At 34.2% G+C, this 136,103-nt stretch overlaps 13 protein-coding genes, 3 non-coding genes and 2 pseudogenes across 18 annotated transcripts; 12 read left to right on the forward strand and 6 right to left on the reverse strand.

Annotated features, from left to right (window-relative positions):
- The first annotated feature begins 4,053 nt into the window (after positions 1-4,053).
- On the forward strand, positions 4,054-6,451 carry LOC142553255 (myb-related protein 306-like). Its single transcript, XM_075663377.1, has 3 exons — positions 4,054-4,492; positions 4,777-4,906; positions 5,311-6,451. The coding sequence occupies exons 1-3, from the start codon at positions 4,360-4,362 to the stop codon at positions 6,008-6,010; spliced, it is 963 nt and encodes a 320-aa protein (XP_075519492.1). The 5' UTR covers positions 4,054-4,359; the 3' UTR covers positions 6,011-6,451.
- A 6,513-nt stretch (positions 6,452-12,964) lies between these two features.
- Positions 12,965-14,561, forward strand: LOC142554325 (protein RKD1). The gene is made up of 4 exons (XM_075665005.1): positions 12,965-13,068; positions 13,219-13,367; positions 13,724-14,091; positions 14,235-14,561. The coding sequence occupies exons 1-4, from the start codon at positions 12,965-12,967 to the stop codon at positions 14,559-14,561; spliced, it is 948 nt and encodes a 315-aa protein (XP_075521120.1).
- A 216-nt stretch (positions 14,562-14,777) lies between these two features.
- LOC142554326 (pentatricopeptide repeat-containing protein At3g47530-like) lies at positions 14,778-16,138 on the forward strand (annotated as a pseudogene).
- Positions 16,139-16,248: 110 nt separating this feature from the next.
- LOC142553256 (malate dehydrogenase, chloroplastic-like) lies at positions 16,249-18,583 on the reverse strand. Its single transcript, XM_075663378.1, has 2 exons — positions 18,212-18,583; positions 16,249-17,672 (listed from the first exon to the last, which is right to left on the reverse strand). The coding sequence occupies exon 2, from the start codon at positions 17,662-17,664 to the stop codon at positions 16,429-16,431; it is 1,236 nt and encodes a 411-aa protein (XP_075519493.1). The 5' UTR covers positions 17,665-17,672; positions 18,212-18,583; the 3' UTR covers positions 16,249-16,428.
- A 4,553-nt stretch (positions 18,584-23,136) lies between these two features.
- On the reverse strand, positions 23,137-33,772 carry LOC142553266 (uncharacterized). Its single transcript, XM_075663398.1, has 11 exons — positions 33,693-33,772; positions 33,213-33,350; positions 32,963-33,121; positions 32,163-32,254; positions 31,592-31,659; positions 31,103-31,146; positions 30,761-30,889; positions 30,531-30,674; positions 29,671-29,822; positions 24,752-24,842; positions 23,137-24,529 (listed from the first exon to the last, which is right to left on the reverse strand). The coding sequence occupies exons 3-9, from the start codon at positions 33,059-33,061 to the stop codon at positions 29,745-29,747; spliced, it is 654 nt and encodes a 217-aa protein (XP_075519513.1). The 5' UTR covers positions 33,062-33,121; positions 33,213-33,350; positions 33,693-33,772; the 3' UTR covers positions 23,137-24,529; positions 24,752-24,842; positions 29,671-29,744.
- Positions 33,773-35,366: 1,594 nt separating this feature from the next.
- LOC142554454 (uncharacterized) lies at positions 35,367-36,204 on the reverse strand. Its single transcript, XM_075665118.1, has 3 exons — positions 36,006-36,204; positions 35,852-35,913; positions 35,367-35,774 (listed from the first exon to the last, which is right to left on the reverse strand). The coding sequence occupies exons 1-3, from the start codon at positions 36,094-36,096 to the stop codon at positions 35,637-35,639; spliced, it is 291 nt and encodes a 96-aa protein (XP_075521233.1). The 5' UTR covers positions 36,097-36,204; the 3' UTR covers positions 35,367-35,636.
- A 2,380-nt stretch (positions 36,205-38,584) lies between these two features.
- Positions 38,585-38,658, forward strand: LOC142554906 (small nucleolar RNA Z267). Its single transcript, XR_012822270.1, has one exon. It is a non-coding gene; the product is annotated as a small nucleolar RNA Z267 (small nucleolar RNA).
- An 86-nt stretch (positions 38,659-38,744) lies between these two features.
- LOC142554908 (small nucleolar RNA R44/J54/Z268 family) lies at positions 38,745-38,832 on the forward strand. The gene has a single exon (XR_012822271.1). It is a non-coding gene; the product is annotated as a small nucleolar RNA R44/J54/Z268 family (small nucleolar RNA).
- Positions 38,833-39,239: 407 nt separating this feature from the next.
- Positions 39,240-39,322, forward strand: LOC142554912 (small nucleolar RNA snoR122). The gene has a single exon (XR_012822275.1). It is a non-coding gene; the product is annotated as a small nucleolar RNA snoR122 (small nucleolar RNA).
- Positions 39,323-41,340: 2,018 nt separating this feature from the next.
- On the reverse strand, positions 41,341-43,156 carry LOC142553257 (thioredoxin-like 1-2, chloroplastic). The gene is made up of 4 exons (XM_075663379.1): positions 42,642-43,156; positions 42,365-42,547; positions 42,062-42,226; positions 41,341-41,949 (listed from the first exon to the last, which is right to left on the reverse strand). Exons 1-4 carry the CDS (start codon positions 43,143-43,145, stop codon positions 41,704-41,706), a joined length of 1,098 nt encoding a protein of 365 aa, XP_075519494.1. The 5' UTR covers positions 43,146-43,156; the 3' UTR covers positions 41,341-41,703.
- A 5,014-nt stretch (positions 43,157-48,170) lies between these two features.
- Positions 48,171-50,626, forward strand: LOC142554455 (NAC domain-containing protein 100-like). The gene is made up of 3 exons (XM_075665119.1): positions 48,171-48,578; positions 48,686-48,939; positions 49,864-50,626. The coding sequence occupies exons 1-3, from the start codon at positions 48,431-48,433 to the stop codon at positions 50,338-50,340; spliced, it is 879 nt and encodes a 292-aa protein (XP_075521234.1). The 5' UTR covers positions 48,171-48,430; the 3' UTR covers positions 50,341-50,626.
- A 967-nt stretch (positions 50,627-51,593) lies between these two features.
- On the forward strand, positions 51,594-67,927 carry LOC142553258 (uncharacterized). 2 transcript variants are annotated; one of them, XM_075663380.1, is made up of 20 exons: positions 51,594-51,808; positions 51,926-51,995; positions 53,338-53,380; positions 54,446-54,523; positions 54,670-54,754; positions 54,906-54,988; positions 57,133-57,190; positions 57,281-57,391; positions 59,337-59,394; positions 59,558-59,657; positions 59,868-59,903; positions 60,346-60,482; positions 61,034-61,103; positions 61,200-61,254; positions 62,429-62,571; positions 64,058-64,198; positions 65,745-65,978; positions 66,237-66,296; positions 66,672-66,926; positions 67,398-67,927. In XM_075663380.1, the coding sequence occupies exons 1-20, from the start codon at positions 51,646-51,648 to the stop codon at positions 67,524-67,526; spliced, it is 2,109 nt and encodes a 702-aa protein (XP_075519495.1). In that variant the 5' UTR covers positions 51,594-51,645; the 3' UTR covers positions 67,527-67,927. The 2 variants fall into 2 exon arrangements, with proteins under 2 accessions (XP_075519495.1, XP_075519497.1); XM_075663382.1 differs by having other exon boundaries at positions 54,915-54,988.
- A 563-nt stretch (positions 67,928-68,490) lies between these two features.
- LOC142553259 (uncharacterized) lies at positions 68,491-70,938 on the forward strand. The gene is made up of 5 exons (XM_075663383.1): positions 68,491-68,609; positions 69,616-69,759; positions 69,882-69,991; positions 70,261-70,403; positions 70,540-70,938. The coding sequence occupies exons 2-5, from the start codon at positions 69,618-69,620 to the stop codon at positions 70,580-70,582; spliced, it is 438 nt and encodes a 145-aa protein (XP_075519498.1). The 5' UTR covers positions 68,491-68,609; positions 69,616-69,617; the 3' UTR covers positions 70,583-70,938.
- A 492-nt stretch (positions 70,939-71,430) lies between these two features.
- LOC142554456 (galactoside 2-alpha-L-fucosyltransferase-like) lies at positions 71,431-75,276 on the reverse strand. The gene is given in 3 exon segments (XM_075665121.1): positions 71,431-72,450; positions 72,453-73,039; positions 74,945-75,276. Coding segments are annotated over 3 exon segments (1,776 nt in total). The 5' UTR covers positions 75,252-75,276; the 3' UTR covers positions 71,431-71,568.
- Positions 75,277-76,224: 948 nt separating this feature from the next.
- Positions 76,225-80,290, forward strand: LOC142553261 (ribulose-phosphate 3-epimerase, chloroplastic-like). Of its 2 annotated transcripts, XR_012821922.1 has the most exons (10): positions 76,226-76,527; positions 77,397-77,511; positions 77,690-77,830; positions 77,923-78,036; positions 78,386-78,464; positions 79,051-79,160; positions 79,232-79,288; positions 79,473-79,542; positions 79,641-79,750; positions 80,019-80,290. XR_012821922.1 is itself a non-coding variant. In XM_075663385.1 (9 exons), exons 1-9 carry the CDS (start codon positions 76,424-76,426, stop codon positions 79,688-79,690), a joined length of 840 nt encoding a protein of 279 aa, XP_075519500.1. In that variant the 5' UTR covers positions 76,225-76,423; the 3' UTR covers positions 79,691-79,750. The 2 variants fall into 2 exon arrangements, 1 of the variants encoding a protein (XP_075519500.1); XM_075663385.1 differs by lacking the exon at positions 80,019-80,290 and having other exon boundaries at positions 76,225-76,527.
- Positions 80,291-80,896: 606 nt separating this feature from the next.
- On the forward strand, positions 80,897-85,275 carry LOC142553260 (protein NEN1-like). Its single transcript, XM_075663384.1, has 6 exons — positions 80,897-81,352; positions 81,581-81,738; positions 82,538-82,584; positions 83,261-83,324; positions 83,888-84,639; positions 84,878-85,275. The coding sequence occupies exons 1-6, from the start codon at positions 81,070-81,072 to the stop codon at positions 85,107-85,109; spliced, it is 1,536 nt and encodes a 511-aa protein (XP_075519499.1). The 5' UTR covers positions 80,897-81,069; the 3' UTR covers positions 85,110-85,275.
- Positions 85,276-112,656: 27,381 nt separating this feature from the next.
- On the forward strand, positions 112,657-115,213 carry LOC142554327 (putative receptor-like protein kinase At5g61350; annotated as a pseudogene).
- Positions 115,214-115,765: 552 nt separating this feature from the next.
- On the reverse strand, positions 115,766-121,921 carry LOC142553267 (SNF1-related protein kinase catalytic subunit alpha KIN10-like). The gene is made up of 11 exons (XM_075663399.1): positions 121,757-121,921; positions 120,828-121,026; positions 120,417-120,601; positions 120,148-120,330; positions 119,903-120,034; positions 119,620-119,805; positions 119,125-119,213; positions 118,966-119,074; positions 116,890-117,000; positions 116,468-116,677; positions 115,766-115,983 (listed from the first exon to the last, which is right to left on the reverse strand). The coding sequence occupies exons 2-11, from the start codon at positions 121,003-121,005 to the stop codon at positions 115,870-115,872; spliced, it is 1,497 nt and encodes a 498-aa protein (XP_075519514.1). The 5' UTR covers positions 121,006-121,026; positions 121,757-121,921; the 3' UTR covers positions 115,766-115,869.
- Positions 121,922-136,103: the final 14,182 nt, after the last annotated feature.

Raw genomic sequence — 136,103 nt, forward strand, 5'->3', positions numbered from 1 at the left:
CTATTATTCTTGTTTTGTCTAACATTTTCTTCGTCCCGACGATAAATAAAATTCATAATTTCTCGTAGAGGTTTTAAGGTGATACATGATATATTCTCCTTGATCTATGTCATATCAAATGAAATATTATTTACTCATGTATTTTATGCATATATCTCCTGCAAAAATCCATTACTTTGTGAACCAATCGATCTAAACACCTTTTCGCAATCTAACTTCGAACACATCCTTTAGAAAACAACATTTTTGTCATCGATTCACTAGCTAGTGTCGGGACTTTAGAGGTGGTTTATGTAGATTTAAGATATGGTTGTCGTGCTTAAAGTATATCCGTTCTCGTTCTATAAAATGATTAACCAAGATAATACATGAATATCTAGTAATGATACTTTATGCAATAATTCCACATATCTCACAAATCGATATGAAATATGTGCATTGCGGTTTTTTAGTATATTAATTGTTATGGAGTGCAACTACTCACGTTTTAATATAGATTTTTTTATGGATGAGTGGCGGAACCAGGAGAATATGGTTCTACCCGGGCTAGAATTTTAAACTATATAATTTTTTAATATTTTAAATTGATCTACCCGGGCTAATATCAAATTAATCCAAAATTTACATATAAATTTTTTTTAAAAAAATTAGGTCACCCGGGCTAAAGCCCGGATGTGACGTAATGCGAAACAATATGCACTTCACTGTACGTAATTAAGTCGATTGAGATTAATATTATTTAATTTCTACCATTGATGGCAAGTAACCAACATAAAATGGATCTAAAGTCCTTGAGTTTGGTGAGACATTTGACCTTAAGAAATGACCCATGAGAGTAATACAGTTGACCTATTTCAATAAATTAAACACCCAAACCTAAAAGGAGGCCAAGAATTTGTATTGTTGAAGTGTTTATTTTTAGCCGACTCACCGTCATTCTTTTAATTGCTACAAACTTTAATTAAAACTAATGCATAAATTAAAATCTATTCATGTGAAATAGAACAATGTATATAATAATCTTTACCCAATTTCGAGTTCGTGACGATATTATATGATACTTGTTATTTCTCTAAACAATATTATATACGAAAATTCGATATAAGGCAATTATTAAAAATTATTTATAAAGATCCTAAGAGAACATGAGATCAAACTATTGTAAATTAAAATTAGAAAACAAATTCATGAATCTTTAATTTATCTTTCTTTTATGAGTCATCAATTTAAACATTAAGAGAAACAGCCAAAACGATTGGCCGATATTTTCGACATGAAAACTTTGATTGGCCGGCTTTTGGTTTGTTTTGCCCCGTCACACCCGAGCCTCTGGGATTTAATAATAATAAAAGTAATAATTTTATAGCTAAAAATTAATTAATAGCCACAGACATGATTTCCATTGTCAATGATTATTTTAATTAGGCTTGATTCGTGTTGAAATTTTCGTTTCCTTAACTCGTCGCTTTACATGTACTATATATATATTTATTTGTATTAGGTATCATATTTTCAATTTTTTTAATAATATTTTAAAATGAACATCCATTGAAAGTGAATAATGTTAATCACAAACTATGATAAATCGACAATTTTCGAGAGCAATAAATAATTATTTGAGGATATTTTGGAATGGAGAAAATAATAGAATTAATCAGATTTTAATTATGTACTCAAGAAGACGAATTTGGATCTCCTTCCATTCGCAACACGATGTTGTGCATAATAGAGTCGTTGAAACATATGGATTAATCTAACGATATTTATTTTTTAAAATAAATAGTTTTTTTTTTCATTTAGGTTTAACTATCTAAGATAGTACACATGCAACTGTGATCAAAAAAAAAAAAAAAAAAATCACAAAGCGAAGTCTCTTTAATATTTGATGTTTAATTTTAGAAAAAATATATTGGGAGGATTTTGAAATTTAAAAATGATTTGAAAAATCAAGAATAAATATTAATTTTTCGCTTGTACTCGAAATAAAATAATAAAAAAATCGAATATAAATATTATATTCAAACATAATTAAAACTGCTTCTGTACAAAAATAAAATAAAAAAAAGGGAAAAAAAAACTCTTACTCAAGAATGTAACTCGATTTGAAGTTTTGTATCCTGAAAGTTCGACACCTCTAATAATTAGAGATAAATCATCTACTGCCCCTGCGTACATGTCTTCCGCCTCACCCGAAAGAGATCCTTAATTGCACAATTAATTTACATAAAGTGATGTTGAAGTGACCAGTTAATGGAACTAGCTAGTTAACTAATTTCCCACGAGATTTGTATATTAAATTTTAATTTTTGAAAGTTATAAGTATTAACATATATCTTATCGAAACGTTCGCAGTTTTATCAAAAAATATAACAGATGATAATCATGCACAATTTTTCAAATCTTGTTTTTTACGTCGTGCAACAACTCAAATTACATTATACAATTATTTTAATTAGACTTAAAGCCTAGTTCGCAATCATAATCTTATTTCGTGGAAAATATGAGTTGCCTATAGTAAATGATTGATGGATGAGTCATCTAAATTTAATTTTCATATACGTTAATTTCAAATTATGTATAGATACATACCGAATTGTTATTTCTAAAAGCTGACTTAATTAGGTCGACAGTAGTCACTGGACCCCCTCCTATTTTAGCACCGTCTCACGTTCTAGAATATCCTCTTACATCGTGTGACAACTGACAAGTAATAAACCAATAAGCGATCTTCTATTAATTTCTTCCTCTTTTATGACCAAGTCAATATTAGTTAGTACGTGTATTATTGTTATCAGCAACATCCTAATCTTTTATTAAAGAGGATTTTCATGAGTTTTAATATTATTATTATGATTGGAACTTGGATTTAACTCAATCTCAAAAGCTAGCTCAAAAGAGTAAGAAGATATTTTATCCAACCGATTTGGGACAACTAACACACCCTCTTCACATCCAAGAATGAACATATATATGAAGCGTGAAGTTTACAAATGACCTAACTATTGGTAGAACGGGAGACCCACTATGGGAAGTCCAATTCACGCTCATGAATGAACATGTGGAGCGTGCAATTTACAAATGATCCAATTATGGGCAGAACGAGTGACCCAGGCAATCCAACACATAACTGTGGAACTTGGGCTCTGATATCGTATTAAGATTAAAACTTGGACCTAACTCAACCCCAAAAGCTAGCTCAAGGGGGAAGATTGTCCAAGTCCATATATACAACTCTCAAATATTTTATCCAATCGACGTGGGACTACTAACAATTATCTTTCAAATAATTGAAGCTTTGTTATTTTCCTAAAATATAATATATGTATTTATCTATGATACTTACATAAAAGAATGCATGTATATATATAACATAGACAAATTTCAAGGTGATGATAAAATTAATTTAGCTTTAAATAAAAATAATACGGTTGAATATAGGAGTGTATTTTTATTTCCAAATCTAAATAAATAGTAGATAGTATTGTCAGAAACTTTAATAAAAGTTTCTTCTCTTTTTAATTTTTATACATCAAAATGAAATCGAATCGAAGTTAGCGAACCATTTTTAGTTGTGGTAGCTTAATAGATGTGTGTGTGGATTTACTTAAAGTGACATAAATATTTAAGATTAAGAGACATGCATGCGAATTTATGGATCCCTAACTATTTGAGAAATCGGGTACTGGTATATACATATATAAGGGAAAATTATATAACAGTTTCATTAAATTGTTAAGAATGGTTGAGTGTGTGAAGCATTGCATGACCCAAGTTCGAATCCCGCAAAAATCTTTTATGTTTGAGTATGTATAGAGTCGAAGGATAGTGTCAATAAGAAAAAGTGTATAACACAAATCTAGTATTGTATATCGAGTTCATATATCTCATCTTATCTAGCTAGGATATGATAAACCCGAAACAGATAAAAGAAAAAAAAAATATGGTGCATTGAATGCCACGCGTTTTTTGAGGCAGCCAGAAGGAGAAGAAAATAAGGAAAAGGACTTCATTTCACTAAGCAAGCAGCTGACTTTTTGCAAGCATATGAGTAAATGCTCACTTCTGTCAGCATTTGACTCTTTAATAACTTGGAAATCTTAGCCCCTTTTACTCATTCTTCTATTGGAGTCAGCCTATATACATACGTTTCGTCTCTTCGGTCTTCTATATATATTTCCCTTGGACATATCCCAGCACCTCAGTAAGACTTTTGTCTCTTACATAGCTTCGGTCTTAAGCACCGAAAAATAAAAAAAGAAAAGAAAAAAACCCTAGAGCATAAGGAAAAAAATCTCATCTTTAGTTTCTCGGAAAAATTATATATACAGTTCTTACCTGTTTTATAGATATCAGATTTTAATGGGAAGACCGCCTTGCTGCGATACGATTGGTGTGAAGAAAGGGCCATGGACTCCAGAGGAGGATATAATCTTGGTTTCTTATATTCAAGAACAAGGCGCTGGAAATTGGAGAGCTGTTCCTTCCAATACAGGTAAAAGAAACAAGTAATATAGGGTGGCATGTGTATTTTTAAATTTTTATCTGATCTTTTTTACTGTTTTGGAGTTGTGTAAGGTGTAATTATTTCTCCCATGGTCAGATTTTGTTGAGTAGTTGGTTAGGATCATTTAAAGCTGTGTAATAAATATCGTAGAGCTGCACCGCTATCTTGTTGAATGCCTGTGTTCAAACATAGTTATGTTTTGATTTGTTGTCTATAAGTAAATATTTAATATGAACTTTTTACTGATATTTTTGGTTTTATTCAAAATTCAGGCTTGCTTAGATGCAGCAAGAGTTGCAGACTCCGGTGGACTAATTATCTTCGGCCGGGCATCAAGCGTGGTAACTTTACGGAACATGAGGAAAAGATGATCATCCACCTACAAGAACTTCTTGGTAACCGGTAGGTGTAAATCTTTACATGATGATCATTTAATTAACAGGATAAACTAGGCAAGATTTCGACATGTTTCTTGAAAATTAGGGCTCGCTAGATTGGATCCAATTCCAGAAAGAGAGATTATTTTACAAGTAAATGATTTCAGGCCACTGAAGTGCAAAGTTCAATGATTGCGTTAGGAAAAGGTGTAAATTTTAAAAATTTAAAGTCATCCATCATGTCACTTTTATCCTTTAATATTTGAAAAGGAGTGCAAAAAGGAGTGCAAATTTTCAACTTACACAAATTGTTATCAAAACCTTCACGTTCAATTAAATATAGATTCATCATTCCCGTGTTGCAATGCCATTTTTTCATTGAATTTTTGGTTTCTAATAAAAAGTTTACGAACTTTAATTTATTTGCAGATGGGCTGCCATAGCTTCGTACCTTCCTCACCGGACGGATAACGATATCAAGAACTATTGGAACACTCACCTAAAAAAGAAGCTTAATAAACTGAAAGGGCAGGGAGGTATTAGCACACATGATCCTTCAGCAACAATCTCGAAAGGCCAATGGGAGAAGAGGCTCCAAACAGATATTCACATGGCCAAGCAAGCCTTGTGTGAAGCTCTATGCATAGACAAATCAGGCCCGAAAACACCCCCTGATTCGGAAATCTATCCGGTTACTTTACAAACTACGACAGTTCCTTCTTCCACATACGCATCCAGCGCGGAAAATATAGCTCGTCTACTCGAAAACTGGACTAAAAAGTCTCCAAATTCATGGCAAAGGGGTGTAAATGAGAGCAACCAGAGTGCTTCTTTTACCAACAACCTTTCGATTGGATCAAGCTCGAGCCCGGGCGAAGGAACAATCTGCGAAAGAATGTTGAGTTTCAACTCATCAAATTATTCAGATATCTCTCAGTCTGTTTCATTGGATCCGGAGGATGCAAAATTTGATGCTGCGAGTTTCACACCTCAAGCGCGTGATCAGCAGGAGACGCAAATGCCCTTTAGTATGCTGGAGAAATGGCTGTTCGATGATGCACCCCCGCAAGTGCAGGAAGGTGATTTCATGGACTTGGCTTTTGTGGAAACTACTGTTGATTTGTTCTGAGGCGGTAACAAAATGCTTTCTTTAGAACAATTCAGCAGTTTGGACAGACCGTAGTATTATGACAAGAGTGTCATTTCAAATTTTCTGCTATATTTTGGTGTCACGTTGGGTGAAGTTAGCTACAATATTTTATTGTAATACCATTGATGTTCGTCATATATTATGACGAGTATCCACTAGATGTAGCAGAATATTTGCAATGAGTCTAGAAATTATGAGGTGAAATGTTCCTAATTTTAGGTTCTATTTGTGGTTTTTAGGAGGACTTTTAGAGAAAGTGTAATTACCTGTATTTGTCGGAACCAAGTGTGTGTACTTTAATTGTGGTGCCTTTTCTTGTTACTTCTGGGAAATAAGTAGAGGGTTAGACTCAATTGAATGCTTTGTAACTTATTCACACAGCAACACTTTGCTATGTTTGGTAGCAGAGATATATATAATTGGGTTTTGGAAAAAAGTATGTCAACGATCTATATATATCTAGCTAACTCGGATTGACTCAATTCACAACTGTAGTAAAAATTATTACTTTTGACGCAAAATGTAATATTTTACACTCAAATAGTCATATCTTGCATAATATACTATGATCGTAAAAAATAATACTTTTCACTAAAATCATCATATATCACACAATATTTCGTTATAATATAATTGACAAAAAATTATATTTTGCAGTGAAAAATAATATTTTAGGCATAAAAAAAATACTATATTTCATCGATCGAATTGAATCGGGTCGAAAATCTGTATCACAAAATAGATATATGAGACAAGTTAGCAGGAGTTTTTTGTCTGGAAAATATTTACTTGGTGGTTTATCAACATATCTTTTATATGGGGAATGGAACATATAAGGGCATCCGCATCCGTCAGAATTAATCCATGTTAATAACTCTCCATCTCATCAAAAATGATGGGGTCCACGAGCCACATATTCATTATATTAACACTTTCCCATTATTAACACACACCAACATTCATTTAATTTCAACTTTCATTATTTATGGGTCCCACTGTCCACTTACTCATTTTTTTTATTTTTAATATTTCAATATCTTTCTAATATTTTTAAAATTTTACAACAAATATTACTAAAAATAAATAGTATTATTATTTTAAAAATAACCTAATTCCAATATTCATTAAAATATTATTAAGAAATGAAAAAAAAGTAGGACTCTTTTATTTAAAATATTATTCAACACAATCTCTTTAAAAAAACACAAAATACAAAGAAAACGAATTATGATAATTGAAAAAAGAATTACATCAATCGAAAATTACATATTCCATTTAGAACCAGCGGGACGATTGTATTGTGACAATGAGATCGAATCACGTTTAAAGCTCATTGTGATGAACCAGCGGGACGATTGTCATTGTAGTAGTCCGCAACACGTCTCCAGAAATCATTCTCCTTCTGATCATTGCCGATGACTGGGTCATCACTCATTGTGACATACGATCTCGCTAGTAGCTCGTCTTCCTCCTTTTCCATATTATTCGCTTCTTCGTACCCTCAACATCTACATCAGCATTTTGCACATTTTCGAGATCAACTCGTGTTTCACGGTCGGACAACTGAGTCTCTGGGACAAACGTAGGAGTTGGCGGCTCGTTTTCGATTGGCAAATTGGTGGATTGTGGATTATATAATCCATAAAAATAAGGCGGCATGAAATCTGGGTTGCCTATACTTTGCCAATATTCAGGTGTAGGCGGTGGATACGGAGCTCGGGAGGTGTAATTTGGATGATTCGAAGGATTTTCATAACCTTGGAAATTTGAAACAAACGGCCAATTTGGAAATTGTGTTGGATATTGTGTAGAAGAAACAAATCGAGGTCGATTTTGTGAGTTCTGACTATTGCCACCCATTTGGCTTTAAAATATGAAAAGATAAATGTTGTGGGATGAATTTGTAGAAATTGATTAGTATATATAGTGAGTAATTTCGAATATAGCCGTTGGTGCATAATTTTGCCGTTTGAAAATAGCCGTTGGTGATAATTAGCGACGGTTTTTCAAAAACCGTCGCAAATAGCGACCTTTTTTTTAAAAAAACAGACGCTTTTCACTTTGCGACGGTTTACGAAAAACCGTCGCAAAGTTGCGATGGTTTACGAAAAACCGCCGCAAATTTCGAAATAACGCCGTTCATTCTGATGAATTTCTTGGCTGCCATGTCAGCCAAGATTATTAATTCTTGCGCCCACATTGGTGGGCGAAAATTAATGGGTGTTATTAACACCCATTAACCAACCAATGTGGGTGCCCTAACAAGCGAATCCCAAATTTGCGCCGCTTATAATTAAAAATTAGTATTTTTTAAAGTAATCAACATTTTTACATTCCGGATCATGGCTGAGCAAAATGAATAATTTCATCAATTGTTTGGCCTTTAATTAAAAAATATCAAGTGTATATATATGTTTTAATTAGTTCTTCTCTTTCAGCTCATAAACTTGTACAAAACGCATGATCATGTGACAAGCCAATTTGATAGTGTACACAAACTTTGTATTTAGTATCAATATTATGTTGCTTTAATTTAAGTAACAATACTCAAATAGTGCAGTATAACTTTTCGCGTGAGTTTCATCTCATGTTAAATCAAAACTCTATTTATATATATATACAAAAAATTTGTGAGATGGTCTCACGGATCAATTTTTTGGGTCGAATCTCTTATTTGGATCATCCATGAAAAAATATTATTTTTTATACTAAGAGCAAGGGTGGAGCCACACAAAGCCCGGGTGGTCCAAAAAATTTTAAAAAAATTTATATGTAAAATTTTGGATAAATTTGATATTAGCACGGGTAGATCAATTTAAATATTAAAGGATTTTATAGTTTAAAATTCTAGTTTGGGTAGAATGATATTCCTGCTACGCCACTGACTAAGAGTATTACTTTTATTGTGAATATCGGTAGGATTGACCTGTCTTACAAATAAATATCCGTGAGACTGTCTCACAAGAGACCTACTCATATATATATATATATATATTAGTTAGTATCAAAGAACATAACTTTAAAACCGTTTTTAACCTTTAAGAGCGGCTTTAATCGCTTCTAATTTTTTTTTGCCGTAGTTAAGCAACCGCTTCTATTGTTAGGGGATCTAAATTCAGTTGCATCAACTGTCAATAGATGTATTGAAACTAAAATATATATAAAAAAAATTGTATTGTTCGCTCAATATATTTGTTACTTTGAGATTTTTTGATCATTTTTATTATCAAATTTCAATTTTAATCATATATTTTCAAGTTTTAGTCATTTTGCATCGAGAGTGTTCATTTGACACTATACACCACTACAAAAAAAAGACGTTAGCGACGGTCAAAACTAAAATTGAAAAAAAAAAAAAACAAATATAGCAAATTATAAAGACTGCAATTTGACAGAATAGATGACAAAATCGAAATAATACAAAATATAGGATTTAAAAAAACTACTTTTTCCTGAAATATATTATGTCCGAAAATAGAAGTTGAATCTAAAAAATCAATGCATCGAGTGAGATTATAACCTTTAGTCCATGCTTACATATATTTCATTGGAGACTAAATCAAAGTGGCACGACATTTTCTAATCTAATATAATGGAAGAACATAAATACATGAGTTTTGGATTGTAGTTTTGACTTTTAAAAGGTGACTGGTGGAGCATTCATTTCAGCTGCAAGTAGCTTGATACATTCAACACAAAATTAATGAGATGCTCTGCTTGTAATCGACGCATCTTAATTTCAGGTCATTTATTAGTTTAAGTGTGGATAAAAATAAATCAGGGAATTTTTTAAAAAAAACATCTTATTCAATAGGGTTTTTTTTTTTTTTTTTTTCAAGCGATGTGATTATAAGTCCATCAAATAAACTTTTATAATATATTCATATAAAAATATTAATTTACCAAAACGAAACAAAGTATATTTTTTATTTTCCCATTCCATGTATATATTTCTAAACTTGACCATTGTTTTTTTTTTTTCTCAATTATTATAATTATAATTATAAATAATGGGACTCGATCGGGACTTTTGTTGGCGAATCACATGGGGCTCCATCTTAATTCTGCTTAGGTTTTATCAACCCATTAATTAATTCATCACAGGTCAACTACGGCTTTGAAATATGCAATTCGTAATTTAATGCACATCACCGTTGCTTTACTTGTTTGACTTGGCCCATATTTCACATGAATCCAAATACGGGTTTTTATGTATATATGCGAACATTTAGAATTATAAATTGTTGATTGTAATAATTGTTTTTATTTAGAAGAGTGATTCAATTGTGATGTTTGAATTGTTATACAGTTTAAAATATTTGAGTTGTACTATTACTATTAGTTATAGATTTTGATAAGTCAAAAACTTGTGTGAGACGGTCTCACGGGTCGTATTTTATGAGACAGATCTCTTATTTGGGTCATTCATGAAAAAATATTATTTTTTATGCTAATAGTATTACTTTTTATTGTAAATATTAGTAGGGTTGACCCGTTCACAATAGTAAAGATTCGTGAGACCGTCTCACAAAAGACCTACTCGTGTCAATTTTAGGGTTTTTTTATCATCAACTTCCTAAAAATTCAATAATCACATCCTTATTTTTTTTAAAATAACAATAATAATCACATCTTTCAAATCAAGGTAATATTCGCTTCGTCTCTTAATCTCTCTCCCTTTTTTTTCGAGTTAGTCTATGTTTCAGCGTGAGTGTTTTTTTTTCTATATTTCAATATATTAGATTATGTGAGTTTATCATATTTTTATAGAATTTTAAATATATGTTGATGATGCAAACTAACATTTGACAATATCACAAAAGAAAAAATATTCAAATATAACATAGAATAATCCTACTATCCCAAGATGGTAAGAAAATGATGAATTGTGTTGGGCTTATGGGCCTGGACTATGTATTTGGCCACACTTTGGGCCCGGGACTCACCGTCTTAAATTATTCCAGTGCACCTTTAAGTTTTTTCTCTTTAAACTTAAATGTCAACCGTTTTTTAAAAAAACACAACCATTTTCCTTTACAAAATAAATAAATAAAAGCAAAAATTTGTGTGAGACTATCTCATATGTCGTATTTTGTGAGACATATATCTTTTTTGGATCATCTATGAAAAAGTATTACTTTTTATGTTAAGAATATTACTTTTTATTATGAATATCGGTAGGACTGATCCATCTTACAGATAAAGATTCGTGAGACCGTTTCAAAAGAGACATACTCATAAATAAATTGTTAACCATTTGTGATTTAATGGATTGAATTTTAGATTATAGCATATTAATATATTCTATTATAATTGATTATACTGAATTAAGATTTCATTATTAATACATTAGAAATCACTTAAATTTATAATGTTTGTTATCGCATTTTAATCTACGCTATTATAATTAAATGTCTCCCGAATTAAGATGTAATGGTTACATTAGAAATCACTTACTTGAAGAAAAAAAAAACTCAAATTCATTAAATTTGAGTAGTAACAACTCTATAATACTATAATAATAATAAGATAGTAAATGTATAAGTTGAGATTTTTCAAAATTCTTTCGAAATCTAAAACAAACTAACAAAAATACAAAAGAAATCGTTTTTCAATATGTCAAACTTATATACTACCACAAAAACTCATGTGAGACAATCCTGCGTCTCAATGTTGTATAACTTATCTTTAACCTGACTTAATTAATGAAAACATATTACCCAATTCTACACATACGCTGTGAAATGATAAATATTAATGCTCCAACTGCCAATCTTTCATGTAACTTAATTTGAGTTAATAGTCCCTTAATTTGTACGTTTCAACATTAATTAATAATTAATAAATGGTGATTATCATTACTTCATTATTGTGTAGGGGAAATTAATTTTCCGTTACATGATATTATTAATAATTTAAATTATTAGTATAAAAAAGGTCTCGAAAAATACATTACTTTAACTATACATATATTTAAAATTTTGTATTAAAATATATTGAAATAATTATAAAAAAAATTAGTTATTCCTAAAATATTTTCTAACTTTCAGAATCGTGTTTTCTCTGCAAAAGTCGTTGATTAAATTAAAAGATCTCGTTTGTAATGATTGGACTGGATTAGATGGGAACACGTTTGAGCCAAACCTCTAAAAACCTCATTATATTAGCGTGCGTAATTATAACATAAAGCAGAGCCCCCAAAATGATTTACTCTATTCTGTACAAAATATCATTAGCAATTATCATGCACTTAATCATTTGTAGATTATTTAATTTTAATATATTGTGTTGTCAAATAGATAATAACTATTGATTAATTTGTGTGACCCTTTATAAAATTTGATTTAAAAAAATAACGATGGTGTGTCACTTATCTATTGGATGCACAATTTTTCTGTGTATAATCACATCCAATATGTGAATGAAACGTTATCGATGTTCGTATAAGTGTCCACGATAGACGTATAACATATCAATACACTCTGTGTGTGTAAATACAAAATATATCCAACTTCCACATTGTCCTCATCATTTAAAGGAATGCAACTATTTTTATTTTCAAGAGACTTCAAGTTCCAACTTTCAACTATAATAATTAGTATTCCAATTTATTTAATTATTTGTTATCCACTAAACTCACCTTAAATACAAAACTCAATCATGTTTATTGCACACTAATCAACAATGAATGTATGCGTATACATATAAATACGTATATACATGCATGCATGGAACACGAAGTTAATCAGACGTTTAATTCATGCGACGGCGCACGATCTTCCATGCACTAAATCATCATAATTACATTCACAAATTAATTATCTATCAGTTTTCCATCGGTAATCTTCTCTTCTTCCATTTATATTCAGTTGAAATTACAGTACAGTGCAGAAAGCCACGAAAACATCACAGGTACACAAGTAAAGAATATTCATGGAAACTCAGCACTCAACATGGTCAAATTATGAAGTCTTTCCCAAAGAAAAATATGAGGATGTTTTCCCTTTTCCAACCCAATTGCCTCCACTTGATTTCAGGTGATTATTATTTTCAATTAGTTTGTTCATACTCAATATTGCTTATGTTCAACAAAAAGTTACAAATATAGAACAGTTCCTTGATTCCTTTATATGATATTGATTTTTCTTTTCCTTTGTTTTTTGGGGGGTATAATGGTTTAAATACAGTGGACATTTCACTGCTACGGATTTTCAGAATGAATTTATCATTCAGGAGGATTCCGTTGACGATGTTCCATTTGTAGGGATGCTTCTCAATGACCATTTTTATCCATCTTTAGATCTTGTGCCATACAACCCTGCTAATCTCATTCAAGGTCGGTAAATATAGAGTATCTTCTCGATTCTTGTTCCAGTGATGATACATCTATCTAGTATATATACATACAACATATGTAGTGCAGAGGGAGAGAGGCTAGATTGAAGTCTAAATTTTCTTGTGAATCTGTGTTTTTTTTTTGGGTATCCAAATAACATAAAAATTTTAACATGCCTCCCTTGCGTTCTATACTTTGAAATTCATCGCCTTGTATAAATAGTGTTGCTACAGTCGTTTAATGTGTTTTGGACTCGTTCATGCTTTTTTCCCCCATATATACGATGAAGCAGTATTTCACTTAGTTTTTCTGTTAATGTTGTGTACTCTACGTAAAACTGTTGGTGATGGACGCAGATGAAATCTTGTGCAAGTCTGGAGCATCGGGAATTTATGAAGAAACGATCGAGGTAGTTCAAATCAAAGACCAAGAAGTGGAATTAAGTGATTATGGAAAAATATGTACAGCACTTGACCAGGAGGAAGTAGAAACGATGGAATCAACAAAAAGCTGGAGACCAGAAGTAATGGTGAAAAATAGTTCGAGTTCTAAAATTTTGACGAGACAAATGATCAGCGAGTATTTTTACATGCCTATAACAAAAGCAGCCAAGGAACTGAATGTGGGATTGACCCTTTTGAAGAAAAGATGTAGAGAGTTGGGAATTCAGAGATGGCCACATCGAAAACTCACGAGTCTCCAAACCCTAATAAAAAATGTTCAGGTACCTTATAATGATCTCTTGAACTTACTATTTATAAGAATGGATCAAGAAATTCAATCCATAAGAGAATCTTACACAACCAAATAACTTTCATACTCGCAAGCGAAGCTCGGTTGATGAGAAGTATGGTAATATTTTGACAGGAATTGGGTAAAGATGGAGGAGAAGCGAAGCTGAGAGACGCCATAGCGATTTTAGAGCAAGAAAAGAAATTGTTGGAAGAGATTCCTGATCTGCAGTTGGAGGACAAAACCAAGAGACTGAGGCAAGCATGTTTCAAAGCAAATTATAAGAAGAGAAGGCTGATGGGAAGCGTTGCTGATTCGTCTTCGAAATCCATAAACGACCCTTCAAATTTTGATCAAAACACACCAAACTCTAGCTTCCATACTCTCCTGGATGCTGATGAGGAAGATTTGGAGTATTTGTTTTCTGATTATATTTCTTCTTGTGATTTTATGATGTTTTGATCCAGTGTAAGATGCTCATAGTACGTTTGATTAGATTTCAGAATTTTGTTGTCAGTACTTAGGAGATTTGTAGTCAATATGTGATATAAATGGTATGCATTTGGCTCAAATTTCATTCTCATATTATCCATGTTCTATTTCGACCAATGAACATCTGCCCAAAAAAATAAAAACAAGACTCCTCGAGATATCTGCCGTTGCTGGCTTTCTTGACCTCGATCTTTTGTCGGAGCCTTCGCAGCACTTGATCGCTACCTCCAGCCGCTCTTCACCACCTACTCAACGGTTCAACACCAGCTCCATGATGAAAAGACGACGATTTCCCTCATAAAATTGTGTACCAAAAAATCCCATTTGCTCCAGCTCCACTCCATCGCACCTCCCGCATTTTCCTCTCCTTTCTGGGGTACCTCCGTTGCGTGATTTGTCTTATTCTCACTGAATATTTTCCGAGTTTCCTGATCCTGACGTTTCTTTGTACAATACCATGATCAAGGCTCATTCAATAACTAGTGATTCAGCTCAAAAAGGGCTTGTGTTATACCCCGAATAACTTTCTTTAGGTATTTATACCAACGCTTTGTCAGCGACGGTTGCTGTGAAATGTTGTGTAAAGATCGGGTCTTTGTCTAATGGGTAGTAGATCCATGCAAGGATTTGGAAAGATGGTTATAAATCTGATGGCCTTTTACTCACTACATTGGTGGACTTTTACTCGTGTTTAGGTGAAGGTGGTGATGCTTGTAAGTTGTTTGATGAAATGACTCGTGAATATACCGTTGCTTGGAATGTGTTGATTTCTTGCTACAGTCGTAACGGGCGAACACGAGATGCAATGGGTTTGTTTGATCTGATGAGAAATTCAATCGAATGCCAACAAGACAATGTCACCTGTTTGCTTGTCCTTCAAGCTTGCGCAAGCTTGAATGCACTGGAATTTGGTGAAAAAATCCATAACTATGTTACGGAACAGTCTTCATTATGAACTAAATATTTGCAATTCTCTTATATCCATGTATTCGCGTTGTGGATGCGTGGAAAAAGCTTCCGATCATGTTTAAGAAGACGGCATGTAAAGATGTAAAGAGCAGGTGTTTTCCCCGGTGATCAGACATTCAACGGGTTATTATCGGCTTGTAGCCACACGGGTTTAGTCAATGAGGGTCGTATGTTTTTCCTTCGTATGAACCGAGAATTTGGGGTTCTTCCGAACATTCCCCATTATGGGTGTATAGTATAACTTTTGGGTCGTGCTGGTCTACTCGAGGAGGCTTACGATCTCATCATTTCGATGAGGATCAAGCCTGATTCAGCAATGTGGAGAACATTGCTAGGAGCGTGTAGAATCCACCGCCAAATTGAACTCGGAGAACGAGCCATCGAGCATTTGGTTGAGCTCAAAGCTCAAGAATCAGGGGACTTTAATTATGTCATTGTTGAATATTTTTTCTTCCGTAGGTATGTGGGAAAAGGTTGTGGAATATGCGCATTGAGGCCACGGTTTTGTTTGAGGTGTTTTATATATATATTACTTTCCATGATATATTTGTTTTGGGGGGTACGCGAATATGTTTGATTTTATTTTCTGGAGAAATTATTTTTTATTCTTAACAGACATTTTACAATAAATATCACGTCATCTAAAAATATACTAAATTAATGCTGTTCAAACATGTAAATCACCGGAGAGCTCAACGAAATACTCATTTTCTATAGTTGAAGAAATTTAAACATGACGATAGTAGGAAAAACTGCCAGTAAGTTGCCTACAAAACTGGAATGCAGATTCTGAGATACATGGATGAACCTGTAACGCTGCACCCCTTTATTTTTCCTGATAGATACTGCTTCCACAAAGCACTAAATTCTAAACAGCGACAGGCTGCTTCTGAACAAAAGCTACGCCTTTCTCAATGCTGGACTTCAGTTCCGGCTTTAGAGCTTCCAATGCCTTCTGTTCGTACTCGGTTAATTCTTGAAGGATAGATGGAATGAAAGCCTCCACGCCATTTCTTCCAAGCTTAATTCTTGAGGCAAAGAAAGGCAGCTCGGTAAGATCAGACTGGACATAAGCACATTCGTAGACGTCACTATCGCCATCCAGACCACGGAGGGACGACTCAACAAACCGAGCTGCAGCATATGCCATTGAAAGAGTGGCTGATCCTGCTCCAGCCTTGGCCTCCACAACTTCTGTGCCAGCATTTTGAATCCTCAAAGTCAGTTCTTGCACTTCTTCGTCACTAAAAGTGACGGACGGTTTGGTCTTCGACAACAAGGGGAGGATAGTAACTCCTGCATGGCCACCAATAACCGGGACATCAACATCAATAAGCCTCAGGCTTTTTCTTTGAGCGACAAAAGCATTCGCTCGAACTACATCAAGAGTGGTAACACCGAAGAGCTTCTTGGGATCATATACCCCTTTCCCTTTCAAGACCTCAGCAGCAATTGGAACTGTCGAATTTATTGGATTGCTTATGATGTGAATCAAGGCATCAGGGCAGTTGTCAGCAACAGCCTCGATTAATGTTTTCACTATGTTGGCATTTATGTTAAATAGGTCATCTCGGGTCATACCAGGCTTTCTTGGAACACCAGCAGGTATGACTACAACATCAGCACCCTTCAAACTATCGGGGAGATTGGATTCTCCGGTAAAATCTGAAACCACCGAAGGTGTGTTGCAGTGACTCAGATCAGCCGAAACTCCCTTCACGTTTGCTATATCATAAAGATTTAATTGAGAAACTAATGGTGACATTTTGATCAAAAGAGCTAGTGGCTGGCCTATACCACCAGCAGCTCCAAGAACAGCTACCTTGTAGGATGCATGAAGTTGAACATGATGGTATGCTCTATTGTTATGCTTTTCGGCTTTTCTGACATAAGAGTGCTTCAAAGCTGCACCGCTCTCGCTGCCCGTAAACAAAGACTTGAAGTCGTGTCTTATGGAGGTTGCTGCTTTGAGGCCATTGAAACTAATGAGGTGGTTTTCAGATTTCAACTTGGCACTCAATGACTTGAGTTGTGAATATGGGCCAACTTTGGAGCCAGTAGCTGATGTGGAGCCAATTGAAAAGGTGGTTGCTGATGTTGTCATCTCGCAACCTGAAATGACAAAAGAATTATGAAACTGTCAAAACACAAGCCAACAAACAACAGCATAGACCCCATTTACCCAAGGCCACAGGAAAAGAAGCTCACGATTCAATAATTACAAGCTTATAATATCTCACACGTTTTAAGCTAAAAGTGAAATATTCCAAATACTACAGTTCTGTGAAATTCTTAGCCACAAACCGACCCCCCAAAACCCAGATACTTCAACCTACCGCAAGATAAAACAAAAACCAGAATCGTAGACCAATTTGTTCAGCATTTGACGTTCAGTACTCAAGAAGACGCTACACCATTGGGGGAAAAACCGCAAATTTATAGCAACACTCAAAATTAAACAGGCAAAAAAAAAAAGACTTCACGCATCTGTACTCACACAATTCAAATTTAATAACCAAAGATTAATAAATCCATTAGGATGCTCCAGATCTATAGCAAAAAAAAAAACCACACACGCACGCACACACGAAATTCGGCGTATATTAGTAGGAAAAGAAAGATATCAAGAACAAGAAATTGAGCACAATTACCTCTTCCGATGACACTTCCACACTGAACCTGGAGATGACAGATGAATAAAAACTGTGAGAGCTATTTGATTTCAAAAAAAGACAGGCCTTTCTTTTCACGGATGAAAGGGGTTAGGAAGCCCACATAAGCCTCTCCGCCGCACAACTTCGACGAAATCTACAACCAGTAGTATATTTTAATACAATTTTTTTCTTTCTTCCTTTTTTCATATATTATAGATACAATTTAGATGGATTCATAAGTGGAATATACACTCACTGGAGGCGGCATAAATGTTGGCATAGATTCAATCCCTCCTAAAAGCAAAAATAATAATTTTGTTGTAATCCAAACAAATAAGTGGAATATGATTTAAAAAATTCGATCTTTTATATCAAAATGTACTAAATAAAACAATAAAAAAGTTTGGTTCGGTTCAAAACGAATTTTCGATTTCGATTTGGACAGTAAATACCTCTAGATATGGGTGAGCCCTGGCCAGAATCTTTTTTTAATTTTTTTATATGTTATTATAAATCAACGAAGAGTTAATATGTGGTTTAAAAAAAATGAATAAAATAAACATTAAAAAATGAATGGCTGAGATTATTTTTCTGTCGTTGATCAATCTCAATTTTTAAAAATTTAAAAATATAATTGAATCACAAAAAGCGAAAAATTGCCAAAAAAAATCTAATTTTTAAAAAATTTCTAAAAAACAATAAAAACAATCATCGATCATATTTTGAAAATCCAACTTTACTTCTATAAATTGACTTCATTATACATTCAAAAAATCACTTTCATTCAAGAAATCAAACTTTCTTCCTCTTTCATTTCATTTTAAATCTAAACATGAAAATGGATTCTTGGATAATTGATGATCCCAACAATCATTCATTAAATTCTTTTCAATTAAATTCTCAATACTCCAACAAACAAATATTGAGCTTTATATTCAATCAAACTCAATTTTACCAAAATTCCAATGAAACCCTTCCTCTTAAACTAAAAAAGAAAGGGAATGAGATAGGTGTTGATAATGGGGGTGAAGGCATCACAAGAAAACAATGGACGAAGACCGAAAATGAACGTCTCACAAAGACATGGTGACCAAACTCACATTGACAATTATCAAAGCAACACTAGTTTCTATGGATTGTTTGGAAGGAATATAATCATTAGTTGCCTAATAGATGGAAAGTATGTGCATAAATAACGTGTTACAACATTTTACATAATTTCGCTTTCCAAAATAAAATAAGTGAACTAAAAGTATTTAACCAAATTATATCGTTATTTGATATGAATGTATGTATTTTGAAATATTTTATTTTAATTAAAATTCAACAATTTTCTAATTAGATTTTTTTTTGTTTAGTATATTCAAATTCAAACTAATGTTCGAACAAGATTATGAGAATATATGGTGATAAAAAAATTGAAAAAAGTAACCAAAATTATTTGTTATAAGGTCTTTTTCAAAAAAATTACCAAACAAATTTTAAATATTTTAAGCTTTCAAAAAATTTATAGGTTGTTATGAACAACTTATGAACTGAATCAAACACCTTCTAAATCACTCACGCCTTCAAATTTGCAATTTGAGTGAACTAACTACGAGAAATCATCAAAATATTTTTTTTTTTTAAAAAAAACAAAGAAATGGCTTCACAATTTGTAAATAGTATAATAAACTCATCGGCCGATGAAATTTGTCAGAGAATTCCTGAAAAATCAATGATGTCATAGAAAAGGCTCGGGTCATCTTTGTACTCGGACAGAAAGAGAGGACCAAAATAAGACAAGTCCAGAGTTGCCAAGAAAAGACCGGGTGAAAACCATCTCAGGTAAAAAAAGTGTAACATGTTTAAACAACCTGAAGTGTGCAGCAATATGAGAAGCATATCAAACTACTATGGACTCATATAAGTCGGGCAAGACAATGTTGAATGATATTGCATTGCGAAAAAAAGCGTCTGGCCAAGCAGGGAAGCACTTAGCATCCTGGACAATTGCAGCTCTTTGGAGTCTTCCATGTCCAAAGAAGGCAGGGTATCCGAGAAAATTAAGTTAAGTGATAGTGGATCATGTCCTCTCGATAATCGAGGGGCCTGTTCCCCTCCATGTTTCAAAGTCATCCGACGCGGGTTTACTTTACCCTTCACCAACAAGAACCGTCTAGGTCGGTTCCTTCTTTTTCAAACCGACCAAGAGGAGATTGGAGTGGAGCTCACAAATATGAGTTACCATAAATGGTAATCATTAAAATAACAAATCAGTATCCATGACAAGATCCTTTGTCGGATACGGTTAGAGATATTAGGGGTTGGTGGGCGTTGATGGGCGAGAATGGAGGGTGGAGATAGAATAGAGATCAGAAATAGTAGTCTGAACTTCGGTTCAAATTTGCATCTTTTATGAGAGGCTAAAATTTAGCCACGTATTTAATTAATATTATTTATTATAAATTATAATTCGAGATTGTGTTAATATAAAAATAATAATAATCAAACATATCTGGATTTATATTTAAGAGTTCTAAAAATCCTTTTTCTCAGGGTTCATCTTTTCTAATATGGGAAAGAGACAAGGTGTGCCCCATCTCCCCATCTCATTGTACTTTATATGTTCATATTTATACCTCAATCCAAAATTAAAGCGATGTGTTATGTATATTGCATCAATTTTTATTTTATTTTATTTTTGAATATTCATCTTTCAAAATAAATAGAGATTTAAATATGAATAAGATGCCTCAATGGCATCTCCAATTTAAGAATATATTCTGATCTAGTAAATCATCTATTGAATATTTTTAGTGCACTTTAAAATTTTAGTTGCTAATATTGGTGCAATGATGTTAAATATTGTAGTGAATTTGACTTTCAAGTTGAACTACAATTCCCACTTTCCTGAGAAAGATAATGGATTAACACTGACCATAACATTACAGAGTATTTTCAGGTGCTTTAGCCCCAAAATTATAGCTTACATCCATCACATTGATACAATGAAGAATTTCTCTAATTCACTCTTGTTTTCTTTCTCACGGTGTCAAGAAAACGCCCTTGAATTTACACCAAGAAAATATCTCGCCAATTCTATCTCTATCACTCAATACTCTTAGTGAGTCTTCTGCACTGCACTTGAGTCTGCTTCATATATCGAAGGCTGGTCCAAGATTCAATTAACTCAACCTCCTTCTTAACCTGTTGCTGCCAGTGACGTGCATTTAATCTGATGAGATGAGTTATCAACTAACTAGGACAACAAAATCCTAGCTAACACTTTTAACTGTTACATTGACATGTAGTCATGTATTGAGTTCTATAACACTTTCATCCACAATTTGTTATTTAACTCGATACTATGTAGTAGAGCCTCCAATGGTCCTAAAGGGCAACACATCACTGGTTAAGTTGATTAATTCCAAACAATAATTGAACGTATTGCTTAGAAGAACTTCAATGCACATATTAGCGTGTGGGATTATGTTCAGTACTACTTTTGTTTACTTCAACAGACCCTGTCTCGATCAATTCCCTTACAAAATGTAGTTTTAGGTTTTTGTGTTTGGACCTTTCGTGGAAGACTTGGCACTTAGGTAAGTGCACAACACTTAATTATTGCAATAAATTACCAATGTCCTTTGTCCAATACCAAGTTCTTCTTCCAATCCTTTTATGCACATAGCCTCCTTAAAAGCCTCTGTAAATGCAATGTATAAAGCGTCTGTGGTAGACAAAGCTACCACATGTTGCAGCATTGCATTCCAGCTTACAGATGTTCCATATACTGTGGAAATGCATCCTATATGGGATTTGCAAATCAACATTCCAAATCTTTCCAAGACTTTACGTGAATAATTCTTTTGTATCAAATGCAACTCTCTTATGCTCCTGTCTTACAATCTCCATCCGAAGGATCTTCTTTGTTGCACCAAGATTCTTTGTTTCAAACTCATCACTGAGTTGAGCTTTAAGATTGCTAATTTCCAAAATATCATGTCATGCCAAAAGCATGTCGTCAAACATATAGTTGAACTTGTGATTTGCCATTAAATCTTTTATACTATTGTCTAGATGTTTGTTTCAAATCGTATAATGATATTTTCAACAAGCAAACCAATGGTATCTCAGATTTACCTCGGGTCGACTAATATACATGCTCTCTTCTTGCAATGAATGGGGATAAGTACTATAATACTTTATTATTTTAAAATCAATTGTATTATTTAATTTGGGTATATATATAGTTGTGTTGTGTGTATGTATTGACGTACTAGTATGTTGCGTAACTCATTTGTAAAAATATGATGTTGACATATCATACTTACAATTAAAAAAATATCATAACAAATCTCAGAGGGATATCAGATCATTTAACTTTCTAGACCGATATCTCTCTACAGTGAGAGATCAGGGAATTGGAGGCCAATGAGGGTTTGTTGCAGCTATCACCTCTATGATTGGAGGCCAATGAGGGTTTGTTGCAGCTATCACCTCTATGATGATGATGCACAGAATATTGGTCATCGATGTCCATAATTGGTTGGGACCATATTTTTTCAATATTGATGATATTTACAGCAATATTTATTATCTATTTAGGGGGCATCCGGATGCCAGGGAGAATAAGGATGATGTATTTGGAATTAAAGGCACTCAAATCTCTTTGATTTTTGACTTTATTAAACCAATTGGTTTAAAAGCTAGTGCTATAAGCAAAAACCCATCGAAAAGAGACAAGCTATCTCATTTCGACAGATAGGTAAGATTACAATTAAAATATACTTGTATATACATACACGCTTATACTAAATTTCTTCTTTTTTGTAGGCTTTAAGATATGCAATTGATTCATATGAAAATGGCCGATTATTTCAGTGATGCTCGTCCATGAAAGCTTTAAGGACTGTAGAACGGTATGCATCTATTTACAAAGGTTGTTTACAAATGACCAAATGAGTTTGAAAAGTCATCTAAAGATCCGAATCCCCATGCAGTTGTAATTGTCGGAAGTTTCAAAATCGAAACTCAGAGAGGATATGAACAGTACGTGATTGTGCAAAACATCTAAAGGTCACAAGAGGGCACTTACCATGAACTAGGAACACAACAATTATGATATACACAATTTTAAAAAGCTTAACTGAAAATATCAGAAAGTACTTCATTTTTCGATTAGATAATAATAAAGTAGACAATTGATATCACAAAAAACTTGGTCGTAGAAATCGTATGATATTAAAAACAATTTGGCTATACTGACGAAGACTAACATCAACCGTTGGAACAAAAAAATTTCTAACATAATTGTTGTGTTCCTAGTTCATGGTAAGTGCCTCTTGTGACTTTTAAATGTTTTGCACAATCACATACTGCTCATATCTCTCTGAGATTCGATACTGAAACTTTCGACAATTACAACTGCATGGGGATTCGGATCTTTAGATGGCTTTTCAAACTCATTTGGTCATTAGTAAACAACCTAGAAACATTTATTTTTTTTATAATTTCAAATTATAGACAAATTTAATACCATTAAACATTAGTTACAAATAATTTAATAAATACAAGCACACCGTTCTACAGTCCTTAAAGCACTCGTGGATGAGCATCACTGAAATAATCGATCATTTTTATACACATTGGACAACTTAGTCCCTTTCCAACATCTCGCATATCATAAAGCGAACAAACAAGAAGAATTTAGTATAAGCATGTGTGTATACATAAGTATATATTAATTGGAATTTTGTAATCTTACCCATCTGTCAAAATGAGATAGTTGGTCTCTTTTCTCTGGATTTTTGCAGATGGAGCTAGCTTTTAAACCAATTTTTTTAATAAAGTAAAAAATCAAAGAGATTTTAATCATCTTTATTCTCATTAACATCCGGATGCACCCGAAATAGATAATAAATATTGCTGCAAAAATCATCAATATAGAAAAAATATGGTCTCAAACAATTGTGGACATCGATGAACAATATTTTGTGCATCATCTCCATAGAGGTGATAGCTACAACAAACCAGAATCGGCCTCCAATTCCCTAGTCTCTCAATGGAGAGATATATCGGTCTAGAAAGTTAAATGACCTGATATCCATCTGAGATTCATTAAGATATTTTTTAATTGTACGAATAACATGTCAACAGCATATCTTCACGAATAAATTACGCAACACACTAGTACATTAATTCATACACACAACACAACTACACATATATCCAAATTAAATAATAACATCAATTTTAAAATAACGAAATATTATATTACCTATCCTCATCCATTACAGCAAAATTGCGAGACATAGCTGAGTTTTGCATGAGCTGCCAAGAAAACCACCAGTAAATAATATAATCATCACTATTAATATTTTTTTTAAATATTAATTGTTTCAAGATAATTAATCTTTAACAAAAAATAAAATATATATATAATCCAATTTTTAATATTATTCACAAAATACTGATAATAATAATAATAATAATAAGCTAGAACAATAATAAAAATTATAAAGAATCAGAAAATATTGACTTGAAATAAATTACCTGAGAATCAGAAGCAATCAAGATGCCAAAATTTTCAATAGTTCATCCACGACAAGTTCCAAAACAATCAATTCTTGCTATTCATATCGACCTGTAAAAGTCCAAGAAAAGTTTAATTGTATCATTTTCATAGGTCATGCAGATGCTGGGACGGAGCTAGGCAATTTATGGGAGTAGGGTGAAATAAAATTCAAGTTAGTTAATCATTACTTAAAAAAATAAAAACATAAATCTAGTTTTTAATATTATTCACAAAACAATATTGTTTCAAAATAAATTATTAGAGAATTAGAAGTGACAAGAATCCCAACATTTTCCATACCTCATCTACGAAAAGTTCCAAAACAATCAATTCTTGCAAGTTGCAACTCATATTGACATATAAAACTCCAAAAAAAGTTTAGTCGCATCATTTTCATAGGTCGTGGCATCGTGCAAATGTAAACATAATATTCCATGAAAACAGATTAGTTAAAGAAAGTATAAAAGTGTTATAAAACTCAATACATGTCATTTAATAGTTAATAAGTAGAATTAACTAGAGTTAGTTGTGGATAACCCATCTCATCAGATTAAACGTACATCACTGGCAATGACAGGTTAAGAAGGCGGTTGGGGTTAACTGAATCCTAGACCAGCCTTGGATATATAAAGCAGACTAAAGGGAAGTGCAGAAGACTGACCAAAGACTATTGAGTGATAGAGATATATTTGGATGTTTTGCTACACATGGGACAACTTGGTCCATTTCCAACATTTCATATGAATCAATTGCATATCTTAAATCCTATAAAAAAAAAAAAGAAGAAATTTAGTATAAGCACGTAAATTTTACATTCCTCTTTGGACTATTTAAAATCTAAAGGTGTCCTTTGCGCCTTGGTGAGCCGTGCGCCTTTAACAACTATGTTTAATCCTGATAATTATAATATTTTGTTCCATATGACAGCACGATCATCAAAATAATATTTTGATGTCCTGGGGCTTAGAGCCCAAAGCGCAAAACGAAACACACGGTTTCACAGAAATAGGGCGCAATAAATAAAATAAAATATTCTAAAAAGATAAAAATAAAATCAAATTATTTTAGAAAATGTGAAATATATGATTTCAAATATTAAAAATCATCATTTTCATCTTCCAAGTATCAATTTTAAAATGCCAGAGCAGAGGCAATGTAGGCCAGCAGCGACACATCATTACGGTTTTTTCTGTTTTATTTTGTAATAAATAGAGGAGAAATCACTCCTCTGTTATAATTTTTTTCAACAAAAAGGTTGTTATTCTTTGAAGCTCGCTTAGAGCGCACAGAACCGTGCACTTTGGAGAGCACAGAAGCACACACTGAGCTTCGATGTGCCTTGCAAGTGCACACTTTTTGCGCTTTTGACAACAATGAGCAAAACTTTATGATTATCAGGTAAAACTTATCAGGTAGCTCATTATGAATAGAACAATTAGATGCCCTAAAAACTAAGAAAATCTTAAAAGTAGAACATACAAATACTTAATCAACGGAAAATGAATATAAGAACACGATAAAACATAATTTCTAGGTATTCTGGATACGCTTGTACCATGTGTCAGAGGGCTGAGCTTCATCTCTTTGACAGAGTTTTTTAACATAATCATCCACATTGTCAACCAACATTGAAATTTCACCAGTACACTAAAAAAAATAAGACAAAAATCAAACTCCAAACTTCTTAGTCAACAAGTAATGATCAAAGGAACAACATTTGATGACACAAATGCATTCCTCTTCTGCCTATTTAAAATCTACTTTAAATTTTACAAATTATGGTTTCGACATCTGTGTCATACTTCATCCTGGGTTTCATTCAATCTCGGAGTGTAGCAGCACAATGCACCAACCGGAAACTCAAGGAAATACTTCAAGCATTTACTTAAAAGCACACTGACACAAGCATCAAATCTCATTTGGTGAGCTACATTTAGAACTTGCCAACCACCATAATCCATAGAGTAATGCTACATGTACAACCAAATTTGTACAACAATTTTTATAACACAAAAAAAATCAATACAAAAATTTCATTTATCAACATCTCATGATAAATTCAACGGAAAATCTCACGATATAATAACAAAATCTCACGATTTAATTGTTGTAAATATCGTTGTATGATATTTTGGTTGTACCTTTAGCATTATTCTAATCCGTATCCCTTCTTTGTCTTAAATATTTTACTCCCGATTTCATTATGGCTATGGACTTTGAAACATCAACAAAATCCGAAAAAAATCTAGGCATGTATCACATAGTTAAAATAACCTAACCATCTATGGTTTAAAGGTAAAATGAACAAACTACTAAACCTAAACATCTTCATGACAGATTAAGAATTTTAATTTATTTAAGTTGGTTTGAATTGGCGTGAAAAACCTTTGCAACTACACGGAAGATAGGAATTTATAAGACTGTTAACAAAGATATTTTGTTCGACACAACTGGTTATGTACTCCATACAACAAAAACCATTGAAGATTCACATAAACCAATAACAAATATTGCGCAAATTCTAATAAAATATGCATAAAAAACGAGGATATCATGGCGAGGATGTTTCAACACATTAACAATACATCGAAAAAGATGGCACTCATCACTATCACCATCCTGAGCGCAGACAGTCATGAATTTACATACATATGAAGAGTTAAGCTTGACAACCTTCACGAGATTGAAATTCTTTTGCTGTGAACAAAAGAATTGCAAAACGAATTTTTTATGTGCATTAAATAATAAGGATTAAGGGCTGCCAATAAACCAAATAATATATCTAGCATTTTCCCTATTGTACAAGCTCAATACTAGTTTTGCCCCACTGTTGACATCATATCCCCTGTCGTCAATGTTCACGTGTCGTGGCTCCACCAACACGAAGCACATGCGGTTGAGTGTATAATAGGCATCACATATCTGTCAACAAATTTTGTTTAAAAAAGGTTTAGTGTACAAGAAAATGCTATCAGTTGAGTCCAAAAATGGTAGGTCCAATTTAAGTTTCTATAAGTTGTGGGTCAAAAACCACCAGCAGGACCGCCGCCGACAACGGCCACTCTGAGGTTGCGGCCAGCCACTCTTGGGCTAGATTTTGATGCTTTTACACGGAGCACTTTGCGGCGCTGGAATGGAACAGCGGCGGCGGCGGAATGGCTGTCCAACGCCGTGGAGTGGCGGAGCCCGACGAAGGATTTGAGGACGATGGAAGCCATTGTTGAGATTCTTGGGAAGACAATAGAGAGGGAGTCTGTAATATACTGATGGATCCTTTGTTGGATATGGCTAGGGATATTAGGGGTTGGCTAGCGTTGGATGGGCGACAATGAAGGGAGGAGATTGAATTAAGATAAGTCTACCGTTTATTTAACAAACAAACTTTAAATATTTTGTGGAACTGAATCAGTTGGATTGACCTCATTTAGGTGATATTTAGTTATGTTGACATGAGTCTGTCTGAGTTGCGTCAGTTTGGATCTCACTCTTTGTAGGTCAACACACTGATCATCTGGAGAGTTAGTTTGTCTAATTTGCTCGCCAAATATCTCAAGTATCATTCATTTGTTCAGTTGACATTGTTTCATCAAATACAATAAGTTTCTTCAAAATTTAAAGTTTGTTTGTTAAATACATGGTAGACTTTACTAACTTATAAATAACCAATAAATATAACATCAGCTGAGTTAGCATCAAAAGCTTTCAGATGATTTTTACCGCTGTTATGAAAAAACATTTGCAACCAAATTTTTTTAGATGGGATGATATGGGTCGTTTGCCATGTCAGATCTCATTTGGTATCTTGCCCCATATCTTGTTTATAATTGATCTGTTCTGATGATAGCATGATGTGTTAATTGTTTTGATCCAAAATCTTTGAGAAATTCCAGTATCAGCAAGTATTGTTCTAGCGGCGTCTTTAAGAGTCTTATTCCTTCTCTCAACAACTTCATTTTGCCGAGATGTTATAGCTGCTGAGAATTCATGTCTGATTCCATGAATTTCTAAAAATACCGACAAAGTTTGATTAACAAATTCAATTCTTCTATCAGACCTAATTTTGTCAATTCTTTTTTATTTTTCATTTTAAAGTATTTTGAAAGTTTTGATCAGTTGAGTAACAATTTGATTTTTTGATTTTAAAAAAATGATTCAAGTGAATCTTGAGAAATCGTCAACAATAACTATAATGTATTTCATCATGTATAACTTTTAATAAAACAAATGTTAGGCCCCACAGTTATTGTTCAGATTGTCCAAGACAAATTCATCATTTAAAATATGGATGCAAGACAATACAATAAAAATTCAATAAAAAGAATTTTTTTTAAAAAAAATACAAATATTTGATGGTCTTCATTGTAAAGTTAAAAGAAATACATCATAATATTTTTTTCATGTGTTATTGTTATATATTTTTCTGTATCCAAAAGAATTTGAAATTATAATTTTTAAAATAACAGATATTTGATGGTCTTCTCTCGTTATAGTATAACGAGAGAAGCGAGTGCTAAATACATGAAATGTAGGGAGTATCAATGCAAATTATCCGAAAAAAGTTAGAGAAACGAATAGGAGATATGCCTTCACCTTGTTTCCAAAAATTGAACTAAGATATATCAAAAAATGCTTGATAGATGACCATTCACTCCTAACTCTTAATAGCTATTTTAAATTGTTTTGGGCAATAGTACTTATTTAATATTTCAAACTCTCTTCATGACCACCAGAAAAGCCAGAGTCAATGCCAACAGAACCACCAGCACTAATATCATTTTTACTATCACTTTCATTCAAAAAAAAATATGAGTTAGAAAATACCACACAAGAATGAACACACACACACACACACACACATAGGTGAGTGGAAAAGATAGACATTAATTAAACATCTAACCTTGTATTACCGGAGCAAGAAATCGCCAAACTAGAATTGACAACAGCATCAACATCCCAGTCATCGAGAGCAAGTTACTTGAGACAGTCACTCATATGTGGATAAATCTTATTATTATCATCCTGCTCAGCCGTAATCGTAATTTTATCGTCCTAAAGAAATACGACAAGAATGAACTTCCAAAATTCTTATGTCAAAGAGAGAGAAGCTTGCGTCTTCAATGGTACAATTTACATTCCTCTTTGGATTATTTAAAATCTCAACCGAAATTTACGTCTTATGTCTGCCATTCGTCTTGTACTTGGTTGTAGGTTTCACTCGTGCTGGGTCTGCAGCCTCACACCATCTACATCACACGGCACCACAACTCAAAAAGGATTTTCAAGCATTCACTAAAAATACAGTGACAAATACGCCAAACTTATTTGGCTGCCTACATCTACAACCTCAGGTCCATCAGTCACCATATCTTCGCTCTGCCTTCAATTTTATCTTTCCCCATTTGGTATCTCATGGCTACAGACTTACACACTTTGATAGACTCATATTCACATATTTGTCAGTCAAATTATACAAGCAACTCATAGTTTATAAGATGAAAAGAACTTGCTAGTAAATCCAAATTCCTTGATGAAATAACTAAGAATTTTATTTCATTATAGTTGGTTTGATTGATTTGCATATCCCTTGTACCAACCTATACTTAACATGGACTTTCCAGATTGTAAATCAAGATATTTTGTCTGACGACAGCGTCCACAGATACCAAACCATTGAACAATCACGTGAACTAGGCACAGCGATAATGTGAGCAAGTAATAACATCGAGAGGATGGTACGTTAACCTCACAAAGCAATACCTCATCATCACGCTTAAAGCAAACAGCTCGAAAAAGACGATACTCGTCACTTCTACCATTTTGTGCCCAGAAAGTCATGCAGTAGTAACATCGATCAACAAAAGAGTAGAGCTTCTCAACTTTTACGAGCATGAAGTTCTTTTGCTGTTATTTCCCCAAAAATATGCAGAACAAATTAGTATGTGCACTACAAAATCTGGCCTGCAAAAATGCTAAATAATAAGTCTAACTTCTTTTTTATTGTAGAAGTTTATGGCCGATTTCGCATATTCTGTGACCCAGTCAAAGCAGTTAACATCCACTGATGTCAACGTTCCACACTTGTTATACAAACAAGGGTCCAAATAGTCTTCACACATCTGTCAACAAATTTAAACAAAATTTAATTTTCGAGGTGCGGTAATACAGATGGTTCCCACCAAATTATTAGATCTAATTCATGAGTTAACAATTGTGGGTTTGCTAGGAAATTTGCATCAAATTTTCTTCCCGAATTGTGTTTCTTCTAAGCAAGGACAAACAAGATCTAAAGAAAAGAAACAAATGGACTAGAAATGAAGAAATTTGTGTACCTTGTGGAGATCTGAAAACGATTTCTCTCCCATTATACGAAAAACTGCAAAATTAGCATCAGAACGCAATTGAAAATTTCCTTTTGCTGGAGTAAATTTCACAAATATTAAACATCTTTCGTAGTACAAAACAAAACTTCATTTGATGGCTTACTGATAGGTGTCGATTTTACGTATCTAAGTGCATCATTTTAAGTCCATTAGTCCGAAAGTTTTGGGGATTAACAACTATGTTTTTATCGTGTGATTAATGAATTTTTACTTTGTGCTGCCTAATAATTTCAATACTACCATATTTTTTCCATTTAATAGTTATATATACATATGTATAAAAGTTAATAGTGCTTCTTGCTTTGATAAGGCGTGCGCCTGAGGCTAAAGGTGCCCTTTGCGCCTTGGTGAGCCTTGCGACTTTAACAACTATGTTTAATCCTAATAATTATAATTTTCATTATTATTTTATTGGGTTTGATCCATCACCGATCTTACTTGTATGCGAGACATGAATTACACCATCAGAACCAAGAGCAGAATCATCCCGAAGATCATTTCTCCTGCTTTCACAATTGACAAAAATAGCTAGTAAGAAAATGTTTCACAATCACGAACCTAATCAAAAAAATATAAGCATATTTTTCCAATTAAAAAAGGATATAAAATAAAAAAGAGCAATATAAGTGGGAAAAAACATTTCCTAAACATTTAGCCTTACGTTACTAATAAAAAAAAGGCAAGGAGCCACAACGCTTTCATCCGTATCACTGCACTATCATTAATATAACATTTGGGTGTCCTGGGGCTTAAAGCCCAAAGAGCAAAACGAAGCACACGATTTACATAAATAAAGCTCAATAAATAAAATAAAATATTCTAAAAAGATAAAAATAAAATCAATTTATTTTAGAAAATATGAGATAACAAGAATTAAAAATCATCATTTTCATCTTCCAAGTATCAAATATTAAAACGCGAGAGCACAGGCAATGTAGGGCAGCAGCGACACATTATTAGGGTTTCTTCTGGTATATTTTGTAGTAAATAGAGGAGAAATCGCTTATACCATGTGTCCGAGGGCTGATCTTCATCTCTTTGACAGAGTTTTTTGACATAATCATCCACATTGTCAACCAACATTGAAATTTCACCAGTACACTAAAAAAATAAGACAAAAATCAAACTCCAAACTTCTTAGTCAACAAGTAATGATCAAAGGAAAAACATTTGATAACACAACTGCATTCCTCTTCCGCCTATTTAAAATCTACTTTAAATTTTACAATTTATGGTTTCGACATCTGTGTCATACTTCATCCTGGGTTTCATTCAATCTCGGAGTGTAGCAGCACAATGCACCAACAGGAAACTCAAGGACATACTTCAAGAATTTACTTAAAAGCACAATGACACCAGCATCAAATTTCATTTGACAAGCTATATTTAGAACTTGCCAACCAGAGTTCACCATAATCCATATCCCTTATTTGTCTTAAATATTTACCTCTCCCGATTTCATTATGCCTGTGGACTTTGAAACATTAACAAAATCCGAAAAAAAAATCTAGGCATGTATCACATAGTTAAAATAACCTAACCCTCCATGGTTTGAAAGGTAAAATGAAAAAACTACTAAAGCTAAACATCTTCATGACAGATTGGTTTGAATTGGCGTGAAAAAACTTCGTACCAACACGGATGATAGGAATTTTTAAGACTGTTAACAAATATATTTTGCTCGACACAACAGGTAAAGCACTCCATACACCAAAAAACATTGAAGATTCACATAAACCAATAACTAAGATTGCACAGATTCTAATAAAATATGCATAAAGAACTAGGATATCATGGCGAGGATGGTACCTTGATCTCACATAACAATACATCCTGTTTCAACACATTAACAATACAACGAAAAAGATGGCACTCATCACTATCACCATCCTGAGCGCAGACAGTCATGAAGTCACATGCATATGAAGAGTTGAGCTTGACAACCTTCACGAGATTGAAATTCTTTTGCTGTAAACAATAAAAAATGCAAAACAAATTTTTTATGTGCACTAAATAATAAGCATTAAGGGCTGCCAATAAACCAAATAATTTATCTAACATTTTCCCTATTGTACAAGCTCAAGGCTAGTTTTGCCCCACGGTTGACATCATATGCCCTGTCGTCAATGTTAACATGTGTTGTGGCTCCACCAACATGAAGCACATGCGGTTCAGTGTCATAATAGGCATCACATATCTGTCAACAAATTTGTTTAAAAAAGTTTAGTGTACGAGAAAATGGTAGGTCCAATTTAAGAGTCTATAAGTTGTGGGTCAAAATAATACTGCATAAATCTGCAACAAGTACAAAATGTTGGATACAATCCAAGAGGATGTAAATTGTGGGTCAACGAATAATGCAGCACTTTGCATCAAAATTTTATTTCCCCACTTTTGTGTTTCTTGTCCGCAATGAAAAAATTATAAGATTGGGGTCGAAACAAATCGTCCCAAAATATTTAAAAAAAATCATAAAACAGCAAGGCGAAACGAAAACATATGATAAAAGAAAAACAAAGCGAGAGAGAGAGATCGGAACCGAGAGAGTCGAGAGCTGATTCGGTGCTACAGCGCGTACGAACAGAAACCCTAGCCAGAGTGTAGGCGGAGGAAAAGATGAAATTGTTGAGCGTGAGAGATGGATATATAATATAGAGTTAATTCGCCATGCACCCCTCAGAATTTAATTCCTTATATTTTTGACCTTATACCATTTATATTTTGTAAACTAATTTTTAATATAATTTTATATCAAAATTGTCCTGACCAATTACCTCTTACCTTCTACCATTCTAAATCGTCCCCTTTAATTATTTTTGTCCACGTGAATTGCCGACGCCATCGTATTTATTTATTTATTAAAAGAATAAAACGACCAAATTGTCACGTAGAATTAGTGTTTTTTCTAGAACTACTGATATATTATTAATAATTATTAGATCTTGAGTTTCAAAAAATCATTTGAATTGATAGCTTAAATGGGTGTGCACTACAAAAAAAAAAAAATGGTTTGTGATGCTCAAATCCATCGCTAAAACTGCCACCACCGTAACTAATTCAGTTGTCGTTGACCTTGAAAAACCGTCGCTAAATTTAATATATATATATATAATCAAATTTTTATTTTATATTTAAAATTTTATATATCAATTTTTTTAAAAAAAAATTATTTATAATGTATTTGAATATTTATCAAACATAACAAATTTCGCTAACCGTGTTCGGAAAAAAAATTAAATTAATATATATTCAACTGAATCCAATTAATATTGTATATAAAATAAATCAAGTCTGACTGATGTTTAAACTAAGAAGTGGAATAAAAATCATACACAACATATAATAAAATACTACGATGTTTCGATCTTATCATCGTCGTAACCATCGTGATCGAGCCCTAGAATCTTCGGTCAGGCTACTCCTCAACACGGATCTCTTATTTGAATCATCCACGAAAAAGTATTACTTTTTATGCTCAGAGTATTATTTTTATTGTGAATATCGGTAAAGTTGACCCGTCTCACAGATAAAGATTCTTAAGACCGTCTCACAAGAGACATACTCTTGCCTAAAAGATCGAGCCATCATGTGACTTAATTTATTTCTAAATTTAATTAATTTATAACTATTTAAGCCTAAGATTTTCTTATGTTGGTTTTTAATAAAATAATATAGAATATTCCAAATATTCTGTTTTCGAAATTATTTAATAAATAAATAAACATTATCTGGATACTAGAATCTATCACATTTTTTCCTATAGATAAAAGAGATCGTGGCATCAAAGCAAAAGACATTTGGCCGTTATTGTAAAATTAGTGAACTCAATTTTTTATGCGAATATTTTTATATTTAATTTTCTCCCAATAATATTTTAAAAGATATAATTGATTATATTACATAATCTTGAATCTGCACTCAAAGAGAAAGTGCGCAACAACTCAAAATGCACTTGTGTATATGCACTCAATTTTAAATTCATCCACTTGTTGCTCAAGGTTAATTTTATTACATTTAAAATCCTGGAAATCATTTATCTCAAATTTAATTTTGAGCTCTATAATTTAGATATTCAAGATTTTGAACTTTTTTGTTCACCGTATGAATTAGTAACACTGCATAAGCTCTTTTTTTTTCCGTTTTTCGAAAAAGTTTACTGAGTTGTCAAGAAACATTCTTATCGCGATTTCAAAGAAAAACATACACGAATAATGTAACATCATGCTCTTCACATCAAAATAACTATCCTAAGACAATCATCTAGCTAGATATCATTTTCTAGAATTTTTGTGTTGAGGAGGAAATAGCTGATTCGTTTACTCTTTTTTCCTAACACAGTATCATATTATAACAAGCAGTATCATATTATAACAAGCATGCACTATGTAGTTCGATACCCGAGCACCCACGCATTCAATGTAACTCGATCGAATTCAGAATTGAAGTACCGAAAACACTACTATTTTAGCCAAGATCGATTGGTTCAGCAGTCTAGACAGCCTCTTCCGAGTTGTGTTCTTGGAGTGTGGCGATTATTAGCCCCAGATCCCGGATAGTCATTCACCTCTATTTCCATCAATCTTCTCCTTTTTGTAAACTCCCACTTTTCACTTTTATTTTCCTGCATATTTAAACTTCAGTATGGGAAATTTTAATGAATGCACGACCATGTCAAAGATTTAGCAAGCGCATACATACCATGTAAACTTCGTCTGCGACTGATCTATAACTTCGAGATTTCTGCACCAGATTTCCACTTCCTGAAATTAATTAGGAAGTGATAAAAAATGTCATGCAAAATCATCAGCAACTGTTCAAGATCCACATGAAATATTGCCTGCAGCTAGCTTACTTGTAACAGGGATTGCAACAATATTCGATCCAAAAATGCAAGAAAAACACAAAATAAGCAGCAACAGGCGAATGCCAGAAGTATTATCCATCGATGTCGAAGCAAATTTTAGACGCACTCACAGAATCTAATCTTAATTATATCTTCCAGCCATGTAAGAAATAGTTTATGTGTAGGTTATTATATAAAACAGCGAAGTTAGTGGTGGAAAATTAGCATATTTATAATTCAGTGGGACTGGTTTTTTGCTGAAACGAGTGAAAGAAAGTCAAAAAGAGTGGTGGCATGCAGCACAAGGTCATCATCGCAATCATGCATGTGGATACTATTTAATATGTGTGTGGAAAGTGTCGGACAAACCCATTCCATTTTAATTTGCCGTTGTCTTCCTAATTTCGTAATATATATTTTTGTATTCATGCTACAAGAACAACACGGATTAGAGATCGATTAACGATCAATTTGATTGATATCAATAACCTTGATCGGTCTTTAAATTAGCGACCACATTTATGTCGTCGTTCTCTAAGATAGAGACCGATATTTTTTATGTGATTTCTACTTTAGATACCAAATTAAATAATTAAAGTCGAGTGATTACGATCAATTATATTTTATGTTAGTCTCCGGCATAACATTTTTTTTTGTTTGTATTTGCTGCTATTGTATCATGGAAACGTACTCTTATATATTAGAACGCCGTGGAAAAAATAAAAAGTCACCATACCCCACCTCGAAAAATAATAAGATTAATAAATCTTATTTAATAATAACTCGAATTCCTACATACATTCACTATACAAGCTAAGATTAATGAATCTTGTATACATACACTAATTAAGTCACCGACTCCACTATACAAATTTCTTATTTCAAGAGTTGACTACTTTTTGCTTATTATAGTACTCTACAAAATTAACCTTACTTTTCCAACTTTCATACGGAGGAAAAAAAAAAGACGACATTGTATGAAAGTTGGACTTTGATTTAAAGCGAAGGAAAAGTCAAAATGGTAACTCTTGCGGAAATGGAAGGTGACATCCAAATTTCCGGTCACGCTGGAATCAGTCAATTTCACATATATAATAAGCTTGGGTTTAGAATTTTATGGGAAAATAAATGTGCCAAGTTTTTTTTAATATAAAAAAAATTGGCAACTATAAACGATATATCATAAAGCGAAATACATTGATATTTTATTTAGAACGTACATCTCTATGATTTTTTGATTTATTTTTGCTATAACAAATAAGATTTTTTTTCTTATTTATTATTTTTTAAAAACAGAAATTAACTATTTATAAGCCTTCAAATAAATTTTAAGGTCCCCATGGAATTAACTAGTTAAATCTAAAATTAGATTTCTACTAACATAAAGTTAAAAAATAATTAAAAATTTCTAATCTGTTATTTAATAATCGGGCGTGGATTGACGAGTTAATAAATACAAAAAATTATAATCATGTAAAATGTATGTATGTATGTGATTGATTGATTGATTAATTAAATATAACCTGACATACTAACATACATTACTTTATTTATTTACACACTTAATAAAGTATATTATACGTTTTGTATAATACTTGTATCATATTTGTCTTGCTTAAATAATATTTTGTAGTTCAAATTAAATACATTTAACAAGAACAAAAATGCTTGGCCTACCAATTTCACATATATTTTTTAAAAAAAATTAAATTTGAAAACGATTTAAAATTAGGTTATCTAATTTTTTTACTCGATGTCGTAGTTAGAGGTGACTCACCTATGTAGTAGAATAAATCTACCCGAATTACTCGGTCAGGTACCTGACATTTCAAACTCATTTTATTTGCCCCATCGAATAACATATCATCTACCTAGCCACCTAATCGTCTCTCTCAAAAATCATCCCAAACCCTAGAAAATCAAACTCTCGAAGATCTAGAATAAGATTTAATTTAAAAAAACCAACCCGGTCTGGAACCCAAACTAGTTAGTCGGGTAGTCCAGATTCCAACTCGTGCCCACCTTAAGTTGGTAATCTAGACCAGATTATACTAGAATTGGGTCAGGCTTAAAAATTGAGATAATTATTTGTTTTGAAGCCCAATAGAACTAGCCTTGGAACCAGCCCACCTTACATGGTCGTTCGGTAAATTTAGTGCTCGGGTCACGAAACCCTAGCCGCGGCGAACCCCCTTCTAAATTCATACGGATCTCCTATATATATACACATGCTCACTTGGCGACAGATAATCAGAAACCCTAAATCTGAGATACCTTAAAACTTCGGATCCGGCCGCTCTTCTGTTCCTGCTGGGTAACGTTCACCCTTCGTGATGATCCAAGTTAATTCGTCTTATTTTTCTGTAGAACATGATTGCCTCAAATTGAAAATGATGATTATTCGCCATAATTGAGGAGAAAGATGAGATTTTTATGGGGAAATCAGAATATCTGATTCAATTCTTTTGGGCACTGGATATATATATATATATATATATATATATTTTTGTTTTTACTGAATTTCCAATGCGTGAAGGGTGGTTTAGCTTTTTCTTGATTGATTTTTCGCTTTTCCCCCCATTAGATGTGTTATGCCTGTGATGGTGTTAAATATACTTTGAGTGATTCTCTATGAAAAGCATATATTCATCTGAGGCTTGGACGCATTTCAACTTTTGTTCCATTTTTCACTATAATCTTTTTTTAGAGATTATTTTTCCCTTTATATCTTTGATTAAGTCTTAATTGTTGGCAAATGATGATAAAAATAGACAGGGACATCAGAGCTCCACGGAGTGAAGATGACTATGTCTAATGGGAATCTCTTTGATGCTATAATTTAATTATTTTTGGCTATTTTTTTTAGATCTTTGATATCATCTTTAGACACAAAATTCACTTTTGAGAACTGTTACTAGCAATGGCAATCCAAAGAGAAGAAAAAATATTACAAATATCTGGTAGTCATGCCTATTGAAATGGCTTCTGAATTCTTTCTAGTGTTCTCTGGTAAGTTTTTGTATCAAAACGCAGCCAGTGGTGCATACATAGCCATAAGTTCGTGTACTGTGATTGGCTGTCAAATTCTATCAGACCAGACGCCTTTAAAATCCTCTTGTTTTTTTGGCCCAAAATATTGCGACTCGACACTTCCACACTGATTTGAAAATACGAGCAGTAATCTACGCTCTCTGGTTGTTTTGGTTAAGCTTACACGGCGTCCGTTGTCATAAAAAAGTGATTTGCCTGTGATGTATATAAGCTATTTGCACGCATTATCAGAAATGACAATGTTGATATACTTGATTGTCACTACCTCTGAGGCAATTCAAATCTTATCTTATTACACTAAAAAGTATGAATTTTTTTTTTAATTTTACATAAATTATTTCTTATCTTTTGTTTCATATCTATTCATAAATGTAACAAAACGTAATTATAAATAATGTTATTGTTATAATTATATTTAAATTTCTTTGTTAAACTCTTTTTTATTGAAATTATCATAGTTTTCTGGAATCTTGGCCTGATGATTACTTTCCAAAGAACGGAGATTTGAATGTCGTTGTTTTGTTGAAGCCTAGGAAATTACCTGGGCTCCAATTGCGGTATTTGTAATGAACTTTTCTATCTTTCTGATGAAGGCATCTCTGGAATATCCCTCAATTTGCATCAATACAAATGGATTTCGAATTCTTTTGAATTGAATTGAATGGATAAATGAAAAACATTAAAATAAAAAATATAGTATTTCATACAACCTAAAAATACGCAGTGCCATGTTAGGATCATCAGTAATATAATATATGACGTAATAATGCATGTTTTTCGTCATAATTAAAACAAATCCACAAATGTAATTAATGGTGAAGAAGAAAATGTAGCATAAATTAATAATTTTATGTATTCTTGATGATTACTTGGAAATCACTTCTTATCCAAACTCTTGGATTATTCTGCGAAGTAAAAAAGCTGCAAAACTCACATTCGATGCAAGATGTAAATAATTTATTTTTAGTACAAGTGTGGTAAAGGGATCGAACTTGTGTCCTTCAATTAAATTACACTATGTGAGACTGTCTCGCAGACGTTTTTTAATTAGCAACGAGAGTAAGTTGCATGTGAAGCAATCCGGAAAACTCAAAATGAATATTATGGAGATTAATTCAATCACTCAATCCTCAAATCCCAAAATTTATATATCACATCCATTATTTTATATTTTTATTAATTTTAATATATTTAAGCTGATTCATCAAATAGAATCGATACAGTATTAATTTCTCTGCTCATTATGAAAACTTTTAAAAATTGTAGAAAAACGTAAGAGAATTAAATTAATTAAAAAATTGAAAAGCAACAATAATTTCTGGGGCTTTCTTTTGCATGATCGATCATCTTCCACGTTTCATTCAAAACAATTTAACTCGCTCCATCCGTCGTCTCCGTGTGGCATTTTCAAGTTAAAAATATTAACAGCTGTCCTAGAAAATAAATTTTCTAAAGAAAACCTGACATCATGCGTCGCATATTTTATGCTTTTAATAATTTAATATGGAATAAACATCTTATCCGAGATTCCATCTGACAAATGGATATTCGATTCATACTGCCACGTCTCCATCACATACATTTTATTGGATAGTATTTAATTTCCTCCTGATATTTTATTTTCTGTTGGAAAATATAAAAGTGGAAAAAGAACGAGACTTCGTTTATCAGTTCAATACATACATGTGTGTGTGTGCATTTAATTAATGTCGACCTAACTAACAAGAATTTGAATGAAACACAGTACAATGTATACAAAACATATACAAAATGTAAATAGCTCAATAGAATATGATCGATGTTTCAAAAAATTATTATATGAAATTTTAAATAAGAACAAATTTGGCTATGTGCCATTTGCATGAATCTGGATCCTCTGTTGTGACTGAAAACACAGCATCGTTGATGTACTCTTTTTACACGAGATGATCATCTGACAATTTTTAAAATTCACCTGACACAGTGTGAGACCTTTCAGATGATCAACTGATCATCTAGTATAAAAAATACACAACATCATGTTCTGTGTTTCAACTACAACAAAGAATCCAAATCCATTTTCATGCACGCACTCATATTTCCTTGTCTTGCTTTGCTCCACCACCCTCGTACAAAGCCACCCTCCTTTAATAATAATGGGCCGCCCATGGAAAAAGATGCTACTTTTGACAAATAAATAAGGACAAAGATGCTGATTCCACAGAAAATACAGTTCATTTGTATATGAATTTAACAGAACAATACTTGATTAAATTCTGGTTTTTTTTGTGCTTGTTTCGTAAAAACAAGAATTAACACCACCAAAGAGACATTCATTCATCTTTCCCAAAGTACAACACCGAATCAATCGATGCAATTCATTTCCCAGAAGTAGAGGCTTATATATATATATATATATATATATATATAAACCTAGAGCCTGATCCAGGGAAACACGCCGTAAATGTTATATTTACATCGCATGCAAAATGCCTCAAACCCATTATAGGCTCTGGACAGAGCCAAGAATTTAGCCCATAGATGATCTTTGGGGCGAAGACTGCGTTTTCTAGAAATTACACATTTAAAATTTGGCAACGATGCGATCTTGCCACCATTGTTTTGCCTCCCGTGGACGAGATATTTCGAGACTCCTCCGCGGTTGCGTCAGGCAAATCTAAACCACCAACAGGGCATCCTCTTTCATCTTGCCATCATCTTTGTTCAGTGCACTTCCCTTCGAATTTTCTTGAAGAACCAACTCCTCAGCTTCATTATCCATACTCAAATTCGGTAGTAAATCTCTCGATATCAGATCGTTCGAGGCCAATGCCAATATTTCCGATTCATTCAAACCTTTAGTAGGGCCAAGACTACACCGATCTGTCCCATTTTTAGCCAGTGCAACCTTAAATTTGTTGATCTAAACAGGAGGAACAAACAAAACTTGGATATCATTAACCGATTCAATGGAATGAACGATTAAAATCTCAGGCAACATTCAACAAGATAAAGAGATTGAAAAAATCACTTACTGTTGCATTGGTGCAGCTGAAGCTACATTGCCTGCCCTCTGCACCTCTGTAAAATCTAAAGAAGGGCAAGACGTGGACATGAAGGGCATAGCACATAGCCTTGTGTTGCTCATAATTAACCATTAGAAAAATGGTATCTGGATTCAATTCAGCCATTTGACAGATCTGTTTTCATATCAATAATAGGAGTTAACATGGGAGCTAAGATATCTTGAAAAAAAAAAATAAAAAAAAAATTCAAGAATTTACTCAAACAATTAGGAAAATCATGTTATCATACGGTGGTCATAATTGGATTAATACCTTAGGATGCAGAGCTTTGCAGCCCCCACAACCAGGAGAATAAAAGTCAACTACAATCAATTTATCGCCAGCATTAGACAAAGATTCCACAAATTCTTGAGCTGATTCGATCTCTATCATGTTTGGTTGAAGGGACTTTTCCCACCATTTGAGAGCTTTGCTCATAAAAGACGAAGCTTGAGCCTAAAGTAATTCACATAAATACAATCAACAAAAGATAGGAATACATAAATTTACTACAAAAGTTGAGCCAGAAAAAAAGGGGGGAAATGCTTACATTGACGGTCAAAGGATCATTCTTTGAAGTCTTAATCATCAAATCGCTAACACTTTTCTGATCCCAGGCAACGAGGGTTTTGCCCAAGAAATCATTTGATTTGGTCTCTTTGAATTGTAGCGTCCCAATAGAAGAACAAACCTTCAGAGAGCCTTTGGCTCTGTTCTTGGATATGGTCTCACCGAGTCCATAAATGTAGAAGCTGGGATTCAAATAAGATGACATATCTCCGAGATATAGCAACCTCACAACGTCAGAGCAACAAAACCCCTCGGAATTATCCGCTGTTTGTGGATCAAGAACCTTTTTTTCCCTTGAAGACAAGACGAGGTAAGAAGAACCCAAGAAACGGAAACCCACAAAAATATCTGCAAGCACACTCGTATGAGACCAGAAATTGCTGAACCAAATCTTAAACTGATAACTTTTGTGGCTCTGTAATCTCAAAGTCTTCGGATTGGTAATGGAGAGAGGTGGAGAGAAAATGAATCGCATTAAATACATTTACATTTATATATAGATCTAATAAAAGGTACGGTCAAAATATTTGCCCTTATCCAAATGTTTCTTTTAATTATTTTTCCGTTTTTCTGTTTTTTCCAGATATAACACTAAAGAGATCGATTATATTTGTGGATTATGAAGAAAAAAAATAGGTCACAAATTAATTATTGAAAAAATAAATTTTTTGAGCAAATTTTACGATTTATATGTTTTAGATGGGTTGATCGCGTCCACGTTAACAAAAAAATTAATATTTTTTCATGAATCGTGTCTGATTGGAAAGCCGTCTAACAAAATTGACTCGGTTAAATAGTCTTAAAAGAGTTTTTTGAATTTTAAAATGTCTTGCTAAATAATTATTCTCATGTTAAAATTTAATAGCGAAAACTTAGGGGTTAATAAAGATTGATGATTAGAAATTACTTTGCTTTGTTTGGGCTAATTTGAGAAAAGCATGGGGCATTGCAAGTGGTTGTGAATAATATTCGTAGGATTTGTTCTTGATTTGTGCTCGGTTTGATTTGGAATGTGTGTAGGATAAGAATCCTCGATCTTTGGCCATATTTAGGTTTTATCCTCAACTCCCATTTTTCACCACAAATTTTTTATGTTGTTTTAAGATGTGTTGGAAGTGTAAGAAAATTTATTTTAAAATATTAATAAGATTGCTCTTGAAAATATTAGTCGTGGTAATAAAAATAAACTTTAAATCGAATATTATAGATTTTAAAAATTATCCAAGCTCTAATAATAGGCAATTATAATCTAGAAAAATCCAACATATATCTGATTTTTCTATTTGTAAAAACATACTACATAATTGGTTTTCCGAAAAGTTATTTTTTTTATAATGATTCTTTAATATGATATAATTTGTATGTATGTATGTATGTATGTATTTTAAAAAAATTATTGACCAGGCGAAGCCGGTATTTCTGTCCGTACACATGGAAGGCTTCGCCAATCTTCGTTTTTGCCAACGCGACATTAAAATAAAGTAATTGTGCTTATTTTTTAAGTTTGAGAAACGTCGATTTGTTATTTTATTTTATTTTATTCTGGAAACTTGAAACATTTTGAACTGACGCACACAAAAGTTTCAACTTAAAATAAAATTATAAATAAAATATATATCATATTTAAAAATATATAAAATAATCGTAATTATCCATTGTATACATAAATCTTATTCAAAAGATATATAGGACGGTCATAATAAATAAGAGTAGGTCTCTTGTGAGACAGTTTCACGAATCTTTATCTGTAAGACGGGTCAACCCTACCGATATTCACAATAAAAAGCAATAATTTTTCACGAATGACCCAAATAAGAGATCCGTATCACAAAATACGACGCGTTAGACCGTCTCACACAAGTTTTTACAAATAAATAATATTCAATCAGGTATTACAAGTAGAGACTCGGTGTAATTAAATCGACCCCTCGAACTCTTTGTGAACACCTAAAAGAACTATTATATATATGTCAGGCGATATCCAGTTGCCTAAACCTAATTACACGATTATGGAGGAACTTGGGTAGTTGATTAACCTGATCGGATGAGATGATAATATCAATACAAAATGTAAATCAAATATTATATGAAACAAAAATATATAATCAATGACGAAATTGAGTCCAATCAAAATTTGGAACAATAATTGAAAAATTAAAATTTTTTCATATAATTTTTACAGTAGAAGACAAGTATATATACATATACACACACGTCAAAATCTCAGTAGAGGACAACCATATATATAATAATAAGGTAGGTATAATTTCGTGTGGAAGCTGATAGGGGAGGACACAGTTGTGTGGATAAAAAAGTGAGTTGGGGTTAGATTATCATCTCTTAAATAATATCACTGTGAATTTGGGGGTTTCGTGGAATTGTGGATTCGATTTGTGTGGGAATTGAGGCTTTTGAGATGATATTGGGAACACTTGTTTTCGTTTTTATGGCCCGTGACCTTGTGCGTTTCTTGTGACTTTGTGTCTGCGTTAGGGTCTGGAGATACTCTGTGGTTGAGGGGATCATGCATGGATGCAATTTGGTAGTGATCAATATTAATTACGTTTCGTGTTTTGTCGATACAGCTTTCCAAAAACGAACCACGTTAGATTTTCTATTATTCAATTTTTTTGTTGTTATTATTGCATTTACCATCTATACAAGTATTATACATCTATTATGATTTGGTGGTGATCAATATTAATTATGTTTCGTGTTCTGTCGATACAGCTTTCCAAAAACGAACCACGTTAGATTTTCTATTATTCAATTTTTTTGTTGTTATTATTGCATTTACCATCTATACAAGTATTATACATCTATTATGCTTAGCAAAATGATTTGCGTGTAGTTAAATTAACTACAACAAGATCGATGACGTGTGACTCACCCGATACTAAAATGGATTTTATTGGTTACGATGGACGGACAATTTGAGGATTATATTAGGACAAAATTATTATTACTTGAGATAATTAATAATTACATGGTATAAATGAAGTTGGTCCGGGACAAAGGTGATATAGTTAATTTGTCAAATTTTAAATATTACTCTTCATGCAAAAATAAAATAAAAAAATAGTTTCCTCATTCAAAGATAAATTACATTAAGTAATAATTACATCATAATTCTAGGCCCGTCCATCTTGATTCTTGACCATACTTTATGGGCCAACCCATTAGAAATATGGATTTCGATTTTTGTCCATTAATGCATGCCATTTCTTTCACTTGTTTATATGTCCAAATCAGATTTTTCAGAAACCATTCACTCCTTTTTCTCTCAATTATTGTTAAATATTCATAATTCAAAATAAAATATACCAGTTTTAATTTTAAAAATATAAATATCCAAACTCCATATCAGAATTTAAATTAAATCAAATCTCAATCATTGTCATCAAGATTCTTTGAGAAGAAAACCAAATATATATAACATAACATGATAACAATTAATTTTTTAAATTAACGTTTTGATGAGCGTATTATTTGAATCAACCCCGAATAGTATCAATAGTGCAAGAGATAACTTTTCATGGATGTTTGAGTTATCACACAAAACTCATCGAATATGATTTACTTAAACAACACAGTTTGCAGACTGTCGTATTAAATCATATAACAACTCAAAATACCACGTTTCGACCCTTCTTCCAGCATGACAATTATTACATCTAACACAACCTATATATCTATAACTACGATTTCGTATGGGTATCATTGCGATATATCTTATCAGAAAATAAAACAATTAACTAATTAAGATCACTCTCTCGTAACATTAAAGGGACAAGCACTTCTATGTTAAATTTTTACATCCATTTAATATAGCCCTACTCAAAGTCCTTCAACGAACATAACAAGGTTGTTGATTGTTTAAAATTCAACCGACATTTAAATCACAAACCAAACACCATACATAATCAACTCACATTATATAAATTATTTATATTTATTATATTCAATTGTAGCATACATCTACGTGTCACTCGATTATTCGATATCAATACCAAAGAGTATCCTTTTGACGAGTAATTTTCTATGTTTTTTTTAATTCTTTTCTTGTCTTCAATCATCGTTATCTGGCATCTTCCAATCCATATTACCACAAGAAAATATCATTATTCTCTTGCAATAGTTAATCAGCCACGTATAATTGGTCATAATTTATAGATCAAAGAATTATATAGCAATAAACTTTGGACTTTTGTAATCTTTATCTATCACCATCTCTTTCTTTATTAGGTAATTTAATATAAAAAATTCCACACATAGTATATATTTGGTATTTTAATAAAGAAACTATGGCTTAATTATTATTATTATTATTGTATAAATAGGTAGAAAGAATAAGAAATGTTAGGCAGTGTGTGAAATAGTCAAATTTTCAAATGTTGCGATTCTAGAAAATCGCATGGGATGCTGACAAGTTGCCTAATCTAAGCAGCCGCCAGCTGACATCGATGTTTCTCATTTCACCCCAACCGGGTTTAGGGCCAATGGGTTGTACACACGTGTAAATGTTGGTGTTGGAGCCGGAGAAACAGCCCCTTAGTTTGGCCAGCTTGAGTCCATCCAAAATGATAGGTCAGTTCTCCAATGGAAAACCTTATCTTTAACTAATCCCACGTCGCCACACGTCCCTCGTAGGTGAGGGTTGACTGATGATTGTTACTCGTATACTCTACCCGTATTTTTTTTTATTAAAAAAAACGGAGAAATACACATTCGTCTCATTGTTATAATTGAATTTTGAATCGAAAATTTATTATAAATTTAAGATGTTGATATCAAATATCGTATCGAATCGGTGATTGTTGAAAACCCGAAATATAAAACATAAAAACGAATTATTTGAAATAGTATGAGTGTGACCGGCCATGTTGAGTATGAAAATGTCAAGCAATCTATAGTTTTTTTTTTAAATAATGATATATATAATTGCGCCATGTTTTAGTGAAATTTATTCTTAAAAAAATAAATAGAGAACATCTAGTGAAAATCCAAGTTCAAATTATTATTATTTTTTAAATAAAAATTTAAAGGTGTAATAATAGCAGATGTTGTTTTCAAATGCGAATGTTATTGAACAAAAGAGGTTAGTTTAACAATTATCCAGTTAGGTCAAAAGGGAAATCACTTTACATTAATTCCTATAATCTCAATTGGATTGTTCGAGTCTAGAATAAAAATTACTTTCAAAGCATTACACTGCTTGAACTCTTCAACTCAAATTCGACAAACAATAATATGATCAACCTTTAAAATTATATATCGTGCACAGCTTATGTGAACATCGATGATGTGAAATTTTATCTTAATCGATCAATATTGATACGGACTTTCCTGCCAATTTTACGTGACATAAAAGGTACAAAGTTGCTCCAAAAGATGAACTGTATTTGGTCAAAATCTAAACAAGGAACATGGCTTTAATTAATTACTATGACTACTAATAAAAAGAAAAAGAAAAAAGAAGGCCTAATACAACCTTCCCATTTCCCAATACTTATGGTTCACGTTTCTTTCGACCCCAAAACAAGTATTTATTGGCCTTCTTCCCCGTAAGTTTTTTTTTCCTAAACCTCTTGGCTTCCATTTTCACACACTAAATTACACATAATTTCTCTACACATCAAAATTGTATAGAGAAAATATAGATCTTGGGGTCACCTTGATCGCCGTCCATCACAATTCACATCCGAACTTGTCCTTGACCGTGTTATATTCCCCGGTCGGATCTTGCCAGCATTGAGGTTTTTTCGAAGAATGGAATTGCCTCCCGGATTTCGATTCCATCCGACGGATGAAGAACTAATTACCCATTACTTATCAAAGAAGATTGTTGATTGCAATTTCTCTGCAATAGCTATAGGAGAGGTTGACATGAACAAAGTCGAGCCTTGGGACTTACCAAGTATGTTTTTCGATCTCCTTGTAAAATTTTCCACCTTTTCATGCATATAATATATAATTTGTTAACATGGTAGTAATATAATTTATCTTGGTTTTTGATGAGTGAAGGGATGGCAAAAGGAGGGGAAAGGGAATGGTATTTTTTCTGTGTGAAGGACAAAAAGTATCCGACGGGATCAAGGACAAACAGGGCTACAGCTGCTGGATACTGGAAAGCCACTGGTAAAGACAAAGAAATCTTTCGAGGGAAAACACTCGTGGGGACGAAGAAAACACTGGTTTTCTACAAGGGCAGGGCCCCCAAAGGCGAAAAATCCAGCTGGATTGCGCATGAATATAACATGCCTGCTAATTCAAACCAGGTAACAATCACCTCCCATGTTTTATATTCAGGTTCTTCTTAACCTATTATTATTATTATTATTTTTATTTTCATCTTTTTATTATAATATATTCGAGTAAAATTTAGAAAAATATATGATAGTTTTTAGAAATAACAATGAATTCGAAATTTTGTAAATATTTCATTATTGATCTTGTATGCTTATTCTAAAGTTTATACACATATACATAACACACACACACACACACATATAATATAGAGTGGATATGAATTCCACGTACTACATTGCCATGGATATGACTTGTGCAAGAATAGTGTGTGAATATTAAAAGCTATCGCGGGATTATTGAGGGAATACTTGGACTTGTCGAAATTTGTTTGTCGCAACTTCAGTAAATATTATTACTTCGACAATCTATCACGAAAGGTCAAAGGTGGGTATGTTTAAGTTGTATTATATAATATTCGATGATTTATTTATTTATTTTGAGTAAAGGATGGATTATTAGATATGGAAATAATGTTATAATCCACAATGTCAACATTCTTGGATACATATCGAGTTTCGAGGGTTTCGAGCAAAGTCAAGTTGATTGATGAAGTGAAAGATTTTTTTTTTCCTCAAATAGTTTTTAAGTTTATTTAAATATTTTAGTAGTTTTCATGTAAGATATTTTAACGGATTTATATTTGAGAGACTGATTGACTCGATTCATTTATGAGGTAAATAATAATATTTTTAGTATAAAAATTAATATTTTTTCATTCGTTGGGTCTCTCAAAACTAACCCGTGAGACGGTCTAGTAAGATTACAATCTACGTGTATTTGTGTACCCTTTTTTAAAATAATTAATCTTATTTTACCTTCTATATTCAACTCGCACAAAATTTGCTCAAAATCTTGGTAGCACGAATTTACTAAAGACTGTAAATTCGTTGCAGAATACTTGGGTACTAAGCAGGGTATTTCAGAAGACAAGTGGAGGGAAAAAAGTCCATATTTCGGAACTCATCAGAAAGCATCTTTCCACACCTTCACCACTGATGGATCCTAATTCACCATATCACAACACCAAAACCGAGCCCGTGGATTCCGAGTCCGGCCTCATTCCTTACTTCTCCGGTCCCAACATTCCCAGTTCATATTCTCGGGGACCGTCTGGTCATGTCCTGGATCGATGCGGCGGATCGGGACGTCAAATCCCGGGTTTTATCACCCTTGAAGAATCATCCTCCGTTTTTAGGGATATGCTTGGGAAGAATATGAATCATGAACGCCAAAAGGAGGGAGAAATGGGCAGTGTTTCTCAAGAAACAGCTTTCAGCACTGATAATTCAAATCTTGAAGTGGAAAACATATCATTTGGTGCATTAGCTTCAGTTGGATCACTGGATTTGGACACCATTTGGGGGTACTAAAAGTTTGTTCCACGACCGTACAAATATACTACTTTTATACTATGTAGATTGTGATAAGTTTGTGTCCATGATTATTATTATTACTATTTATTAATTTATTTATACACAACATAATTAGAATATATTCAGTTGTAGATAACTTGTTCCAGTTGTGATGTTCAATTGATGAAATGTGTATATATATTGTGTGCTAAGTTATATAGAAAGCTTGGATTTTATTAGTGAATTTGTGTGGTATTGTGGAAATAATGTATTTGAATGGAGTTATATTGTTTGATTTGTTATATTTATTTCTCGTACATATTTCAAATGTATTTCTTATTATTTAGAGACGTAAAGTCACATATTTCAAATCTTGAAATTAATTCTACTTTCCTTTCCATCACTGATGGTGTAGATAAATAATACGTGAATTTAAAATTTAATATATCATTTTATTGTAAACAATAAAAACTAATCGAAATTTATGAATTTCAAAATTTAACTCCTCAAACGCGTCTTTGATGAATTGATACATCAATTTTAGGAGATTTACTCCAATTATGATGTCGTGTTTCGATAATAGCTCTCATATTTGTGTATTAAATATTATTGAACAAAGAAATCTCAACAATAATTGGTCCATATTTTGAGAATTTTACAACCAAGCTCGATTAGTTGCGTCCTTTTGGAAATGCTCATAACATATATATAAAGTTCATTAAATGAATTTTAAACAAAAAACACGCGAAAAATATTATTAGCAATTAATATTGGTGTGGACGATGAATTTTTTTTATTGTTTTCTAATTCTCTCATTTTTTTAAAAAGGAAATAAAGATGAATAATTATTTTTAAAATTGTTTAAAATTATCCATTATTTATGATTTTATTTTATTTATTTCTAATATATATTTTAATAATTTTTTTTAATTTAATCGGGATTATAAAAAATAAAAAAATGAATGAAAATATATATTTATATTGTGTTCACTATTTTACACACAAGAATACTGGTAAATATAATTCTTAATCTCTACCGTCTGAAAGAATCTTACAGATCGATCCATAATTTATATATTTAGTAAATATTGTAAAGGTTAAAATAGAAGATACAAAATTATAAGAATATATTTTGGTGAAAATATATTATATTATGCCTTTTTTTGCCAAAATATACTCTTTTTTATAGAGTAAAAAAACGAGTTTTACAAACACGAGTTTAGGATGCGAACTTATGAAATCGTGCATGTTTGCAGAACATAAGGCCACTTTCCCCTCCTCTTATTGTTTTGTCTTCCACCCATCTCGTAAAGTTTCACGCTCATGGAGACTCCAAGCCGGCCAATTCCTCGGAACCAGCAGATCTCATCTTCTTCCTTAAAATCTACTCTTAGAGCGTACTCTGTTCCAATTATTCTGTTTATATTATCTCTTTTCTATCAGTTATTCATCTTGCCGCGTAGTTTTCCCCCATCCCATTACGATGGTATGCGTCACGCTTCCATCAATTTTTGTTTCCTTCACTCCATGCATTTTTTTTGGATTTATTTATGTTGAAATTGAAAGGGTTTTGTTTAATGCACTTTTTGTTGTGATGTAATAGTTCTAGGGATCCCCAAGTACAGTTCTATTGAAGAAGTGACTCAAGCCTATGAAAGAATAACCTCCAAATGGTAAGTTTTTATTTGAATTAGTCTGTCTTTGCATACAGTATGAAATGTTATATGCTTGTTTCATGTTTTACTCTGCTCGTGTCAATGAAAGATAGGTTCTTTTTGTTGTTTTACATGTGGTGAGCATGTTTGTGAATTTATTCCATGACAGATGTACGAGCATTGGTGTTTTCAAATAATTAAAAAGCTGTTCATTTAAGTTCCCTCTTGTTGGTGGGGTGTGGGGTTGTTAGGTGGGGACAGAGAGCTTTTCCGTTCCGCCCTGGTGATATGTTTTGGGGGGAGTTGCACTGCCGTGATGTGTGCCTCGTTCTTGTCTGGTTAATTTCATAGTTGAGCTTTTAGGATGATATGCAAGTAAACATTTGCATTTTTTTGTTGTTGATATTTTCATTAATCGAGTAAGATTTGATTGTGGCATGATCCAAGATATGCTTTTTAAAAGATAAGACATCCTCTTATTCTCATTAAAAATTTACAATTGTAAATGTTTCATGACCCCTCTCTTCGTTTTGAGACATGGCGCATACGCATTTTGTATTTTTTCAGACTATGGGTTCCCATTAAATTAGCAAAGCATTAAATGGGGCTCCTTGAGGTCATTATTCAGTTGGGATCATACCAGGACTCAAGAGGTTTAACTATTGCAATTTTATCATATGGAGTTAGTATGATGGAAGATTTTGTCTACCTCTGGAGAAATCAAATCACACGAAAGTGATCTTGTTGTGTCAAGTGCATAACTGCAAGTATTGTCTTGTATTACTGAGTTCCTGTAAAATGATTTATTATTCGGACTAGTAGAGCAGAAGAGATCATTCTGGACTTTTTCATAGAATGAAGTACTTTTGAGAAGATTGTAAACGTGTAGTAATAGGTATAGTCGGCTCTATTGAAGATGGACGGCATTCTGGATTTTTCTTCCTGTAAAAGCCACCTTCACACATTGTAACATTCCCCTTTCATCAGTTGTCTGGTTGGCATTGTAGGCGTCGGATTCTAAGTCATTTGGTCCTCTGGTAAATGCCGATTAATTATGGGTTTCCTTTTATCTTAGGTTCAAGTAATGTTAACGATACTTCTTTTTTGCTTATTCTGAGCGATGATATTAAATGACTCTCAGTTACATGGCACTACAACCGACATTAAGTTTCCTTCAACAAGTTAATCTAGCAGAATTGCAATAATTGAATTGTTATAGCCTTTACCATATTATAATTAGATTGGTCAATCGGTTTTCTTAGTTATTGCTATTATGGAACTTAAATTGTAAAACGTAGTGTTTGCTATATTTTATCCCATACCATTTATTTCTTATAATAAAACCTGTAATCACTTTCAGGAATTCAGGTGTTGAGGTTCCTCAAACAATCGAAAACATCAAGGTATGCTGCAGGTGTTGAATTAGTTTTGAGGGTGATTTACTTATTTATGCTTTCATAAGGTGAGTTTGTACATAACTTGTTGGGTATGTAAGGCTATCACCTTGAGCATTTTCCTTGATTTTGGTTGAAACTGAGATCCACCTACATAAAGGGTTGAATGTATTAAAACAATAAGCATAAACTTTTTTATCATATGATTATCTCCAGATACCTGTTGCCTATGATTCCTTGAGACCTCATTCCTGTTAATCAGCTTGTCTTTTGTTTTATGAGCATCCACTAGTTGTTGGCTGTGTTTCCAAGCATAACGGTCACGGTCGTCGTGGTATCTTCTGTTGGGAGCTTAGCGTTAGCAATTTAATTGGCTTGTTTTCACTCTGCTCACATTCGTATCTAGGGGATCTTCCTCTTACCCTATTTTCAAGCATCATAATAGTGGTATCACTCAAGGACATTAGATTCAAATGAGTCAGTACTTCATGTCCCAAAACACTGTCCTCATGAAGTTCCATTAAGCAATGAGAAAACCTTTAGCAACTCTGGCATGGTTATGCTGGTGATAGTTTTATTTCTTCCAACATTTGATGCACGATTTTCCCGATAAATTGCCTGTTTTTCTCTAAAACGAGAAGTTGTGTGACATCGGCTTGCTTATTCCATGCCATTTGAAAGTGTGTATAACCAAACTGCTTTCATAGTTTGCTAGAAAAATGCTACACAGCCACATGCAAGATTTCAATGATGCCAAGTTGCTTAACTGGCTTGAAAACTTCAATTTGTCTCGACAAGTGATAGCAAATTTCCTTTAAAAAGTTATAGACATGCAAGTGTCCTTTAGCCTCAGAAGTATGGAAAACAATGCTTGTCATCTAGAAATGTCTCAAATAAGTGTGGAAGTTTTGTTTATATCATTTTCTTTACGTGCTCAAGTTTAATCTGATACCATACACAATATAGTCTTGCTAAAGTTAGAGAGTGATTACTGATGTATTTTCATGACAAATCAAATTCTTATTTGGGTCATATCACAGAAGTGTATGCTATTTAATATGGCTCATTTTGCAGGTTCAATATGCTTTTGAACTGCTGACAAATCAGTTACTGAAGAGAGATTATGACGTATACAATATAGATGACAATATTGTATGATTTTTTTGAACTTCTAGTTGTGTATCTTTTTTTCCAAGTCATGCATTATTAGCCTCCTAAACTGTACCTTCTTTCCCCTTTTTGTGTTTTTCCATTTCTTTTAGTCCCATTAGATGCTAATATAATGGTTGGATTTGTAGAACGTGCTTGAAAAACTGATTACGCTGCATAAGGGGAAAAATAGTTCAAACATTGAGCTTCCGATAATAAAGACTTCTTCTTTTGGTTAGTGATGATTTTACATTAAAAAATTGGTGCTTTTGTTTGGATCACTTTTGTGTGCGCACACAGTGACATATAGAGAGAGAAACTCTTTCATCTTCTATACAGTTATTAGTAATGAATGACACCATCTTTTATCTACATTGTTATTTAGAATCAGCAGATCATGATTTTGGTGTTGTCACATCTGAGAAATTTCTGTCCATATTTGAAGATGACAAGGCATTGTTGCTGCAGGTGCACCATACTTTTTCTTGTTCCAGCAATTATTCATATCTGCGTGTCACTTTTTCAACTTCCATCACATTCCCCTGTAGCCTATTTGTTCTGTATCCATATGCTGTCAAATTTAGATAATTTTTACTGCAGAATTTATGGAACATTAAGTTTCTAGTACGGTAGGTGAAGGTCGGATGCGGAGCTGGGTTTTGGATCCTCGAAAGATCTTTCTTCTTGCCTTCTGGAACTTATATTGGAGAATTTGATATATATATACTTTGTGTTTGGGATAAGATACTTTTTATGTAAAAATCATGTCACATACCAATGTATTGAGTTGGTGATGTCACAACTTTTTATTGTAAAAATAATGTCATATAACAATGTATTGAGTTGGTGATGTCACATCTTAAATTTATAATTTGTTAACGGTATATAGGGTTTATTAAAAGATTAATGTTGTTTGAAGTCCAAATTGTGTCGTACACATTCCACTTTATTGATAAAACTATTTCTTATTTTCTTCATGATATGGAGTTTGAGTTGTAAAAAGTGAAGTGCAAATGACATTGGTCATATTAAGAAGTTCAATATTAGGTGGTTAAAATATCACTTTCTAATATATTAACTTTTGGAAGTGACAAAAAATTAAATTAAAAGTATGACTATTTCGAAAGATTTGAAACAGGGTAAAATGAGTTTTGGAGAAAGAAATAGAGATGTGGGTGTTATGTTAGTTTTCATTTTAGGGAATGGAAGCAGGGGTATAGAAAGTGAAACCAGACCCTTTTCCTGCAGTTTTCTGGCACTCTGCAGCCTTCAGTTGATTGATATTGATAGTTCCAAATGTCGAATATTTGGCAAAGATTAATAGTATTATTTAGACCGTCTGATCTATTCATTGACTTTTTTTTAAACCATGGTTGTTCAATTTCTTATATTCCTGTCACAAGCGATTGCCTCAAGCCTCTCTTGTTGCGTAATGAAATCCTGATAAATCTGCAATATAACCCGATGGTGGTTAAATAAGGAAAAGGAAGGAAAACTGTTAATGTCCAAGTGCAGGCCTGTATGGGTTTAGAAAACCACATTAGGGGTAGGGTTTGGGTTAAGGAAAATAAAAGCTAGGTTATATTGTTTAGTTGTCATGCTATTATTGCTATTGTCTTTTAGGGTTCTAGGCTTCTGGCTTGTGCACTAGGGACAAGATGGATTTTATCTCTTGTGAAGAACTGCTACTCTTGAGGTTAATATTATTTGAGGGTCATGTCATGTTAACTTTCTGATTTTGTTGATCATTCAGTTCTAGGAAAATCTCATGATGCTACTTCTTGCTCTAAACTTTATTGTCACGGTGCAAATTCCTATTTCATTTTATTCCTTTTTTCATTGCTTATTATGGTCGTAGAAACATTTTACAAGTGGCTAGAATGTTTTTGATTTGATTCTGACAATTGTGTAGAATCCAGTTTCTTTTACGAACAAGAAACAAACTTTACCTCAAGAACATACAAGGGGGACCAATGCCTCAAAGTGTTATCGCATGATGGAATCAAACATTCCACACAAATCTGATATAGAACTTTCAGCTTTTGTTTATTAGTCAATAAGAAATGCACGGAAATCAACTGAGAAAACCTTCAGCTTTGTTTGTGACTACTTGAGAAGAAACACTCACAAATCAACTCAGGATTCATGCACAGTGAAGCAATTAAATACAGTGTGGTTCAATTGCTAATGAAAATTCGTCGACTATTATAATAATCTTAGCAATTTGTATATGTTGATGGTGGTTTTCATTGTCGTAGCCAGGCATTTCCTTCAGTTGTGTGGTTTTTCATTTGAACTTTGTCAGCAGCAGTTGTGAACTCCAGGGATAATCTGTGAATGAACCCACCAAGTATCTGCTTGAAGCTAACTGTTAGAGCGAGAAACAGTCAAAATTCATATTTTTCCATGATAGTATTATAGTTCCTGGTTTAATGCAAAACAGGTTTCTGTTTATCAGTTTGTGTTAACACAACATTGAACTTTCATTAAAGTTGTGTTGTGAGATCAACTTCTACAGTTTTAAGTTCTTATTTTTATTTAACATAGATAAGTCTTATAACTGCAGCAAAATGCTCATTTTGCTTGCAATTTGTTATGTTCATGCTGTTCAGATAACTTCCTTTGGAAGCGACCGTTGTGCACAGTTTTCTCCTGATTGGAAGAGAATTGGTGAGGGGATTTCTAGAAACATGTAGGGTGTGTCATATCTGATTTGTTGGTTAATTTTCATGTGTAATGGATTCATGTTTCTCTATATAGTTAGTTTACTGGATGGGGTGGCAAATACTGGCGTCGTTGAACTTGGTGATGTCCAACTTGCTGTATATCTCGCTGAAAAGAAATCTAGTGGGCAACCATTCTTTCGTCGGGGTGAGTTTTGCGTGCTGCTAAACTGCAGCCTCTTTTTTAAATCTAATTTGTTCAAAATTCTCTGCAATAAGCAATGTTTATTTTATACTTGAACAAATATTCCATTGTTCCAAGTGTTTCTTTTCCATGCAATTCCCAACTTTCAACTTATCGAGGAACTGAAGTAGAAAAAATTTGTTAATTCTTTTAGTGGTAATAAACTTTATCATTTGCAGAAACTACTTGACTAACATATCATTCAGCTGTTGTACAAACTCTCATTCATTATTGGTTATTGAGTCATCTACGCAATAACTATTTTTTAAGTGGATCACTGTCTGTGGGTATCTGTGTCAACATATTTTTTAACCCACCTACTAGAATATCCTCTGTTTTTCCTTAGTGTTGCTAATCCAGAGGATGGCCTATACACCCTCATTTTTCACTAAGGATCTAAGAACTGATTTGGCATTTCACCTGGTGAAAGCAAAGAAAATGTGGATGCTCGTGATGTATATGATCAAGAGCCGCACTATAGTTTGAAATATTGAGATTCTGTAATGATAGTTTCAGTGGTACTGCATTTATTATGCTGTATGGTATTCATAGCATACGTTGTTAATCGATAAATTCAGGTGCATTTTTAGCTTAAGAATCTCTTCCTAGTAATCCAAAATAGATGTTGTATATAAAATGGTATTTTTTTGTATGGTATACTATACAAAATTTGTAATGAGAGAAAACAAATAATAGACCTCAGCACCGAGTCAAATTATTTTTCTTTATTGTGTTAGAGTGGTTGAAATAAGTCAAGCAACTATATATATAACATTTAGCCAGCAATATGGTCTGAAAATAGATTGTTTACTGTAGATGTCGGTTCATATTTACATGCATAGATATACACATGCATGCTTATATTTGTACATACACAAATTTTATGGTATCATCACCGTATGTGGCTGTGAGATAGTTATTTATTGGTTCTCTTACAAATAAAAAAACCCATGAGCATTTTCTTTTTCCTTTTCCAAGATAGAGAATTATTTTTAAAATAAACTCGAATTGTTCACTATTTTGGAGAAATTAAGCCACTTGCTCAGTCATTGTCCTGATACAGTTTTCTCAGTAGTTCTTGTTTTCATAACCATTTGTTTAGCATATCTAAATCACCAAACTTTACAAAGAGGAGCACTCTTAAGTGCTGGTCTATGATGTGAAAGAGTAATAGCTAAATGAGACCAGCAAAATATAGCCGATCCATGGTGGAAAGTGGCATCATTGTGACCAAGTAGCATAGAACATTGATCAGACTTTTAAAAGCCTGCTAAAGCAAATTTTTTTTTTGGTGTGGAGTTAATATATGGAACAAATGAGGGAAAGAGAGAGTGAAGAAGTTTATGGTGCAACCAAAAGTTTTTGAAGTAACCGCACGAAGTTGTTACCGTGGGGAAGTATGTGAAGTTTGCATATCTGACGGAGTAACTGTGTCTAAAGCAAAAATGATCATTCAAGTTTCAGTCTTTTTTCGAGCTTAGAGCACGAGATGATTTAGCTTGAGGGAGAGACTTAGTAAATCAAATGAAGCCCCATTTTCAGTCAAGTAACTGTTGATTTTAGGGATTAAATGATTTCTGTAATTTTAGCCTAGATATAATTGGTGATGTATTCTAGGGATTAACTTCCTTCTTTGTGAAGTTCTTCTAATTCGACAGTAGAAATTAGCCTATGTCATATATATTTCCGTATATAAAAATCAATGAACAAGATTAGTTCTTCCCCATTTTGTTACATATATTTGCTGTCTTGTTTGTTTTTACCTATGCTATGCTGAAGAGTTGTCAGTAAAAGTGCTTTATGAATGTATTTCTCTACTGTGAAATTTAGTAAAGCGGATAATTAATTTATTTTGTGTATTTTTGTGCTATTATAATATGACGTTTTGTTTCTTGCTGAGTTTTTACAGGGCTTCCAGCAATCTTGGCTTTTCCTCCCGGATGTAAAAGTTCAAGTTGTCTTCATAGGTCCGCTCTCTTCTTATATTTCTGAATGCTGCAATATAAATTCTAATTTTTTATTATTTTCTTTTCTTCAAGTTGTTGGTTGAAGTTTATCCCAACCCTGTGGAAGTTTTGGTTTATGGTGAAGAAATTATATACCTAAATGTGTTTTTGTCCTTTTTACTAGGTATGAGGATTTTGACTTTTCTGTTGATGCAATCACAGATTGGTTTGCAACAAGTGTCCTAAGCGCACCTCGAATTCTTTATTACAACATGGACGCAATGGTATATGTAATATTTAAATATAGTTGGATTTTTTCTGTAATTATGACAAACTTTAGGGGAAATATATGTAATTATCCTTTTTAAATATTCTCGCCATCTAGCCAGATGGCAATGTTGTCTTTCTGGTTCAGATATATATCCCAGTTATTGATGTCTCTATTTAGATTGTGTATATGGCTGAACAACTTCATGATGTTTATATCTTTGCAGGTGAACAACTTTCTGGCAAAAAGTAAACCTCATAAGGTATACTATTTGGTATTTACTATTTTTTGTTTGATGGTTTCTCATTAAAAGAATATACTACAGTCATTGTGTGTCATCTATGAGAAGAATTGCCTTAATTTCTTTAGTGCCTTCACATGTTTATATTGCTGTCTCTTTTCAAGTAAGTTGTGACCGCTCGGCCTCCAAGTTGTGAACACACAACAGTATGCTGGTCTGTCTGGGTTAGTGCTGTTCTTTATAGCCGAACCACATAATCATGTGTTTTGATGTGTCCTGTCTTCATTATGTTTCTGCAGCTACAAAATTCTACAGTTATTATTAAAATATTTGTCTGCATGTTGAGAAGTTTTTTTTAACTTAATATATTTTGTGTAAGTGGCCATTTCATTACCTTATGATATTTCTGGTTTAGGCCCTTGCAACATCCCTGACATTTGATGCCCTTTACAACCTCTGGCAGGTTAAAGTCATCTTCTTCTCAAAAACCGGAGAACGCGCCACTCCATTCATTCGTCAAGCTTCTAAACGCTATTGGCCATATGCCAGTTTTGCATTTACCCTATGGAAAGAAGAGGAGTCTTCATTTTGGTGGAATACGTATGTTTGTTTTAATTTTGTTTTTCCTCTCTTTCTCATTGTCAAATGTGGTGTGTTTCCCATCTGTGCAAATCTTGATAATCTCTCTTCCATGTTTTGTTTCCTTTTCCTAATTTGTACCTGCATTTTTCTTGAACACTAGTAAAAAAAAGCATATCAAGGTTTCTTTTATTGTAGTCTTCAACACTCAACTATGTTGATTTGTTGGCTCCAAATAATTTCAAAGTTCAAAATTATAAAATTTAAAAAGAAAAGCTTCCAAGCATTGGTGGCCATTACAAGTGGTAGTCTGTAGCCACTACTGAAGAGTCAGCACAGGAAGAAATAACAGGAACACCTTTGCCGTTCTCACAAGATTAGTTAAAGTTTGCATATTCAAATTTAAAAATAAATAAGAAGTCAAACAATTGCGTGCTTCTTTTGTGTGTTCCTCTTGATTGATACTCAATGCTTGACCACTGGTACACAAAGGTTGGGGCAACAGGTTGAAGTCTATGTTTGTTTTTGTTACTGGAATGATTGCTATCATCTATAATTTTCCATCATAACAGGTTCGGTGTGGAATCTGCTCCTGCTATTGTGTTTCTCAAAGACCCGGGTGTTGAACCAGTTGTATACCATGGAAAGTACCGTATGCCATCAATTTTTTTGTCTTACTAAATGCATCCTCAAACTGTTGTTCTGAGGTATCAAGCTAATAAATCTGTTTCACTTTCAGGATTCATCAACAGTTCATTTTTTATAGATATCATGGAGAAAAACAAGCTTCATGGTACCTCTTGTCCTTTAAACTTTAATTTAACTGCATGGAATGTGACTATTACAAGCATGCCTGGTTAAGCAGTTAAGCTACTGCTTACTATATTACCCATGTTTATTGTATTTGAAACTGATTTTCCTGTACTAATATTTACACTGCTTACTGAACAGTCTAAATATCAGTAGTTGAGGGATGCAAGAATTCATTCATTGTATCATTGTTTCGTCTGGAGTGTGATTTTTAACCTTATAGTTAACTTCCATCTTGAGTTTATTTTACTTATTGATCAGTTTTGAAAGTTATGGTGGGCAAGCCCGAACCCGATCGGGTGCTTTTTTTGGGTAAATCGGGTAATTCGTCGGGTTCGAGTAGAAAATGTCTACCCGAACTACCCGATCGGGTACTCGAGAACCCGATTTTTTTTTTTAAAAAATTATAAATTTGATTTTGAATGACACATAAATATAGTCCGTTTATTATTTATTTTAAAATCACAATTGACCTTGCAAACCCAGTTAATATATATGACAGATGGCTCATGCCTCCACTCCCCTACTAACTATAACTGAATTGAAACATCTTATCATATAGACAAAACTCACCAAGCTAAAGACAATTTAAGTAGAGATTCAAAAGAAGGGGGGCTGGAGAAGTATATATATATTTCTAATTAGTCTGTTTGATTTACAAATTTTTTGTTGCTCGATTTACATGCTAATTATTATTTATTTTAAATAGTTTCATATACGGATTTTCCTTGTTTATTTTGGTTTGGAAATTAGACATTAATATTTTTATAAGTCTATTTTTTCTTGATAAATTATTTTGTAAATGAGTAAATCTAATTTTTTTTAAAAAGGCATTCACCCGAATCCGGCTCTATTGGGTTGTCATCAAAGCCGGGTCTGGGTCGGATAGTAAAAAAATTACCCAAAAAATCGGGTACCCGACCCAGACTATGAGAAAACCAGACCCATGCCCACCCCTAATGAATTATATATAGTTTCACTTAAATGGTTGCTTTGTTTTTTCCTGCTGAAATGATGTTGTCAACATAGGTCTTTTGTAACTATATATATACATATATATGAATGTATGTATATATTTGCGTAATTCTGATCCACTTTCATAGCAAGGTAAAATACCTAATTTTCTCGCGCATAAATTTCTTGGTGTGTTCTTTCAGTGCTTCCCCAGTTAAGAAATATTACTGCCATGGAGTTGGGTTGTGATTCTCGTGGCTATTCACGTGCTGGAAACGATGCCAAGATTTGGTATTGTGCAATTGTTGCTGGAAGGCTGAGTCAAGAACTCAATAAAATGCGCAAAGTGAGTTTCTTTCATTTGTTGTTGATCGTGACTTTCTTTAATAGAATTAGAATACATCAATGCAAAATGTTTGCACAATTTAACTGCAAGCGTGAGTGAGAAGGGGTCTAACATCAATGCAAAATGTTTGCACAATTTAACCGCAAGCGTGAGTGAGAAGGGGTTGTCGTTTATTTATGCTACGAAAATGAAGTAAACGATTTAATAAAATTAATAGAAATTTCCAACAAAACAATCAAGAATTGTTGCGGAAAATTTGATGGGGAAGACAATCTAAATTTTGGGGCCTACTTTAGTCCCTATGATTCTTCCGCTTGTGGATCTACATGTATTCATGAGGTGACTGATTTTCCTATAGTATTGATATATTCTTTTGAGCTGTATCAAACCTAAAATTGATTGTAATAAGAAAATCACTTCGACTCAATTGATAAACAAAGTCGCAGTCAACATTTATTCAAACCTCGCTCGTGACTCAATATATATGGCTATTATGCAAGTATTGATATCATCTCTCTATCTCGAGTTAAATCCATGTTATGTAATGCATGGTTATATTGTAATATCATCTCTCAATCTCGATCAAAATGTATCATTTAAAGATGGCATGGCTTTGAAAATTTTTAAACTATAAAAACACTCAGAAATCGTAGGAAATGAACCAGTTTTAATAATTAAATCATAACTTTATAAAGCGATGTCCCTAATTTTGATAAAATAAAGTTAATTAACATTTTCTAATGTATTGAATAAAGTTGAACCTGTTTCTTAACCAATTTAATAAATTTAATCCTAAATAAATGAAGAAAACAATTTAGTGTGAAAAGCAAATCTGGAATCGCTTCCATCTTTGTTTATCCTTGCTTGCTTTGCTTTGGTTTTTTCCCTGTGAAATACAGTGGAGCGCATGAGTTTCGTTTACGCCCAAGATGTAAAATGATCATACTCCCTCAAAATAAATCCTAAATAGGAGTGATTTTAGTAGGGGTGCAATCGAGCCGAGCCGAGCTCGAGTAATGTGAATGATTTCCGTAGGGGTGCAATCGAGCCAAGTCGAGCTCGAGTATCACATTACTCGAGTTCGACTCAAAAAATATTTCAACTACTCGAGCTTGGCTCGACTCGAGTAGGTAATTTTCAAGCTCAAAAAACTCGATTTCAATTTTTTTAAATATAATTATTATATATATAAATTAGGAATTTATACAAGTGCCATAAAAACATCGATTGAGAAGATCCAATTCACTGGAACAAATAGTTGGATTAGGTGCTAGTCGGGAAATCTTTATGCAAATTTGTAATCAATGGTCGAGAAGATCCAATCCACTGAAACAAATAGTTGGTTTAGTTTTTAGTCTGGAAATCTTTCTGCAAATTTGTAATCCTGTAGCATGATTATGATTGTGGTGTGGTAGATTCTGTCTTTGTTTCATGTAAAATTTGTATATGCACCAAACTGCAATTGTAAAATGACATTTGCTTAAAGACCATGCGCAGAGTCCAGGAAACACTCTCAAATGATGGAGAGATGGATGTAGTTGATCAAGATTCAATGTCAGCTCCAGCGGCAATAGCGCTGAAACAAAAGCGACTGGCATTTGCGTGGCTAGACGGGGAGACTCAGCAAGTGAGTTCAATTCTTTTATGTTCGATGGATGTCTTTAATCTCTTCTTTGACGTGATTATGATGTTTTGGTTTGAGATAATTACTTTTTTATTGGTGTATCCAAAGAGAGAAATGAAATCTCCCACTAAATCAATGTATTTGATGCAAGAAGTGGTTATTATAATCTTGTTTGCTCCATCTGTGTAAAAAATACTGGGTTGCATGCATCATGAGTGATTATGGAGCTTTAGCTTGACCATAAACATTTGTTGCAATTGCTGTAGGTATGTTTACGTAAATTATATTGCTGGACAATTCACATGCAAATGTGCAGTGTAACCTTCTTTAATTGAAATATTGTTGATGGGTGTTACATGTAAGAAAAGCAATTGATCATGGAGCACAAGTTCTTTACAGGCTGGTGCTGCTTCCATATGAATTATGTTCATGAGTTATAAAATAACTGAGAATCAAATGTAGAGAAGTAGTTCATGGAAATGTGTGGTGCTTTTAGAAGTATTTTTTCAATAAAATGAAGCTCCAATTCATTTTCTTTTACTTCTCTCTGCTGTTTTTCTGAATTATTATTTTTTAGTTTTCTGGTCTAATACTTTTAAGTCCAGTGGGTTTTTAAATTTTTACAATCTTCTAGATTCAGCCATTCAGGTGTAGGTTGCAATCGCTTATGTTTTTGGCAATCCCATATTGTTATGAATTATGATGATTGACTTTTTGTTTTTTCCAATTAGGAATGCATTTTATTATATATACTTTTTATATACTTCAATTAGCAGTTCAGTCTCTTCTTTGTGCTTTGGAGTTTGCAGTTATCTTGCTAGTGGTTGGCAATCTAACCTTCTGTATCATTTGATGGAATTTGAGTTTTGAGGCCTCTGTTTTCTTCTTTTTCTCATGTTTCTCTGTTTCTGCAATGCTTCAGCACCCAGACAGCTTTAGTCGTTGTTCTTGACTGCTGGTTCCAGTAAGCAAAAGGTTCCAGTAAGCAAAAACAAAAGAAGGGAAAATATATTAAGAAATTGTGGTTTGGCCATTAGTCCTTTATCTGTACTCTGTAGACGTTCCCATTCCCAAAAACATAGGCAATTTCATTTCTCTTAATTTTTAGATACAAATTTCACCTCTGTATATAGGTGAGACAATGACAAAAGTGTAGATAGTAAGTAGAAGAAATGATGTCGATCAAATTATAAAAAGCAAAAGGTTAACAAAGGGTGATTTGCATTTGCCCATTGTTTTGACATGGCTACTATAAATTTAATGTGTTAGTATGATTCCATATGTGAAAGACATGTGGGCTTGGCATTTATCAAAATGTTTTACACTATTTCCACTTACTGCTAATAATGTGCAATTTGAAAAACAGCTACAGCCAGTCTTCTAATTATTGAACTAAGCACCTATCATTTACTTTTTTGTACCCATGATCCTCGTCATTTAAAAGGAATTTAGTACAAGTTTTTAGGGCAGGAACTATCTTTTTGTTTTTAGCTCTCTCTCTTCTGTCAAAGTTTAGTTATTATGGCCGAGACTGTCACTTTTGATGCAGAAGTACTGTTTCTTCCACATCCACTCGGAAAGTAGCTATGATACGTGCGGAACAAGGAGGGATATAACAGATGTGGCACAGTTATTCCTTGTTCGGTACGAGAGGGATGACAGTGAAGAAAAAATAGAAACAAATAAACAGGAGATGAACATGTTTCAAGCTTGGCATCAGACAGAAGTCGATCCTGTATCTACACTTGTTGCGAAGTACAATGGCTCGACTGAAATTTCTGAGGTTCGAACTATTAAGAGGCCATACCGTCCTTCAATATCTAATATTAAAATAAGTCAATACATTGACTGATTTCTAGATTCAGCTTACTATGTCTTACAGATTTAAAAAATAATCTAGTAACGCTAACTGGGGAACAACTTTTATCCTGTTAGGGAGCAGATTATTTTTCCTCTTCTCTGGAAACTTGTGTTATTTTGCAATCTATTGCAACAGCTTCAAAATAACAAAAGTGGATTGATTTATCAATTTTTCTGGCAGATCATAAAATGGATTTCTGAAACTATAAAAGACGGTGACACCAGGAAGATCCCTCCTTTTGTAAGTAGATTCGAGAAACTCTTTGACTAGTGCGAACGATAGTATTTTTGTTGATTATGTTGTGCAAGATTTTTCGTGTCTGCTCTACACATATATTGATGATCCCTACATCCGAGACAATTTACCTATCTAGGACAGCAGACAATCAATTTGCGTGTTGGTGATGGGGTGTTGGTTTTTCAGAACTTGGGCGTGTCAGTGATGGGGTGGTGTTTTCTCAGAACTTGGTTTTTATGTTTCTTTTCTTCGACCTCTTTTATTCTAATATGTTGTGCTATTCTCATTTTGTAGTTGTTATTATGATTAATGCACGATCTATTTATAGCTAAATCTATCCTTGAGAGTGTCATTCTTAATATATTCTTGTTTCTACAGAAAAGTAGAACTCCCGAGCTGTCTGCAGAGGAAGTTGATAATGCCTGGTCAAAGGGTTCCCAAAAATTTGTTTCTTCTGGAAAAGGCATGAAACAACGGGCCAATTCGTTCATATCTCTAATATATGATTACCTTGGCGATCCGAGAATAGGGCCATCTTTGCTATTGGGTGCGTTGATGTCATTTGGTTTGATCTGGCTCAAAAGAAGCCAACCAGCTCAACCCAGCCACCCACATGAATCTAATCAGATGAAGGTACTTGTTATTGCTTGTGTACCAGTCATTCTAGTGGGCACTTTGTCCAATATTAAATTAGACTCATAGTTCACCATATTAGCACCTAATTTTCGTACTGAAGGCAAAAAAAAGAAGCACCTGTTAATTATGAAGGGACACTTCATATGGCTTTCGACCCTCTTATTTGTATCAATATAAAGACCAGATCGATTTTTAAGCACCAAGCGTAAGGCAGGAACCAGATTATTGAAGGGGGTTGGATCCTGAAAGAGGAGATGCTAGTTATAGTAGAAATAATGATAAAGTAGCACATGGAAATAAAGATAGCAACTGATGCTAGAATATTTGTTTCAAGGCACATCTTCTCTACTCTATGATCCTCGAAATGTCTTGGAACCAATAGCATTTTTCTGCTAAATTGATTGATCTTATGAAGTCAGAACATTTATTTCATTGCTGTACCACACTGAAACTGTTAAATGGGTATAGGATGAGGATAGATCAATACGAAGGAATCGTGCAAAAAACAGCTCAAACCAGCTTGTTCCGCCATCCATCACCGATGAAGAGCCAAGTGATGCCCAGCAAATGAAATTCTCGGACTCGGACTCAGAATAGAAAGCTGGAGGTTTTCATTACGCTCTGTATTCTTTCATCGCATTCAACAAAAGACACACTGGTCGAAACTAGAGAACCATAGGTGGAGCTAAAGGGTCCAAGCTGGGTGGGTGAAAGATATTCTCTATTCTTACACTTCAACTAAGTCCCACTGCTCGACTCGGTGCGACAATTTCAGTTTGATGAGAAGGTTGATCATGTTAAAGAATGTCCAATCTTATATGTTCCTCTTAGTATTGGCTTCTCTTCAGTAATGAATATTTATTCTAGGATTTATGCATTCTAATATTTTTTGAAAAAAGAAAATTTGTACTCACATTATAATCTTTTAATGACGTATGTTTTGAATGCAAATTTTGGGCACATGCTAAAATATATCATGCCATAATCATTTCAGTGGATATTATGCTTAATTCTAAGCACCAATAATGCAATAGTGGCTTAGTCTATATTACAATAGAGTAATTCTCATGATGTTTCAATATTATTAGATCATACAGGTTTTTCGTATTTTGGTGGAACATGACATTATGAGATGATCATCCAAAAATCTAAATTGGGCATAGAAAAATCCTGCAATAGTTACTTGTGCCTTTGTGTTTGGTTTATCCAACGTTGGAAAAAAGTTTTCTTTGTCTAATTTTGAAAACCCTTATTGATTTTGTAATATCAAACAAAGAAAAAATAAGCAGCAACACAGATGAACCCCAGGAAACAAGCATTCAATATAATGAATTTGATACGATCATGTAAAAACTGAAGTAACATGAATATAAATTAACCAAATTAACTAACAAAAATGGGTGAACAAAATAGGTCTTCATTTTAATTAAAAAAAATTAGTTAAGTACGCCAAAAATACAAGAAATGTTTTTTTAAAAAAATCGACCTCGAACAAAAGAAAATCTTACTTAAAATAATTATTTACTTTTAATAAAATAAAATTCTTAATCTACATAATTAAATTAAATTGACTGTGTTTACACGTAGACTATAAGAAAAGTTGCAGCGAGAACCAAAACCCTTCAAATTGCAGTAACTCTGCTTAAGATTCTGCGTACAAGAATCTCGTCGATTGCAGAGGTCAGTCTTCTTCATACACAGTTATTGTAATCACTCTTATATCCTTCTCGATTTTGTTGGAATTTATGTGTATGTGCAAGAGTTTAATTCAGTTCATTAATGATCATTTTCTCTAAGAATATCCAAGGATTGCTTAGTGCCTCTTTGACTTATATTAATTTGATAGTTGCTACCTAGAGTGAGATTCTTGTGTGAATTCGGAGTAAGGTGTTTTTATGGAGATTTTGTTTGAAAGATCGTATCTTTGCCTCTTCTTGTTTTTTTTTTTGGGGTGGGGGTGGTCAAATTCGGCATATTCTAAGGATTTTTTTTTCAATTGTGGATATTTATCCATTCTTGGTCTGAATTTTGATCTGGGATTTGTCGAATTCTGCTCTTCAATAGATAAATATGTCGTTTCCGGAAGTGAATTTTGGTATGGGTTTTGTTAAAATCTGCTCTTTGTTAGATAATTACTTTTGTATATACTTGTGAGACATTGAGTCTGACCAATGAGAAAATGTTAAAAAATCTCTTTGTTTTCTATTTGAAAAATGATCTGACTTTTTCATCTTTGTAATTTATCAGTTGAATATGGATTGTTGTTGACCTGTGATGTTAGGAACCAGATTCTTCAGAATTTATATGATGCTCAATGGTATATGAGCCCAAAAAAGGAGTCTTAAGCCTAAAGATAAATTTATTAGGTGGGATCGTCTTTGAAATTTACGCGATGTCACTAAATTGCTTGTGTAACCATTTTGAACAATTGTTGTAACATTGCACACCTACGATGCCCACCGGCATTTTCTTAGCAACGTTACTACAAATCAAATAATCGTAGGTCCGTCAGTGTGCACATATCATCTTTCAATGGGAGAAAGGTTGGACGTTGGATTATGTTTATGGTCGGAAAATCCGGACACATATCAACTCCTTACTTTCTAGGCATACAAAATTGTCTTAAATCGATTTGTTCTTTCATTTTTATGGGATTTCAATGTGCTTTCATGCAACCTTTATACAGTGATGGGGAAAGACTCCAAATCTAAGGATTCATCAGGAAAGAATAAGGGAAAGCAAGCAGCAGGGGGTAGTGATGATGTAGCATCAAAAGGCAAAGGGAAAGCTGGAAAATCAGATGGCTTAGGAACTTGTACTTACGTCAAGGGTCCCTTCCTAGCTCCTTTTTGAAGAACCTCTACTTTCAAATTTGTTATTTTATGTACTTTTCAATTACCATCGGACTTATTTCGTGTTGTAAGTTTATGCTTCCGCTTAAACATTTATCAGCCAGGCATATCTTGTGTGAGAAGCAAGGAAAGATTAATGAAGCCTATAAGAAGCTGCAAGATGGCTGGCTTAGCAATGGAGACAAAGTCCCACCTACCGAGTTTGCTAAGGTATTGGCTTCAGATGTTATTTGCAGTTAAAGCAGTCAACCAAATGAAAGTTCTTAGAAATTAAAGGATACGGTTTGGAAGCAGCTTTGTTATTATTTAGTATATCTTTGATACATTTTTACTGTTATTTAGTTTTAGGAAACGTTTCCTCCCATAATATATTCTTTGATTTTTAACAAATCAAGCGCTCACTTTCTTTATCATTTTCTTGTATCAATGTATGTGGAAAGTAAGCTGAGTTTGGAATGTTTTCTGTTTCTGTTCATAAGATCGCAGCTGAGTATTCTGAGTGTCCATCGGGTAAGAAAGGTGGGGATCTCGGATGGTTTCCTCGTGGCAAAATGGCTGGCCCATTTCAGGAGGTTGCTTTTAACACGCCTGTTGGAGTGACCAGCGCACCGTTTAAATCAACGTGGGTTAATTTGTGGATATTTGTGACGCTACTGTTATTTTTTACAGCAATTGCATCTCACATTTGCCGTATTGTTACTGTGTAATTACTACAGTGTCTAGGAAGGCTAATTTAGTTTTCTTTCTCACAATTTCAGACATGGATACCACATTATCTTGAGTGAAGGACGGAAGAATTGAGAAACAGGATCGTTGGAAATGATTTGCATCGCTGAATGTTGAAGTTCAACATTTATAGCGAGCCACATAATAACTCGTTGTTTAGGATCACTATATGAATGATCCTTTTTTCTTTTCTGTAATTTGAATCTAGATGTACATTTAATGGTATTCTGTGAGGGAGATATAGTAGTTTGTGGTAATCGGTTGCTCCATTTCCGTATCACCCTCCTACTCCAGTGAAGTATATTTAGTTTCCATCTCCATTGAACTACTTTGTCCCTTGATTATGGTTAATGAGATGCTACGGTGATGATTTTGATCTCATTGCAGATCTAACATTGATCAAAATATGTGAGATTTTATTGAAATGGTTCTATCCTAGGACGGGTTTAAGAATTTAATTGATTCGGCCTTCGGGGGATTCATTATAATTATTAGGTTGACGAGACTTATATTTAAAAATATATAATAACTTAATTTTTTTGCACGAATGAGGCGATTGTTTCTCTTTTACTTTTTCCACGAAATTACATAATATTATATGCTATATATTCACAAAATTTAAAATTTAGATTTTTGGTGCTACATTTCCTCTGTTTTTCTTCTGGCTCGACAACTATGTACGAAGCTTTCCAAGTCATGAAATATTATATCTTTTTTGGCTGAAAACTGCATGAGCTTGCAATAAACTGGAAATTGCATTGTTGCATTTGAAATCTTATTTTTAATCCATCTTTCCGAGTATGTTGTTGAACTAAGTTTGAGAGAAAAAATATTTTTCCTGTGCCACGATCCAGGCCCAAGGACCTAAAAACAGGTTCAGAAACCAAAAGGAATAGTTGAATGTATTCATGTATTCATCCCCTTTTATGGGTTGATACAAATTTCGTAATAGTCATCGTACTCCTTGATAGCAAACTGTCAAATGGACAACGACAATAACAATAACATAATAATATTGATTATCTCTAATAACTAATAAGTGAACTACTTAGATTACAAGTTTACAATTCACTGTCCTGTTCAACCAGCTTGAGGCCCCAGCTCATGTCTTCACAATGTCTTACATGAGGAACAACAGCACCAGTATCCATACCTCTCTTTGTGTTGCAGTCATAAAACGGAGGAGCGTGGAAGCATGGTTCCATTGACATGGCTCGACAGCATGGCAGGTCTGGTGCCGACTCATTGTCAGGCTTGTAAATTATCCATGGCTTTAAGCCTCCAAGTCCTTGAGCCACGTAACCAAAAGTCGACCAAGAACTAGTGACCAATTTATCTGTCAAGCTAAGTAGATAGATTTCAGTCAATGCTTTTCGATTATGTGTTAGCTTATCAGTTTGTTGGTACTCTTCGTGACTTGGCTGGTATACGGCAACCACCTCTCCTTTCATTGTCGGGTATTCCCAATACAAGTTTCTTATTTCCTCGAAGTAACCATAGCTTAAAGATGTCATTAATACGGCTACAGTCTTCTGCTTCTCATCTGGTTGGCGGATCATGGAATTTTTCCTGTTGATCTGCGGTAGAATATCCTCCTCCATTGTACAAGCTAAAATCTGATCTAAGACATGCTTAAAAGGACCTGTTTCTGTATGGAAAACTCTTATTCGGATGCCCACCTTTTCATCTGCCTGCGATAAATAAGCTTCGTAGTATCTACTTATAAGCCCCCAGACGGGATTCGTGGGGTGGAACAAATACCGACCCAAGAAGTGGAAAACGGTTTCCTTATCCGGGAACAGTTTGTGTAAATCTTGTTCAAAAGACGGGATCAAAAAGAGTGAGGGAATGAAATAATTGTTGGTCTTCATTATCAACCATGGTATCTTCTGCAAGAAAGTTTGATCTTCGTTGCAGAAAAATAGTTTATCCTGATCATCATATAATCATGAACCAGATGGAGATAGACGTATGATGGCAACGTTGAACCATTTAAGTTACCTAAATAATTTCTCTTCAACAAATTTCCATTACTCTCATTTGAGTAACGATTGAATCCATCAAACTGGTTGTTTAAAGGGAAATCCGAGGGAAGGAACCAAGAAACCTTGGGAAATGGTTCACAAAAGAGGTCTGCCATGTCAACTCCACTGTCAACAAGGAGAATACGATTTGTGAGAAGAGCATAAAGAAAAGCCGAAGCAAGTGTCAGCATCCGATTTCCCAGTCCACTGAAGGATATCCAAACGATGTAATTGCAATCAGAGGCGCTAGAATATTGACCAGATTTAAGGTTTTTCAAGGTTTTGTTGTACAACTCTGTGTATGGTCCACACTTCTCATGTTGAGTTTCGTAGCTTCGTAATTTGGATAAGAGGAAACGGGAAGGTTGTCGTGTTTCATTTCGATACAAGAGAAATTGGTGCCTGCTAAGACAAGATTGTTCTTCAAATCCAGTCGGAAGAAGACCACCAGTTAGTTCATCATTTGGTTCCTGAATGAGATGAAGAAGATTGTCTTCTTTAAGCGTGGCTGCAAGACAAGAAAAAAGAAAATTTGACGCAGAAACAGTACGGAGGGACGAAAAGACAAACAGGTGACTTCAAATTTTAAAAAGAATACCATGGCTATAATTTTTAAGAACGAACCAACACTCATTGTCTGAGAAAATGGTTAAAGAAAATATTTTTATAAGCAAAATAAATTTAGAATTGGAGGTTTGTTTAACTTGGAGAATACCTTGGGGAAGGAAACACCATAATATTCTCCATAAATAAAGAAACAGAAACATGCTAAGAGCATACTCTAAATTCTTCCAATAATACAGATATACCAGCACTCATTGTCTGAGAAAATGGTAATAGAAAATATTTTTATAAGCAAAATAAATATTGTTTTATAAGAAAAAATCAAGAAACAGAAACATGCTAAGAGCATGCTCTGAATTCTTCCGGTAATACAGATATCACAAAACATAGCGTTTCAATGAAGAAATATATTGGCAAAAACAAGAAGCTAAAAACAGTTTTGCCATAAGAAGGGAAAGAATCCCATCGGTATTAACACTCCTAATATTTTTGAATTGTAAAGCAACTACAGACGGGCCATTTTTTTGGGTTTTAGATTTCATAAAGTACTCATGCCTCCTTGTACGCACTTTCACCCCATAAGCCAAAGTACATACGCCTGCATGCACAAAGAACAAGGCAAAACAAAAGACCCTCACTCCTCCAAGCATGAAATGAGATATCATGACTCTACATTAACAGTGCATGACACTCTTGAAAAATGTATTTTTTTCCTTTTTGGTTTTTTTTATAAGAAATAAATATAAGAGTGAATATAAACTTTTGAATCGAAGATCCAACCACTCGTTTCGAAACTATAGATAGAGAAACCAATTTGAATGCCTCATCTCAACTCAGTTAGTCGGCTTAGAATGACATAGGTTGACATCTAAGTATTATGAACTGAAGTCTTTTTGAGGTCTTTGCCTAATCTTTTTCAACAAAATAGCTATTTTTCTCCCTTTTTCTTGCTCTACAAGTCCTTGCAGTTCATATTTATACAGCATATCTGATATTAAACTAAGGCCTTACAATATTCGTCTTCATTTTTATATTACTATAAGAAGTTCTAATTTAGAATGGAATTGTTAAACGAGATAGTAGACTGCGTTGATTTGATTTTGTGTGTGTATGTGTGTGCGTTACTTATTATTACTATTCAAGTATGCACACATAAAAGAGTGCAAAAACAACTAGTACCTAGTACATGGGTTTGAGGTTTCTTTCATACAACAAGAATCTTCTCATTGATGAAAGCCGTTCTCAAAATGTGTCAATGTTTAATTGACAAAAAATATGACTACCAATATATGTTTTAAATGAAGAGAACCCCCCAAAAATGTTGATCAATCAGAATCCCAAGAAAATAGGCCTCAGAGTGAAAAACATAATAACCAGATAATCTTTTGTGATGAAGTTGAAAAGATATGAAAAACTTCTTTGTCATGCCTTGGTTATGTCACTCTGCATTTACATCTCCTCTAATTCATCATATGACAATATTTGACATTTGCAGTGATCTTTTTAATAAATCATTTGAACAAAATACGACATCCGTTCTCAGTTCTTTCCATCTTTTTATGATTTTATCGACCTTCTCATCGTGATAAGTTCTTCACCAAGACCATCTTTTTCAAGTAAATAAACATCAATTCTGAATAAAGAAATGACGTAGAACTAAACCAACATAAATCACACACAATGGATCAGTCAATCAACAATTATTTACCAAATAAAAACCTAGAGAAGAGCAAAAAAATCGAAACTTTTTGCCTACTGGAACGAAAAACACAACAAAACAATAGGGTTATTTATCCCATAACTCTAAAAACTCAAACATAAGTACAAAACATCGATATGAACAAAGCACCTTTTTGCGCTTGAAATTGAAGATCCCTTTCTTCAACAGTCCAAAGTATATCGGAAGGAGGATCCCTCCACACAACAGACACAAAGAACAACACTGATGAACCCATCAAGAGAGCGACGAAAATGACCATCAATTTCACGGGATTCAACCCGTTTATGCACTCAAAACTATGTGAAACGGGCTCGTGGCCGTACTCAAACGACGTAGACGCTTCATCGCTGTGACTTGCCGTACTTTTGCTCAGCCTTTTCATCATTTGTGTCAGTGTTGCTGCAAACGAAGTCTCCCAAGGTGGTATAAAGTTCATGTGTATGTTTGTGCGCGTTATGGGATTCTAATGCTGACGAATGTCTTTTCGTTTTAGAAATGATAATTCAAATAATTTCTTATAAATATTTTTGTCGGATTTTTTCGAGATATCTTATGGAATGCATATATGTCCATTATACGAAAAAAATAAAACTTAATATTTGTTATTACCAAGAACATGAGATACATTACTTGCTACAAAGATTTTAAATTTGATATAAAATCTTGAAAACTTTAAATAATTAATTGATTTTGTTGTTGACAAACAAAACTCTAAATTTGAGAGGATGTATTAACTCGAATTAATTAATTAATTAAAGACAAAAAATTGCGTGAGACGGTCTCACGGATCGTATTTTATGAGACATATATCTTATTTGGGTCGTCAATGAAAAAGTATTAATTTTTATGCTAAAAGTATAACTTTTTATTGTGAATATCGATAGAGTTGACCCATCTCACATATAAATATTCGTGAGACCGTCTCACAAAAGACCTACTTTTATCTTAATTAAAATGTGTGTTCATAATAGTTATATGACTTAAAAGAAGAATTTTGTAGATTAATTTCATTTATTGAAACAAATCAACGAGACCGAGAAACTAAAACTATTATATAAATGTTACATAATTAATATTTTTGAGATACAAAATATCTAATTAATATCAATATAAGAATTTAAGTTTTAGATATTTAGTTTTAATTAATTTTAGATCATATTATAATTTTTTTATTGGATTAAAATGAAATATATCTTGTAATTGTTTAATATGTGGGTTAGAGGTCCTCTAAGAATATAAGGAGTTGATGTAAAAAATTTAGAGTGAATAAAAATCTGCCAAAAAAAATTGGTTTTAGATTTAAAAATTTGGTTTTTCTTTTTTATATAAAAATTTGGGATTTAAAGAAAATTTACCTTAATTATAAGCATGAAGACCGCAATAGAAATTGGATTAAAGTATTAATTAATCACAAAATGTACTATTGAGCCTGGCCAACCATTGCAGATAACTGGTAACCGCATCCCATTCTGTAAAAGTTCAATCTGACACGAGTCGATCATATGTCCGCTTGCTAATATTTCTCCGCACCAAAGCCACCCAATTTCAAGAAATTCAGATTGATTGACAAGGTTGGAGGAAAGAAGGAACTTTGATAAACAAACATATATGGCTGCTTCTCTGGGTTCATCAGCTTTGGTTCAGTCAATTGGTGTCGGTTTTATAGTTCGCCGGCCTTCTGTTTCCAATCCCAATTCGGTCACTTTTATACGGTAATTGTTGGGTTTTTTTTAGGTAGTTTTGATGGGAGTGGTTATCAAGATCATGCCTTTTTCTGTTTGAATCTTGAAACTTGGTTCTGGTAACTGTTTGAGTTGCTTTCATTTGTGAAAGGGTTCTTCATTGCTTCCTGATTGGACGAATGGATACCATAATGATGAATTGTTTCTGGGGTGGAGCGAGGGCCAGCAAATAGAAGACAATCAAATGGGATAAAAATTTATGCTTACTTTTTTTTCTAAAAATTATTGACTCTCACCCCAAGAGTATAATCAGCTGTTCCTCCTACTGAATTTTCGCGCTGCCCTAGTTGTTGGTAGGCCTGAATGATGGTACGCGGTAATGCTCAACTTAAAGGATGATCTAGGAGCAATTATCAATGAAGTTTAATGGAAATGTAATTTTTAGGAAATCCTTTTGGTTTATCATGATTCCAAATTCTAATTTGTAGGAAGATTGCAAGGAAGAATATAAGATATTGTTTTATGAATGGGCGAAAAATGTTGTTTCCTCGACTATATCCGCTCAACTAATTCATTTTCAAAAATATTTGCTGTTCAATGTACCTGGGTCAATCTGCTTAAACATGTGACCACGGCCTATCGATATTCTCTGTGCTAGAACGGTAATTGGGATTCAAGAACTTGCTGCAATATCTGGTCTCGCATTTCCTTGCTGCCTTGGAATGTATTTTTTAAGTATCTTCAATATGGTTTGGAATGCGGATATCTCTATCACAAAGCTGATTTTTATTGGTCTTGATCCACAAGAAATGTGAAGTCCTTTTCTTTTCTTTATTTTTGAGGATGTCTTTTTATGACGTGGTAATCGTTTAAGTTTTTGTTTTCATCTACTTGTGCAGGAGAAAATCTCAAGCTGTAGTGAAGGCATCTTCAAGGGTTGACAAGTTCTCTAAAAGTGACATCATTGTCTCTCCATCAATTCTTTCTGCTAATTTCTCCAAATTAGGAGAGCAGGTAGCTTTTCCGTTTCTCAGTTTTTTTCTTTCATGAACTCTCTTGGGACATCAAAGACAAGTTATTCCATATGTTGAAGCTTTTGACATCAAAATATAATCATCTTTATTGGCTTCTGATGTAAAACTTCTGCTAGTGTTTTCTGTGAATTAACCCTTTCATGTGTTTTATTGACAAGGTCAAAGCAGTGGAAGTAGCTGGATGTGATTGGATTCATGTTGATGTGATGGATGGTCGGTTTGTTCCGAATATTACAATAGGGCCGCTTGTGGTTGATGCACTTCGCCCTGTCACAAACCTTCCATTGGATGTGCATTTGGTATTCTTCGTTGTTCACCCTTTTAGCTTTAGTTTTCAGGATTATCTTGCATTAAATGTTATTTTCACTAAACTATAATGAAAGCATGGCAGATGATTGTGGAACCTGAGCAGCGAGTCCCAGACTTTATAAAGGCTGGAGCTGACATAGTTAGCGTCCACTGTGAACAATCTTCTACCATCCATTTGCATCGCACCTTGAATCAAGTAAGATTACATGCATATGGAACATCTAATTATCCTGTTATTTATTATGCTTGTATCAGTGTCATTTAATTCTGAGATCATGAACCAGTCCCTCTTGATCAAGTAAATGTAAAAAACATCAATGTCGACGGTTCTCTGGTTTAATAATTGAAGTAAAATCTTGTGTATATCATATAAAACTCCGGGTAATTGAGATGGCAAAATCATCAAGGATTGGATAACTTTTTTTTAATTCATTCCGTGCTAATGGGTCTGATGCAAAATAAAATTCGATTGTTTGAGTTTTAAGTGGTGATGTTACTTCCATATTGCTTCTTCGATATTATTGACTGTTGGCGTCTGAATGTAGATTAAGAGCCTGGGTGCAAAAGCTGGAGTTGTCTTGAACCCAGGAACCTCGTTGAGTTGCATAGAGTATGTTCTTGATGGTAAGACTGTGTATTACTTTAAATGCTGGGCTTGTATTTAAACAAACTGTCAAAAGATGATAATTCTGATAAAAAATTTCTGTTATGTGTTCTGAGAGCTGCATGTGGTGATGCTGTGTGAGTTTAGACCAATGCTTTGTCCTATATGGAACATATATGCCATAAGTCAGATTTATGCTCTAAATTATATAGAAAGCCAGTTGAAACCTTAAACTACTGAATTCATCGAGAAAAAAAGTGGAAGATTCAGAGCTCACTATACAAAGTGCTTTGACATTTAAGCAATAAGAAAACATGGTGTTGGTACCATCAAAATCATTTAGAGATGGAAAATTTCATGTCAAAGTATGTACTACCATTTAAAAATGTTCACCTTTTCTTTTTTTCCTTTTGTTGCTTATTTTCTCCAAGTGCCTTGGGAAAAACACCATCTGAGAATGGTTGTAGTTGTTTCCATATTTGGTCAGCCGGACCTTATTGCTCCAAATTTCTTGGAATTTCTGGGACAATTATGTCAATGAAAATGATGAGTTGACCAAAATTTGTTTTGTCCATGAATTGACATTCTCTTGGCTTTTTTAAACAGTGGTCGATCTGATTTTGATTATGTCTGTAAACCCTGGTTTTGGAGGGCAAAGTTTTATAGAGAGCCAAATTAAGAAAATATCAGAATTAAGAAGACAGTGCGCAGAGAAGGTAGTGTGTGTGTTGATGTTTATAGAGCAGAAATTTTCTGAAGCATTCACATTGTTGCTCTCGTTTTTCAGGGCGTGAACCCTTGGATCGAGGTGGATGGTGGAGTTGGTCCTAATAATGCTTACAAGGTCATAATAATGACATTACACTTGGTTCTACAAAGATATTTTGTCATAAGAAATCAACGAGCGAAAACGGTTCTACAAAGTTATTTTGTCATAAGAAATCATCGAGTGAAAACGCCATTTTTACGTATCTATTTTATGTAATGATATGAATGGAGGGCTAAGCTTGATTTGATTCCATCAACAGGTAATTGAAGCTGGGGCGAATGCATTAGTTGCTGGTTCTGCTGTTTTTGGAGCTCCTGATTATGCTGCAGGCACGAATAAATACCCAACTTTGTTTTAAGTTCAGAAAGCACGTGAGGCTTGGTCCACATGTTAACTCTTTCATTTGCTATGTTTTTTTGTGTTACAGCCATAAAAGGAATCAAAACTAGCAAAAGGCCTGTTGCTGTTGCAGTATAACTTCACGATCACAGATTTTGTTTCAGGATGGCATTTAAGTTGTTCAATCCTGGTTACAAGGTAATCTTAAATCTATCATCTACATTGTTTAAATAGTTTCTAGATCTCGTGATTATATTTCTTGGCTGTCCAAACTCATAGTCAGTTATTAAAAAAATTGAAGTTATAATAGAAGATGTACGCTTGATTGATGATATAATGTTTAGTCAAATCTTCTTCATAAAGCAGGTGCTCCGGGAAAATATATACTCATCTATCATATTTGGATACAACCATGTTACTGCTGTTTTTTTTCTTGTTGGCTTTAATAATTCAGTTCTTGTTTCAGATAACACGAGGGATCAGGTGCAACAAAAGATGGAATGCCGTATTGTGGTATATACCCGATTCAGATTTTAATTCACTGTTGTAAAAAATAAGAGCAATTTACAGAATAGGTTTAGAGCTCTGTAACGGGACATTATTAGTTTATATTGCGTAGGGAATGTGTGATAGAAATCGTTGTAATATGTTGACTTGAAGAGATCACTTTTGTACATGTTTTTAAGCAATCTCACATACAAAATGTACATTCACCTGTTCATTCAGAGCTGCCCTTGAGACCCTTTTATTATGCTTTGCGATATTTGAGTTTATATATGTTTTGTGTATAAGGTTTCAATTAATTTTTACTCGATGAGGATAACTATCTAATTTATCTTCACTTCATCTACCAGTAATGTATTTGTTTAATGTTACGTTTGTAGCTCTTCCATCCAGCCTTTCTGAATGCAGTTCCACAAGTATGTGAATTAAGAGCATCATCCCGTTTTTTGACGGTCAACATGGAACATACAATGGTGTAACAGCTTTGCGTCGTCTCATCCTGTACAAAAAAAGTTGGGAACATTTCTTGCGGAGGAAAAATCCATAATCTAATTAAAAAAAAAATTGTAATAAGAGGTTTCAAATCGTACATAAGTGATGTGAAAACAATACGAGTAGATTTTATTCAGAGGTATCTGTGACTTCTTTTTCCTAATATTGGATCAAATTCAAATGCCAAGGTGGCTTGCAACTTGGGATTTGAGTCCTACACAAATTTCACACCTATTTAATTAGGCTTTGGAGCCATGCAAAAGGTCACGCATTCCTTCCTTGTTATCTGTATCCATGAAAAGAATAAAAGGTAAACACACTTCCTTGTTATCTGTATCCATAAAAAGAATAAAAGATAAACACGCTTCTTTCCAAATTATGCACGTATTCCCTTGATTCTTCCCTTGCCCTTTCTGCTAGCCAAACCCTTATCTTCCCGCCAGTTAACCGATTCGCTCCATAAATACACAAATACTGTATGTAAAATTAGATGTAAAATCATTGAAGGAAAAACCCTAAGGATGGTGTCCACAATTGATGAGAAACCCGAAATCGCGTTCTTCGACGTGGAGACGACGGTTCCAACGCGGCCTCGTCAGGGATTCGCGATTTTGGAGTTTGGGGCGATTCTGGTTTGTCCGAGGAAGCTGGTGGAGCTCCATAGTTACTCGACTTTAGTCCGACCTGTAGATCTTTCTCACATTTCTTCTCTCTCAGTGCGCTGCAATGGTATAACCAGAGACGCCGTCGTTTCTGCCCCGTCCTTTGCTGATATAGCTGATGTTGTCTATGAAATTTTACATGGTAAGTCACTCCCATGCTTCTACATTTCCAAGAGGTTAATATGTGGTGCTGGTTTTAGTATATCAGCGTCTCTTTGTGGTGGTTGGTGAACTTTTGTTTAAAATTCAATGAGTTGACGTTAGATTCAATTTTGGATTTATTCTTTTGTTAGGCTGCTTACCCAAAATTTCATAGGTTTTAGGGTTCTTAAACATTAATCTAGCTTTAAACATTAATCTTTCTATGTAGGGAGGATATGGGCTGGTCATAATATATTAAGATTTGATTGTGCTCGCATAAGGGAAGCATTTTCTGAGATTAACAGGCCACCTCCAGAGCCAAGGGGGACTATTGATTCATTAGCTCTGTTAACACAAAAGTTTGGAAGGCGAGCTGGTGACATGAAAGTGAGTCCTCGCACAGGTTTTAAAATTTTTGAAGCATTTTTCTGCATAAGCAGATGAGAGTGACGCATTACTGTCTAAATTGGATGGTTCTTAGGTATATTGTTTTAGATATTTGTGTTCCTGGAAAAATAATCTAGATGGGTTATAGTCTGGTATATGTTTATTTGGTGCATTTGCGCATGTCACAAATTTTCACTGTCTGCTTTTTTCATCAATAAAATCGAGCAGAAATATATTTTAAGTTTTTTTTTTATGTTATGTATTTTTGCCATCTTATTGTTTGCAAAATTTTAGTGGTGTCCCGTGTCGTATTTTTCTCGTTTGTTTATTCACATTTTTAACAAGAGTTAGAAACTTCAATATTTTCCTAGTGTATTTTTTTTCTGACTGTATATTCAACATATGTGTATTTAATATATATCTTAGTTATATCTCTTTTATGATTGGTGAGGAGAACTATCATCCATTTTCATTTTCCTTCACCAAGGCCCAAAACATATTTTCCATTCTTTTTTACTTCTGTCGGCATAAATACTTTTAACTAATTTTGTCAGTGTCTCCCAAAAATGTTCTGTTATATTAATATATTTTATGCCAAGGATATTATTTTGAAAGATAAAATAATTTTGTCCAACAGCTTCTGACTTGATTTGACATTTACAACGACAATTCTATCACGGATCTAGTCTTAGTATTTCTAGAATCTGGAAATATGCAAATCTGTAACAGTGGTTTCATGCAAAAGGTTTTCATTGGCCGGTATCACTTATTTACTCATGTTCTGATTCATTTTGTCCAGATGGCAACTCTTGCAACATATTTTGGGCTTGGTCAGCAAACACATAGGTGATCCGTGCCTTTTATTATAACTCTGCCCTTTTAAAAACTTCCCAATCCATTTTGTTTATGTGCCATTATCATCAATGACTGTTAGTGGTGAACAATTAAAGGCTTAGATGAAAAAATAGTTTTATCTGCAAGTGTGAGTGCATACTTGGTGAAGGAAGGGATAGTATTTATGGACTTTTATTCCATGTGTCAGTAGTCATCAGACAAACAGATGCCTGTACGAGATATGCAACAACGCTGATGTCATGTCTTGTTTCATAATGTCCGATCTATTAACGTGATGTTCATTTAAAACTCTTTGTGCAGCACAAGGTACCTTGTTGTTATTAAAACAAGTTAATTTGTCAATTCCGACTTTCTTCTTGTATCAGTGCTACCTAAAAATGATAGTCTGGTTATAAACAAGCTAACTTTATTATATTTTACCGAGTCCGGATGCTTATTTTCTCAAAAACTATCATTTGACTAGCAATGTCTTGACGTGACCGATTCCGACTAGTTTTTCATTCTTTAAGTTAACTTAATTAATAAATGGAAATGGAACAAATAATGTTTGCCTTTCTATTCTGAGTTGAGTTGTTCTGTAAATTTGCCATCTCAAGGACATAAGGAATGTATGTCTTTTGAATCATGACATGGAACTTAACTGATTTTTTTTTCTAAAATCTTTCAGGAGTCTAGACGATGTTCGAATGAATCTTGAAGTACTCAAATACTGTGCCACTGTTCTATTCTTGGTAATTTCGAAAATTCTTGGCTTTTCAATTATTTAAGTTGATGAACAAATGTGAATCCGACTTTATTATCGCGATTCTCAACTTTGGTGATTGATCCCTTATTTATCTAGCTATAAAGGCAGAACTTGGCCCATGTAGTGCAGAACTCGGCTTTATTTCACATATGACCATTTTAGATGCATAACACCATTTTTCTTGTATACAATCTGAAGTAATGAGTTTAAAACCGCAGGGATGGAAAATAGATTTTTGGTGAATCTAGATTCTAAGACCCCATAACACAGCTTGATATTGGTATACATTCTGAAAATAATGAGTTTTAAACCACAGGGATGGAAAATAGATTTTTGGTGAATCTAGATTCTAAAACCCCATAACACAGTTTGATGTTGATATACAATCTGAAAGTAATGAGTTTAAAACCACAGGGATGGAAAAATAGATCTTTGGTGAATCTAGATTCTAAAACCCCATAACACAGTTTGGTATTGATCTAGTATTAGAATGCGAAATAGTGATATTTTTATCTTCATAGGATGATTTTCCTTTTGTTTTGCTGGCAGGAATCCAGCCTTCCTGACATATTCACTGAAAACAGTTGGGTTTCTCCCAATGCTACCACAAGAAGTCGTCGTAAAGAAAATTCTTCTGTAGAGCGGACAGAACGAAATAGAAGTATGTCAACCTTGAGTATTAAGGTTGAAAATGATTCAACATCATCTCCTTCAATTCATAGAATGGGGGAAATCCATCCCATATTATCATTCGTGACACCTAACACAGGTGAATTAGATCCTCCACTGGTGGAGTCCAATCTTGAAAAAGCTGACCCTTTTAATATGGTTGCACTCAATGAAGAAGTGAAAAGGGAAATTGTTCCTGATGATAAGATGGAAGATGAAAACGCTGGTTTTTCATCACAAGGATCTTCAGATGAAGTTACTTTCCATGAGGCTTCCGATCGATGCACTGTCTTCTTGGATGCTGATGGTGTTTCAATGTCTTCTCTCTCTGTCTCAGCAGTACCCTTTTTTGGTGGTACTCAAAAGATACAAATATTGCATGAAAATTCCCCATTGCAACTCTCATGTAAATGTTTGAAGGTACGGTTTGGAATTAGTTCAAAGTTTGTTGATCATGCTGGTCGGCCACGTTTAAACATTGTGGTGAATGCATTGCCAAGTCTATGCAATACTCTGGAGGCAATTGACAATCTTGCACATAAGCTATTCATGGATTTAGGCAGCTTCTCTGATTGGCGGCGTGTGGTGAACATAAAGCCTGGCTACTACAACTCTCCCACTGTCCGATTGCAGTGAGTTTCTCTTTATATTCTTAGTATTTTTATTGAACCTTGAAGCAACAGTTGCCTTTTCTGACCATATGTCCGTATATATCAGTTTTACCTTGAAATTTTTAGTTTTATTTGTTTCCCTAATTCGTATACCTAGTATTTCTAATCCAAATTTAGCTATGGGCTGTTCCTTTTGGAAGCTGTAAAATTCTGATACTTCATAAGAATTGAAGATTAAGAGTTTATTCTAAATGCCCAGCTTACCAACTGTAGCAGACAGAGATGCCGTTCGTTGCACGACTGAAATATACCAGAAAGACACTTCATCTACTCAGAGGCTCGTGTTTAGTACATTTGATTTTGAAGAGCTTGATTCCCTTTTAACTCCTGGAATTCTGGTGGATGCATTCTTTTCCTTGGATTCCTACGATTATCAGCAAAATGCTGGCCTTCGATTAGTAGCAAGAAAGCTGATTGTTCACTCAGCCTAATTGGATAAGCTGATCTGTTTACACGGATGGAACGAGTTCGGTACCACTTTATTTAATGTTAACTTCATTCAGAGAAGCTTTGTGATTCTTGTCCATTAGGATTAAACATGATGCTGTAAATGATTCAGTTCTGGTATTCAACATCTATAGCAAATTGTTAGCTTCAGTTATCTTGTTTAATTACCATTGCTTATAAGTTGAGATTGGGAACTTTTATATTGACTGGAAAATAGGAAGTTATTGTTGGAAAAGTGGGTTTTTCGGTGATCACATAGATTATTCTCAAGGCCAGAGACTTGATGAATATATGTCATAGACCTTTTACAACTTTAAGTAGAAAAATACCTCGATTTACACAACTCGAATTTCAGCACTCAGTTGATCATTACTAGTCAACTCTATAAAGAAAACGAATAATAATTTAATTCACAATCATAAATGTATTGATAGGTGATACTGTGCCTTTTTATTTATTTTTTTATTTTTAAAATTTTTTTTTCCTACCTTTTTCCCTATCTTTTTTCTTTTGTTTTCTTTCCATTTTTTTTTTCCTTTTTCACAAATATTAGCCTAAAAATTTTATATGAAATAATATAAACATTCTAATTATTTTATGTTAAATTAATAATTTTGTCATTAAAAATTACTATATTAATTTTTTACATGTGAAAAATCGTATCATTTTTTTCGAATATTGAGGAGTATTATTAATTTTATTTTTCAATGAACAAAATTTTTAATAATATAAAACTATTAACATTTTAATGCTTAAATTAAAATTTATAACATTTCAATCATGCAATATCAAAAACTAAAATTCAACACCTCATTTCTATCAAAAATAAATAATTCATACGTTTTGAGACTTCATTTCAACTAATAATGTTAATCGGCTATTCTTTAAATAAAAATATAAAAATGAAACTCAATCATTATTTGAATATGTTGTCGGGCGAATCGATAAAGAAGGAGAATGGAAGGTGACATTTAATCCTAGCACAATGATGATTTCATGTAGTTGTCGAAAATTTGAGATGACTGGATTATTGTGTTGTTATGCTTGTGAAAGTATATGATGTGCAGGGCATAAAAAAACTGCCAGAGCAATATATCTTGAATAGATGGACGATAAAAGCTAGGAGTGGAGTGGTACACGATTGTATGGGCAATGAAATCGAAGAAGATCCTAAACGAGACAATACAGAACTGTATAGAAAACTTTGTATGATGCTTCGTAAGACTGACAACCGAAGCCTAAGTATCAAATAGTTTTTGATATTGCATGATGGAAATGTTCTAAATTTTAATTTAAGCATTAACATGTTAATAGTTTTATATTGTTAAAAATTTTGTTCATTGAAAAATAAAATTAATAATACTCATCAAATTCGAAAAAAATGATACGATTTTTCACATGTAAAAATTTAATATAGTAATTTTTAATTGCAAAATTATTAATTTAACATAAAATAATTAAAATATTTATATTATTTCATATAAAATTGTTGCCTAATATTTGTGAAAGAAGGAAAATAAATGGAAGGAAAACAAAAAAAAAAAGAGAAGAAAAAAAAGTAGAAAAAAAAATTAAAAAAATAAAAGGCACAATATCACCTACAGTGGTACCACCACTGTAGGTGATCCGGATCCATATTTAAATAGAGAAACATTTATTGTTTATATTTTTTAATATAAAATTTATTAAAAAAAAAAGAGAGAATAATTCCAACCAGATATTGTAAACAAGAATCACAATGAATGTCCGAAACAAGTCAGCTCTTATCCTCTCAAACCACGATCATTCCAAATCATATGCGTGTCTATATATATATATATATGTGTGTGTGTGTGTGTGTGTGTATAAAATATAACAAAAACACATTTAATTTTATAAATATATTATTTCATATTCAATCAGACATATTTAGGCAACCCGAGAATTAAAAAAAACTTCAATATTTTTTATTGTTGGTCCCACGTGCGAAATTTGAGATAATAAAACCCGAAAATAAAGAAAAAACTGGACACCGAAATTTACGTGGAAAACCCATAAAAATTATTAGGGTAAAAACCACGGGCAAGATGAAAAGAATTCCACTATAATATTTTGTGGTGTACAACTCACTCACTGTGTTTTAAAAGAGAACACACACTCTCTTAATACAGGAGAACAAAACACCTCACAAATATTATAGAACTAAGCACTCAAATGCTTATAAGATGAGAGAAAAATCGAAGAAGGGATGATTTCAGAATGAAGGGGGGAGCTCTATTTATAGAGCCCCTTGTCCGTGTGAAGACGCGAACGCGTCTTCCATCTTTTCACGAAATTTCCGCAAGTGGAAATTTCCTTCTGCCCACATTTATTGACCACACGTTTCTTTGCTGCATTTACTATTCACAATTGTTGAATAATAAATGCAGCCACTTGGCCTACATTTTTCTCACTTGGAGATTTGATTGAGAATCAAACACATCTTCACACATCCTTTCAATCTTGTCATTCCCTGCTGCTTACGTTTCTGCTAGGCCACTGGAGGATCTACACCACTCAAACTTTTCAGTGTTCATTGGCTTGGTCAAAAAAGCAGCTATGTTATCATTTGTATGGATTTTCTGCATATCCACACTTCCTTCTTCTACTACTTCCCTCACAAAGTGAAATTGTACTCCAATGAGTTTCGTCCTGGAATGAAAGGCTGGATTCCTTGCGATGTGCAAGGCACTCTGACTGTCACAAAATAAAGGAACATTCTCTTGTTTGTGCCCGATCTCTTCCAATAACCTTTTAATCCATATTGCCTCCTTGCAACCTTGAGTAGCTGCCATGTATTCTGCCTCTGTTGTAGATAATGCCACAACTGTCTGCAGTTTTGAAACCCAGCTTACTGCTCCCCCTGCAAGTGTAAACACATAACCAGTAGTAGATTTCCTCTTATCGGGATCACCTGCATAATCTGAATCGACATAGCCCCTAAGTGTAAAATCTGATCCTCCATAACATAATGCAGCATTCGAGGTACCCTTAATGTATCTAAGGATCATCTTAACAGTGATCCAATGCTCTCGTCCAGGATTCACCATATACCGACTAACTGCTCCCACTGCTTGAGCAATGTTCGGTCTTGTACAGATCATAACGAACATCAAACTTCCCACTGCTGATGCATACGGTACTCGAGACATCTCCATCCTCTTTGGTTCACTGCTAGGACACATTTCGGAGGATAACCTGAAGTTAACAGGAAGAGGGGTCGAAATTGGCTTACTATCTTGCATGTTGAAGCGTTGCAAGATTTTCTTCAAATAATTTTTCTGGGAAAGCCAAATCTGCCTGTTACTTCTATCTCGGTGAACTTGCATCCCTAGAATCTTGTTTGCTGGTCCCAAGTCCTTCATATCAAATTCCCTAGCCAACTGTGCCTTCAATCCTTGGACATGATCTTTGTTGAGGCCTGCTACCAACATGTCGTCCACATACAATAGCAAAATAATATAATCATCACCAGACCTCTTGAAATACGTACAAGGGTCTGCACTCAATCTGTTGTATCCAAGGCTCATGATATAGGAATCAAATCTCTTGTACCAACACCTCGGCGCCTGTTTGAGACCGTACAGAGATTTCTTCAACCTGCAAACCAAGTTCTCTTTTGCCTTTTCCCGCAAAACCTTTCTGGGTGGAGCATATAGATTTCTTCTTCAAGATCTCCATGAAGAAACGTCGTTTTCACATCTAGCTGTTCTAGATGTAGATCAAACACCGCACACAATGCCAACACTACTCTGACTGCTGTAAGTCGAACCACATGAGAAAATATCTCATTGAAGCCAATGCCTTCTTTCTGAGCATACCCTTTTATCACCAATCTAGCACGATACCGCTCCACTTGGTCATTGCCATCACGCTTGATCTTATAGACCCATATGTTTCCAATGGCTTTCCTCCCTCGTGGTAGTGTAACAAGATCCCAAGTTTTATTTCTGTCTAATGCCTCCAACTCTTCTTGCATTGCTATCATTCACAAGGATACATCCGAGCTTTGAGTAGCCTCGTGGAAACTCGATGGCTCACCATCCTCTGATAATAGACAATATGCAATATTACTTTCAGTGACATAATCTGAAAGCCAACCTGGTGGTCTTCTGTCTCGAGTTGACTGCCTCACATTAGAAACCTCAGACTCAACATGTTCTTGTTCTTCGTGCTTTGGTACTGCTTCACAAGAAACTTGACCTTCGTCCGTCTTATTTTCCACCTGAAAAATAGTAGTTTGTGAATTCGGTGTGCCTTTGTCTCCCTTTACTTTATCTTCCTCGAAGATAACATCCCTGCTGATGACAAGCTTGTGAACAATAGGATTTCACAAGATTTTTCACAAGCGAAACCCCTTTATTTCATCAGCATAACCCAAGAAGATACATTTTCTGGATTTCGAATCCAACTTTGATATTTCTTACTCATTGTACAGAACGTACACAGGACTTCCAAATGTATGCAAATGAGAATAATCTGTCGGCTTCCCGGTCCACATCTCCATCGGAGTCTTCAGATCAATCGCCACTGAAGGAGAACGATTGATAATATAACAAGCGGTTTTGACTGCTTCCGCCCAAAATGACTTTTCTAAACCTGCAGTCCTCAACATAGATCTTGTTCTGTCCAACAAGGTTCTGTTCATCCGCTCCGCCACTCCATTCTGTTGAGGTGTGTAAGCAGTCGTGAATTGTCTCTTGATGCCCTCATGTTGACAATATGCATCAAACTCATCACTGGTATATTCTCCTTCATTGTCAGTCCTCAAACACTTGATTTTCTTTTCAGAATCAAGTTCAACTCGCGCTTTGAAATCTTTGAAGATCTGGAAAACATCTGATTTCTTCTTGATTGGATACACCCAACATCTTCTAGAAAAATCATCAATGAACGAGACAAAGTATATCGCTCCTCCTAGGGATAAAATCGGTGCTTGCCAAACATCCGAATGAATCAGCTCCAATATGCTTTTGCTCCTGGCAGTACAAATGCCAAACTTTAATCTGTGTTGTTTACTGGTAACACAGTGCTCACAAAAGGGTAGTGACACTTTTGTAAGTCCCGGCAGCAGCTTTCGTTCTGATAGAATTTTCAACCCTCGTTCTGACATATGCCCGAGCTTTCTATGCCATAACACTGTTAATTCTTCTCCTGAACCAATTGATGCAACAACTAGTTCTGCCTCTTTGTGTGTTTCTCCCAAAAGTACATACAGATTTGCAGCAAATTTTTCCGCCTTCATAACCACAAGCGCACCCTTCACAATTTTCATGATCCCGTTTTCGATCCGAGTTTTGCACCCGATATCATCCAATTGCCCCAAGGACAAAAGATTTTTTGTCAGTCCCTTCACATGTCGTACCTCCTGTATGGTGCGAATGGTGCCATCAAACATCTTTATTTTGATAGTACCGACCCCAGCGATTTCCAAGGCATGATCATTTCCCATGAATACAGATCTTCCTGAGACTGGTTCATAATGATCAAACCATTCTCTCCGAGACGTCATGTGCTACGTCGCACCTGAATCCATAATCCATGTGTCACAAAATTTGTGCCTGCCTTCCGCAACAGTTGCTGCTTCGCTGAATAATATTTCACCACCGCCTGAAGTACTGGCCACATTTTCCTTGAGAACTTTTCTCGATACTCGTACACTCTTTCTTGAAGTGCCCTTTACAGCCACATTTAAAGCAGTAAATATTTTTCTTCTTACTTCTCGACTTTGATCTACCTCGTCTTTGACTCTCACTGGAGTCACGGTCCATAAATCTTCCTCTTATCATCGTTAAAGCCTCTGTCTGCTTCGAAGTTACCAACATATCTTCCTTATTCTTACGCCGGCTTTCTTCTCCGAGAACCGCAGTTAAGAAATCGTCGAATTTTAGAAAGCCCATAAGAATATTGTTGGTTATGTTGATGATAAGTTGATCATATGAATCTGGTAGACTTTGAAGTAGAAGCTCCGCACATTCATTTTCTCCTATTTTATACCCCATGGAAGTGAGTTGGGCAAATAGAGTATTTAGTATGTTGATATAGTCAGTCATCGATGAAGATTCCGCCATCCGAAGAGTATAAAGCCTTCTCTTTAGGAAAATCATGTTGTGTAGCGACTTGACCTCGTACATCTTGGTCAGAGTATCCCAGATAACTTTGGCCGTTTTTATCTCAAAGATACTTGACAAAACTTCGTCAGCTATAGCCAAATGTAAATTGGCAACATCATTATCATTCATCTCGTTCCACTTTCCATCATCCGCAATCTCCACCGGTCTATCTCCAATAGCCGTCAAGCAATTCTCCTTTCTTAAAACTGCTTGTATCTTTATTTTCCACAGCATAAAATTTCTTCCATTGAACTTTGCTATCTCGTACCTTCCCGCCATTATGTCTACAACAATTTAGTAGACTGAACAAAATAATCCCGCCTTAATAAAAAAATCTCAAAAAATTTTTCTGATGTGGAAGATCAGTCTAGGCTGCAACCACAGAGCATACTCAGAATTTTAAGAAATTTTAAACCAAGGCTCTGATACCACTTGTTGGTCCCACGTGCGGAATTTGAGATAATAAAACCCGAAAATAAAGAATAAACTGGACACCGAGATTTACGTGAAAAACCCCTAAAAATTATTAGGGTAAAAACCACGGGCAAGATGAAAAGAATTACACTATAATATTTTGTGGTGTACAACTCACTCACTGTGTTTCCAAAGAGAACACACACTCTCTTAATACAGGAGAACAAAACACATCACAAATATTATAGAACTAAGCACTCAAATGCTTATAAGATGAGAGAAAAATCGAAGAAGGGATGATTTCAGAATGAAGGGGGGAGCTCTATTTATAGAGCCACTTGTCCGTGTGAAGACGCGTATAAAACACGTTTTCCATCTTTCCACGAAATTTCCGCAAGGGAAAATTTCCTTCTGCCAACATTTATTGACCACACGTTTCTTTGCTGCATTTACTATTCACAATTTTTGAATAATAAATGCAGCCACTTGGCCTATATTTATTACGTTATTTTCTCCCCCTCAATATCAAATAACAACAAAAGTTTATACAAAATTTTTGTTATATATTATCAGACGAAGAGTTCGTTATATTTTAGTCTCAAAATAAATCGTTCCAAACATTGCATTATATAGAAAATCAAATGTTGTCCTTTTATAGTACTAGCAAGAAGCATGTGCGATGCACGTAAATATTAATTATTTAATAAAAATTAAAATTTGATTTTTTTAAAAAATAATCTGAATCATTTTTTTATTTATATTAGTTTAGTCTTTTGTCAACGAATAAATTAATTAAGAACTTATATACCTTACTTTCAAAATTGTAATTTCTCAAATTAAAATTCAAGTCGTTGATTTTATGTTATATAATAAATTATAATGAGAATAATATATAGAACGAATTGAACTGAAACAAATTTTGAAAATATTTATATCTAAGCACCACATAAAATGTATAATAACCTAAAAATTAACCAAATTATAAATTTTATAAATGCATAAATCATAATTTATATAAGTGAAGCACACTAATGACAAAAATTATCAATTTAAAATATTTGTGACTAACTTATCAAAATATTATCAAAACTAATGAAATATTATTAATATTGATAATAAAATACAATATATAATATCAATTTAAATATTATTTAACCTCCTGCAGAACTTTTTTAGCTTTTGCTTTACAATTATATATCATATATAAATTAATTTTCATATACATTAGTTAATGAATAATTTTTTTAAATTATGTAGAAAATTTTCATACAATTAATCTAACAACACATAATTTAAGGGGATTGTAGAAAATTTACAATGAAACACTTTTATAAGTATAATAGTTAAATATAAATTCTTTTAATATTTTTAATGATTTTTTTTTAAAATTAAAAAATCTATTCTTTTAATATTTTTTCTAAGAATTATGTATCAATAAAATGTTATTTCTCTAATGTATTTTTATTATCAAATATCTATTCAATTTTTATGTAACATTATTTTTAAAGTTTCTTGTGTTGCAATTTTCTATTAAAAAATAAAAACACTATTATGATCCCCAAGTATTTAATGATTGTGTAGAAAATTTTCATGCAATTAATCTAATAACACACAATTTATGGAAATAGTAAAAAATTTACAATGACAAACTTTGTTATTTGTTGGGATCGATTAGGGGGGAAATCGTTGAGCTACAATAGCTCGGTTCTTGAAATATTGAACACCGATGAATTAAATCGAGTTTGGCTAAAAACCAAGCGGAAGATACTCGAAATAATCCTTCGTAGAAACCGATTAAATATTTTGTAAACCATTTAAAATATATGCAAGTTGAATGAGTAAAAATATTCAGTTGAAGCATTTTATCAAACACTTGGTATACAATATTTTGATATTTGAAGAACACATAAAATGCTTCAACAATGCATCTTTAAAAACAGTGAAAATGATAAGCAAATGCAATAAACAAATAGACACGAATTTGTTTATGGATGTTCGGAGATTTCAAACACTCCTACGTCACCCCTTCTTCCCCTTGGGAAGGATCCACTAGAAGACTTTGATTTATACAACTACTTGTACAAACTCATTCCGGAAGGGCAGCACCCAACTAGAACTCCTAGCACTCAAGATTGTAGGCAGCACCTCACAATCAGCATATTGTTTAATGTCTCATATGCAAAGACTACACACAAGTTTATTGTCTTTGTGCAAGACTCACTCAACTAATCTTTGAAGTTCAACTCTCTTGTATATGTGTGAGTGATTGTGTGTGAGAAATTTATCATTTACAGTGTATATCTCAAATGTATCCTCACACAAGGGCTTGTGCTCTCAACTAGCTGACATCTTCATGCTAACTGCTCATGCTTTGAATCCACTTCAAAAGCTATTGTTTGATCTTAAATATGTTGTATTTATAGGCTCCAACATTGATATATACGTTAGACACAGGAATATGACCGTTGGAAAGTTTCTGTACTGTTTCTGGAATTGCAACGGTCAAATTCGTCTTGCTGGACATTTTCTCGACTGGACAACTCTGGTCAACTGGTCAACTCAACTGGTCAATCAGTTCAACTGGTTCAGTTGGTCTGGTTCAGTTCAACTGGTTCAGTTGGACTGGTTCAACTGGTCTTCAGCTGGTCTGCAGTTGGTTCAGTTTCAGCTGGTGTGCTGAAATCAGCCTAGCTGATTTCAGTTTGTGCAGAACCAGTAACTTTATTGTCATTTATCATCATCTTAAGCTTTGATTCAGACTTTGACTTCTGAAGATGATTTGTAGATCATCGTCTTATCTTTCCAACGCATACTGAATCGCTTCATTTCGATAACCGAGCTGAGAGATATGACCAAAATACCGCAGCTGCTCAAACTCAACTGATTGCTGTTTTCGTGTGATCAGTTCGGTAATTGAGAGATCAGTTAGACCATGATAACATCCGATTTTGCCCAACTGATGTGAAATACGATTTGTTTCAAATTGAGTTTTCTAATCAGTTCCAGTTGGCGGATTGTCATTTGGATAATCCAGTTGAGAGATATCATCAAAATACCGAAGCTCGCCAGAAATTCAGTTTGTGCAAAATTCAGTTTCAGCTTGCTTCTTGTGTTTGCAACTTCACACTTGAGTAAATATGTTAGAAACACAATAACAAGTTTTGTTAACATCAAAATCAAGATTGCGAACTTGAAAAGTTCCAACAATCTCCCCCTTTTTGATGATCACAAAACTTGGATAAACAATCAACTCAACTAACATATTTCTCCCCCTTTTTGTGTGAATCAAAAAGTCATATTTTCAAAACATTTTAAACAAAATTTTCTCCCCCTCAATATTTAAAAATAATAACTCCATTAAAATTACAATGAGTTATCCCCATATATTTTTGAAATTTTGAAAATTATAAAAGAAAAAGGATAACTTACCAATTTTCTCCATGACTCATTTTGTGCTGCAGCACATATGCTCTGCCTTCAACGAATAAACTATATTTTCTCGAGCATAATTAGGCTGCAAATTTTATACCGTTGTAAACCTCTATGAGTCTAGTTTGCAACGCAAAAAACGGTTTCGTCATTTGGACACTCGAGCAAGGAGATATGCCATTTTTCCTACGGTCGCTGCAAGCTGCGCGAAAATTCAGTTTTGCATATATATGTATAAAAAATCTGAAATTTTCGAATTTTAAACATCAAAATCAGTTTCAATGTTCTTTCAAGAACACCTGCTCTGATACCAATTGTTGGGATCGATTAGGGGGGTAATCGTTGAGCTACAATAGCTCGGTTCTTGAAATATTGAACACTAATGAATTAAATCGAGTTTGGTTAAAAACCAAGCGGAAGATACTCGAAATAATCCTTCGTAGAAACCGATTAAATATTTTGTAAACCATTTTGTTGAGGATCAGGTTGAGTTTAGAAGGGGGAGTTGAATAAACTCAATGGCCAACTTATTAAATTTTTTCGAATGATGTGCTAAAATCATGTTAGAGATTTTAACGATTCTTGTTCAAGTATAAAGACCAGCAGATCACAAGATAATGTGCGGAAAATGATCTGTTGGTTAGTGGGTGAAAAATAATAAAGCCGAAAAGCAGTAGATAGCATAAGGTTTGTTTCTGGAAGTTCGAAGATGAATCTTCTACGTCTCCCCTTCTTCTATTTTCAGAAGGTATCACTAAAAGACTTTGGTGAATACAGCACAACAATTGTACACACCCACTTCAACAGGACTTACCCTTCGCCTATTGAAACTCTTAGCTTTACAACTCAACTTCTTGAATGATCTTAAGTTCTGGAAAAGACTCTTTTCCAGTTACAAATTCTTCTATCAATGAAATAGTGAAGTGAATAGCTTGAGAAAATATAACGAAAAATAGCTAGCACAATATGATCTCAATGATCAAGAGTATGCAATGAAGCGTGTGCTGCTTTTTCAGTGTTTGAGCTCTTTATATAACTGAAAGTTCTAACAATGCTCGAATGATGTTTTTCAATTCAGATTTTTGTTCAATGTTGCGTGTTACTTCACGAAATCCTTCATCTCCATATATAGGCTCTATTCAACGTTCAAAAAAACTGAACGGTTCTTTTCTTTTTGGTGGTTCAGCTTTATTGCTTAAAATGGACCCTGCAGAATACATCAAAAGTAATCAGTCGCAGTTCATACCAAAAATGGTATACCGTCTTAAATGTTCTTGTATAGCATTTAATGACATTTAATGAAGCAATAAATGCTGGTGTCACGTTAATAGATCAACGGTAATATTTAGAGACTTTGAGATAGCAAGATTCTGTTAGTGTATATTTCGAATTTTGTATCCTTCTAGTTCTGGTTTTAGCTAAGAAACAGTACTTGACAAGTGCTACAAGTGCTTCTGTTTTTCTGCTATTTTACATCTACTGGTTTTGTACTAAGTCAGCATCTACTGGTTTTTACTAGCATCTCCACTTTTACTAGCATCTCCACAACAAATTTAAGTCTAACAATTTCCCCCTTTGTGGTGATGCCAAAACCTAGATGTTCCTTAGACGTTAAGATGAATAGATAAAACAGATTACGAAGCAGATAAAAATAGTTATTATCCAGAAAAATCACGTAAAGTACAAATTAGTTAAGACAAGAAAATAAAACTAATTTGTTCCAATATCTCTGAAAGTAGCTTCATCTGGATTTTGAACCCTTCCAGAAGAATGAGGTCTGCTGCTACTCGCTCCAGTTCTATCTTCTTCCCCCTTTTTGGCATCATCGGCAATGACCCTAGCAATTAAGTCATCCATTCGCCCAGATAAGTTGTGAATGCCATTAGTCAACATCTCCAGATATGGAGCCTGATTAGAAACTTGATCATTTAGAGCGGTGAGAGATTGAGATTGAGAATCGATCTTGGCATCCATTAGGTCCATGGTGGTAGAGATTGAGCGAAAAAGACCATCATGCTCGGTGAGCCGGGTAAGTATGTCAGATTGAGCAATCATGAGCTGACTGGAACTTCTGGATATAGCTTGTCGAAAAACAATGGTTTCAGCATTCATTTTATGCACAGATTCCGCCGTTTTATGTATTTCCTTGGACATACGGTCTCGGAAAAACTGAGCACCACTGATTTCTACGGCATTCTCACGAGAAGCCGCTTGACTATATCAGAAAGATTCTGTAGCTCCTTTTGTAGATTATCAATCTGAAACTCTAAATCAAATGGTTCCACAACTGGTGAAGGGGTTTTTGCAAGCAATCGTTGCTTAATGTCTTCCATTCTGGCGATGCGCTCAGGAGACTGCAGAGAAGGAATAATAAGAGCAGTAGATTGTGCAACTTCTGCTTGAGTGATAACAGCTGGTTCTGGTTCAGCAGAAGGTCCTTCTGAAGCAGTAGATTGATCTGTTGGCCCTTCGTCTGGTTGCTTCAAAACAACAGCAGGTACAGATACAAGCTTGTGGCTCAACAACAGAGGGTGAAGTATGCAACAAAGTTGCCATTTCAGCTTGATGAGCTTCTGAAAAATGCTCAAGCTCTGGAAGAGATGAAGAAGCAGTAGCCGTAACAGTAGCAGTGGCAGTAGCAGTTGCAGATTCTGGGATGGATTGGACTGGAGGATGATCAACAGAGGTAGAAGTAACGGGCATTGTGTCATCCTGTGCTGCTTGAGTCTGCACAATCGATTCGATCACCTCATCAACCGATGCCAGATCATGAACAGAAATCAGAGAGGATGATTGAGTAGGAACTTCTTGAGGTGCATGAGTACTAGAGACCTTGACTTCAGGAGAAGCTTTGGTCGGTTCCTCAACTGTCTGATTCTTCAAAATTGCGGAGACAGAAGTGAGACTGAACTTTGGAGGCCGAGAAAAGGCCTTTTCCTTATTAGCAGTTTGTTCAGAAAGAATTGTCAGCTGATCCGACAAAATTTGAATGACATTCTGGTCATGAAAAGCAGTAGGACTTGCAGAGTCAAAATTTGACTTTAAGGTTTTCAGAACAGTGTCCATCTTCTGCATTTTGAATTTTTCCAGAATGTAATTGCGACGATTTATAGCTTCTATCACATTTCGTGTCCCGGCAGCATCAAAAACATTTTTCTCATTTTCTACTGTTTGAGCATAAACACCAGTAGTTTTCAAAAATGTGATTGGGTGGTAGACACGTACCTTAAGCCAATCGTCAAAAAATTTCATATCTTCTCTGGTTGAGATTTCAACTTCTTCCAGATGTAGATTTATTGCTGTTTGAATGGTTGATGTTGCCATCGGTGACTGAGACAACTCAGTAATCTTTTCTTTCCCTTTTTCAGAAGTAGCAGAGACTACTGGTTTAAAAGCAGAAGAACCAGTAGCAGATTCTCTAATGACCACACCAGAAGTTGGTCTGAGGCTTTGAGCAGGTGAGGGCCCTGATTCAATCGGTTTGGCTTTGGTGGATGAAACAACAGATGGAAAAACTTGGCGGAGAGGAACATTCTCCAGTTCAGACAAAACCGTTGTTTTCTTGATGCAGGATTGTTGTGCGAGGCTTCTTCTTAGCTGGGGTGGGAGGCAGTGAAGCTTGCTGAGTGGGTGCTGCTGATTCTCCAAATTCTGTTTTGTCAGAATCAGACAAGACCACAACCATTTTTCGTTTAATTTTCTTATGCCCCTCAATTTGAGATTCTCCAATTTCCTTCTTAATGGCCACAAACTCACCAACGGTTAGTTTTGGCCTTAAAGCAAGCACGCTATCAGCATCAGTCATTGTTACCGAAGAGCCATCCTCTTCTGCTGTTCCAGGAAAACCAGCATCTTTCAACATCTTACTGATTTGCACAGCAAATCCAGTACTTTTCCTGAGAATCATATCCTTCATAATGCGAAACAGAAAACGTCCCCAATCCACTTTCTTTTCTGATGTGATGGCCACCATCACTTGAACCTTTTCTTTTGTTAGTTTGTCAAAGGTTCCAGCCTTAACAAACAAGGCTTTTGCTACTATATCAGCGAGTAACTGGTACTAAATTTTCAGTAGCTTTTTGAAGCAAGAGGGTGAAAGTTCTTCTCCAGTGGCTGAAAAATTTGTCAAGGCGATGGACATGTCTTCCTTTGAAATGTCCGAGAGCTCGGAAAGGCCAGAAATCGGTAGGAAGAAAGTGGAACCCAGAAGTGCAGCATCAATAGAAATCGATGCATCTCCCTGTGTATATGTAATCTTGTCCTTCCACAACTTGTGCTTTGGCATAAAAATCCAGAAGAACAGACTTGTAGATAACAGCAGGTGATTCCAAGAATATTCGAAGCCCGGACTTTTCCAATGATTTGAACATCTTGACAAGATTCTCATCCTTAATAGTGAGAACAGAAGCAAAATTCACCTGATAAGCATTCAACGTATATGCCGCGGCCATTTCTAAATTTGAAAGAGAATAGAAGTATGTTAGCAGTAGATGCGAAAAAGTAGTAGAGACAAGGAAATAATCTGAGTTCGTAAAGCGTAGTAAAAAAATGAACGGTTAAAGCAAAATATACAGCCGTCAGTGAACATAGGGACACGTGTCGATATGTTAGGAGAGAGAGAGACAAAAGTGTCAGTTACTCTACTCATTTTAAAATATTTTGAAAAATTAGCGGGCTGTCCGAGGCGGTTGCTAGATAAACAGAAGCTGATTTGTCATTTTATGATAATATCTACTGGAAGTGGATAAGATGCTGAAACAAATGCAGCACTTTAACAACTTCTGGTAGGTATACTGTTTTATCGAAAAGACAAATCAGTTTCTAATATAAATGCCATAAAGATGTTCCCCCTCAATTAATGCAGTAGTAATTGATATTAAATACTAAACGACTCTTGGCAATCTTTCAATTTAAACCGTTGAATTTGAACAGTCGCAAGGATCCTTATCTCCTTTGAATATCACTATAAATACCTGCAAGGGTTAAACAAGGTTAAGTAAACATAAAAATCAAATGAAAGAAGAGGTAACAACTGATCCGGAAGCAGAAGCAAGAATGTTCAGAAGACAGCTTGGTGCGATTTCTAAGAAGATGTTGGAAAAAGTCGTTATGCACATAATGATCCTTGGATCATACTCTTGGAGTTGTAATATTAACAATCAAAAAGATTGTTTGCTTTCATTGAGATTGATATGTAGCATCGATCCCTTCCAGAAGCATGCTAATGCAATAAGATAGTGCTGGTGGATCGATAATGCTAATATCATCTATAATGCCCTTCTTCTGCTGAGGTACTTTGAAAGAATACTACAAGCTGCTGATATTACTGAAGACATGAGCTTGATTAGTCTAGAATTTCAGAAGACGTTTCGATTGTCTTGAGATTTCTGTAACTTTCACTTTGTTTAATGTACTGGAAAATTTCTAATGAAATTTCAGTTGAAGTACTTGATGTTCCTTTATTCCTTTCTGCAAACAACTCAATGTTAGAAGAATAAAATGATTAAATGATTAAGTTCAGAAGGAAGTAAGTCGTCTTATGATAGCTTCTACTGGAAACTGAAGAAAGCCTTGTTTTGTTAATGAGACTAAAATACTTTCTGCATCTGACACAAAATCACAGAAGATCAGAATAAAGTTCTACCTAAATTAGTGCAATTATTAAATTAAAATACTTGGTAACTGAACCGATGATAGCTTGATATGGGATGTTTCATATATATATCTACTGTAGTCAAGACTTTCTCGAGCTTTGGTGCCTGATTTTCATCTATAAATATGAACATGGGGTAAACTAGATAATCATTCTTTAAGAGAAATGGCAAGAGATAATAGTCCTGATTTGGCTGATGAGTTTATAAGGGAGGTGACTGCTGCAAGAAAGAAAGCAATAGAAGACAAAGTGATGAAGAAGACACTTGCTACCTGGACTAAAATCCAGGAGCTTAAGTCCTCCTTCGAGAGTGGGCGAGGATCTTCCACCAAGGGAGTTGTTAATGATGAAGAAATATTATCGACGTCTCCATAGTGCTGATAGTGCAGACGTCGTCTCTGATGATGGCGTCTACCTTCTCATGCTCTTAAAGGAGCAAAAGACTCTGAAAAAGATTGCTTTTTCAGAGGAGTTTCTACGTACCTTGACCGGAGAACTGACCACTTGGTTGGCATTCTGGAGGGAGTACGTTAAAAAAAAAGTGAGAAATGTACGCCCCCGCTTCTATTATTTTTAATGAAATTTTATGTCTACTGATTATTTCTATCGTTCAGCTTTTACCTTCTGCAAAATTAAAAACTGAATAATCACAGAGGAAAAGTTAAGCCATAATATCAGATGATGATAAATAATCAAGTTAAATCTATTAATCCAAGTGTATTTCGAAAGTAAGAAAACTTATTCTCAGGCAGAGGTTTTGTAAAAATGTCTGCTGCTTGCTGATCAGTAGGACTGTATTCCAGACGAATGTTCTTCTTTTGCAGATGATCTCTGATAAAATGATGTCTGATATCAATGTACTTAGTTATGGAATGGAGTACTGGATTATGTGATATAGCAATTGCACTGGTATTGTCACAAAATATTGGTGATTCAGAGGCTTGAACTCCATAGTCTTTGAGTTGTTGCTGTATCCAAAGTATTTGAGAACAACAGCTTCCAGCAGCAAGATATTCAGCTTCTGCAGTAGACGTGGCTATGGAAGTCTGCTTTTTGCTAAACCAGAAGATCAACCTATCACCAAGAAATTGACAAAAACCACTTGTGCTTTTTCTATCCAGTTTACATCCTGCATAATCAGCATCTGAGTATCCAATAAGATTAAACGACGAGTCCTTGGGATACCAGAGACCTACATTTTGAGTAACCTTAAGATATTTTAAAATTCTTTTACCAGCAATGTAATGTGATTGTTTAGGGTTTGATTGAAATCTAGCACAAATGCAAACAGCAAACATGATATCTGGTCTACTAGCAGTAAGGTATAACAATGAACCAATCAAACCACGATACTGAGTTACCTCTACTGAAATTCCCCCTTCATCTTTATCAAGTTTAGTAGATGAGCTCATAGGAGTGGAAGCAGCAGCACATGCTTCCATCCCAAACTTTTTCAGTAGTTTCTTTGTATACTTAGTTTGGTTTATGAAGATTCCAGTATCAAGTTGCTTGATTTGAAGTCCTAAGAAAAATGTTAATTCTCCCATCATGCTCATCTCGAACTGGTCCTGCATTAACTTAGCAAACTTTGCACATAATTTGGGGTTAGTTGACCCAAATATGATATCATCAACATAAATCTGAACTAACAATATGTGTTTGTTTTTGGCTAAGGTAAACAAAGTCTTATCTACAGTACCAACGGTGAAATCATGATTAATGAGAAATTGTGAAAGTGTGTCGTACCAAGCCCTAGGTGCTTGTTTCAGACCATACAATGCTTTATATAATTTAAAAATATGATTTGGTAACAAATGATTAGAAAAACCTGGAGGCTGTTCAACATAGACTTCCTCTTGTAGTAGACCATTAAGAAACGCACTCTTTACATCCATTTGATATACTTTGAAGTTTTTGAAAGCAGCAAAGGCTAAGAATATTCTGATAGCTTCGAGCCTAGCTACTGGTGCAAAGGTTTCATCATAGTCTATTCCTTCTTCTTGTCTGAATCCTTGTGCAACCAGTCTTGCTTTGTTTCTTACAACTGTTCCTTCCTCATTTAGTTTGTTTCTGAATACCCATCGAGTTCCAATGACAGATTGGTGAGAAGGTCTAGGTACTAGAAACCAAACTTTATTCCTCTCAAATTGATTCAGCTCTTCTTGCATAGCTTCTATCCAACTGGGATCCAGAAGAGCTTCTTCAATCTTCTTTGGTTCATCTTGAGAAATAAAAGCAACATGCATGTATTCATTTATCATCTGTCTTCTAGTCCTTAGTGGAGCTGCTGGATTTCCAATTACCAAAGATGGAGGATGAGATTTTCTCCAAATAAAAGGATTTAGATTGTCTTTATATAAAACAGTAGATTGTTTTGGAGTATCGACTGCTGGTTCTGGAATGTCAGCTGCTGGTTCTGGAGTATCAGCTGCTGGTTCTGGAATGTGAATGTCAAGTTCTGGATTTTGAATATCCTTGACACTTGCTTCTGCATCATCTTCACTGTCTAATTCCAGATAAACCCTGTCTAATCTTTTACTTAAATTAGATATGTTAGTAATCTCGGGAACACTGCTGTCTTCATCAAAGACAACATGAGTAGATTCTTCAACATTAAGAGTTTTATTATTGAAAATTCTAAAAGCCTTACTAACTGCTGAATATCCAAGAAATAAACCAATGTCAGATTTTGAATCAAAGCAGCTAAATGATTTTTGCCATTATTGTGCACAAAGCATCTACAACCGAAAACATGAAAGTAAGATACGTTCGGTTTACTTCCTTTCCATATTTCATACGGAGTTTGATTGTTTCTCTTGTTGATCATCGTTCTGTTTTGTGTGTAGCAAGCTATATTAATAGCTTCTGCCCAGAAGCGCTGAGAGATGTCTGCATCTGCTAGCATTGTTCTAGCAGCTTCTTTGAGGCGTCCTGGCAGCTGAAAATTCATGATGAATGCCCTGTTCATCTAGATATATCTCAAGAATCTTGTTAGTAAATTCAATACCTCGATCACTTCTGATTCTAATGACAGAAACTGATTTTTCATTTTGAATCTTTTTCAAAAGTTTGATCAGGAGGTTACTGGTTTGATCTTTTCCAGCAAGAAAAATTACCCAAGTAAATCTAGAGAAATCATCAACAACAACAAGGTGTATCTCATTCCCCCTAAGCTTATGATAGGGATTGGACCAAATAAGTCCATATGTAATAATTCTAAACATCTTGAGGATGATTTGCTGCCTTTATTTTTGAAGCTAGATCTTACTTGCTTACCAAGTTGACATGCAGAACATACATGATTCTTAATAAATTTTATGTCTGGCAATCCATCGACTAAGTTCTGCTTTTTGAGATTGTTGATAGACTTAAAATTTAGATGATTCAGTCTTTTGTGCCACAACCAGTGTTTATTACTTAGAGATGCAACTAAACATGTAGGAGCAATGATATGATCTATGTTCCATGAAATTTTATAGGTGTTGTCTTTTCTTACTCCGGTTATAACAGTAGAATCATCAGCATTTTTAACTGTGCAAGTGTGCTTCTGGAATGCTACTGAAAATCCATTATCACGTAATTGACTAATACTGATCAAGTTATAACAAAGATTTTCAACTAAGAGCACATCCTTAATAGTGATGTTACTATGGATAATCTTACCCTTACCCACTGTTTTACCTTTTGAGTTATCCCCAAAGGTTATCTCTGGTCCAGCACAACTTACTACTTCTGATAGCAGACTTTTCTGTCCAGTCATATGTCTTGAACATCCACTGTCCAAATACCACGTTGAGCTACTGATCTTGGTTTTCTTCACCTGTTCCTGCAAGCACAAATTTTAGTATCTGGTACCCAATCTATTTGGGTCCAACCCTTATTAGTCCCTTTGGAACCCACATTTGTATAATTTTTATACTTCGGGTATCCATGGAGGTGTGTGCAACAGAGGGTCTGTTGTTTCTAACATTGTGCATCTTAGTATGTTGTTCTTCCCTTCTGTTTCTGTTGTCTAGCATGTATCTCTTCTGAACAGGTCTAGAATTGTAGTACTGGTAGTTTTTAACCTTCATAGGAGGTTGTCTTCCTGAGTTGAATCCTCTTCTGATTCTAGAACTCTGGTCAACTTTTTCCTTAGGTTCAACATAACCCAGACCATAATGCATCCTTTTGTTCATCTGATTTACATTCATTTCTACTGAAACAGTAGGTACTTCTGGTTTCTTACCACACTGGATTTCACAAAGTGAATATACTTCCCTTTGCACATATCCAGTTTTGGCTTAGTATTCGTTTCAGAAGTGCCTTCATTATTACAAAATCCGAGACCACTCCTGTCTCCAGATTGTTTTTGTAATTCTTGCATCTTTTCCAGTGAAATAGAGGACTTGTTCCAAACATTTACCAGTAGTGATAACTTCTGGTTTTCAGAAAGCATCTTCTGGTATTCTGCTTTTGCTCTTTCATTCTCCGTTTTTAATTTACTCATCTCAACTTGTAAATCATTACAGTTGTCTACTTGCAAGCAAGTTAACTTACTGTTCTGATCTTTTAAGTCCTGATTTTCGATCTTAACTTCCTCGAACGATTGAGAAAGTCTAGAATACTCTTCTACCATGTCGTGTAATGCTTTGACTAAATCATTGCGTGTAAATTCATCAGAGTCAAAGTCAAATACCTCTCCGTATGTCGAGGTTGACTCAGTATTTGCCATCAGACATTTGATCTCATCTTCATCACTTTCACTCAAATGGCTTTCAGAACCAGAAGATTCAGAACTTGAGTCTGCCCATTTGGACTTACTTTCTTCTGCAACCATTGCCTTCCTGTCTCTTCTGGTCTTTTTATCATTGCGTTTGACACCCTTCTTCCTCTGGTCATCCTTCTTTGGTTTTGGACAATCAGCAATGAAGTGTCCAACTTTTCCACAGTTAAAGCATGCCATATCACTAAGTGATGATTCCTTTTTGAAATTGCGGTTGGGACTTTGAAATGTTCTATGATTCTTTCTCATGAATCTGGAAAACTTCTTAACAAATAATGACATTGCGTCATTGCTTATCTGTTCAGCACTTCTCTCAGAAGTGTTCTCTAAAGCAGTAGTAGAAGATGAACTTGGAGCAACTGTAGTAGTAGAGTTAACAGTAGCTGCGAGAGCTTTGGTTGGTGGATTTGCTAAGGGCTCTTCTCCACTTCGAACTTCAAGTTCAAACTCATATGCCTTTAAATCCGAGAACAAGTCGTGTAGTTCTAACTTGTTGAGATCCTTGGAAGCTCTCATTGCCATTGTTTTGACATCTCATTCTCTGGGTAGACCTCTCATTACCTTTAATGCAATTTCTCTATTGCCAAAGTCTTTCCCAAGAGCTGAGAGTTCATTGACGAGGCTGCTGAATCGTTCATCAAATTCATTCATAGTGTCTCCAGCCCTCATCTTCATATTCTCAAACTTCTGCATGGCTACAGACAGTTTGTTTTCCTTTGTTTCTTCGTTTCCTTCACAGATTTGAATTAATTTTTCCCAGATTTCCTTGGCAGTATGGCACATCTTGATTTTGCTGAAGGTATTTTTGTCGAGTGTCTTGTATAAAATGTCCTTCGCAACGTTGTCAAGATTGGCTTTCTTCTTGTCCTCACTTGTCCATTCATATCTTGATTTTTCAAGCATCTGAGGTGCACCTTCGATAATAGCAATAGCTGGATTTGGCTTTAAGATCTTTAATGGACCATCAGTGATGACATACCACATGTCATCATCTTGAGCCGCAAGATGAGCGTGCATTCTGATTTTCCAATCATCGAAATCTTCTTTTGAGAACATTGGAACTTTGCTGAAATGAGCCATGTCTATTAAATATTTTTCAAAACAAGAATAACTCTGCTCTGATACCACTTGTTGAGGATCGGGTTGAGTTTAGAAGGGGGGTTGAATAAAAATAAACTCAATGGCCAACTTATTAAATTCTTTCAAACGATGTGCTAAAATCATGTTAGAGATTTTAACGATTCTTGTTCAAGTATAAAGACCAGCAGATCACAAGATAATGTGCGGAAAACGATCTGTTGGTTAGTGGGTGAAAAATAATAAAGCCGAAAGCAGTAGATAGCACAAGGTTTGTTTCTGGAAGTTTGAAGATGAATCTTCTACGTCTCCCCTTCTTCTGTTTCCAGAAGGTATCACTAAAAGACTTTGGTGAATACAGCACAACAATTGTACACACCCACTTCAACAGGATTTACCCTTCGCCTATTGAAACTCTTAGCTTTACAACTCAACTTCTTGAATGATCTTAAGTTCTGGAAAAGACTCTTTTCCAGTTACAAATTCTTCTATCAATGAAATAGTGAAGTGAATAGCTTGAGAAGATATAACGAAAAATAGCTAGCACAATATGATCTCAATGATCAAGAGTATGCAATGAAGTGTGTGCTGCTTTTTCAGTGTTTGAGCTCTTTAGATAACTGAAAGTTCTAACAATGCTCGAATGATGTTTTTCAATTCAGATTTTTGTTCAATGCTGCGTGTTACTTCACTGAAATCCTTCATCTCCATATATAGGCTCTATTCAACGTTCAAAAAAACTGAACGGTTCTTTTCTTTTTGGTGGTTCAGCTTTATTGCTTAAAATGAACCTGCAGAATACATCAAAAGTAATCAGTCGCAGTTTCATACCAAAAATGGTATATCGTCTTAAATGTTCTTGTATAGCATTTAATGACATTTAATGAAGCAATAAATGCTGGTGTCACGTTAATAGATCAGCGGTAATATTTAGAGACTTTGAGATACGCAAGATTCTGTTAGTGTATATTTCGAATTTTGTATCCTTCTAGTTCTGGTTTTAGCTAAGAAACAGTACTTGACAAGTGCTACAAGTGCTTCTGTTTTTCTGCTATTTTACATCTATTGGTTTTGTACTAAGTCAGCATCTACTGGTTTTTACTAGCATCTCCACTTTTACTAGCATCTCCACAACAAATTTAAGTCTAACAATTTCCCCCTTTGTGGTGATGCCAAAACCTAGATGTTCCTTAGACGTTAAGATGAATAGATAAAACAGATTACGAAGCAGATAAAAACAATTATTATCCAGAAAAATCACGTAAAGCACAAATTAGTTAAGACAAGAAAATAAAACTAATTTGTTCCAATATCTCTGAAAGTAGCTTCATCTGAATTTTGATCCCTTCCAGAAGAATGAGGTCTGCTGCTACTCGCTCCAGTTCTATCTCCAGTTCTATCTTCTTCCCCCTTTTTGGCATCATCGGCCATGACCCTAGCAATTAAGTCATCCATTCTCCCAGATAAGTTGTGAATGCCATTAGTCAACATCTCCAGATATAGAGCCTGAAACAGTACTTGACAAGTGTTACAAGTGCTTCTGTTTTTCTGCTATTTTACATCTACTGGTTTTGTATTAAGTCAGCATCTACTGGTTTTTACTAGCATCTCCACTTTTACTAGCATCTCCACAACAAATTTAAGTCTAACACATTTAAAATATATGCAAGTTGAATGAGTAAAAATATTCAGTTGAAGCATTTTATCAAACACTTGGTATACAATATTTTGATATTTGAAGAACACATAAAATGCTTCAACAATGCATCTTTAAAAACAGTGAAAATGATAAGCAAATGCAATAAACAAATAGACACGAATTTGTTTATGGATGTTCGGAGATTTCAAACACTCCTACGTCACCCCTTCTTCCCCTTGGGAAGGATCTACTAGAAGACTTTGATTTATACAACTACTTGTACAAACCCATTCCGGAAGGGTAGCACCCAACTAGAACTCCTAGCACTCAAGATTGTAGGCAGCACCTCACAATCAGCATATTGTTTAATGTCTCATATGCAAAGACTACATACACAAGTTTATTGTCTTTGTGCAAGACTCACTCCACTAATCTTTGAAGTTCAACTCTCTTGTATATGTGTGAGTGATTGTGTGTGAGGAATTTATCATTTACAGTGTATATCTCAAATGTATCCTCACACAAGGGCTTGTGCTCTCAACTAGCTGATATCTTCATGCTAACTGCCCATGCTTTGAATCCACTTCAAAAGATATTGTTTGATCTTCAATATGTTGTATTTATAGGCTCCAACACTGATATATACGTTAGACACAGGAATATGACCGTTGGAAAGTTTCTGTACTGTTTCTGGAATTGCAACGGTCAAATTCGTCTTGCTGGACATTTTCTCGACTGGACAACTCTGGTCAACTGATCAACTCAACTGGTCAATCAGTTCAACTGGTTCAGTTGATCTGGTTCAGTTCAACTGGTTCAGTTGGACTGGTTCAACTGGTCTTCAGCTGGTCTGCAGTTGGTTCAGTTTCAGCTGGTGTGCTGAAATCAGCCTAGCTGATTTCAGTTTGTGCAGAACCAGTAACTTCATCGTCATTTATCAGCATCTTAAGCTTTGATTCAGACTTTGACTTCTGAAGATGATTTGTAGATCATCGTCTTATCTTTCCAACGCATACTGAATCGCTTCATTTCGATAACCGAGCTGAGAGATATGACCAAAATACCGCAGCTGCTCAAACTCAACTGATTGCTGTTTTCGTGTGATCAGTTCGGTAATTGAGCGATCAGTTAGACCATGATAACATCCGATTTTGCCCAACTGATGTGAAATACGATTTGTTTCAAATTGAGTTTTCTAATCAGTTCCAGTTGGCGGATTGTCATTTGGATAATCCAGTTGAGAGATATCATCAAAATACCGAAGCTCGCCAGAAATTCAGTTTGTGCAAAATTCAGTTTCAGCTTGCTTCTTGTGTTTGCAACTTCACACTTAAGTAAATATATTAGAAACACAATAACAAGTTTTGTTAACATCAAAATCAAGATTGCGAACTTGAAAAGTTCCAACATTATTCTTTTTACACTACACAATTTATGGGAATAATAGAAAATTTATAATGAAAAATTTTGTTATTATTTTTACACTTTTATAAGTATAATAGTTAAATATATATTCTTTTAGTATTTTAATGAAAAATATATTTTTTTATTAAAAAATCTATTCTTTTAATATTTTTTGTAAGAATTATGTATGAAGAAAATATCACATATAATAATTATTAAATATAGATTTTAAACTATTGTTACGATTTTCACCATTAAAATTTGAAATATAAGAAAAGAAATAAACTTTCATAAAAAAATGTTATTTTTGTATCTATTGAATTAATTAATTTGATTTCAAAATAATTAAATAAAGATATTAAATATCATATGTAAAAGTTCTGATACTTTGACAAATACTAATCGATGATTATATAATTATATTTATCATAAGGATTATATCATATATTGTTTTTATAGTGGAGAATAACTTAGAGTCTTTTTATTGCTCATTAAATCTCTTTTCATGAATTACATACTCAAAGTTTTGATTGATGATTGATTTTACAAGCAATACATTTAATTTTTTATTTATACAATTTGTTGAGTGCAATAATTGTCCCTACTTGGTAGAGAGATCGAACCGTGGTGCTTGAGCTGCTGTGCGGTTTAAAAGATTTGAGTTGCACCATTACTACTAGCTATAGCTTTTGGTAAAGCGGTAAGCACTCGGTCCTACAATTGGTATCAGAGTCAAGATCACGGGTTCGATTCCCATTGATTGCAAAGAGTGCAATTATTGGGAGGGAGATTGTTGAGTGCAATAATTGTCCCTGCTTGGTAGAGCGATCGAACCGTGGTGCTTGAGCTGCTGTGCGATTTAAAAGATTTGAGTTGCACCATTACTACTAGCTATAGCTTTTGGTAAAGCGGTAAGCACTCGGTACTACACAATTTAATAAAATAATTATGTCTATAACATATATATTCGTTATAGATAATTTTTTATATATATTTTTGAAATTGTACTATCTTTTAAAATAAAAATTAAACTCTTTATTTTCAATTATTTGTTAAAAAACTCATAAAATATATTAGTTATTCTACTATTGTACACGTAGTTATAAATTTTTCGTATATTTTTTTGTGATACTATAATTTATTACTTAATTAGAAATTGCACTAAAAAATATAATTACAAAATTACAATAAAATCATTGGAAAAAAATGTAGTGAGAAAATTAAAAGGATAAAATATTTTAATATAGTATAAAGATTAATTATTTGATAAAATTAATATATGAGTTACATTCTACTCTTGAAATGGTATAGAAGATTAATTTTGTCATTGCACAATTGGAAAACAATGTCCTTTATCCATATGACAGTATCCATATGGTAGCATGAACAAATCCGTTACAAGTAATTTGCTTGTACCCGATAATTTTCAATCACCTCTTTAGGTAGCTGAAAAAAATTTCAACTGTAAGAATTCTCGATCTTCTGAAACGAATTACTTCCCAGCTGGATACGCGGTTTTGATAATACTCATAAAAACTAATAATGCCCGTCCATTGGAGCGGCGCCGGTGAATAATATTATTCTTCAAGAAGTCTACTCTTTCATTTTGACAATAGTATGCGCACGTTCTCTCCACCCATATGATGCTTCCAACAACTTAATAGACTCGTCTTTTGAATTTTTCTTCGTTTTTTTGGTCAATTCTTTACCTACAAACAATCCTTCTTTCCCTTCAAAAACACTACTATTTCATGCACTTTGATCCATAATGATACTCTTCGACTTCTGTGGCACGCACGCACTCCCTTATGTACGCTCCGTTGCCTTTCGCCACCTTAAACTCGACCCCGTCTAATATGAAAGAGTCGGGTGATCTGTGACATGCATTCCGTTAGGATGGTAGGAACATCTTATGTTGCCGTCGTCTCTATCGTTCTTCTTTTCACAAGTTTTGTTGCGATTGCGGACGTGCCTTTTTCTTCGTTTAATCCTACCGATGTGCATCTGAATAATAATGGTTCGCCGGAACGGCCCTGTTGCGACGGGAACGGCCGTTCCGGAACGGGAACGGCCTTTGCTGTTCCAAAGTTCCGGGGTGGGTAGATTGATGGTGTGTAGCGGCGTTTCGTATACCGAAAACGGTGATATAACGGTGGAAAACGGAGATGTAACGGTGGAACGGAACCGGAACGCAATTCGCGACGGTTTTATCTTGAACCGTCGCTACTAGCGACGGTTTTATGTATGTGGCGACGGTTGGCGACGGTTTTATTAGAACCGTCGCTACTTTAGAGACGGTTTGAATTAAAAAAAAATTATAGGTTCACGGATTCATTTAATCCGTGACCCATCCGCTTATAATGTGCGTCCGTCTCTCCTTCGGAAATTGCTCATTTCCGCAACATTGGAAAGCAAAGCAACTCGGTTGATGTGAGATAGTGAATCTTGAGTCTTCTTCCCGCTGTATCTATCAATGAAAGACTAATAAAAAGAGACCGCAATTCAACTATTTCTATTGAGAAATTTTCATTACAAAGTGTGAAAAAAACTAAGTTAATTATAACATTTTTATATTTTAATTGATGTTAAATAATTTGTAACATCACTTTATATAAGATTTGATGGTTATTATTAGTCTATCACTCTAAATTGATTCAAATTTGTGCGAACTTATATATATTCAGTCGAAAATATTTTAATGTTTTGATTAATTAAATACAAATAACTTTTAATAGTATATTTAATTTTTGATATGATTGAAAATATTTTAAATATAATGACGATATAAATTGTGTTCAATAAATTGTTAATAAAATTTTAAAAATATTTAAATTTCTTATTTACATCAAATATTCTATTTAAATGATATTTATTTTAATTTTTTTATTTCTAAATATTTTTCAAAAAATTTAAATTTTTATATATTTATAATATTTTTTTTAAATACCCGTTCAGCGAAATTTCATTGTAACTGGAACGATAGCATCCATTCCGATCTCCGCGACCGCGACAGCGAACCATGCATCTGATTGACTGTGGATCGCCTGATGACACCGTGCTTGATGATGGTAGAACCTTCAAATCTGATCCTCAATCTGCTTCTTACCTGTCCACAGATGAAGACATTCTTACTTCCATCAATTCTTTTCCCAACAATTCTCTTACTTTTTCACCAGTCGTGTCTCTTCCTTTGTATCTTACTGCAAGAATTTTTACCCACGAGTCGATATACCTGTTTCCCATCTTGAAGCCAGGTCGGCATTGGATACGTCTACATTTTTACCCTCTCCCTCACCAGTCCTATAATCTTACTTCAGCTACATTTACAGTCACCGCTGATGATATTGTGCTCCTGCATGGATTTTCAGTCAAGAATCGTGATAAAATGGTATTCAAAGAGTACCTCGTTAATGTTACTTCTGATAAGATTACCCTAATGTTTTCACCTCTGAAGAATTCTTTCGCTTTTGTAAATGCTATTGAGGTTGTTTCTTCCCCCAAAGACCTCATATCCGATTCAGCCTCAGCTGTCTCCCCGGTAGGTGACTTCAATGGATTAGATGGCTATGCATTGGAAGTGTCGTATCGATTAATTAAATGTTGGAGGGGCGATTGTCACTCCTAAAATGACACTTTGTGGAGAACATGGCTTCAAGATGGCCAGTTTATGAAGTTCCCCCAGGGAGCTAGAAACGTGTCGGTTCCTACAAATTTGATAAAATATCCAAACGGTGGGGCGACCCCTTTAATCGCCCCTTATTCGGTATATGCAACAGCCGATCAGATGGGAGATTCTGGAGTAAACGACCCGAATTTCAACCTCACTTGGGAAATGACCGTTGATCCAAGCTTTTCCTATCTGATTAGGCTTCATTTTTGCGATATTGTCAGCACGGGACTCAACGAGCTTTACTTCAATGTATATATCAACAGGATAACTGGCGTCTCGAATCTTGATCTTTCGACGCTTACGTCAGGCCTTTCCATTCCTTATTACAAAGATTTTGTGCTCAATGCCTCTTATATTTCAAATGGTTCAATCAATATTCAAATTGGCCCAAGTTCAAACGTTCATGCAAGTGTTCCAAACGCTATCTTGAATGGTTTGGAGGTGATGAAAATGAGCAATTCAGCAGGGAGTTTGGATGGATTGTTCTCTGCTGATGGGACTTACGGAGGCGTAAAATCCGGCCTTAATCAAAAGATGAAAGCTGTTGCTGGTTTCGGATTAGTAATGGCCAATGGGAGGAGTTTCGTTAGTTTTGCTTGTTCTGATGATAATCCGGTGGAAGAGAACACCCAAAGGCTACATAAAACAGAAGACCTTCTCATCTTGGTTTCTTCCTCTTAATCCAAAACAATGTAGCTTCTTGTCTAGCAAGAGCAAGAGCACCACTTTTTCGAGTATCACCTCCATTGGTCAAAATCTTGGGAGATTTTTCACTCTTCATGAGATACGTGATGCAACAAAGAATTTTGATGAAAAGGCGATTATTGGTGTTGGAGGATTCGGAAAAGTGTTTCTCGGGGAGTTGGAAGATGGGACAAAAGTAGCTATAAAACGAGGCAATCCATCATCATCACAAGGGATCAACGAGTTCCAAACTGAAATTCAGTTGCTGTCAAAACTGAGGCATAGGCACCTCGTATCACTCATAGGATACTGTGATGAACAATCAGAAATGATTCTTGTTTACGAGTACATGGCATATGGTCCTCTACGGGACCACCTCTACGGTTCCAACTTAGCTCCTTTATCATGGAGGCAAAGGCTAGAGATCTGCATTGGTTCAGCGCGAGGTCTACATTATCTGCACACTGGTTCGACACAAGGGATCATCCACCGAGACGTGAAAACCACAAACATTCTACTTGATGAGAATTTTCTTGCCAAAGTTTCTGATTTTGGTTTGTCTAAAGCTGGACCAGCTTCGTTGGATCAAACTCATGTCAGCACCGCAGTAAAGGGAAGTTTCGGATATCTCGATCCTGAATACTTCAGAAGACAACAATTGACAGAAAAATCTGATGTTTACTCTTTCGGGGTCGTCCTTTTTGGGGTTTTATGTGCTAGGCCAGCTCTAGATCCTGCTTTGCCTAGAGAACAAGTGAATCTAGCAGAATGGGCTAAGCAAGAAAATGCAAAAGGTGTTATAGAAAAGATCGTTGATCCTACTATTGCTGAAACTACGAGTAAAGATTCATTGCTGAAATTTGTTGAAGCTGCAGAGAAATGCTTGGCCGAACATGGAGCGGGTAGACCTTCAATGGGGGACGTTTTGTGGCATTTGGAGTATGCCTTGCAGCTTCAAGGAACAAATTCAGAAACTTCTGATCGAGGAAATGAAGCTAAAATCGGTGAGAATGATGAAAAAGTCGGAAAAAATGGGACGAAAGAAGAGATGATTGTTGATATTAGCGATGATTCTGGGTTGGTTGTGGGATTCTCCCATGTTTCTTGAAAGTTTTCATGGAAGACAGTAGATTTTAATTTGCTTCTCACAATGGAATTTTATATTTTGATTTTGTATTTCAATCAAGCTTCATATAATCTCAAATTCATCAAAAGATTGTTCGGATAAGATGGAAGAAGTGAGTTTTTTTTTTAAACTTTAGGAATCCACGGCCGCTATTTCAATTGGTAATAAACCTAAAAGTTCTATGTAGTAGTCTACAAACCACCTTCACGGATAAACGGCGGAAGTGAATTCTTGCTTTGTCGGGAAGTGTCCTTAAATTGTGTGATGTAATGAAGCTTCAAAGCATAGATTATGTAAAAATATTTACTAATTTTATATTAACTTGAGCAATTTTAATAATAATTGTTATGAATTTTAAATACATCAAAAATTTATTGATCAAATCTTTCTAAAATCAAATTTTTTTCTTCAAAGTAAATTCATCAATTCAAACGCAACCTGCGTTGCTAAGGAACCGCAAGATTTAAATTACAAATCAAAATTATGTTTTCTTTGTCATTTAGATGGTTCTTATTTTCGTTTTATCTCAACGAGGAGTCTTATACATGTATCTCGTTTGTGTAATATAAAATGGAACTCCTCATCTAATACGTGGACAATTATATTTTATTAAAAAGTTTCAACCCCAAAAACACAAAATGGACAAGATGCAAAAAGTTATATTACATTTATTATACATACTAAGCTAGGAGTAAAATCATATATACAATTAATTAACTCGTAATTTGTTACTGACAATACTAACACTTGCATTAAGAAACATGAAGCCTCATCATGAAAAAAGCACAGAAATCCAGGAACAGTAACACTGAACCACTTAGCCTCTGTAGATCAAGCAAATACTCTACATCGCCATTTTTATATAGCTGCCAAAATTCAAATTCATCGACATTAACCGAAAAAGTAATGTCTCCAAAGCATATGAGTTCTAGACTATATAGTACATCAGATTACCCATTTGGCTTAAATTTATAGGTCTACTGTATCATTATATAGTAGGATGAGAAGTATTAAGTTTGACAGATTCGGATGAAGTGGGTGTTAGGTAAGACTTAGAGATATGATGCTGGAGGCTAGGCTAGGCTAGGCCTCAACCCTTTCGTGCATATATTTTTTAAATATTCTACATGTCAGGGTCTACCTCAACACCCATTGCTCACGAATCTTGTTTAAGAAAAGAACATTGTCACTTGGTATGTTAAAACAAAAGTCAAGGGCATGGTCAAATCTTAAAGATAAGTTCAAAATGCACTAAAAGCATGTACGAGCACGTAAAATCTCGATTTTTGAGCATATAGTACCAAGGTAGGGGTAATAGTAATGAAACAACCAAACATGATATTATCATACCTGGATTTCAAACTTCACAACACTCTGAGGCTTTAAAACATTAGCATTGACAGAAGTTACGTGATTATTGGTGGCCGCGTTCTTGGAATCTTGAAAAGTATGAACAAGAATGCATTTCATGTTATAGAGCCCAACCTTCTTCCACCTGACATTTAGTCCTTGCAAAGCTCCAAGAATTTGGGTCATTATCTCCCGCGGATGAGCTGGAGACTGGTGGAGTAGTCAAAAAGAGAAATTAGTGAAAAACAACCCAAATATCTTGCATAGATCATAAAGTAAATGCAATTATTTTCTTCCCCGCGACTTGTGCGTTGGATAATTAGCACATTTTTTTACTTGCATCTCAAGGAAGAAAATATGGGGTACTAGGTACAGTTTGTTTACTCCAGCTGAAAAGAGAACCATAAGTTCACAATTCGAACCTGTAGTCCAACTAGCCATTGCTTCTTTCTGCATAATTGAGGTGACAGTATCCCATGATGAGGAAAACTGCGCTTATCAGCTTCTGGATAAGATACAGCGGGAGAAGTCTCCTGAAGAGAGACATGACAACCATGAACTTTTATGGTAATGTTTTTGGAAATTACAAGACATGGTGAAAAAACTAGAATTTGTGTCAGGCAGCAAAAGCTTTCATGGTGGCAGGCCCAAAAATACAATGACATTGTAAATAAGGGAAGCGTCAATTCATTTGCTTATGCAAATCAGACACTAGTTGGTTCAACTTGTATACTTTAACCAGGACATGACAAATGAAGTTCAAATTTTGGACAATGGTACAATTAAGATCAAATGATTACTTGCCGAAACCATGCTGTAACAAAGAATAAAATTTTAAACTTCTGGCAGTAATAATATTCATAAATTGAACTTTCTACCAATTAAGTTTCCATTTCACTTCATTTCAAATGGGTCAAATGGGAGCACTGAAAAATGGTCAGATGACGTAGATCACCACATGGTATTCTTTTTACACGATATGCATTGCATCACACAAAATGCCAAACGCTTTTCCAAGCTAAATAGAATAAGTCAATGCATTCTCTTTATATGCATTAGGTTATATAGGATATAATAAAGACAATATCATATTAATGGATCCCAAAAGTATTAGCTATACTAATGACCCGGTATTACGCGAGTCATTACAATGGTGAGAAGCTAGACACGTCTTATATTTTCCCCTTCAAGTGAACCATTTCCAACTGACAAATAAAGTATTGCGTGTACATGGGAATTAAAAGCCACAATAGTTTTCAATTGGAGATGGGCATAAAATACGTTGGAAATTTTTTGGTGGGCAAGTGTGACTGCATGATAGGCAATATTTGTGAATTTGACTGATCAACATGCTTCATTCTCTTATTCAGTTATTTTCTGTTTAGGCATCAACCACGAAGAGGGAATTACACAATAATTAACCCATTTGACTTTAACTCCTGTTAGATTGGTGAAAACTTCAGAGCGATCTTGAGATATATGTAGTACAGGTTAAACTACACTCAGAGATATCATGAAAGCTAGGTCAAGCACAAAACGAACAACTCTCAATTTCAATAAGGATCTATCATAAGGTTTTGAGAACATGATGAACTTTTACATGTGAAAGCGGAAAGCCACAGCAGAAGATCTACAGGGAGCAAGGCCAATATATAAAACATAAACACGAGTAACGTAGCATATGAAGATTTAAAATACGATATACTCTCTATAAATTAATAGCACTGGGACCATCTAAATTCTATTAAATAAAAAGGCACCAATTAATTGATAAATTAATAATTTAAAAAAGTATAGAGTAAAATTCAAGATTCAGTAAACATGTACAAGTTAATTATATACTAATTAAATCAACTAAATATGATTGGGTCAAAGTATCTCCCGGAAAGATAATGTGTTGGACGCAACCAATCTTGTTGGATCGGTGTATATTGTAAATATTCACATAGCGACAATAGAAAGTTGTTTTTGATATTGCAAAATCCATTCTGTGGAAGAAATGGCATCTTATAACTTAAATGAGTCTTTAAGTAGAGAAGAAATGGCATCATATAACTTAAATAAGTCTTTAAGTAAAAAAGTCATTCATGAATACTTAAAGAGTTAGGTTATCATGATAAAATCCATATATCCTGACGAAAATGATCCTAGCTCAGATATTTTAAATTTAAAATAAATATTTGGCAACAATACATAAATATCTACTGATGATTAAGCTGGAGATGACACTGTAGCTTTGGAGCCCATGACTGACAAGGAACAAATCGAAGAATCAACAATATTTTATAACGTTTATAATAGTTTAAATTCTTGAGCTTCTAGATGCAATAAGAAAAGTTACTATTTCTTTTACAATATTAATCTATATAACTTATACTAAATTTGGACCTACAGCTTTATATACCATAAAGACAAGAACGTGTTAAGTTAATCTGCAGGAATTCAAAGCTTCAATCAAATGCATGATAAAAAAGTAAAAAAATTCAATACAAACATACCACAGATTCCTGAAATTCACCACCAAGATATCCAGTGGATATGGGGGCGCGGTTGTCAAATAACAGATAGTATGCCACAGTCGCCTGCAGAATAATGTGATTCAGTAAACTCCACTTAAGGTGGTCAACGAGAAATAATTAATTTATAATATAGCATACATCATTTGTATCCTTTTTTGCAACGACTCAATCAGCTGGCCCCTGTCAAATTCCATCCTAACAACTTCTTGAACTATCTCTTCATCCAGCTGCAAAAGCAAATTGGTTCAAGTATTACAAGCACAAAAAACTACGGCGACTAACCAAGAATGTTATGCAGCCAAGTTAAGTTAAAGCATCATGTAACCAGTCAAAAAAGCTCATCCTCCTTTTATCAATAACAAGGTGGTGTTGACAATTATATGGCAATTATGCAAAACAATTCATTTATACAATATGCAGAGTCCACTGACAAAAAGGACCCAGAAATGCTAATTGGACAAATGCCAGATCCACTACTCATCGGTCGATGGCATGCTTTAAACCAATTGTTGGAGAAAATAAGAAATTAATGCTTTCCATATCTATTCCCGGAGAAAAAAAGAAAGAAATGGAGAAAAGAACAAAAAAAAGGCACCTCGACAAACAAAATATGGACGTATAACAAATATATACCTTTTTCAGGTGCTCCATTGCATTAGGTGGAGTAACAGCTAAATAGCGAGGAAGATGAAACCTAAACCAAGGGTGCTGACGAATCTCATTGATTGTTATCCTCTTCATAGGGTCCACTATCAGCATTCTTGGGATTAAATCACGAGCTCCATGAGACAAATGGCTTGGAAGAGTATACAAACCGCTCTAAAGTTATTCAGAAAAACTAATTAGTATAACCATCTCCATACCAACATGCTAGCATATTAAACAAAATACTGAGCTCAAAACTCATTTAGTGGACCTTTATTTTCTTGAAGAGGTTGGGAATGTTTTCATCATCAAAAGGAAGAGAACCGCAAAGAAGAGCGTACAAAATCACACCACAACTCCAAATATCAACCTCTGGGCCAGCATAGAGCTTTCCAGACACAACCTGCAATTAATTTCCACATATGTAATTTATTTTTCAAAACATTTTACATAGAAAAGATTGCTATAGATCATTCCAATAACAACTCTCTGTCACAATTATTTTGAACCAAAAACCTCAGGAGCAGCATAGTTTGGGCTTCCACAACTTGTTCTCAAAAAATGTCCATCCCGCATAATGTTGCTCAAGCCAAAATCAGCTAGCTTCACATTTCCATTGGAATCCAGAAGCAAGTTCTCAGGTTTGAGGTCACGATGAACCACCATGTTTCTGTGACAGTACTCAACTCCTGCAATAATCTGTTCCCAGAAAGAAAATCATAAACCTGATTTCTTCCCTTATCTCAAGGGCCATCAATTAAAAAAAAAATGACAGAGAACTTCACCTGCTGAAAAAAGTGCCGAGCTTCATCCTCAGCTAACCTGCCCTTTTCAACTATATAATCAAAGAGCTCCCCACGTTTCACATACTCCATCACAACATAAATGTCTAACTGTGTCTCTATCACCTCATAAAGACGTATCACGTGTGGATGCACAAACAATCGACAAATTTTGATTTCTCTTCTAACTGCAAAAGATTTTTAGTTCTTAGAAAATGCAGTGCAAGTGCTAATCTCACAGAAAATGGACTTAAAATCAACAATATAAAGTGAAGAAAATAGCATCAAAGGTGTAAAAATGAAAATTGCTAGTTTTCAGACCATGGACAAAAAGCCTTCCAGAAGACAATCGGAACGAATCAAATAGCATATTCTTTAAGCGGTGACATACAACTTACAAGCACAAATTCACACCTTTTTCCTCCATGTCAGGGCTTTTCATTTTACGACGGTTTAGAATTTTAATAGCCACTTTATATCCAGTCAGAATGTGCTCAGCTATTTTAACCTTCCCAAAGGAACCATGCCCAAGTGTTTTTCCAAGCCGGTAGTTCCTCACAAGTGAATCGGCAGTATTACCTCTGGTCTCCATATCTCAGTTGAACAAAGAAACCTGGAGCAGTTAAAAAAACCCGTATTATTGTTCTAGCTAATGTCAGATAGACTAATAACTTTTAATTCACTGAATGTGCAGTGGTTTCCACTGAATTTGTTATAAAATTCCAAAAATTTACACGTCAAGTTAATATAGATCTGCCCAGATCATAATCCTATAGATCACAAAAACGTTCTGAAACAACAATTAGATGAAACATTTGTGCAACTGTTGTTCGATGCTGAAATAAGTTTTGGTGGTAAAACAAAAGGAGATATCCAGGTGATTGTGGTTCCCTGCCGTGGTCTCCTGGCTTGAGAATAAACGAGATGAAGTCTTCCTTCTTACATGAATTCCCAATAAAGGCCGCAACGTTAAAGTCAAACCTCGCTTAAGACCAAAAACGTCGCACGCTGTGAGATTCACAAAAAATTACAAGCGCAGATATTCCACACATGCTCGCTCATAGGTTCACCAGGAGAAATCGATCTCTCCCCATAAGCAATCACTCAAAGTCCAAACGACAAAATTCCATCCTTACAGTCAGTCAATTACCTTCCAACACGCTACGGATTAGAAAAAGCGAACATAAAATCAATGATCAATAACAAAACCGATCGCCAATAAACAGCCACACATCTGTAATCTCGACAAAAACACTAAAAAAACTCCATTTCCAGCAAATAAAACAGTTGATCACATCGTAATAAAAATTGACAAAAAAAGTTGATTTCCCAGAGGAAAGTACCTTACATCCGAGAGCACTGCGTACAATGATACTGCAACGCCAATCCTCCGAGCAAATCTGAAGAGAAAGGAAGGAAGCGGGGGCTCAGTGCAAGTGGTGAAACGAGAAATCCAAAGGAAAACGAAGCAAGTACGATTGGACATATAATGGGAAAAGAAAGGGACCAATTCTCTCTGATATCAGCTGAATAAATTTTTAGTCCCACGTGTAAATATTATCTCTCCAATTCACCAATTTTTTGTCTTTTTTATTTGTCCATGTGTAAACGATAAATGATCCAACGATAATTTTATATAAATGGATAATGGTTCATAAATTTCATAATTTATTGAATCTTTAAAGATAAATCAAGTACAATAATTTCTTTACTTGTTCAATTTGTTATGTGTTTGACTATCTTTTTGCTTGACAAAATAACAACCCATGATAGTAGCATGAAATCTAGATCCTATACACGAAAAACTCATAAAAACTGTTCTACGAGTCAAATTTTTTAGATATATCTTAATTCGACATGAATCATTTAAAAATATAATTTTATGTCAAAATATTATTTTTCATTATAGATGTAGACTGAGTTGACTTGTCTTACAGATAAAAATATGTGATTCTATTTTATGGAAGACCTACTAATTTTGATAATATTCTAATATTTTCGATGAGATTTTTGTATTTTCTCGAAATGATATAATAAATTAAATTTATACGCATAATATTGTAGTGTACATAAATATATATATAAATATTGATATCTTTGATGGTCCGACTTTATGACACCGATTAATTTTTACGAATATATCATATTTATTTAGATAAATAATGTTTTTCATATAATTTACTCATAAATACAATATGCAATCGACTTTAAAATTTAAAAAATTTACATATTATATCTACAAATAACATATTTTATATAATTGTATTATCATTATCCAAATAATAATAACAAAATTTTATGAATCAACTCGATCTATTAATAATCATGATGACAGTTTAATAGCCATTATTTTATGTGTACGATGTTTGTTAATATTTATACTATATATAACGGTTGAGACTCTGGTATGACTGTTTGACAAAAAAATATTTTTTATGAAAATATCCTATTTTTTAAATAAATAATGTTTTCGTATTATCTATTCATAACTAAAATTTCTATTACACTTTAAAAATTCAAAAATTAATGTATTGTCTCGGCAAATTATAATTTAATATAACTGCATTATTGTTATATAAATAATAATTATAAATTATAACAAAATTTTATTAATCAATTCAATCTATTAATGATCATGATAATGACTCACATACGTAATAGTCGTTATTTTACACCTATATCGTATATATATTGTTCAATACTATTTATAAATAATAAGCAATAGAGTCGTGCACGGCGGCCAAAAATAATCCGACGGCAAGAAATATAATATTTCTCATATTTTTGTTACTTTATTTAATTTAATTTAATGCATTCTTGGAGTTGCTTTGATTATTTTATTTTATCCTGAAAATGTTAACAAATTATTTTATATCAAGTCTGTTGGTCCCACATGCGGAATTTGAGATAATAAAACTCGAAAATAAAGAATAAACTGGACACCAAGATTTACGTGGAAAACCCCTAAAAATTATTAGGGTAAAAACCACGGGCAAGATGAAAAGAATTTCACTATAATATTTTGTTGTGTAACACTCACTCACTGTGTTTCCAAAGAGAACACACACTCTCTTAATACAGGATAACAAAACACCTCACAAATATTATAGAACTAAGCACTCAAATGCTTATAAGATGAGAGAAAACTCGAAGAAGGGATAATTGAAATGATCGAATTCTGTCTCTATTTATAATCAAAATTTTGAGTGTGAAACCGCGTGCATTTGTTAATTTCGTATGCAATTTCGCTTCTTCAGCAACCTGCAAAATAAGACCCGTCATTTCAACAAAATAAGTCACCATAGGAAATGCATTTAATGCTTTCCTACTTGCCGACATTTCTCCCACTTGGAGATTTGATTGAGAATCAAACACATCTCCCCACATCCTTTCAATCTTGCCATTACATGCTCCTTACGTTTCCGCTAGGCCACTTGAGGATCTACACCACTCAAACTTATCAGTGTTCACTGGTTTGGTCAGAAAATCAGCTATGTTTTCTTTCGCATAGGATCTTCTGCATATCCACACTTCCTTCTTCTTCTACTTCTCGCACAAAGTGAAATTGTACTCCAATGTGTTTCGTCCTGGAATGAAAGGCTGGATTCCTTGCGATGTGCAAGGCACTCTGACTATCACAAAACAAAGGAACATTCTCTTGTTTGTGTCTGATCTCCTCCAATAACCTTTTAATCCATATTGCCTCCTTGCAAGCTTGAGTAGCTGCCATATATTCCGTTTCTGTTGTAGATAACGCCACAACTGTCTGCAGTTTTGAAACCCAGCTTACTGCTCCTCCTGCAAGCGTAAACACATAACCAGTAGTAGATTTCCTCTTATCAGGATCACCTGCATAATCTGAATCGACATAGCCCCTGAGTGTGAAATCCAATCCTCCATAACATAATGCAGCATTCGAGGTACCCTTAATGTATCTAAGGATCCTCTTAACAGTGCTCCAATGCTCTCGTCCAGGATTCGCCATATACCGACTAACTGCTCCCACTACTTGAGCAATGTCCGGTCTTGTACAGATCATAACGAACATCAAACTTCCCACTGCTGATGCATACGGTACTCGAGACATCTCCATCCTCTTTGCTTCACTGCTAGGACACATTTCGGAGGATAACCTGAAGTTAACATGAAGAGGGGTCGAAATTGGCTTACTATCTTGCATGTTGAAGCGTTGCAAGATTTTCTTCAAATAATTTTTCTGGGAAAGCCAAATCTGCCTGTTACTTCTATCTCGGTGAACTTGCATCCCTAGAATCTTGTTTGCTGGTCCCAAGTCCTTCATATCAAATTCCCTAGCCAACTGTGCCTTCAATCCTTGGACATGATCTTTGTTGGGGCCTGCTACCAACATGTCGTCCACATACAATAGCAAAATAATATAATCATCACCAGACCTTTTGAAATACGTACAAGGGTCTGCACTCAGTCTGTTGTATCCAAGGCTCATGATATGGGAATCAAATCTCTTGTACCAACATCTCGACGCCTGTTTGAGACCGTACAGAGATTTCTTCAACCTGCAAACCAAGTTCTCTTTGCATTTTCCCGCAAAACCTTCTGGCTGGAGCATATAGATTTTTTCTTCAAGATCTCCATGAAGAAATGTTGTTTTCACATCTAGCTGTTCTAGATGTAGGTCAAACACCGCACACAATGCCAACACCACTCTGACTGTTGTAAGTCGAACCACAGGAGAAAATATCTCATTGAAGTCAATGCCTTTTTTCTGAGCATACCCTTTTACCACCAATCTAGCACGATACCGTTCCACTTGGTTATTGCCATCACGCTTGATCTTATAGACCCATATGTTTCCAATGGCTTTCCTCCCTCGTGGTAGTGTAACAAGATCCCAAGTTTTATTTCTGTCTAATGCCTCCAACTCTTCTTGCATTGCTATCATCCACAAGGATACATCCGAGCTTTGAGTAGCCTCGTGGAAACTCGATGGCTCACCATCCTCTGATAATAGACAATATGCAATATTACTTTCAGTGACATAATCTGAAAGCCAACCTGGTGGTCTTCTGTCTCGAGTTGACTGCCTCACATTAGAAACCTCAGACTCAACATGTTCTTGTTCTTCGTGCTTTGGTACTGCTTCACAAGAAACTTGACCTTCGTCCGTCTTATTTTCCACCTGAAAAATAGTAGTTTGTGAATTCGGTGAGCCTTTGTCTCCCTTTACTTTATCTTCCTCGAAGATAACATCCCTGCTGATGACAAGCTTGTGAACAATAGGATTTCACAAGCGAAACCCCTTTATTTCATCAGCATAACCCAAGAAGATACATTTTTTGGATTTCGAATCCAACTTTGATATTTCTTGCTCATTGTACAGAACGTACACAGGACTTCCAAATGTATACAAATGAGAATAATCTGTCGGCTTCCCAGTCCACATCTCCATCGGAGTCTTCAGATCAATCGCCACTGAAGGAGAACGATTGATAATATAACAAGCGGATTTGACTGCTTCCGCCCAAAATGACTTTTCTAGACCCGCAGTCCTCAACATAGCTCTTGTTCTGTCCAACAAGGTCCTGTTCATCCGCTCCGCAACTCCATTCTGTTGAGGTGTGTAAGCCGTCGTAAACTGTCTTTTGATGCCCTCATGTTGACAATATGCATCAAATTCGTCACTGGTATATTCTCCTCCATTGTCAGTCCTCAGACACTTGATTTTCTTTTCAGAATCAAGTTCAACCCGCACTTTGAAATCTTTGAAGACTTGAAAAACATCTGATTTCTTCTTGATTGGATACACCCAACATCTCCTAGAGAAATCATAAATGAACGAGACAAAGTATCTCGCTCCTCCTAGGGATACAACCGGTGCTTGCCAAACATCCGAATGAATCAGATCCACTATGCTTTTACTCCTGGCAGTAGAAGTGTCAAACTTTAATCTGTGTTGTTTACTGGTAACACAGTGCTCACAAAAGGGTAGTGACACTTTTGTAAGTCCCAGGCAGCAGCTTCCGTTCTGAGAGAATTTTCAACCCTCGTTCTGACATATGCCCGAGCTTTCTATGCCATAACACTGTTAATTTTTCTCCTGAACCAATTGATGCAACAGCTAGTTCTGCCTCTTTGTGTGTTTTCCCCAAAAGTACATACAGATTTGCAGCAATCTTTTCCGCCTTTATAACCACAAGCGCTCCCTTCACAATTTTCATGATCCCGTTCTCGATCCGAGTTTTGCACCCGATATCATCCAATTTCCCCAAGGACAAAAGATTTTTCGTCAGTCCTTTCACATGTCGTACCTCCTGTATGGTGCGAATGGTGCCATCAAACATTTTAATTTTGACAGTACCGACCCCAGCGATTTTCAAGGTATGATCATTTCCCATGAATACAGATCCTCCTGAGACTGGTTCATAATGATCAAACCATTCTCTCCGAGACGTCATATGCCACGTCGCTCCTGAATCCATAATTCATGTATCACAAAATTTGTGTCTGCCTTCTGCAACAGTTGCTGCTTCGCAGAATAATATTTCACCACTGCCTGAAGTACTGGCCACATTTCCATCATCTGTAATCTCCACTGGTCTATCTCCAATAGCCGCCAAGCAATTCTATTTTCTTAAAACTGCTTGTATCTTTATTTTCCACAGCATAAAATTGTTTCCATTGAACTTTGCTATCTCGTACCTTCCCGCCATTATGTCTACAAAAATTTAGTAGACTGGACAAAATTAATCCCGCCTTAAATAAAAAATCTTAAAAAATCTTTTCTGATGTGGAAGATCAGTCTAGACTGCAACCACAGAGCATACTTAGAATTTTAAGAAATTTCAAACCAAGGCTCTGATTTCACTTGTTGGTCCCACATGCGGAATTTGAGATAATAAAACCCGAAAATAAAGAATAAATTGGACACCGAGATTTACGTGAAAAACCCCTAAAAATTATTAGGGTAAAAACCACGGGCAAGATGAAAAGAATTTCACTATAATATTTTGTTGTGTACAACTCTCTCACTGTATTTCTAAAGAGAACACACACTCTCTTAATACAGGAGAACAAAATACCTCACAAATATTATAGAACTAAGCACTCAAATGCTTATAAGATGAGAGAAAACTCGAAGAAGGGATAATTGAAATGATCGAACTCTGTCTCTATTTATAATCAAAATTTTGAGTGTGAAACCGCGTACATTTATTAATTTCTTATGCAATTTCGTTTCTTCAGCAACCTGCAAAATAAGACCCGTCATTTCAACAAAATAAGTCACCATAAGAAATGCATTTAATGCTTTCCTACTTGCCGACAAAGTCTTCCATTGCACATATTATTTTAGCTTCAACTTAAAAACAACCATAAATAAAATAAAATTGTTGAAAAATATATTTAAAATGTGTGTATTGAATATTTGAATGTTGAAAATAAGAGTTGTAAATATTGAAAATTAGTGTGTGATGATGTAGGTAATGATGTATTTTATTTTTGGATTATTTGTAAAGATTTCCTATAAATAGATCTCTCATTTGTGAAGAAAATCACAATTGAGTAGAGAGAAAAATATTATAAAGTGTGTAGTTTGGTAAATTTTGAGAGTTTGAGATTTTTACTTTTTACCATAAATTTTTACTTTTTCACAACACTTTATCAGCACGAAGCTCTAAAAGTCCTCCATCCTTTTCCAAGCTCCAAACAGAAGAAAAAGGTAACAAAAGTAATAATATTTATTTTACTGTTATTTATTTATTGTGTATATATTTAATATATAATACAATGTTATTATTAATAATAAAAATAATTTTTTCAAAAACTTGTTATAAATCCTGGGAGGATGTTAAGACGACATCCCACACTCCCGGTAAGGGATACGACAAGTATAAAAGCTTATAAGATTTTTAAATAAAATATCTTATGATACATCATTATAATAATATGATATACATAATTATTTAAATATGTCTAATATTATATACATCATATTATTACCATAAAATTATACAAATACATACCTTTATTTTTTTATACACCAACGGTCATAAATGGTAACAAAACGGCTAGTTTCTGCCCTATAAATATGATCTCATAAACACATTCAATCACTCCAACTTTCTCTTCTTCTCTAAAAATTATTCTTCATCAAATTTTTCGAAGAAAAAAGAAGATGACTTTCTCAAAGTTATTTTTAATTATTTTGGTTATCATACTCACGAGTCTTTTATTTATCGGAGAATATCCTCCTCGTGTGTTTTTTTTATTTTTACAAATACTTGTACTTGTTGTTTATCCATTACTTTGTATTGCGATATTCATTAACTAATAAAATGCATCGTAATTTTTTTAGTACCACCATGTCAAACTTGGCAAAACTCGAATTCATTGCTCTTGATATCACGGAAAAAAAATTATATGCCATGGACTCTCGATGTATAAATGCATTTTAAGTCATTGGGTCTAAATGAGACCATAAAAGAAAATGACATATCGACATCCCAAGAAAAGGCAAAAGCCATGATATTTTTGCGTTGGCATCCCATGGCTTTGTGGAAGGGATTAAAAGAAAGATTCGAACAAATGAATTTAGTGAGAAATCATCAGGCACGACCCACTGGTTCAACGGCATTTCCTGAGTAAATGTCGTAAGAAAAATGAATTTAAATCTGGAAACCAAAATCAAAGTTATAAACAAGATTTTGGTTGAGGACGAAATCGAGGTCGTGGTCGTGGATGTGGACGTGGAAGTGGTCGTGGTCGTGGTCGTGGTCGTGGTCGTGGACGCGGCCGTGGTTTTGAAAATAATCGAGATAGTTACTTTTATAACTCATCTCAAAAGAACGTCCCAAACCATCCACAGAAAAGACATCATGAAAATATGAGTGTTAATGAGAATCACTCAAAAAGATATGAAAGTTCTTGTTTCAGATGTGGTACTCCAGGACATTGGTCCCGTATTTGTCGAGCCCCTGAGCATCTTTGTAAACTTTATAAAGAATCATTAAAGGGGAAAGAAAAGGAGACCAACTTCATTGAACGCAGTGACCGTTTGAGTGATTCAACTCATTTTGATGCTGGTGATTTTATGAATGATTTCTCTTGAAATGATCAATATGTTGGTGGGATAGAAATGAATAATATTGATGCTGCAGATTTTCTCAATCATTTCTCTGAAAATGAACAATATAGTGGTAGAATATAAATGTACAATAATTTATTTTTCATGTATCCATATAATGTTTTATTGTATAATTATGATATGTGTTATATTTAAATATATATTGCCAGTAATTTTATTTCATTGCATATTTTTTTGAAGTTCAAAAAATGGAAAATGCTATGAGCAAAGCTGAAGTTTGCATACCCGATAGTGGTACAACGCACACTATCCTCCGAGATAAAAGATATTTCTTGGAACTAAAACCAACAAAAACAACGGTGAATACAATATCAGGTCCTGTAGACTTGATTAAAGGATGTGGTAAAGCACAATTTTTGTTACCTAATGGTACAAAATTTTTGATCGATGATGCTTTATATTCACCACATTCGAAAAGAAATTTGTTGAGTTTTAATGATATATATTCCCATTGGTATGATACTCAAACAAATGAATGAATGGAATAAGAAATATATGTGTCTTATCACATATAAATCAGGAAAGAAATATGTGATTGAAAAACTATCAATGCTCCCTACTGGATTGCATTATACACATATAAGTCCGATTGAATCAAACATAGTAGTTGATAATTCTTCAATATTAACCAATTGGCATGATCGATTGGGACATCCTGGTTCAACAATGATGCGAAGAATTATAGAAAATACACATGGTCATCCGCTGAAAGACCAGAAGATCTTTCAGAATAATAAGATTCAATGTAAAACATGTTCTCTTGGAAAACTTATTATAAGACCATCACCAGCCAAAATCCAAACTGAATCACCAATGTTTCTTGAACGTATTCAGGGTGATATTTGTGGACCAATCAATCCACCATGTGGACCATTCAGATATTTTATGGTATTGATTGATGCCTCCAGCAGATGGTCACATGTATGTTTATTGTCAACTCGAAATGTTGCATTTGCAAGATTACTTGCTCAAATAATAAAATTGAGGAATCAATTTCCCGATTATACAATCAAGAAAATTAGACTTGATAATGCTGGTGAATTTACTTCCCAAACTTTCAATGATTATTGTATGTCTATGGGAATCATTGTTGAGCATCATGTTGCTCATGTACATACACAGAATGGATTGGCTGAATCATTAATTAAACGTCTGCAAATGATTGCTAGACCAATGATTATGAAAACAAAGCTCCCTATTTCTATATGGGGACATGCAATTTTACACGCTGCTTCATTAATTCGCATCAGACCAAGTGCATATCATAAATACTCCCCATTGCAGCTTGCATTTGGTAAAGAACCAGACATTTCTCATCTGAGAATTTTTGGATGTATGATGTATGTGCCTATTGCACCACCGCAACGAAAGAAAATGGGACCTCAAAGAAAGGTTGGAATTTATATCGGTTATGATAGTCCATCAATCATTCGATATCTTGAACCTCAGACAGGCGACGTGTTCACAGCACGTTTTGCTGATTGTCATTTTAATGAGGAAATCTTCCCAATGTTAGGGGGAGAACAGAAACATACCGAAAAGGAAATTACATGGCATGTATCATCATTGTTACATCTGGATCCAAGAACAAAACAATGTGAAAAAGATGTACAACAAATTGTACACTTGCAAAGAATAGCCAATCAAATACCAGATGCATTTGCTGACACAAAAGGGGTAACTAAATCATATATACATGCTGCAAATGCCCCTGCTCGAATTGAAATTCCAAAGAAACAAATTGAAGATACTCATGATGTCATTAAACGCCTGAAGCGTGGAAGGTCAGTCGGTTCCAAGGATAAAAATCCTCGAAAAAGAAAATTTATAGAGAAACACGATGATCACAAAATAAAGAATGATGTTCCTGAATAAACACATGATGATCACAAAATAGAGAATGGTGTTCCTGAAAAAACACATGATGATGAAAATATTCTGTCAGAACCACAAACTGACGAGAATCATGAAATCTCTATCAATTACATTAATACTGGAAAAATATGGAACCGAAAAGATATAGAAGAAATTGATGAAGATATTCTTGGTCCAGAAGTACCATATCTAAGTGCAATTGGTGCCCTTATGTATCTTACAAATTTTACAAGGCCTGATATATCTTTTGCCGTAAATTTGTTGGGAAGATTTAGCACATATCCAACAAAGAGACACTGGAACGGAATTAAACATATATTCCGTTATCTACGAGGAACGACAGACTTGGGACTTTTGTATTCAAAAGATGCTAATCCAAGTATAATTGGTTATGCCGATGCTGGATACTTATCTGATCCACACAAGGCACGTTCCAAAACTGGATATGTTTTTACTCGTGGAGGCACTGCAATTTCTTGGCGTTCACAGAAACAAACGCTCGTAACAATTTCATCAAATCATGCCGAGATTATTGCACTACATGAAGCAAGTCGTGAATGTGTGTGGTTAAAATCAATGACCCAACATATCCAAATCTCATGCGGATTATCATTCGACGAGAAGCCTGTGATACTATATGAAGATAATGCTGCATGTGTTGCTCAAATGAAAGAAGGATACATAAAAAGCGACAGAACTAAACATATTCCTCCTAAGTTCTTCGCATTCACCAAGGAGCTTGAGAAGAATAAATGTATTGATGTTCGTCACATTCAATCAAGTGAAAATTCATCAGATTTCTTCACAAAGGCGCTTCCTACGTCAATATTCAGAAAGCATATATATAATGTTGGGATGCGCAATCTACGAAATTTGTGAAGAATTGTTCGTGTCAACATGAGGGGGAGTTTACGTGACTGCACTCTTTTTCCCTTGCTATGGTTTTTATCCCACTGGGTTTTTTCTAGTAAGGTTTTTAACGAGGCAGTATAAAACACGTAATGAAGACAATCATTATGATCATCATCACAAGGGGGAGTGTTGAAAAATATATTTAAAATGTGTGTATTGAATATTTGAATGTTGAATATTTGAATGTTGAAAATAAGAGTTGTAAATATTGAAAATTAGTGTGTGATGATGTAGGTAATGATGTATTTTATTTTTGAATTATTTGTAAAGATTTCCTATAAATAGATCTCTCATTTGTGAAGAAAATCACAATTGAGTAGAGAGAAAAATATTATAAAGTGTGTAGTTTGGTAAATTTTGAGAGTTTGAAATTTTTGCTTTTTATCATAAATTTTTACTTTTTCACAACAAAAATAATATTGTCAATGCGACAAAGTACACGGGGTTCGAAGTTTTTCATCTCTCAAAGGAAAGCCCATACCAATGGAACCAGTAAGCCCAAAGATAAACATATTGGGCTTAGGTCGTACAACAAGTTAATGGGCTACTGGGTTGTAAGTAAGGCCCATTTGTGAAATTGCAAGATCCATTCAACCAACACATTCGATATGTTGCACTTTCATTTATTTTTGTTTAAAAAGTTCAGCAAAATCGAAATTGTCATAAAAACACATTTGAAAATATTGTCAATCCGAGCTTTTGTATTTTTTTTAAATGAATCGAGATTGTGTTTGATGAATTTGATTTGGAGAAAGAATTTCAAATTGTCTTTAGTGTATTTAAAAACAAATACAATAATTGTTGAATTACAAAGAATTGATTTAAAATCTATTTGAATTTTGTCAAATCTAAACACGACTTTAAATTTGAAATCAATTAAATTTGAATATCTAAATAAAGTCAAAAACTTGTGTGAAACGGTTTCACGGGTCGTATTTTGTGAGACAGATAACTTATCTGGGTTATTCACGAAAAAATATTATTTTTTATGCTAAGAGTATTGATTTTTATTGTGAATATCGGTAGAGTTGACCCGTCTCACAGATAAAGATTCGTGAGACCGTCACACAAAAGAGATACTCCTAAATAAATTATTATTTAAGCCATGAAGAAATCAACCTACTACATTAATATCGTGGATGTCAACATACTGCCCACCAAACTACATTATGAAGATTGCTCTAATTCCAGCAAGACTACAAAATGTGACATATTTCGCGCATATATATGTGTTCTTTGTTTGATACCTAAAAGTCTAAAACCATTATTTGATTTGTAAAATATTTTATTTGTAAAAATTTAATAGATTATTCCATGCTCTGTCTTCTAGCTATCATTTTTGTGAAATAATAATGTTAAGCATCATGTCTAGAAAACAAGATACTCGATATTGTTTGGTGGCACAAATCACATCCAAATACAAAACCATTTTTTAAATGCTCGTGATTTTTATTGTATGTGTTTATTCATCTTGCAGATTTGTTGGGTTTTGTACTTTTATTTTATATTATTTTCAACATACAGGTTGGGCAGATTCAGATTCGAAGCTAATCTAATATAGGCACTTTTTTCACCTATTTTTCTACCGATAATTTTGAGTTTTTTTTTTCTTGCATGTTTTGACATTGAGGAAAAACACACCAAAATGGTTAATGCATGAATTCTACATCATCTGACACCAAGGTCTCATATTTAAGACGAAGTTTCGAGTTCGAGATTCAATTGTTTAAGAGCAGGTCTCTTGTGAGACGGTCTCACGATTATTTAATTATTTGTGAGACGGGTCAACCCTACCGATATTTACAATAAAAAATAATACTCTAAACATAAAAAATAATACTTTTCATGGATGACCCAAATAAGAAATCCGTCTCACAAAATACGACTCGTGAAACCGTCTGACACAAGTTTTTGTCATTGTTTAAATGAATCAGTTTTGAATTAACAAGAACCTGTGATCAGTTGGGTAAAAAAGTGGAAATTTGAGACACATCAACAATTTAATTCTTAGAAGTATCGATATACGCTAACTATGACAACAAAAAGAATAAAAAGTCAAAACATTAATGAAAGAAATCCTATAGAAGAAATTGTGTGCACAAATTGATGTATGTCAAAACATTATAAAGATCTTTATAATGTGCACAATTTAATTCTTATAAAGATCTTTTGTTAGAATTGCGCAAATCTTTTACAATGCTTGGCAGCATAATTACTATAAAATTTTCATATTTGATGTTATCATGGAAAAGGTGCTTCTTCCATGCCTTGTAACTAACACCAGGCTTTGGGATGTAACAAAGAAACACTTGAGAATAATTCCAAACCAAGTCATTGATGAAATAATTCCAAACCAAGTCATTGATGAAACCGAAGCAGAATACAACTCAACCTTTGCTCTTCTTGTTAGCTTTATGGTTGTTGAACAATCAATTCATTCAAACCACCGAGAATCCAAATCCAGCATAAATTTAAAAGAAACCACTTTCATTTCTTCCATTTCAAGTGACTCATACAAGGGGACAGAAAAATGGGAAGAACAGGCGAAATCATGAGAAGATCAATCTTCACTTTCTTGAAAGATTTTCAGTATTTCACATTGTTTCCTTCGCTTATCGTGTTCCCTTACGCTGTCTCGATTCTCTTAGCGCAGTCACTCGTCTCATCATCGCATCTTTTCGCATCAGTCCATGGCCGAGTGAGGTCTCTTCTTCTTGCCGCAGGATTCCCTCTATCATCAGAGCTATTTGCAGTTCTCAACCTTAAACTCTCTGAAACCATTTTTACATACCTTTTAGTCTTTCCCTTTTCCCTCTCTTTCCTCCTCCTTGCCAAAGCATCCGTTGTTATTCGAGCTCTCGACCACCGTAAATTTGAAAAAGCATTTCCATTTTCTTCTTGGATTTCAGTTTTCAATACCCTTTGCATCACGCAACTTTGGAACTCATTAGTCATGCTATCTGCAAATGCGACGAGTTTCTGTATTCTTTTAATATATTTCAATCTTTTCGATGTGTTAGGCCTTTCTTCTAGGGGATTTCTGCTTCTCCTGTCTGCAACTGGAGCCATCATTTACTCCATCATTCTTGCTAATTCCTACATCACATGTAACCTGGCATTAGTGTTATCAGGAATGGAAAAACAAGGAGGATTTACCATGATTGTAAAGGCGTTTTTTCTGATAAGAGGCAGGACCGTAACCGGATTGTCATTAGCCGTGTCTCTCAATTTCGCGTTGGCTGCCATTGAAGCATTGTTTCAGTATCGTGTAACAAAGGTTTATCATAATTCTATGGCTCTCAGTTCCTTCTTGGTTCTCGAGGGAATGCTCGTTGCGTATTTGTACAGTATACTTCTTGTTCTAGATACAATCAGTGGTTGTGTTTTCGCGGAAAGCTGTAGAAATGATCCACCGGAAAGATTGCCAGTGGCTTGCGTACCCAAAGACTTTTCAGGTTCTTCTTTGAAGTTTTTGGCCGGTGACCAAGATCAGGGTGCGGATCCAACGGGAAGGAGGAAGGACCTTCGACACCCTCAAATGGAAATGTATTCAAATTTCTTTTGTAACTGAAAAACATCACAACCAACATTTTTCCAGTTTATCGTAAATTACTGTAGAGTTTTGTACTATGAGTCGCATCGAATTTCCGACTTATCTTTTATAGCTCTGATCATCATGGGTCCATAATCTCATACGCGTGGTGGGAGAAACTAGAACTCACCACCTCTCCTAATTCTGATAGGCTCTGCCATCAAACTAAGAGGCTTCTCGAAATCGCGAT

Source organism: Primulina tabacum, chromosome 8 (genome assembly GCF_025594145.1).
Source record: "Primulina tabacum isolate GXHZ01 chromosome 8, ASM2559414v2, whole genome shotgun sequence".
Taxonomy (NCBI): domain Eukaryota; kingdom Viridiplantae; phylum Streptophyta; class Magnoliopsida; order Lamiales; family Gesneriaceae; genus Primulina; species Primulina tabacum.

Coding starts and splice junctions, on each gene's coding strand:
- LOC142553255 (XM_075663377.1), top strand. CDS start 4,360: ATGGGAAGACCGCCTTGCTGCGATACGATTGGTGTGAAGAAAGGGCCA. Junction 4,493..4,776: donor AGCTGTTCCTTCCAATACAG/GTAAAAGAAACA, acceptor TTCAAAATTCAG/GCTTGCTTAGATGCAGCAAG. Junction 4,907..5,310: donor CAAGAACTTCTTGGTAACCG/GTAGGTGTAAAT, acceptor ATTTATTTGCAG/ATGGGCTGCCATAGCTTCGT.
- LOC142554325 (XM_075665005.1), top strand. CDS start 12,965: ATGGAAACTCAGCACTCAACATGGTCAAATTATGAAGTCTTTCCCAAA. Junction 13,368..13,723: donor CCCTGCTAATCTCATTCAAG/GTCGGTAAATAT, acceptor TGATGGACGCAG/ATGAAATCTTGTGCAAGTCT. Junction 14,092..14,234: donor CCCTAATAAAAAATGTTCAG/GTACCTTATAAT, acceptor ATATTTTGACAG/GAATTGGGTAAAGATGGAGG.
- LOC142553256 (XM_075663378.1), bottom strand. CDS start 17,664: ATGACAACATCAGCAACCACCTTTTCAATTGGCTCCACATCAGCTACT.
- LOC142553266 (XM_075663398.1), bottom strand. CDS start 33,061: ATGACTGTCTGCGCTCAGGATGGTGATAGTGATGAGTGCCATCTTTTT. Junction 31,660..32,162: donor GATCAGCCCTCGGACACATG/GTATAAGCGATT, acceptor CAATTGTGAAAG/CAGGAGAAATGATCTTCGGG. Junction 29,823..30,530: donor GCTTTAAGCGTGATGATGAG/GTATTGCTTTGT, acceptor GTATTTCTTTAG/GACGATAAAATTACGATTAC.
- LOC142554454 (XM_075665118.1), bottom strand. CDS start 36,096: ATGGATAATACTTCTGGCATTCGCCTGTTGCTGCTTATTTTGTGTTTT. Junction 35,914..36,005: donor TGTTGCAATCCCTGTTACAA/GTAAGCTAGCTG, acceptor AATTAATTTCAG/GAAGTGGAAATCTGGTGCAG. Junction 35,775..35,851: donor TCGCAGACGAAGTTTACATG/GTATGTATGCGC, acceptor TTAAATATGCAG/GAAAATAAAAGTGAAAAGTG.
- LOC142553257 (XM_075663379.1), bottom strand. CDS start 43,145: ATGTATTTAATGCGATTCATTTTCTCTCCACCTCTCTCCATTACCAAT. Junction 42,227..42,364: donor GCAAAGCTCTGCATCCTAAG/GTATTAATCCAA, acceptor ATATGAAAACAG/ATCTGTCAAATGGCTGAATT. Junction 41,950..42,061: donor TCAGCTGCACCAATGCAACA/GTAAGTGATTTT, acceptor CCTCCTGTTTAG/ATCAACAAATTTAAGGTTGC.
- LOC142554455 (XM_075665119.1), top strand. CDS start 48,431: ATGGAATTGCCTCCCGGATTTCGATTCCATCCGACGGATGAAGAACTA. Junction 48,579..48,685: donor CGAGCCTTGGGACTTACCAA/GTATGTTTTTCG, acceptor TGATGAGTGAAG/GGATGGCAAAAGGAGGGGAA. Junction 48,940..49,863: donor TGCCTGCTAATTCAAACCAG/GTAACAATCACC, acceptor AATTCGTTGCAG/AATACTTGGGTACTAAGCAG.
- LOC142553258 (XM_075663380.1), top strand. CDS start 51,646: ATGGAGACTCCAAGCCGGCCAATTCCTCGGAACCAGCAGATCTCATCT. Junction 53,381..54,445: donor AAACAATCGAAAACATCAAG/GTATGCTGCAGG, acceptor CTCATTTTGCAG/GTTCAATATGCTTTTGAACT. Junction 54,524..54,669: donor ACAATATAGATGACAATATT/GTATGATTTTTT, acceptor TTGGATTTGTAG/AACGTGCTTGAAAAACTGAT.
- LOC142553259 (XM_075663383.1), top strand. CDS start 69,618: ATGGGGAAAGACTCCAAATCTAAGGATTCATCAGGAAAGAATAAGGGA. Junction 69,760..69,881: donor AACTTGTACTTACGTCAAGG/GTCCCTTCCTAG, acceptor AACATTTATCAG/CCAGGCATATCTTGTGTGAG. Junction 70,404..70,539: donor AGCGCACCGTTTAAATCAAC/GTGGGTTAATTT, acceptor TCACAATTTCAG/ACATGGATACCACATTATCT.
- LOC142553261 (XM_075663385.1), top strand. CDS start 76,424: ATGGCTGCTTCTCTGGGTTCATCAGCTTTGGTTCAGTCAATTGGTGTC. Junction 76,528..77,396: donor AATTCGGTCACTTTTATACG/GTAATTGTTGGG, acceptor CTACTTGTGCAG/GAGAAAATCTCAAGCTGTAG. Junction 78,465..79,050: donor CATAGAGTATGTTCTTGATG/GTAAGACTGTGT, acceptor TTTTTTAAACAG/TGGTCGATCTGATTTTGATT.
- LOC142553260 (XM_075663384.1), top strand. CDS start 81,070: ATGGTGTCCACAATTGATGAGAAACCCGAAATCGCGTTCTTCGACGTG. Junction 81,739..82,537: donor GGCGAGCTGGTGACATGAAA/GTGAGTCCTCGC, acceptor CATTTTGTCCAG/ATGGCAACTCTTGCAACATA. Junction 84,640..84,877: donor TCTCCCACTGTCCGATTGCA/GTGAGTTTCTCT, acceptor CTAAATGCCCAG/CTTACCAACTGTAGCAGACA.
- LOC142553267 (XM_075663399.1), bottom strand. CDS start 121,005: ATGGAGACCAGAGGTAATACTGCCGATTCACTTGTGAGGAACTACCGG. Junction 120,035..120,147: donor CAAACTATGCTGCTCCTGAG/GTTTTTGGTTCA, acceptor AATTAATTGCAG/GTTGTGTCTGGAAAGCTCTA. Junction 117,001..118,965: donor GTGAATTTCAGGAATCTGTG/GTATGTTTGTAT, acceptor GTCTCTCTTCAG/GAGACTTCTCCCGCTGTATC.